This window comes from Salvia miltiorrhiza, chromosome 1 (genome assembly GCF_028751815.1).
Source record: "Salvia miltiorrhiza cultivar Shanhuang (shh) chromosome 1, IMPLAD_Smil_shh, whole genome shotgun sequence".
NCBI classification, from domain to species: domain Eukaryota; kingdom Viridiplantae; phylum Streptophyta; class Magnoliopsida; order Lamiales; family Lamiaceae; genus Salvia; species Salvia miltiorrhiza.
In genome coordinates, this window is record NC_080387.1 from 68,741,807 (window position 1) to 68,883,792 (window position 141,986).

At 34.1% G+C, this 141,986-nt stretch overlaps 16 protein-coding genes, 4 long non-coding RNA genes, 1 other non-coding gene and 1 pseudogene across 32 annotated transcripts; 13 read left to right on the plus strand and 9 right to left on the minus strand.

Annotated features, from left to right (window-relative positions):
* The first annotated feature begins 15,700 nt into the window (after positions 1-15,700).
* Positions 15,701-17,028, plus strand: LOC131005449 (protein RADIALIS-like 3). Its single transcript, XM_057932458.1, has 2 exons — positions 15,701-16,045; positions 16,823-17,028. The coding sequence occupies exons 1-2, from the start codon at positions 15,786-15,788 to the stop codon at positions 16,845-16,847; spliced, it is 285 nt and encodes a 94-aa protein (XP_057788441.1). The 5' UTR covers positions 15,701-15,785; the 3' UTR covers positions 16,848-17,028.
* Positions 17,029-21,371: 4,343 nt separating this feature from the next.
* On the plus strand, positions 21,372-22,463 carry LOC131005466 (uncharacterized). Its single transcript, XR_009095265.1, has 2 exons — positions 21,372-21,602; positions 22,199-22,463. It is a non-coding gene; the product is annotated as an uncharacterized LOC131005466 (long non-coding RNA).
* Positions 22,464-23,658: 1,195 nt separating this feature from the next.
* Positions 23,659-24,750, plus strand: LOC131005464 (uncharacterized). Its single transcript, XR_009095263.1, has 2 exons — positions 23,659-23,889; positions 24,486-24,750. It is a non-coding gene; the product is annotated as an uncharacterized LOC131005464 (long non-coding RNA).
* Positions 24,751-25,945: 1,195 nt separating this feature from the next.
* LOC131005465 (uncharacterized) lies at positions 25,946-27,037 on the plus strand. Its single transcript, XR_009095264.1, has 2 exons — positions 25,946-26,176; positions 26,773-27,037. It is a non-coding gene; the product is annotated as an uncharacterized LOC131005465 (long non-coding RNA).
* A 13,735-nt stretch (positions 27,038-40,772) lies between these two features.
* LOC131005393 (transcription factor bHLH63) lies at positions 40,773-43,037 on the plus strand. Its single transcript, XM_057932359.1, has 7 exons — positions 40,773-41,192; positions 41,363-41,596; positions 41,688-41,822; positions 41,904-41,975; positions 42,094-42,297; positions 42,380-42,479; positions 42,815-43,037. Exons 1-7 carry the CDS (start codon positions 40,773-40,775, stop codon positions 42,850-42,852), a joined length of 1,203 nt encoding a protein of 400 aa, XP_057788342.1. The 3' UTR covers positions 42,853-43,037.
* Positions 41,969-44,151, minus strand: LOC131005460 (uncharacterized). Its single transcript, XR_009095260.1, has 2 exons — positions 43,244-44,151; positions 41,969-42,956 (listed from the first exon to the last, which is right to left on the minus strand). It is a non-coding gene; the product is annotated as an uncharacterized LOC131005460 (long non-coding RNA).
* A 746-nt stretch (positions 44,152-44,897) lies between these two features.
* On the minus strand, positions 44,898-47,085 carry LOC131005437 (universal stress protein PHOS32). Its single transcript, XM_057932439.1, has 5 exons — positions 46,411-47,085; positions 46,223-46,302; positions 45,437-45,555; positions 45,244-45,320; positions 44,898-45,153 (listed from the first exon to the last, which is right to left on the minus strand). Exons 1-5 carry the CDS (start codon positions 46,652-46,654, stop codon positions 45,128-45,130), a joined length of 546 nt encoding a protein of 181 aa, XP_057788422.1. The 5' UTR covers positions 46,655-47,085; the 3' UTR covers positions 44,898-45,127.
* A 1,700-nt stretch (positions 47,086-48,785) lies between these two features.
* LOC131007426 (small nucleolar RNA U30) lies at positions 48,786-48,863 on the minus strand. The gene has a single exon (XR_009096127.1). It is a non-coding gene; the product is annotated as a small nucleolar RNA U30 (small nucleolar RNA).
* A 2,745-nt stretch (positions 48,864-51,608) lies between these two features.
* On the plus strand, positions 51,609-55,414 carry LOC131005364 (laccase-11-like). Its single transcript, XM_057932295.1, has 6 exons — positions 51,609-51,791; positions 51,871-52,022; positions 53,468-53,712; positions 53,810-53,938; positions 54,085-55,017; positions 55,101-55,414. Exons 1-6 carry the CDS (start codon positions 51,684-51,686, stop codon positions 55,229-55,231), a joined length of 1,698 nt encoding a protein of 565 aa, XP_057788278.1. The 5' UTR covers positions 51,609-51,683; the 3' UTR covers positions 55,232-55,414.
* Positions 55,415-58,465: 3,051 nt separating this feature from the next.
* LOC131005410 (phenylcoumaran benzylic ether reductase POP1-like) lies at positions 58,466-60,463 on the plus strand. Of its 2 annotated transcripts, none has more exons than XM_057932395.1 (5): positions 58,466-58,733; positions 58,830-58,964; positions 59,336-59,573; positions 59,927-60,130; positions 60,240-60,463. In XM_057932395.1, exons 1-5 carry the CDS (start codon positions 58,551-58,553, stop codon positions 60,404-60,406), a joined length of 927 nt encoding a protein of 308 aa, XP_057788378.1. In that variant the 5' UTR covers positions 58,466-58,550; the 3' UTR covers positions 60,407-60,463. The 2 variants fall into 2 exon arrangements, with proteins under 2 accessions (XP_057788378.1, XP_057788379.1); XM_057932396.1 differs by having other exon boundaries at positions 58,466-58,718.
* Positions 60,464-60,645: 182 nt separating this feature from the next.
* On the minus strand, positions 60,646-63,248 carry LOC131005434 (protein RER1A-like). Of its 2 annotated transcripts, none has more exons than XM_057932431.1 (4): positions 63,099-63,248; positions 62,033-62,404; positions 61,120-61,300; positions 60,646-60,985 (listed from the first exon to the last, which is right to left on the minus strand). In XM_057932431.1, the coding sequence occupies exons 2-4, from the start codon at positions 62,383-62,385 to the stop codon at positions 60,935-60,937; spliced, it is 585 nt and encodes a 194-aa protein (XP_057788414.1). In that variant the 5' UTR covers positions 62,386-62,404; positions 63,099-63,248; the 3' UTR covers positions 60,646-60,934. The 2 variants fall into 2 exon arrangements, with proteins under 2 accessions (XP_057788414.1, XP_057788415.1); XM_057932432.1 differs by lacking the exon at positions 63,099-63,248 and adding an exon at positions 62,717-63,055.
* Positions 63,249-64,397: 1,149 nt separating this feature from the next.
* Positions 64,398-83,916, minus strand: LOC131005435 (protein RER1A-like). Of its 6 annotated transcripts, none has more exons than XM_057932436.1 (5): positions 83,746-83,877; positions 83,619-83,654; positions 82,684-83,049; positions 81,772-81,952; positions 64,398-64,652 (listed from the first exon to the last, which is right to left on the minus strand). In XM_057932436.1, the coding sequence occupies exons 3-5, from the start codon at positions 83,034-83,036 to the stop codon at positions 64,602-64,604; spliced, it is 585 nt and encodes a 194-aa protein (XP_057788419.1). In that variant the 5' UTR covers positions 83,037-83,049; positions 83,619-83,654; positions 83,746-83,877; the 3' UTR covers positions 64,398-64,601. The 6 variants fall into 6 exon arrangements, 5 of the variants coding, with proteins under 5 accessions (XP_057788419.1, XP_057788420.1, XP_057788418.1 ...); XM_057932435.1 differs by lacking the exons at positions 64,398-64,652; positions 83,619-83,654 and adding exons at positions 80,977-81,106; positions 81,183-81,243 and having other exon boundaries at positions 83,746-83,904; XM_057932433.1 differs by lacking the exon at positions 64,398-64,652 and adding an exon at positions 80,977-81,243 and having other exon boundaries at positions 83,746-83,871.
* Positions 66,198-68,414, minus strand: LOC131017185 (protein RER1A-like). The gene is made up of 5 exons (XM_057945922.1): positions 68,328-68,414; positions 68,201-68,236; positions 67,266-67,631; positions 66,482-66,535; positions 66,198-66,201 (listed from the first exon to the last, which is right to left on the minus strand). The coding sequence occupies exons 3-5, from the start codon at positions 67,616-67,618 to the stop codon at positions 66,198-66,200; spliced, it is 411 nt and encodes a 136-aa protein (XP_057801905.1). The 5' UTR covers positions 67,619-67,631; positions 68,201-68,236; positions 68,328-68,414.
* On the plus strand, positions 68,871-70,777 carry LOC131006421 (laccase-11-like; annotated as a pseudogene).
* Positions 71,796-73,911, plus strand: LOC131005405 (probable pinoresinol-lariciresinol reductase 3). 3 transcript variants are annotated; one of them, XM_057932385.1, is made up of 6 exons: positions 71,847-72,192; positions 72,282-72,416; positions 72,751-72,988; positions 73,170-73,373; positions 73,550-73,699; positions 73,782-73,911. In XM_057932385.1, the coding sequence occupies exons 1-6, from the start codon at positions 72,007-72,009 to the stop codon at positions 73,850-73,852; spliced, it is 984 nt and encodes a 327-aa protein (XP_057788368.1). In that variant the 5' UTR covers positions 71,847-72,006; the 3' UTR covers positions 73,853-73,911. The 3 variants fall into 3 exon arrangements, with proteins under 3 accessions (XP_057788370.1, XP_057788368.1, XP_057788369.1); XM_057932386.1 differs by having other exon boundaries at positions 73,563-73,699; XM_057932387.1 differs by having other exon boundaries at positions 71,796-72,192; positions 73,563-73,911.
* LOC131005409 (phenylcoumaran benzylic ether reductase POP1-like) lies at positions 74,549-76,992 on the plus strand. The gene is made up of 5 exons (XM_057932393.1): positions 74,549-75,308; positions 75,405-75,539; positions 75,918-76,155; positions 76,470-76,673; positions 76,784-76,992. Exons 1-5 carry the CDS (start codon positions 75,126-75,128, stop codon positions 76,948-76,950), a joined length of 927 nt encoding a protein of 308 aa, XP_057788376.1. The 5' UTR covers positions 74,549-75,125; the 3' UTR covers positions 76,951-76,992.
* LOC131005433 (protein RER1A-like) lies at positions 77,190-79,890 on the minus strand. Its single transcript, XM_057932430.1, has 4 exons — positions 79,565-79,890; positions 78,500-78,871; positions 77,588-77,768; positions 77,190-77,453 (listed from the first exon to the last, which is right to left on the minus strand). Exons 2-4 carry the CDS (start codon positions 78,850-78,852, stop codon positions 77,403-77,405), a joined length of 585 nt encoding a protein of 194 aa, XP_057788413.1. The 5' UTR covers positions 78,853-78,871; positions 79,565-79,890; the 3' UTR covers positions 77,190-77,402.
* Positions 83,917-91,890: 7,974 nt separating the features above from the next.
* Positions 91,891-95,574, plus strand: LOC131005354 (uncharacterized). 2 transcript variants are annotated; one of them, XM_057932277.1, is made up of 4 exons: positions 91,891-92,141; positions 92,672-93,901; positions 94,096-94,127; positions 94,685-95,574. In XM_057932277.1, the coding sequence occupies exons 2-4, from the start codon at positions 92,728-92,730 to the stop codon at positions 95,402-95,404; spliced, it is 1,926 nt and encodes a 641-aa protein (XP_057788260.1). In that variant the 5' UTR covers positions 91,891-92,141; positions 92,672-92,727; the 3' UTR covers positions 95,405-95,574. The 2 variants fall into 2 exon arrangements, with proteins under 2 accessions (XP_057788260.1, XP_057788262.1); XM_057932279.1 differs by having other exon boundaries at positions 91,901-92,141; positions 92,678-93,901.
* Positions 95,575-96,327: 753 nt separating this feature from the next.
* LOC131005374 (glucose-1-phosphate adenylyltransferase large subunit 1-like) lies at positions 96,328-101,264 on the minus strand. 2 transcript variants are annotated; one of them, XM_057932315.1, is made up of 15 exons: positions 100,198-101,264; positions 99,637-99,946; positions 99,321-99,443; positions 98,699-98,869; positions 98,376-98,468; positions 98,199-98,282; positions 98,062-98,117; positions 97,850-97,943; positions 97,567-97,752; positions 97,383-97,463; positions 97,205-97,291; positions 97,028-97,132; positions 96,818-96,924; positions 96,672-96,732; positions 96,328-96,599 (listed from the first exon to the last, which is right to left on the minus strand). In XM_057932315.1, exons 2-15 carry the CDS (start codon positions 99,868-99,870, stop codon positions 96,498-96,500), a joined length of 1,584 nt encoding a protein of 527 aa, XP_057788298.1. In that variant the 5' UTR covers positions 99,871-99,946; positions 100,198-101,264; the 3' UTR covers positions 96,328-96,497. The 2 variants fall into 2 exon arrangements, with proteins under 2 accessions (XP_057788298.1, XP_057788297.1); XM_057932314.1 differs by having other exon boundaries at positions 99,637-99,984; positions 100,198-100,682.
* A 9,786-nt stretch (positions 101,265-111,050) lies between these two features.
* On the plus strand, positions 111,051-112,034 carry LOC131005427 (very-long-chain (3R)-3-hydroxyacyl-CoA dehydratase PASTICCINO 2A). Its single transcript, XM_057932422.1, has one exon. It carries the CDS (start codon positions 111,248-111,250, stop codon positions 111,914-111,916), a length of 669 nt encoding a protein of 222 aa, XP_057788405.1. The 5' UTR covers positions 111,051-111,247; the 3' UTR covers positions 111,917-112,034.
* Positions 112,035-113,651: 1,617 nt separating this feature from the next.
* Positions 113,652-115,677, minus strand: LOC131005447 (40S ribosomal protein S25). Its single transcript, XM_057932455.1, has 4 exons — positions 115,021-115,677; positions 114,853-114,927; positions 114,590-114,724; positions 113,652-113,903 (listed from the first exon to the last, which is right to left on the minus strand). Exons 1-4 carry the CDS (start codon positions 115,021-115,023, stop codon positions 113,790-113,792), a joined length of 327 nt encoding a protein of 108 aa, XP_057788438.1. The 5' UTR covers positions 115,024-115,677; the 3' UTR covers positions 113,652-113,789.
* Positions 115,678-123,735: 8,058 nt separating this feature from the next.
* Positions 123,736-124,985, plus strand: LOC131005428 (uncharacterized). The gene has a single exon (XM_057932423.1). It carries the CDS (start codon positions 124,110-124,112, stop codon positions 124,743-124,745), a length of 636 nt encoding a protein of 211 aa, XP_057788406.1. The 5' UTR covers positions 123,736-124,109; the 3' UTR covers positions 124,746-124,985.
* Positions 124,986-141,986: the final 17,001 nt, after the last annotated feature.

Sequence of the window (141,986 nt, forward strand, 5' to 3'; positions counted from 1 at the left end):
AGCATCAACAAGAGCATTTCCAACCATATTCCACAGCAGACCATGCACTCTCATTAATAGACCTAATATATTATCTGAGACGCACTTTCCAAAAATAATAATTAGATCCATCTAAAACAGGGGGTTTCACAATACAATCTCCATTCGAAACCATGGTAGCACACGAAAGCATCAATAGGATAGGTGGCGGAAACGCAGGATCACACCGATAATTTGGGTGTCCTACTCTGATACCAATTGAAAGCATCACCTATCCATACACATGAATCTCGCACACACAAAACATGAGTATTCACAGCAGCAAAGTAACAACGAAAGTACTGCAGAAAGAAACGAACAGAGCACAACGATTATTTACCCAGTTTGGTGATAAAACATCTAAGTTTCGGGGGCCATGCACTGGGTAAACTATCCACTAGTGAAGATAAGATATACAAAGGACTTACACGACAAACTCACAAGCTTTCTACCCTCTATATCTTCCCAAACCCTCACAACGATGAATAATTGAGAGACGAACAACAACCAACTCTCTAAGTGTGAATGACACTCACTCACCACCTACGCCCACGAAAATATCAATCACCAACAGACTGGTGAAAGCAACAAACAAATAACATTCCACTACCCCAACAGATTGCTTAAGAAAACAATGAAAAAGCAATCGAACAAGATCACAAACACTCACGAATTGTATGATCTAAAACCCATGAAATTACTCTCCAATATGTAGAAGAATATCAATGAAATCAGCAGCCAAAAATGTTTTCCTCCTTCACCTTAAAAAGGCAAACCCTAATAAGAGTTATATCTTGAATAGACTCTAATGAGGATGATATACTCAATCTATAATTGTAATCCCTCAATATTTCATGCATATTGCTAATATAATATGAGATATATCCATAAGAAACATGATATACTCAAACACGAATATGCTGCTACTGCTGAAAACCTGCACAGACTGTATCAGCCAAAGTACCAGAACATCCGGAGATACTTCAAAAATAATTGTCTACATAATGACAATAAACATGATTTGAGTATGACCAATACTCAACAACTTTGATGTTTAAATGCTAAACTAGTACATGTGGGAAATATCTTTCAAAGTTGATCATTTAAGGTTCTCAAAAAAAAAAAAAGTTGATCATTTAAAGTCTATTTCCAAAATATCGTCAAATATTGATAGTATCTATTAAAATTCAAATTATTAAGGTATGTATGCTTTTTATCCTTCTAAATAGAAAAATAATATAATGAGGTATAAATTTATCTGAGACTAGGGGTGAGCATCGGTTCGGTTAGGTGCAAAATCGAACCAAAAACTCAAAACCGAAAATCGAACTGATGGTTAAAATTGAAATCGAACCGCACCAATTGAGGGTCCGAAACCGAACCGATAAAACCATCGGTTTCGGTTCGGTTCACCGACCGAACGATGCAATTTTTTTTTTCGAAAATACCAATTAAAAATTGTAAAATAATGTAAAATACACAAATTTCAAATGTCAAATCCCCACAACATGAACATGATAAATAATTATATATTATAATTGTGAATTAGGGTTTTAGTTTTAGGTTAAAAAAGTAGAAAAATAATTATATATTATAAAATAATTATATATAATAAAATATTAATATGTATCGATTCGGTTCGGTTTAAAACCGAACCCAAAAATGGAAACCGACGCCAAATCGAAAATTTTCGATTTTTACTTTTCAAAACCGAACCGAAAATCGAACTAATAGAATTGGGACCGAACCGCACCAATTCAGTTCGGTTCGGTTTGGTTTTCAGTGTCGGTTCGATTTCTGCTCACCCCTATCTGAGACTATATTTTTTATATATTGTTTAATATGTATGAGAAAAGATGTTTGTCCAAAATTTTATACTACTATTTATCCAAAAAATTTATTATGTCGAAGTAAACGAGAGATAAGGTGATAAATATACTTATCCTTTCCTTACTCAAAGCAAACACACCCTTAAAAAGCAAACACACCCTTAAAATTATAATAAGAAAATTATAATAAGAATAATTATGTCTCGAACTAATGACGCTATCTAATAAATTGATTGCGGTTTCATATCTAAGATTAACCCCGTTTTTCAATATTTAGAAATCATGATGGCAACCGCAAATTTGCATGAAAATTGCAATTGAATAATAATAATAATAATAATAATAATAATAATAATAATAATAATAATAATAATAATAATAATAATAATAATAATAATAATAATAATAATAATAATAAAGTAATGTAGATATAATTTTTTTTAATGAGGAATAATGTAGATTACAATGATAAACTAATTACAAAAAAATGAAGAGAATCAAAAGCTGCGGAACTAGTGATCCGGGCTCCAACACGATTTCCCTATATTTGGCACAGAAAATACTCTTTTTATCTGCTTATCTTCAAAAGGTATCATACACAAGATAGATTCTTGGCCCATTTTTTCCCTTAATAAATTCAACAATATTCATATTCACATATAATATATTCTCGATATTCATTCTTTCTACAAAATTATTATACGGCGCTCTTTTTCCTTTCATCAGAATTTTCCCATCTAAAAACTCATTACCACAAAAATGTTAGTGAAAATAATCAAATTTAAGATTTTATTTTATTTATTGATAATTATTTTTACGACATTAAAAGGGGATAATTGTATTTAAATAACGATATTTGACTAAATTTGCAATTTTCAATTTGACTTTCAAAACATACTCCGTTTTATCTTCCTCTCCAAAACACCTTCTTAATTTATTTTTGGAAACAATTCCACTAATTATATTCTATATTTGTGGGACCCTTGTCCCCACTCAGGGGCGTAGCCAGGGGGCTAGGGGGGGCTAGAGCCCCCCCCAAATTTTGAATTTTTTTTATATTTTTTATTTTTATAATATGTCTAAAAATGTTGTTATTATTATTATTATATTTGTATTTTAGTAAAAAAATGTCTAAAATGTATTGAATGCCCCCAAAAAAAAATTTAGTAAATGTTTTGAACTATATTATCTATGAAAATGTTGTTATTATTATTATTATTATTATTATATTTGTATTTTAGTAAAAAATGTCTAAAATGTATTGAATGCCCCCAAAAAAAATTTTAGTAAATGTTTTGAACTATATTATCTATGAAAATGTTGTTATTATTATTATTATTATTATTATTATTATATTTGTATTCTAGTAAAAAATGTCTAAAATGTATTGAATGCCCCAAAAAAAATTAGTAAATGTTTTGAACTATATTATCTATGAAAATGTTGTTGTTATTATTATTATATTTGTATTCTAGTAAAAAATGTCTAAAATGTATTGAATGCCCCAAAAAAAAAAATCCGGGGGCTACCGCCCCCGAACCCCCGTAACAATTCAGCCCCCTCCCAAAAAAAATCTTGGCTCCGCCACTGTCCCCACTCATTAAATATACAACTCATCCTTATTAAAATCTGTATCGCCTCCTCTTAAAAAGATGTTTTAGGGACGGAGGGAGTAGCAAACAAGCATCCAGTCTTCCAATTCTCGTCGATCCAACATTTTAAATTCTGATCGTGCATGACTTGATCGAGTTATCAAAACATGAGCTTTGATGAGCTCAAAGAGATGACGATTTTGGCATATAAGTCGACGTCCAATACTTGCTTAGGCAACGAATTTTGCCATAATATTTTCTAACAGTTGTTGTTAGATTTTAAAAGCGAAATTTTATCATCACAAATAAGTACTGAACGTTGCACGTGCCAACATGTTCATGCCCGTCAAAGGCCAAATTTCATATTTTTTTCGAATCAAAATTCACAACCTCAAACAACGGAAACTTGAAGATTTGGCAGAGTTTTAATTACTGAAGTTTGCTATAAATTAAAGGGTTATTAATTAGTCTGTAAATACACAAACTTTTTATATCTTCTGAAATTTAACATGACTTTTATTTTTAGCCCACAAATACACGAACTTAACATTTTTTCTGATTTTTGACATCGGCATGAAAAAACTCTATTTATTGTGGAGATGGAGGCCGGAATACATGACGTGAACTACAAAATATGCACTTGAATAGAGTAATTTGATTCATTATTTGGATTAGAGAGTGAATGACATGATATACCGGTCTTCACGTTAATAGTATTTTAGAATTTTTTCTTGTAGATGTCAAAAATCAGAAAAAATGTTAAGTTCGTGTATTTATGGGCTAAAAATAAAAGTCATGTTAAATTTCAGAAAATATAATAAGTTCGTGTATTTACATGCTAATAACCCTAAATTAAAAGTGAGGTTGAAATCGCAAATTTGGTTAAAATTCATGATTAGAATATCATTGAAAAAAGTGTGTGTGTTCTGTTGCAGTACTGGGAATATATTCTGTAATTGGGCCCGAAAACGGTTTGGACCAATTTGGAGTGGTATGGACCTGATGAGGGTAGGGATCCTAAAAGGTGACAAAATCTACGAACATTTGTATGATGGCCCAATAATGAGTGAAGAGCTTTTGTCCAAATCGAATCATGTAATAAAAAATCAACGCTTTCCACCTCCAAAAGCAACTTTATTTTCTCATATTTTCGTCATCTAGAATTTTATTTCATCAGATTTACCACTTTCCCAATTGTCAGGAGGACCACCCTTTATATTTCTTAATAACTGCAATTTTTTTAAGATTAATTTCACTATGTTTAAGTTTGATTTGTATACGAAATTGTGTTAGGTGAATATCAAACTTATGAAATGTTGGACTTCAAAAGTAGAATTAAAGCTTAAGTTATAAGTAGAACTATAGTTCGATTCAATTATGTGAACTCATTTAAATTTGTGAATATAATTTATTATAATAAATTGGCTATTCTTCTCAATAAAAATCAAATATTATAAAATAAACATTAATAATAAATTTTATAAATAACAAAAAATATTATGGCAAAAAAATACACAAAGTTTGAAAAAATTTACAATTTTCACCTGAACTTTCAATTAAGCCGAAAAAATACGTAAATTTATATTTTTGTTGCAATTTTCATTTAAGTTTAACGAAATTAAAGCTTAGTTGACAGTCGAAATCAAGTCAAATAAATTAATTTTTGCTTTCTTAGACCTCCGAGCATTTAAATAAACCAAGCTCTAATTTCACCGAAAGTCATACGCATGTGAAAATTACAACAAAAATATAAATTTATGTATTTTTTTATTTAATTGAAAATTCACGTAAAAATTACTACTACAAGATTTTTTAAAATTCATATATTTTTGGATCATAACCTTAAATAAAAACATAGAAAAAAAATCTACGTAAAACATGCTTATAAATATCGTACATAGCTGTTTAGCATCACTTTGGCAATTAATCGAACAGCCAATGAATTTGGGCTGCGCCATTTTGGAATTTCTGCTGCCCAGGTACTACTATTTAGGGTCAACCTCACATGTCAAGACAACAAATAAAGGTTATTTTATTCAGAGTCCCAACTTTTTTCCTTACACTCCAAATATTATTCAAAATACTTATAATTCTTTTACTTTTTTACATTCTTGTCCTTTGTTCACAAACTTTAATTTTAAAGTCAATTTTAGAAATGGAATAATATTGAACCAAAAAGAAGTAGAAGTGTACGCCATGTTGGTGGTTATTAAGAAGGTTAAAAATTTTGAGTTCGAATCTATTGTGACACTATATTTAAATTTATTTAATTAATTGTTAATATTAATTTATCAAACAAAAAGAAATTGAATAGTATTAAAGATGATTTATTTTTCCTTAAAAAAAAGATGATTTACTATTCACGGTTTGTAGTATTAAAAGGTCACATGAATAACTTTTTAAAAATATTTAAACAGCGAAGACCTCTGATCTATTAATAGAGTTGTCTAAGGTTGATCTTTATGTCCCTCTTATCTCAATTAAAAAAAGTCACTTGAATCTAATTTGAAAAAAGAAATTGAAGATAAAGAATATAACTATTCCAATGTGAGAATTTCGAATATCCAAATTCCAATTAAATGTTATGAATTACAGTTCAATAGAAAACTAGTCGAATCTATTTTTTAACAAAAACTAGTCAAGTTAAAAGTAACGCTGTTACTCCCTAAAAAAAATGTAACGTTGGTACAAAAGGTTGAGTTTTTTTTACTAAAGTCTGGTAAGGTACGACTTATATATATATATATATATAGTGATGCCCCATATTTTTCGTGTAATATGAGAACAATGAATAAGACATATAATATTAATGAACAAGATGTATATACTGATGAAAAACAAAATTTAAAAAATTGGTAATGAATAAGACATATATACTGATGAACAAGGCAGCATATACTGATAAATAACAAAATTTAAAATATTATGCTCCCTCCAGGATTCGAAACCTGCGAAAAAAAATCTTCATCCAGATACAATATCAGCCATAGGATTGATAAAATAAACGCACCAGATCATACCCTAGATCTCACTAAAATTAGGGGGTTTCATTGGAGCGGCCCTATATATATATATATATATATATATATATATATATAGGGTGTGGTTCTAGAGAGAACTACATTATTTGTGAGAACGGGAGAACCATCAAATCTAATGCATCCACTGTAAAAATTAATGCATTCGCTGTTAAAATTAATGCACTAAAAAAATTAAAAAAAATGCTCCCTTCAGGATTCGAACCCAGGATCTGCATTCATCCAACAAGATGATGCATCCACCGTAGATCTTGATGATCGAATGGCTGAAAATGGTTCTCCGGTCTTCTTTTATTTATGGTTCTTTCTTGAACCTCTCCCTATATATATATATATATATATATATATATATATATATATATATATATATATATAGGGTTAGGTTTTATTGAGAAGCTTAAATGTGTTGAGAAGTTGAGAAGCAATCCAATAGATGAACATGTCAATTAGTTTTTATGAACGCGGGTTTGATCTGGGGTTCGATCATTGGCGGTGGCATATTTTTTAACAAATTAAATATATTCATACATTCGTCAGTTATATTTGGTATGTTCAAAGAATTTATTGATCTGGGTCTAATTGTCATATTCATCAAAATGTACTGACAATGTTCATTTATTAGATTGCTTCTCAACTTCTCAACACATTTGAGCTTCTCAATTGAACCACTCCCTATATATATATATATATATAGGGAATGGCTAAAATAAGAGCATTTCTTAAAATATAAAATAAGAATCATTTTCAGCCCTTAGATCATCAAGATCTACGGTTGATTCGTAATCCTATTGGATGGATTTATGGTCCTGAGTTCGAATTCCAAATGTAGCAAAAATTTATTTTTCACAATTCATACCTTATACAACAAATTCATACGTGTTATACATAAAATTCATACATTAAAAATTGCTCTTATTTCTTATTTTAATATGTGCTCTCACAGTAGCCCACCCCCTATATATATATATATATATATATATATATATATATATATATATATATATATATAGGGGAGGGCTAGAATAAAAACACTCTTAAGTGTATAAAATATAAATGATTTTCAGCCCTTAGATCATCAAGATCTACGGTTGATTCGTAACCCTTTTGGATGAATTCGTGGTCCTGGGTTCGAATCCCAAAGGCAACAAAAATTTATTTTTTACAATTCGTAACCATGTTGGATGAATTCGTAACCCTGTTGGATAAAATTCGTACATTAAAAAACGTTTATATTTATATTTTAAGAAGTGTTTTTACTGTAGCCCTCCATAGAGAATTGTCTTTTTCGAGAGAATGAACAAAATTTATACATTTTATGGACAGATCAATATAACTAATGAACATATGTATTTAGTAAAAATAGAGAAAAACTCGTCACCATCAGGATTCAAATCCACGCCAAAATTTTGTTCATGTGGTACATTTAATCATTCATCAAAATTATAGATATGTTCGTTTTTGTTCACGAATTATTTATTCTCTAAATATTTAGCATTATTTGTTGAACATTTCTCTCTCCTCCCTCTCTCTCTCTCTATAGACATGAATTTCAAATATTTAATCAGAATTAGTACGCTTCATTTATAATCAAAACATTGTACAGTTCCTATTCGAATTAGGAAAGACAATTTAACCCGCATCGAATTTTCTAGGATTAATGGCATATAAATTATTAAATTTTCAATAAATTTTTATTTGCATGCAAATTTTAAAATTTTTGTTAAAATTATTTAATTTTTTTTCCATTTCACATATTCTTTCATTTTACAATAATAAAAATTCATCATCCTCGATATTCATGAATTGTTGCAATCATCTTTTGGTGAAATTGCAACTCTTTCAGAGTCATTATTGATGAGGATGGAGTCAACGAGGTTCCATTGCATTTGAAAAAAAATATCCCTGACTTTGACCATATTTTTCATGACCACGATGACTCTTTTATATTTCTCCCCCAGGTCGACGACTCGGCCTTCTTCTTTCCTTCCGTTTCTCTTTTCGCCAACTTTTGGCCTATAGGTCTTGTTGTGATACCCGGCTCGCTTGAAGTTGTCGTGTAGGCCTGGTCGGATCACTTTGAACGCTTGACGGAGTGGATGTGGTAGTTGGATGACTCGTTGAGACTCTTGTAGAATACGTCAAGCGTGGAGAAATTTGAACGTAGACCCCTTCTCAGTTGCTCTGTTTTAAACATTTGTTGCGCCGCAGTTGTGATTAATTTGGTCGTCTCTCAGCTGTTTTCCCAATTTGAACGACATTTCTCGTACACTCCTTTCCAAACTTTTATGTCATTTTGAACCCGTTGTAAGTGTGACTTGATTTGCTTTACATCGTGTGGAATGGTGTTGGAAGGTCGTTGCTCGTTGTACTTTGTCACGATTCATCCCCAATAGACGAAAGCCTTTTGATCAGATCCCTTCACAGTATTTAGTGTACGTGGCCTCGCACCACAATGTGCATATGAGCTAGATCTGTCTCGGTAGGAGTGCAGCCGTCGCGTTGTTTGGTCGTTGTCGGCATGGCAGGTATTTCAACGACGTCATCGTCATGATTCAAGTTTATTCGCGCGAAACGTGCGTGGATGCTCTTATAAGCTTGATTATTTAATCACTTTGATATATTTTTTTAAATGAACATTTTAAAAACTTATAAATTTTTAAGATATCATATCTTATAAGCTTTTTGGAATAAATTTAATCAAACATCCTCTTTATAATTCCTAAATTGAGATTGATGAATCCTAATTAAAGGAGCGGACCATATATCTGAATATACACAGTGATAAATCGTCAACACACACAATCATATATTATAGCAATCGACATTATCTAATGTCGAAAAAAATACATGTGTCAATTATGTATGAATAAGTTAGTTCTGGTTTCTTATGAGGTGTGTGTGACTGGCAGATACTAGTGAGTGGTGTTTTATGTGAGGCCCAAACAACTACAATAAGTCCGAAACTCCAATTCCAATGATCTGATCCTCGAATCAAACTCAAAAACTCCACAGCTTTTAACTTTTTTTTTCCCCTTTAATTTCTTTCCCCTTCTTGTCAAATTAATGTTGTTTGGATGTTTACAGACACAAACATTATAAAACAACCCAAAATTTGTCTGCAAAAAAGAGAATCGAGGCAATCTGGAAGAGAGTAGTGCTGGCACGTAAAAGATTCGAAAGATTTCATTAGCAAAAATACATGCACCATTTGTCTTTATCCACCACTATTATTATCCACGGTCAAAAACCAAAAAATATAAAAATAAGAGTAAAGAAAAACCATTTCAATTTCTTATAGGGTGATTAATTACTGCGCGGTCAAAATATGACAGATCATTGCTGCATTTGAGTCGTTTGACTGCATTTGTATTATAGAAGTGAACTTGATCCATCTTTAATTTTACTCATTTATCATAGATATGATGGTGTGTCTTGTTATAGCACTAGAATGGGTAACATATGAGACATGAAGTCTTAAGTTTGAGTTCATCGTGATAAGATATTTAAATTTAATTATTTATTGATAATATCAATTTCACAGTTTAAATATTCTATCCGTTTGATCAATTTAATAAGTCCAATAATTGGCATAGATGTTAAGAAACAAATACGCCGTTTATAATAAAATAGGAGAGTTTTTGAGTCCGGAAAATAAAAGACAAAATTGAAAATCTTGTTTTAAAATTAAAAGAGAGATAATTATGTGTGAGTTACAATAATATATGGTAGAATTATGTGAAATTTTTGTTACGTGTTGATTTTTCATTTTAGGAAGTGACCTATTAAAATTGAACGCCCAAATAAAAAAAAATATAACTTATTAAATTGAGACGGAGGGAGTATTATATTTCTTTTTCCTCGTATTGTTTGTGTTGTTACACAAACAAATAGTAAACGTTATAGTATCAATAAATAATAGTACATCATATTCGTTTTAAAATATATATACTATCCTCTATAATGTGTGGAGTTTAAATTTTAACTTAAAACCATAATATGACCGATTTGTAAATATAGGTCAATTATATAAATTCTAAAAATATAATTGCATGTTTTTTGCAAATCGTTCTTAAATAGTACTGACCTATTTTTTTTAAAAAACTCTCACGTATGGGAGTCATCTAGTTTGAATTATCATGACTAAGTCTTAGCATTAGATATTCTCAAAAAAAAAAAAAAATTAGCATTAATAGATGTGTTATATTTAAATCCAATTTACCACAATAGGACGAGAGGGAAATGGCCCTTCTTCAAGGTTAAGGTACCTTACCGACTAAGCAAGTGAGACGGGTAGACCACTCTATAAGATAGACGCGCTCAACGAAGAAAGAGAAAGTCAGTCCTTGATGCAACTTCAGCTCTTACACATTCTCACACAAAAACAAATCCAACTTCGACGACTTAGACAAAGGGGGCCACTACGGGACTTAGGAAAACCTAGACTTGAATGATAGGGTACTCTCCTCCCCAGTTCAATCCCAATCCGTCTTCTTTCGTACATAGACATGAGTGACTTCTTGGTCGATTAGGTTTGGAATCTATCTGTTCTTATTTAAGATGAAAGTTGAGGATAGTTGGCTGAACCAGTAAGTAAAGGTACTAGTCTGGACAGCGGATGATGTATCGGTCCTATCCGGTCTGGCTGAAGCATTCTTGGTTGCTTACCACTTTCGCTCTGATTCAACCCAAGAACTCCATCCATCATTGTCCTGAAGCCGGTCCTATTTGATTAGGAAGCCCTCTGTTGCCTTGATGCCATTAGTCCGTCTCCTCCTTTTGGCCTTTGCTCTCGCCTTTACTGGCGCACGCTCTCCGATTCACGTGGATAGATCAGCCTTTTTAGCACATACAACCCGTTTTTCCTAGGAAGAGAACCTAGAAATCCTATTCAATCCAGTTAGTCTTCTCCTTTACTGTGAGGGCTTTTAGCATTAATAGATGTGTTATATTTAAATTCAATTTATAAAATTTATTAAGGGTGAAGATTTTTAGAGGCCACTAAATAATTTAAATCTCACACGATTCCGGTTGCATTTTCTTTTTCGTAATTTAAAAATGCGACAAAAGAAAGGCACGTAATTTAGGGGTTGATTAATTATTTATTAAAAAACACTAGCAACTAAACAACAAATATATATATATATATATATATATAGGAATTGGTTCAATTGAGATTTATATATATTTTGAGATTTTGAGATAAATGAACATATAAGTACATTTTGATGAACTTGTCAATTAATTTTTATGAACGCGCGTTGGTCTGGGGTTCAATCCCTACAAGTGGCATGTTTTTTAAATAAATTAAATAGATTCATATGTTCATCAGTTATATTGGTTATGTTCAAAGAATTTATTGATATGTTCATTTATCTCAAAATCTCAAAATATTTAAAATCTCAATATAAGCTAACCCTATATATATATATATATATATATATATATATATATAGGGGCGCGCTCCAGTGAGACCCCCTATTTTTCGTGTAACATGAGTACAATGAATAAGACATAAAATACTAATGAACAAAACGTATATCTAATGAACAAGATGTATATACTGATGAAAAATAAAATTTAAAAAATTCGTAATGAATAAGACATATATACTGATGAACAGGGCTGTATATACTAATGAACAATACAGTATATACTGATGAATAACAAAATTTAAAATATTCTGCTCCCTCCAGGATTCGAACCCTGCGAAAAAAAATCACCCTCCAGATACAATATCAGCCATAGGATTGACAAAATAAACGCACCAGATCGTGCCCTAGATCTCACTAAAATTAGGAGGTCTCATTGGAGCGGCCCCCTATATATATATATATATATATATATATATTGAAGCTTATTCTTCTGCATTGGATAGGGAAATTTAGAAGCTTGTTCGAAACGTTCAAAAAACATGCATAACAGTCTGATCTTGACTCATATACTATATATAATTGCAATTTATCCTTATTGATGATAACAAATGCATCAATTTGTCAACTTATCTGCTAAATCTTCATAACGGTGTTTCGTTCGTCTCCACAATATTGACCTCAGATTCCCAACACTAAAAAAAAATTCTAAGCTGAATAATTTTAATATTAAGTGGCCCATTTTTTAATCCTATATATGTATTGTTAACACATAAAAATTGCACATTGTTTTATCCGCTTAGCATTTCGTACACAATGTTATGAAAATTAAGACCAATTTTAAACTTTGCATTTTATTTTAGAATATATTTATCCAACCATATGCGTACTATATATCTCACTCTATTGTTTTTTATTTGCAAATATGTTTATATATGGTTAAATCAATTATATAAAAATAATTTTCATATCTTAATTATTGAAATAACCCAAATGAATCGATCCAAATAAACGATGCACACGATCATCAATTTTTAATGAAAGAAAAAAAAAACCACAAAAAAAAAATCAAATTATAATTGTTTAACATAATTACACTGTATATACATGCTCTCTCTCTCTCTCTCTCTCTCTCTCTCTCTCTCTCTCTCTCTCTATATATATATATATATATATATATATATATATATATATAGGGTAGGGTTAATATAAAAACCCCTCTTAAGATGAAAACTAGGAACCAATTTAAAACCATTGATTTAAATAAAATAGAGGGCTGAGATTAAACTACAGATGCACAATTTCGATTGCATAGATGCACAGTTTCAATTGCATAGATGCACAATTTCGATTTGCTTGAGTATTTTGCATTGTTGGTTTCAATTGCATAAATTGCATATTTTTTAATTGCACAGTAAAATATAATACATGCACAGTTTCTTTTGTTGACTAAATCCTAACCATTAGATCTAATATTTAAAAGGTCAAGATTAGGTTCCACTACAAGAAAACACGCGTTTAACGACAGAAATTAACGACCGAAATTTTCGGTCGTTAATTTTGCGGCCTTAACGACCGATTTACGACCGTTTAACGACCGATTTTATTTTTTATTTTTTTTTATTTTTTAACGACCGAAAATTCGGTCGCTAATTATTATTTTAATATTTTAATATTTAATTTTTCTTAACGACCGACTTTTCGGTCGTAAAAATTATTTTTTTTTATTTTAATTATTTTTTTAATTTTAACGACCGAAAATTCGGTCGTTAATATATATATTTTTTATTTTTTTATAAAAAAATATTTTTTTAAAAAAAATTAATTTTTTTTTTGAAAAAAAAAATTAATTTTTTAACGACCGAATTATTCGGTCGTTAATATTATTTTTTTAATTTTTTTTAATTTTTTTATTATTTTTTTATTTTTTTAATATTTTTAAAATAAAAAAAAATATTTTTTTTAATTATTTTTTTTAAAGACCGAAAATTTCGGTCGTTAAAATTATTTTTATTTATTTTTTATTTTTTTATTTATTTTTTATTTATTTTAATTTATTTATTTATTTATTTTATTTATTAACGACCGAATAATCGGTCGTTAATATTATTTTAAAAAATTTTAATTTCATTTATATTTTTATTTATTTTTATTTTTCGATTATATATAAATATTTAATTATTTTTTATTAATTTTCTATTTAATTATTATTTTCAAATTATAGAGATTATTTTTAATTATTTAATTACTATTTTTCGATTATTATTTAATTATTATTTTCTATAGAAATAATTAATTATTTAATTATTATTTTTTTATTATTATTTTAATTTTATTTTTCTATTTCTATTTAATTATTTTTTATTAATTTTTTATTTAATATTATTTTTAATTATTTTACAAATTTAATTATTTTTTATTAATTTTCTATTTAATTATTTTTCGATTATATATAAATATTTAATTATTTTTTTTATTATTTTCAAATTATTTTATTTTTATTATTTAATTATTTAATTATTATTTTCAAATAATAATAAATTATTAGATTTATTATAATAAATTATTAGACTTATTAGATTTTCTAAATTATTAGATTCATTATTTTCAAAATATTAATAATTTTATTATTTTAAAATAATAAAATTATTTTTCAAATATTAATTTTATTAATATTGATTATTTGATTTAATATTTATTTTGTTGTATATTTGATTATTATTTTTCATACTCATATTTTCTTTTTTTTATTTAATTACGATAATATTAATTTTTTATTATTTTAAATTCGATCGTATATTTATCGTAAATGTTTAATGATATTTTATATTATCTCGACATATTATAAGGTTATGAATGATTAATGATATTTTATATTGAATTAGAGTTTAAATGAATTAATAGGTACTATATATATCAATAATACGAGTGTTCTGTACTGGTGACTACTCGAAAGGAACTCCAAGGTTAAGCGTGCTTGACTTAGAGCACAAGTAAGATTGGTGACCTATTGGGAAGTTCGTCAAATGGTATGCAATTAAGGTCAAAATACATTAGAAATACACTAAAAATACTTGTGGGATACAAAAATATATATATAAAGAAAAATTATTTTTTTCGAAAAAAAAATTATTTTTTTTTATTAATTTTTAACGACCGAAAATTCGGTCGTTAAAAATAAAATTTCGGTCGTTAATTAAAAAAAAATAAAAAAATAATATTTTTTTTTTTTTTTCTTTTTAACGACCGAAATTTCGGTCGTTAAAAATAAAAAATCGGTCGTTAAATTTAACGACCGAAAAAACGGTCGTTAAAACTCGGGCGACGATGCAAACAACGACCGAAAAAAACGGTCGTTAAATCGGTCGTTAATAATATTAACGACCGATTTTAATTCCTGGTTCTCATTTTAACAGAGGTTTTTATTAGAACATCTTCCTATATATATATATATATATATATATATATATATATATATATATATTAAAAAAATCATAACTATATTCTCGATTAACGACATAATTAAAATTTCAAACCCACCAAATAATAGAGCATCACACTACTCTACATACACTCTAGCTAACTCTCTAATTAAACACGAAATTGGAGGATGCTCTTTGCATATATATGAACACCAAATTGCAAAAGGGGAATAAAAATATATTAAAAAGAATATATATATTAAAAACACACACACACACAACTCCACCGTGTGGCTCCAGTTCAAACGAGTCATTCACTTCCAACTTTACCAAATTGCATATTCGCCAACTTGCCCCCACCCCAGTGACCCCACCCCACCCACCCCCTTCACCCCTATAAATAGGAAACTTGCATGCAAGCAAATTACTACCATCCCACACTTAGTATTTCTTTCTAGATTTTCGAGGCCTTACATTGCATTTGAATTTTTGTGTGATCAAATTAAATAATCAATTGATGGCGTCGGGTTCCCTTAGCTCACACCGGTCCGGTTCGTGGACGCAGCAAGAGAACAAGCTGTTCGAGAAGGCGCTGGCCCGGTTCGACACGGAGACCCCGGACCGGTGGCATAACGTGGCCCGGGCCGTGGGCGGCGGCAAGTCCGCGGAGGAGGTCAAGCTCCACTACGAGATTCTCATCGAGGATCTCCGCCGCATTGAATCCGGCTACGTCCCCATTCCCAAGTATAAGAAAACCTCCGTTGAAGAAGAGAAAAGGTACTACTAATTCTTTTAATACAGTTGGACACATGATTTAATAAAATTGGTTATTATTTTGATGTAGTGGAAAAAAGGTCTCACCACTTTATGAAATATGTGATTGAAATTGAATTTGGTGTGAGTTTTTTTGTAAATAAAGAGTGTTTGTAAGGTTAAAAGATTAAAGTGGATGGTGGGACCATTTCCTTAAAAGGAAAGTGGTAAACTATTTGCTGACGCCCGATATAGTAACTGTGCCCCACTTTTGGCGGACGGAGGGAGTGCTATTTTTCTGTTTTTTTATGAAAGATAATTTAATTCTGGGCCAGATCTTTTGGGATGTCTGGTTCTTATTTTTCTTTACATGCGGTGCATGCAACGGTACAATATATGTCATTGTTGTATTACACTTGTATATTTATTATACCAAAAGTGAGAGATTCAACCTTAGATATTTTCTTTCCGTTTTTAAATATTCACTTTTTGTTTATACATACATGTCATGCTCATAAAAAATCCTTGACCAGGGATATATTTTCTATATTTTGAGTTTGAGATTCTGAAAATATAATTTTTAAATTTTAAGTAGTTATTTTACATTAATATTACATTAATTATGAGCTTAAACATCTTTACATTGTATAATAATCTTACTCTCTCCTACTGAAAAATATTAGGTTGAATCGATTGGGACGAATGGAGTATATATTTTTACATTTTAACATGGGAATGTACATATAGTATATATCGTTTAATTGCAATAATTGATATTTATTTGTTGTTGAATTTTGGCAGGCTTCTCAACCTTCTAAAGATGTGATGGGGCACGTGAATTATATCAGCTTTTGCGACGAATTAAGAGATAATGTACGATGATGATTAACGCAGAAATTGCGTTTTTTTTTTAAGTATTAAGTGTTAATTGGCTGCAGCAAGCATGCCTTTTTAATTGTGATTTTCACGCATCTTAAATAATGTAGTACGGCTCTCCTTATGATGCATTTGTTTCGTCTTACCTTTTAATACAAGGGAAATTATATGGAGCCATAATTATGGCTGCCATAATACCCTTAAAATTTTATGAAAACTATTTATGTCTAAAATGTCCTTGAAATACTTTTGATATATATATATATATATATATATATATATATATATATATATATTACAGTTGATAATACCCTTAAAATTATATGATATTATTATCAGAAAATATTACTATAGTATAATTAAAGAACTATAAATAGGTGTTGAATACGTGTCAAAATACGTAGACTACACTTGGAGTTGGCATCTCTCGATTTTATCGTAGCATCGTCGATAAAAATGAGATAAAATATTATGTGCTGTGAAGAATATTGTCGGTGTTGGGCCCGATCAAATAATAATAATAATTAATAATCTAACTTAATCAAGCACAAGTATTTGATTTGAACGATTAGGTCCGTGATGGGTAACTCGGCCCACACTCTAAGGTAAGATTGATGGGTAATTTAATTGCGTGATTAGAACGCGAGCCGAGTTATCTCATCACGGGTCCAGTCATACAAATCAAACTCTTAAGTTGAATTATTTTATCATTCATGTCTTATCACTCAAACCAACCGTTTTAAAGATATATTTGCTTTGACATAATAAAAAATTCAGGCAGACTGTGTAAAATTTCGAGCAACACATTTTTTCTTAGACAAAGTATAATTTTATACATAAGAATCATAAGATACCACCTTATAAATATTGAATAAATATATTATCATTCAAAACAAATAAAATATAAAAATGTTTTAAGTAATAAATTTATATCTCATTATAATATCCGACTATTTAGAGGGATAAAATATAAAAACACCTTAATTGAATGATTATTTATCATCTTAATATTAAATTGATTATATATATTTAATCATCATCCAATCTTATTAATTTTATCTATCAAATCCATCAAAGCAAACGCGCATAGAATAGAATCCAATAAAGGTTGGATCAAGCAATCGTGAGTCTACTGCTAGGCCACCCTATGAATTGTCCTATCATCCTAAGCTAACACATAATCAAAATCTAATTATCTAGGATGCTTAATCAATTAATTTCTCAGCTATTTTGTTTAAGTTTCATATCTATAGTAGAAAAACAATATAATTGAATTAACTAGATTGGCTAAAATTAACCAATTTCTACATTCCGTGATCGGCAATTTCTGAAAAAAATCTTTGATAATCGAAAATCTCATAAAGCTGTAGAAAACTTTGATCGTTTTGAGTTTGGATTTGCGATTGGGCCAGGGCCTCGTCATTTGAGTGGGCCTCATCATATATACGAATTTGGATTGAAAATACTTAAATTACATAAAATGGGCCTCTTCAGAAAAGGGGGGAAAACATTTATTTTTCACTTCTTACACCTCACATTGGCCGTCAATGTTATTAAATCTTTGAGATAATAAAAATAATTCATAGCCCCTATTTTACTCTTCATAGTCCCCATTTTAATTAATAATTAAAAATAATTAAAATTTTACTAATTTACCCTATACTTAGGGTAAATTAATTTAATACGACGAGGGTTATGAAGTATAGGGTAAATTAGTAAAATTTTAATTATTTTTAATTATTAGTTAAAATGGGGGCTATAAAGAGTAAAATAGGGGCTATGAATAGAATTACCCTATATTAAATCGTAGTAGAGTTAAAAATATAAAATCCCATGTAATTTTTGAGCTCATAAACTTTTTTGGTAGAAGAGAAAATGCGATAGAGCAGGCCCGTCTCCTCTTTTGAATAGGCCCATTTCCTATACCAGAAAATCAAACCAATATAGAAAGATGACATAATATTTTTAGTGAAAAAAAATTAAATGGTATACTTAAAAATGAATATATACATATGCTGGTGGATTAATGATTTGTATGGTCGTGGAATTAATATTCTAGAGTAATAGACAATTTAAATCGTCAAAATGTCTATTATTTGGTTAAACCAGTTACTATTATATATAGACCTCTTTGAATTTTTTGGATCTATGAATTTGAATTGAGTCTACTGTGTACGTAAATATATTTTGTTTGTTACGAAAAAAATAAAATTTTACAGCGTATCTGACTATGAGTAATAATTATGGTTTCTACTCGTTACAATTATACAGAACTGCCTCAACTTATTCTCAGATTGCATTAACCTTAATTCATCACTTTTCTTTTAAGGAACCTTAATTCAATGTTTATATAATACTAAAATGTATAATTTAATTATATATATGGAATAGTTTAATGGACAACACTAAATATTCAAATAACAGAGAACATTGAACATTGAACATATCACTCAGTAATTCCATTTGAACGTCAAACGTTCGTAACAGTCATTTCGTTGAACATGAGCGTGAATAAACATTGAATTTTTGGGGGTTATGGGATTCGATCCCCTATATATTCAACGTCATGTTCAAGGAAATGACTGTTACGAACGTTTAACGTTTAAGGGGAATTACTGACATGCAGGGGCGGATCCAAGATTTGTCGATAGGGGGTGTTGAACTCGAAGGTATTGAATGGGAGTTTGGGGGCGGTAGCCCCCGAGCCAAATTTTTTGGGCAGTCTATACAATTCATTTTTATGTGTAAGTAAAATTTTAATGGACTTAGGATTAAAATTCGATAACCGACTATAATAAATAATTATTCTTTTTCTATTGATTCAATAATAGTATATACTAAAGTTATCCCTGCAAATTGTACAATTATAGTTGAAAGAATATAAAAAACTTCATCTATATATATTTAAAAAAAAATCTATCTTCTACAAGAATAAACTAATTTTTATTTTTATGTTGAAAGTCTTTTTTTTTTTTTTGAAAGTTGGACTGGGCTAAAATTGAACTATGTAGATATTAAGTTAAATATATGTAATATATATAGAACAAAATTTTGGAGTTGCACTGGGCTGCAGGCCCTTAATACATCCGCCCCTGCTGACATGTTCAATGTTCTCTGTTCTTTGAATATTTGTTGTTCAATGTTTAACGTTTAAGGGGAGGGCTACAATATAAACATTTCTTAACATATAAAATACGAACTACTAAAAATGTATGAATTCTGTGTAGATAACGTATGAATTCGTTGTGTAAATGTATAAATTGTGAAAAATATATTTTTTGTTACCTATGAGATTCGAACTCGTGATCATGAATTCATCCAACAAGGTGATGAATCAAGCGTAGATCTTGATGATCTAAGGGCTGAAAATAGTTCCTATTTTATAATCTAAAAGGTGTTTTATTTTAGCCCACCCCTATATATATATATATATATATATATATATATATATATATAAGAATATTTTCTGTACAGATGAAAATTTACCTTTCGAGATAACTTATAAACTTTAAATTATTCCAATAATTTATTTTGTACTCCCTTTGTTCCACCTTCATAGTCTCTTATTCATTTTTTAGATGTCCCACAATATAGTCCACTTTCTAAATTAAATTAGCATTACATTTTTTTTTTATCAAAGTAACCTTATTTAAATATAGTCAAACATAGAATAAATAAGGACAAAATTGAATAATTACATATATTTTGTATTTTCCAAGTATTATTTGAATTTTTCAAGCATTATTTATTGTATTTTTTTAATATGTGTGAAAAATTGAAGTGGACTATAGAGGTGGGACGGATGTATTACTTAATTTTTTGGGGGGGAGGATACTTTAGTATTTCTTTGATTATTATTTCCGGGTGCATCAGTGCATGTAAGTTAGTGGGATTTGTTAATATGGAATTGAAAAGTCAAAAATGTTCTTGCATATCTCCAATGCTATAAACTTTCCACAAAACGCGTTAAAATTTAGGGGTGAATTGGTTGTAGAGTTTGTAGGATTTTTTTGAATTTTAAAAATTTGGGGTATTCAATTCACATTTTTAAAAGTCTTTAAAAATTTAGAGATATTTAATATGAATTTTAAAAATTCTTAAAAAATTATTAGATATTCAAAATTTCGTGGATTTTGATGGATTCTCCTTCAAAAGTACAAAGAGAGAAATCTCACCTCATCACATGAGATTTCTGTGAATTCTCTCATCTCTTCTATGTGACCACCGATATTGTGCCATCCGAATTGGCTGTAGTGCCCTAAATTTTTCTTATTAGCTGTAGCGCTTAATTTCTGTAGAAAAACAAAATTGACTGTTGGATGCTGCAAGAGGATGGAACATATTTGTTGTAACACCCCGCCCATTTATATTAAGTTTAGAATTTAATTTAAACTTAGATTTAAGATGATTCACGCCGGATAAAAGAAAATGAATTTATTTTTAATTCCAATTATTAAAGAAAGATGAGTAAGAATATTGTTGGTGTTCTTAACTCAAGAAAAATATTTTCAATTATTTATTCATTGAATTTTGAAAACCCGGCTAAGTGAATCATAGAATATTAAGCACTACACCATGACTTAAGATTAGCTTCACGAGACCTATTAAGAATAGAATTTCTTGTAGGCTTTGTGACCAGGGGGATTAGCGCTGCTTTCCCAAGACAGGTTTTTATGTGTATGATCTTCAGGCTTTGCCTATCCAGGTGGGCTTACTTTCCAAATGTACAAAGTATGATTGAGTTATTAAGCTCTAAATGTTTCAATGAAATGCAAATTGTTTATTTAATGTAATGAAAACTGTTTATCCAATAAAATGTTTATGTGCACTCTGCTCTGTTTAAGGCTCGCATAAGTTAATCGATCGAGGTTCTCTTATGACCTAACACGTTATTTGAGAATTGTGTACACCTATTAGCTGACTCGGTGGGTTGATCTCCATTCGGGCACTAATCATGTATGAGGCGTTATAAGGGTGCTCGACGGGATGTGTTCCGGAGCATTGGGTCCCAAATGGGAACTTGACTGGGTTACGCCCTCAGTTCAAGTAAAGCGGGAGATATGGATCCGTCGGTGGCTAAAAGGTCCGGGATCACAGCGAGTAACAGAAAGGGAGTGTGACATGTGCGCACAAATGAAAAATGTTTTAACATGCTTAGAAGTTATTTCATTTTAAAACCTTCTAAGTCATGTCAAGTATAATTGGATAAACTGCTCTTACGAAAATATGAAATGTTTATGAAAATGCATGCCCACTAAGTACATTAGTACTTAGCCCAAAAATACTTTCAAATGTTTTCAGGTTGGCTGGCTGGTGCTGACGGGACGGAGCTGAGGCTAGAGTTAAAATTCATATGTTAGACTTCCGCTGTAGCAATTACTCTTATACATCTTTTGTTTTCTCAACTTAAGATGACTTCATGTCGAGCTTAAATTTGAAATTCTACTTTTATGCTAATGAATGTTGGTTGTCAGAAACATGAAACAAAACTTGTGATCCAAAGGGGCATAGCCCGACTTTCTATCCTATTTCGGGTTTTTACAAGGTTGTTCCTTGTTTATTTCTATGAATTAGTTGCACCTCGATTATATTTATTCATTCAAGAATTGGGGTGTGACAGAATGGTATCAGAGCATGAGTTTTCTTTCATGTCTCTGATAACCATAAGTTTTTGATGTCGAGTCTAGAATAGTATCTCTAGACTTCTAAGAATTTCAGTAGCCCTCAGCTCGCCGTCACACTGCCGCAACTAAGGTATGATAATAAGTTTCAAAAATATATATGTATATTCAAAGTATTAAAATTTTCAAGAAAATGTGCGCCTTATATTTATGATGTTATGTGAATGCAAATTATCCTTCATGTTGTTATTTTGGGTCTCTGACTCATATAACTAAGCTCAATGTCGTGTTTGGGACTACCCGAACCCATAACGACTCAATGAATGTATTTCGTGTTTGAGACAACCCGAGCCCTTAACGAATCAATGTATGTATGTATGTATGGTCGAGTTAGATTCCTTGAATCTTTCCGGCATAAGCAAAGTTTTTCATGAAAGGGACATTTAATGTCCATATGACTCAAAATTTCAAAGAAAGCAAATATATGTATGTATGTATGTATGAATGATGAGAAAGTTTTATGTTATCATTTTAGGTTCACTGCCTATATGATTAGAATGATGGGTTCTTTTACAAATCGTTTGAGAACTACCCAAGAATGTCTTACGAATGTTAGTCGTGATAACACCGCTAGAACGACATAGAATGGACCTATATGATACCAAAGATTTATGATTGAAGTATTTAGTAGTAAGTGCTTTAAGTTAAAAGTTGAATTAGAGCCTTATAAGAGATAAGAAGTTGACATGATTGGGGGCGAAGCTCCCATTTGACTGAGTGATTCGTTTTGTTGGGTCTGGCCAGCCCACATAACTAAGATCTCGGTGATTGTCAATTAAGATTTTTACTTTGAGTAGAGTTTCATCCTAATGTATAGACTCACACTATGTAGTTGTCACAATAAGATCTTATTTTATCACGATAAGCACAACAATGACTAGAATGACTAGTATCACAAGCTAGAATACCAGATATGCAATTTCGAGGACGAAATTTTTATAAGGAGGGAGGAATGTAACACCCCGCCCATTTATATTAAGTTTAGAATTTAATTTAAACTTAGATTTAAGATGATTCACGCCGGATAAAAGAAAATGAATTTATTTTTAATTCCAATTATTAAAGAAAGATGAGTAAGAATATTGTTGGTGTTCTTAACTCAAGAAAAATATTTTCAATTATTTATTCATTGAATTTTGAAAACCCGGCTAAGTGAATCATAGAATATTAAGCACTACACCATGACTTAAGATTAGCTTCACGAGACCTATTAAGAATAGAATTTCTTGTAGGCTTTGTGACCAGGGGGATTAGCGCTGCTTTCCCAAGACAGGTTTTTATGTGTATGATCTTCAGGCTTTGCCTATCCAGGTGGGCTTACTTTCCAAATGTACAAAGTATGATTGAGTTATTAAGCTCTAAATGTTTCAATGAAATGCAAATTGTTTATTTAATGTAATGAAAACTGTTTATCCAATAAAATGTTTATGTGCACTCTGCTCTGTTTAAGGCTCGCATAAGTTAATCGATCGAGGTTCTCTTATGACCTAACACGTTATTTGAGAATTGTGTACACCTATTAGCTGACTCGGTGGGTTGATCTCCATTCGGGCACTAATCATGTATGAGGCGTTATAAGGGTGCTCGACGGGATGTGTTCCGGAGCATTGGGTCCCAAATGGGAACTTGACTGGGTTACGCCCTCAGTTCAAGTAAAGCGGGAGATATGGATCCGTCGGTGGCTAAAAGGTCCGGGATCACAGCGAGTAACAGAAAGGGAGTGTGACATGTGCGCACAAATGAAAAATGTTTTAACATGCTTAGAAGTTATTTCATTTTAAAACCTTCTAAGTCATGTCAAGTATAATTGGATAAACTGCTCTTACGAAAATATGAAATGTTTATGAAAATGCATGCCCACTAAGTACATTAGTACTTAGCCCAAAAATACTTTCAAATGTTTTCAGGTTGGCTGGCTGGTGCTGACGGGACGGAGCTGAGGCTAGAGTTAAAATTCATATGTTAGACTTCCGCTGTAGCAATTACTCTTATACATCTTTTGTTTTCTCAACTTAAGATGACTTCATGTCGAGCTTAAATTTGAAATTCTACTTTTATGCTAATGAATGTTGGTTGTCAGAAACATGAAACAAAACTTGTGATCCAAAGGGGCATAGCCCGACTTTCTATCCTATTTCGGGTTTTTACAAGGTTGTTCCTTGTTTATTTCTATGAATTAGTTGCACCTCGATTATATTTATTCATTCAAGAATTGGGGTGTGACAGAATGGTATCAGAGCATGAGTTTTCTTTCATGTCTCTGATAACCATAAGTTTTTGATGTCGAGTCTAGAATAGTATCTCTAGACTTCTAAGAATTTCAGTAGCCCTCAGCTCGCCGTCACACTGCCGCAACTAAGGTATGATAATAAGTTTCAAAAATATATATGTATATTCAAAGTATTAAAATTTTCAAGAAAATGTGCGCCTTATATTTATGATGTTATGTGAATGCAAATTATCCTTCATGTTGTTATTTTGGGTCTCTGACTCATATAACTAAGCTCAATGTCGTGTTTGGGACTACCCGAACCCATAACGACTCAATGAATGTATTTCGTGTTTGGGACAACCCGAGCCCTTAACGAATCAATGTATGTATGTATGTATGGTCGAGTTAGATTCCTTGAATCTTTCCGGCATAAGCAAAGTTTTTCATGAAAGGGACATTTAATGTCCATATGACTCAAAATTTCAAAGAAAGCAAATATATGTATGTATGTATGTATGAATGATGAGAAAGTTTTATGTTATCATTTTAGGTTCACTGCCTATATGATTAGAATGATGGGTTCTTTTACAAATCGTTTGAGAACTACCCAAGAATGTCTTACGAATGTTAGTCGTGATAACACCGCTAGAACGACATAGAATGGACCTATATGATACCAAAGATTTATGATTGAAGTATTTAGTAGTAAGTGCTTTAAGTTAAAAGTTGAATTAGAGCCTTATAAGAGATAAGAAGTTGACATGATTGGGGGCGAAGCTCCCATTTGACTGAGTGATTCGTTTTGTTGGGTCTGGCCAGCCCACATAACTAAGATCTCGGTGATTGTCAATTAAGATTTTTACTTTGAGTAGAGTTTCATCCTAATGTATAGACTCACACTATGTAGTTGTCACAATAAGATCTTATTTTATCACGATAAGCACAACAATGACTAGAATGACTAGTATCACAAGCTAGAATACCAGATATGCAATTTCGAGGACGAAATTTTTATAAGGAGGGAGGAATGTAACACCCCGCCCATTTATATTAAGTTTAGAATTTAATTTAAACTTAGATTTAAGATGATTCACGCCGGATAAAAGAAAATGAATTTATTTTTAATTCCAATTATTAAAGAAAGATGAGTAAGAATATTGTTGGTGTTCTTAACTCAAGAAAAATATTTTCAATTATTTATTCATTGAATTTTGAAAACCCGGCTAAGTGAATCATAGAATATTAAGCACTACACCATGACTTAAGATTAGCTTCACGAGACCTATTAAGAATAGAATTTCTTGTAGGCTTTGTGACCAGGGGGATTAGCGCTGCTTTCCCAAGACAGGTTTTTATGTGTATGATCTTCAGGCTTTGCCTATCCAGGTGGGCTTACTTTCCAAATGTACAAAGTATGATTGAGTTATTAAGCTCTAAATGTTTCAATGAAATGCAAATTGTTTATTTAATGTAATGAAAACTGTTTATCCAATAAAATGTTTATGTGCACTCTGCTCTGTTTAAGGCTCGCATAAGTTAATCGATCGAGGTTCTCTTATGACCTAACACGTTATTTGAGAATTGTGTACACCTATTAGCTGACTCGGTGGGTTGATCTCCATTCGGGCACTAATCATGTATGAGGCGTTATAAGGGTGCTCGACGGGATGTGTTCCGGAGCATTGGGTCCCAAATGGGAACTTGACTGGGTTACGCCCTCAGTTCAAGTAAAGCGGGAGATATGGATCCGTCGGTGGCTAAAAGGTCCGGGATCACAGCGAGTAACAGAAAGGGAGTGTGACATGTGCGCACAAATGAAAAATGTTTTAACATGCTTAGAAGTTATTTCATTTTAAAACCTTCTAAGTCATGTCAAGTATAATTGGATAAACTGCTCTTACGAAAATATGAAATGTTTATGAAAATGCATGCCCACTAAGTACATTAGTACTTAGCCCAAAAATACTTTCAAATGTTTTCAGGTTGGCTGGCTGGTGCTGACGGGACGGAGCTGAGGCTAGAGTTAAAATTCATATGTTAGACTTCCGCTGTAGCAATTACTCTTATACATCTTTTGTTTTCTCAACTTAAGATGACTTCATGTCGAGCTTAAATTTGAAATTCTACTTTTATGCTAATGAATGTTGGTTGTCAGAAACATGAAACAAAACTTGTGATCCAAAGGGGCATAGCCCGACTTTCTATCCTATTTCGGGTTTTTACAAGGTTGTTCCTTGTTTATTTCTATGAATTAGTTGCACCTCGATTATATTTATTCATTCAAGAATTGGGGTGTGACATTTGTGGCTTGATTGCTTTAATTGAGTCTCTTATTTGGATAGAAGAGAGTCAGATTTTTTGTTTATCAAGTAAGTCTAAGAATGACTATTGTTCTATTAATGCTAAGGCTTGCAGTTATTTGATTGATTTTTTTTTCTTTTTTAAATAAAGATTAATTTGCAGCAACTATATATTTGTTAAAACCTATGAAACAATCACCTTTATCATTCTCTTGTTTATATTTCAAATATAATAATTTTATCTACGATAAATGTGGTGCATAGGGATGGTACATATTTGATTGATAGATTTGTTTTGAGTGAAGACCTATTAAAAACTGAATATTTTTTTCACGAGAATTATTATATATGGATTCATTTATAATATTCAGATTCCAAAATATTTTCTAAAATTTTAGTTATCAAGATCAATTTATTGTTAATCAAATAGTAGTAAATATATATCATAATTTATTTTAGTTTTTGGTATACCAATAATTAGTTCGAAAATATCCCTAAAAATATTCACTGAAGATTCATAAGTGAGCATCAAGCTCTAAAATATTCAGTTTTTAATTCCAGCGGTCGCTGGGCATCGGCCGACATTGGGTTACTCCGGTTCCAGCGATAGTTGGGCTCTAGCCGGGGCTGGGTTGCTGCCTTCTTAATTCCTATCAAGTCGATGAAAATCCATAAAAATCAATTAAAAAAAAAAACAAGTCAACCAAACTCTATATAGAGTCTATGGATTTCCTAAACCTACGAAAATTCATGAACTTTTTAAAGTCTAAAAAAAATTCAACAGAATCCCAAACCAATATAAGTTGATCATGGTGAATAATATACCTATAATATTTTATTTGATAAAAAATAAACAATTTTTTTATAAATCAAGAATATGAAAATATTATGCTTATTTGTTTGATTTTGTATATCACACGTGCGGTAGGTGCACAATACAATTATAGTTATAACAATTATTAATACTCCTTATTTTTATATATTATACTCCTTATAAAAGAGTATACAACATTGGATTTGATATGAATTTTAATAAAATAGTTGGTGGATGTGCATTTAGTGGATAAGAAGGTCTCATCGTGTTAAATGGGTAATTGTAGTTGAACTGAGAAAGGATTATGAGTGATTTTTTGATAAATAAGGATGTTTGCAAGGTTGAAATATAAGAAAATGTTTTGAAGTCATGTTTTAAATAAAACAATTGTTCTTCGTGAACGAATAACAAGTTTAATATTAACATGTTATATAATAAAAGATATCTAAGTAAAATATATTACTACATCTTATTTCATACTCTTCTTCTTCTTCCTTTTTTTTTGTATGAAGGAACCTCATAGCGTTATCCTAAATGAGTATGTAGGAAACGTTAATTTTAGTAATAAAATCATTAATTTTTACTCTGAATTGTACTTTTTTCGTCCACGAAAAATAGTTACTCCCTCCGTCCATGAAAAAGAGTCTCATTTGGGGTTCGGCACGGGTTTTAAGAAAGTTGTTAAAGTAGGTGTAAGTGGAGAGAGAAGTAAATTTATAGGGGTAGTGGTAATATGACTTTTAAAACTCCTTAATCCTCAATTAACTTTTGATGGCAATAATTTAATTTTAATTAAAAACTTGAATTAATTATTGAAATTAATTCATTTTAAATCAAAATTTCTTACTTATTTGGAACTTAATTTGAGTTCCTCATTAATTAAGAATTCAATTTAAATCAAATTTCCTTAATACTAAAATCGGAGCAAATTGTGGTTTCCAGCTGAATTCATTTCCTCACTGTGCAATAATTTAATTCAAGGGATTATAGCCAAAAAATACACGAACTTTGATAAAAGTTGCAATTTTCACCTGAACTTTCAAATTGGTCAAAATATACCTGAACTTATATTTTTTGTTGTAAATTTCACCTCGACGGAGTTCAATCATTGCAAGTTCAGGTGAAATTTACAACAAAAAATATAAGTTCAGGTATATTTTGACTAATATGAAAGTTCAGGTGAAAATTGCAACTTTTATCAAAGTTCGTGTATTTTTTGGCTATAATCCCTTAATTCAAAGGAAAGCAAAACTTCTCAAGCTAATTAATTCCAAAGTGTTGCCAAAAAGAGAATGCAAACTTTACTCAATCTCTACATTCAAACTTGGCAAATACACACAAACAGAGACGATGAAAAGAAAAAATTCCAAATCAAAGGCCATACTGCTGATGTTCTTCTCCTTCAACACTGAGACAAGAACCTATTTTTCCTATTTTTAGCAAACAAATTCAGCAAATTGCAAACAATTTCAGTAAATGAATAAATAAAATAAATTCAACAAAATTCAAATAAATTTGTGGCATTAAGAAATCAATTGAGCAAACAAATTCACCAAATTTCAAACAAATTCAGTAGATGGGTAAAGAAGTTCAACAAATTTAGCAAATTTCAATCAAATTCAGCAAATGGGTAAAGAAATTCAACAAATTTAGAAAATCTAGCAACAAATTTCAAACCACATTTAGGAGCTCCTCTTGGAGTTTTTCTGCGAGTCGACGCCGATGGGGATGTTTCGCAAGGCGCAGAGAGAGGCAGTCGGCGGCGACGTTCCTCGCCGGGGAAAAGAAGCGGCGTTGCGCTGCACGATGTCGCTCCCCTCTCTAAAATCCCGCTGCCACCGTAGCGTTCCCTTGTGCCGCCTACTTAGGCCATCAATGGTCACCGACTCAGACCATAGGAGGGGTAAACTCGCCGGAGAGAGGCGTCACCTTCGCCTGTAGAGGCGGCGCAAGTGTGAGAGAAAATTAGGGTTCCAAAAAATGAAAGAAAGTGAAAATGTGTTGCGTTTGGGGAAGAGTTTTAATTAAGAAAATAGATTAGGATTTAATTAAAGAAATAAGTAGATTGTTTATTAGTTATTGTGGTGGGTCCATGAATGGCAAATAAAGTAAATATGGAAGTCAAAGAAGGGTAAAATTGTATAAAAAGTGAAACATGACTCTTTTACGTGGACAAAAAAAAAGGAGAAACAAGACTCTTTTTCGTGGACGGAGAGAGTATTTTTTTTTTAGTTTGAGACTTTCATAAAAATTAATCTCTTTTCATTTTTGAAAACTTTATATCATATAATGAGTTTCTTTCTTCACTCATAATACATTTAATTATCATTATTAATACTATTTTTTAAATGAGACCCCTTCTCCACTTACAATACACTTTAACTATTTTTTTATTAAAACTTGTATCGTGCCCTTTTATGACTATTTTTTGTGGACGGATAAAGCATTACTTTTATTCAGCCTAGTAGACTTTGGTTTGAGACAGTTTTTGTCAATGTTTTTCCTTTCTCTTTTGAGTGATTTTTGACAATACATAATATATATATATATATATATATATATATATATATATATATATATATATGTGTGTGTGTGTGTGTGTGTGTGTGTGTGTGTGTGTGTGTGGGTGGGTGGGTGGGGTGGGGGTATTCGATTCAATGGATTAGATATAATTAAATTTTAGGGGAAAATAGCAAATAGACATCTATCATATAACCCCTTAATATATTTATCACCTCATCTTTTGATTTTGGACTGTTAACCCCTCAACATCTCATAAAGAGTGCAAAATCTCCCTATTCTTAACAAACATTTAACTTCATATATTTTTTTTTTATTTTATACTCCCTCCGTCCATGAAAGAACTTCCTAGGAGGGAGTGGCACGAGTTTTAAGAAAAAAAGTTGTTGATTGTATTGAGAGTATAGAAAAAGTTGTTGAGTGTATTGGGAGTGGTGAAAATGTGTTATAATTAATTTTGAGAGTTGTGAAAAAGTGAAAAGTAAGTAATTATAAGTGGTGGGGCATAGTCCAAAAATAGGTAGGAAGTTTTTTTGTGGACGTCCCAAAAATGAAATATAAGAAGTTCTTTCGTGGGTGGAGGGAGTATTTCTCAAGCAGGTTTCCATTATATATTAGAAAGAATTAACTTTCTTTATTTGGTATTTTTAATGTACTTTCATTTTGTTTGATATAATCTCAAAAATATTGTCTCAAACTTTGTAGAAGCATGCAAGTTTTGTGCCTTCATTTCTTATTGCTTCATTTAGTTCTATTTTTTTTCATAGGGTTTCACTGAAATTTGCTGTTGAAAAAGAAAATTTTAATTTTTTCTTTAATTTATTTCTATGCGCATTTGATTAATATGAATGTTAATAATTTGAGCAGTTGATATTTCCAAGATTCATGTGTTTTATTTCGTAGATTCAATTTTGGGTTGTAAAATTTTTTACTTGTATTATGGTTGCCGGTAAAAATATAATCCCTTAATTGATACTTTAAGAATTAGGGATCTATGCGTATTTTGTTCTTTTTGTCCCTTAATTGACAATTTATATATGTAGAGTGGGACTCACTTGAAAAATAAAAAATAAAAATATTGGACGGAGTTAAGTGTCTATCAAGAATAAAGTGGATTTTGCACTCATTATGAGATGCCGGAGTCTCTGAGGTCGTCTCACTCCGCTCCCTCGCAGTTTGTTTTTATCTCCGTAGACGAGTACTCTTTTTCCTCTAATTGAGGTTTTAATGAGGCTCGACCCTTAGTCTGCTTCTCTGTGCTTTCAAGGGTTTAGGTTTTTCGTTTTTTCTTTTATAAAATCTTATTTTAATAATAATATATTATTCGATTTGACGAAATTAGTCCCAGACTTAATTTTCAGATAGTATAACATAGGATTAGTCTTAGTCAATGAATCTGACCTTTTTATTTCATAAATTTATCTCAAATAATTTTAGACTCACTCAATCTTAAATAATCTCGAGCCAATATAACCTCAAATAATAGGACGGACCCTTATAATATTAAATCTGTCATTGTTGTCTCTATAATGGGCCAGAATGTCGATTCCCAGCTGGAAAGAGAGGTACGGCCCATTTTAAGTTTATCCATAAATCCAACTTTATTATGCTGCTCAACTTTATTTTATTTTCTTTAAGTATTAAAATTCCAACTAATCTGTTATAGCTTAGTACGATATGGATTATAAAATATACATAAAAATCAAAAGAATAATAATTCAAAATCTAGTCCATGGATGCTTCAAAAGATGCTTCAATTATTTTTTAACTATCAATGAGTTTTAGATAGTGTGATATGACAACTAACTAGCTATTTCGATATTACTGAATTTTGTATTCCAGAACTTTCCTATTATATATACAATTATACAATTTGATATTCGAGTTTTATGTTTGAACGTGTTCGTTTTAACTAAGTTCATGTCGTTGAAAATCATAAAATGATTTGGGTCTCATAAGAGTTATATAAATCGATTTTAACTGTATTTTGTTTTAGTTTTAATTTTAATTTTTTTAAAATGTGTTTCTGAATTAAGATTTTATTGAAAGGAAGAGAGAAAAAACTGAAAGAAAACCTATAAACCCATAGAAAGTATAGAGACGCTAAGATTTTTAAAATGTGTTTCAATAATGTACGATTGTATAAATTGATTGGAAATATTTGAAATAAAAAGTGGGTTAAGATTTTTCCGAAATTAATAAACTTAGTATGCTTTTGGATTGAAGGATGCTATTTTGTATATGAATTTCGAATCCACTTTGCAATTCCTTCAATGCGAAATAAAACCTCAATGTTGTAGTTTTGGAGATTGATTGATTTATTTATATAATTAAAATAATTTCTATTTTATTCAACGCTCTACAGCATCTTCTAATTAAATATTAGGATTTTTATAAAACTTTTATCTAATGGAATATTTTCAAGAACTAACTAACTAACTCGCCGCTAAGTCGTATTTAATTGTTGTTACGTCTATACACACAAACACAAAAACGTTTCTTAGAAGTAAAAGATTCTTATATTATTTTTATGTTTTGTGAAAATTGATTATTATTAAAGAATAAACCGAAATATATTCACTCAAATGAAGAAATCATATTTTTATAGGACATTATGAATTATTATTTAGAACCAACAAAAAGAAAACTTATTAGTAGGAATGGGGTTTTTATATTTTTATACACAAATCTTGATAAGGTAGCTTTTATAACTACTACACTAAAAATATAGTATTACGTATTTGACAAAAGCACCCTGTTGAATATTGGAAATTGGCAAATTAATTAATTAATATAAATGGAACTCCAACACTGAATCCCATGATCCAGAGACTTCTCCTTTCTATTTTTAACATTCAATTCAACTTGGCCGATTTTAATTCTGTTTAATTTTTGGGAAATGTATGAGTTCTGATTCAAAGTATCAGAGATGATTCAATGCTAAACTACACCGTATGACGTTTGTATGTCAGGAAAGTAATGCTAATTAAAAATGTTATTCCTAAGAAAATGAATCATAATAGATTTTGTGACCTATATTTGGAAACACGAAAAAAAAGAATTCTGAATTTATATCATTAAATAAACATAATTAATTAATACATGTAATAATTAAATTGAAATTAACATGCACAAAAAAATTCTCTAATCAATTTTTTAGTTACAACAACGTACATTATTAAAGTTAATTATGTGATTCATAATTCTAAAATTAAATTCAAATGTTCTTATGATGATGATGATGATGATGATAATAATAATAATAATAATAATAATAATAATAATAATAATAATAATAATAATAATAATAATAATAATAATAATAATAATAATACACAGCCCACAACACCTACTAAATAAAAATTATAATTTGCATTTTAATAAAATAATATAAATAATATAATATATAAATATATGGGGTTGCATTCTACAGAAACAGAGTTGTTGAACGCAAAACAGAAACATTGATCATGACAGTTAATACTGTTGAACGTACAAATGATTTGTTGAACTTTTGGGGACTGGGGTTCGATGGTTGTTCATGTTCAACACAAATTCGCATTGAACGTTGAACGAGCGAACGCTGACTGTTAGATTAGATAAGATCAACGACTGAGATTCTGTCTCCTTTCTCTGCCTATATTTGCGTTTCTATAGAACCTTATACATATATATATATAAGTAAGTAAGTAAGTAAGTAAGTAAGAATCTGAAGAAAAAGAACACCTAAGAAAAATTAGGACATACAAATTCTAAAAAATTGCACTATTTTTCTTGTTTTTAGGATTATTATTATTATTATTATTATTATTTGATCAAAATTTAACCAAACACAAATTTAATATTTTAAAATTAAATTATTTTTTCATGATAGAATCCGTGGCAAACAAACAAACCCTATAAGTATTTATATGAACGAATCTCATAAATGTAACTCCACTCAAATTCAAAATTGGCTCAATGTTGCGATGAAAATAACGGCTTCTAATTCCTACAATAGAATGTTTTAATACGGTACAGTTTATGTATTTAGAGGGAAAAGTTATGCTATACTATATTTTATGTGAATATCTCTCAAGCAGTCAAGTTAAGTCCTTGTTAAGACCTTGTTAGCGTTATTTTTTTTAAATATATTATATATTTATTTTTATTTTAATACTTTATAATTTTATTATTGAAATCCTTAATTTTATACTAATTAACATAACAATTAAAGTTCGATTTGTTCATATTCCCTTTGACTTCAATTAATTAATAAAAAAGAACATATCAAACTTTAATTTTTATATAAATTATAAAATTAATGATCTTAATAATAATTTATAAAGTATTAGAATAAAGATAAATATATATAAAAAAACTGTAACCATTGTTAAATATAAGTTGTTCACACATAAACCGCTCAAATGAAATATGGAGTACATTATAACATTTCTCTCTATATATATATTTCCTATTATAGAAAGAAAAGAAAAGATGATGTGTATCAATAATATCACTGAATATGAGGCAGACAATATGAATTTTCTCCATTTTACACTTGCAAAGAGAAGAAACTGTTTCAAAGTTTGCAGGTTTTCCGATGAGCTACAACCACTAAAAAGAGGCACCTACATATTTTATCTCAAAACACACACACACACACGTGTACTTATATATACTGGCACTAGGGATGTAAATGAAGCAAATAATTTTGATTCGATTCGGTATTCGATTCGAATTTTTGATATTCGAATATCAAATTTTATGATTCGAATACGAATACAAATACTTTTTTTATTCGTTTAGTTATCAAATACTATTCGAGAATCACGATATTCGATTCGATTTGATTCGGTATTCGAAAATATATATATATATATATATATATAAATATAAATAATAAAATTTTATTTTTGGAGTTGGATTTTGAAATAGAAGAATATATTTAGTATATATTATTGAGTTTTTAAAGTAAATTTTGAAATATTATTTTACATTTTTTTCTCTATTAAAATCGTGGATTGAATATATTCGAATTAAATTAATAATAAGAATTTTTCGAACCGAATATTCGATTTATATTGTGTTACATACATTTTTTAAAAAAGACAAACGAATATTCGATTCGGTTCGAGTATTCGCGAATAGTATACGAATCGAATACAAATAGCGAAATATGATTCGAAAGGTATTCGAATACCGATTCGAATATGTAATTAATTTTACGAATATGAATCGAATACAATGATATTCGATTCGATTCGATTCGTTTACATCCCTAACTGGCACACATGTATAATACACATACAAATACTACAAATTAATGTACGTGTATATATATATATATATATATATATGATTGGAAATGATGAAAAGCTGCTAGTGGGATCTTTTTCTTCTTTCTTCTTGTTTCCCCTTTCAAGTGGGTTTCGTTTTCCAATGCAAGATTTTTTGTTTACTTGAGATTAAATGATGTTAGGAATTTTAATCAGGTTGTTCGAAAACGAGAATTCAATTAGAATTATAATTGTGTTTTGTGATACATTAGACAAAAAGATGCAGTGGGTTTTTTTATTAGTATTATTTAGTTTGGTTGATCATATTTATTTAGGAGTTTAAATGAAAAATATATATGTAGCCATCCAAACATTAATTGTCTGGTCGATTACAACTTATTGGATGTTTATGTAGTGGATTAATTAACCGTTAAATTAATGAAATTTGGTTTTCACTTATTGGTTTAATATTAAAAAATCAACGAAGATGTATGTAATATATGAAGGCACTTTCGTAGAAGAATTAAAGAATGGCTACATAATTTTAACAAGTCTACATATTTCGACAATCTAAAGCGGGATGGATACTGAAAATAAGCAAACATGTTCAAATTTACAAAAACCCCATAAAAAATACTCCACACATATATAAACTTATATATTTTGGGGTCCTGAAAAATAAAGGGCCAGCCCTTGCTCATGGACACCCATTGCGATAGATTCATTATCGTTCTAAAATATATACTCCTGCTTTCCATTCTCACGTCTCATATATATATATATATATATATATCTATATAGGAAGAGGTTCTAATAAAAACCTCTGTTAAAATGAGAACTAGGAACCTAATCTTGACCTTTTAAATATTAGATCTAATGGTTAGGATTTAGTCAACAAAAGAAACCGTACATCTATTATATTTTACTGTGCACTTAAAAAATATGCAATTTATGCAATTGAAACCAACAATGCAAAATACTCAAGCAAATCGAAATTGTGCATCTATGCAATTGAAACTGTGCATCTATGCAATCGAAATTGTGCATATGTAGTTTAATCTCAGCCCTCTATTTTATTTAAATCAATGGCTTTAAATTGGTTCCTAGTTTTCATCTTAAGAGGGGTTTTTATATTAACCCTACCCTATCTATATATATATATATATATATATATATGTGTGTGTGTGTGTGTGTGTGTGTAATATTTATGATTCCTTTTATAATTCATACATACATACATTTGTACAGGAGCCATATATATGCAAATCTAATACTAGATTTTTTGTTGGGTGAAACCAAAATTGGGTTATAATTTTGAATGAGAATTTGGAACATTGGATCTGCTGCTAACCTACTATATTTCATTGCCCCCTTATCACATTCCATAACTTTATATCCCTTTATTATTTCCTGCCCTCATTTCATCCCTAGAAGATAAGATAATAAGAGACAATAAAATAATTAAAATTCACACACAAACACTATCTCAGATTTCATAGGATTTTCTAGATCCTGCTATACATTACACAACTATCTGCAGATGTAAAATACTTACAAAAAAAAACTGTCAGCATTTTTTGTAATTCACACACACACACACATAGAGAGAGAGAGAGGGAGAATATATAATTAATCTTCTTAATTGTACAAGTAATTACTCTTCTTTCCAAGTATATATATGATATAATCTTTGTGAAAAAGACTAGACATTTATGTGGGGCTCTTGCAAATGTTTTGTATTTTTATTATCTCACTCACACACATAATTAATTAATTTTGTAAATAGTAGTGATAAGTCGATGCATGATGCATTTTAAGGTTGGCAAAATGAGGGCACTGTTGATTGGTTCATTGTACTTGGGCTCTAGGGCAATAAAAGCATAAAGACGGGAAGAATTTGAGTAAAGCAAAATTAACATTTAAAAAGGAAACTTGATGCATACATAGATAAATAAATAAAATAACATAAAAACTAGTGGTATAGGGATATTAGTTCCACAGAAAGTGATAGGAGAATTGAGATGGAGACAGCTCCCATTTGCCATTTGGGTTTTGGATACCTTAGGCTCATTAGTGATCACCCCCACCCCCACCCCCTACCCCTATCTAAAATACACAAAACACACATATACGTATATATACCGAGGACCTATCAAGAGACTTGGAGTTTGAGGCGAAAAATAAAATAGTACTACTATATATATATCACATAAAGTTCATGAAAATTCATTTCTTTTTTGTTGATTTTCCGACTGCAAAAATACTTATTAAATTTTTATAATCAAGATGTTCAACATATTACTCTATCTTGCGACAGAGTTGATCTTAAATAAATATTTATTAATTTTAATACGAAAGAAAGTTCGAATGATATTGAATAAGCTGTAACTTGCAATATTTCACAATATTAAAGAGAAATTTTGAGAAGAAGAGAAAATCTTGAGAATATAATATTAAATGATTAAAGAATTGTACTAAAGAGGATTAGAACCAATGAACGTACAAAATTAAAGAGCCTCTACCATTGTACAACCTTAAATTATTGTTCAAATATGCGTCAAAATTAAAAAAAGAAAAAAATATTGTTAAAAAATAAACAACAAATTTCTATCTGTGTAGATGTATAGACATATATTTTTATATATCGGGGGCACAAGGAAAATGTTCACTTGGGCCAGCCAGTCCAATGTATACATATAGGAAAATGTTCAAATGAAATTATTTATCTATATTTACCCTAGAGTAATGATAAAATAAAAAAACTCATTTTTTGTAAAACTTACGAACCCTTAATTATAAAATTATTACATGGGTTGACTCCATGGAGGATCCAATTATTTGTAGGTGCAGTTACTTTGTAAATTACTTACAAAGAATTTATAATTTTTACATTAAATCAAGTTATATACATATATATAACTCTACCCTATTAACCTAGCTATATTTAGTAAAGAATAAGCAGTTTCACCAATAAATTAAACCATGTTTCAACTTAAAAACAATTTCAAAATGCCATCATGCAAAGCATAATTTTCTTGCTCTATGAGAGAGAGAGAGAGAGAGAAGTTAGATGCCCTTATTTCAACCGAAATTGTTGTAATGTCTGCGTCAATATTGTGCAAGATTAAGCCGTGCATGATATATCAAGTTATCAACCATATAATGAGAGCTGTGTCAAGTCACTTGCAAAACTAACTACCAAAATTGCCTAAGCTACAAGGCATGTAACACACACATTCATAACCATGTATGTCCCCATTAATAATTTGAATATTCAAACCAAAATTATTTATGTTGATGATTAGGAGGCCTCGTCAAGTTGAAATTTGAAACTATGTTGACGATCATCGATCAACTTGAAAAATATTAGTATTCGTTATTAATTGACATTTTTTTTGGAAAAATCTAATCAACTTTGAGTCAAAACCCTGATCATATTTGATAGTGATTTTTAATATTAATACATATATTTACTTAACTGCACCATTACGGTTGTTAAATCAGCGTCATTTTCATAAACTAGATATTATTCGTTGCTTTTGTCAGTTATGATTTTTCTATGCTTATTTAATTTTCATTAACCGCACATATTACACGACTTTTAGACTCACAAAAGTGTCATATAATTTGTGTTTTTCCTCGTTTGGTATTGATATAAAATCACTCAAATAGAGCACAAGATAATACGAGACGAGGCAAGACAGCAACATAAAAATATGATTAAAGATGCCATCGTCATTTTTAAGAAAAGGTGAATGGGAAATATTAATTTAATAATATAAGAAAATTATGTGAAAATGATATGAAATCTGTACTGGATTATGGTTGTCTAGTGACAACGATTTTGTAGAAAATCTATACACAGCGTGGTCCACACTCAAATTGTGCTATCTTAATGTTACTATTTTTAGTTAAGCAACCTTAATTTAACTAAGTTAGTCATACATAAATGCAAAAAAATTAAGGACGTATAATTAATAATTATACATGGAATTAATTTTCTAGTCTTCGCCTCCCAAAAAAAAAATCTAGTCTTCGGAAATAACGACATGCTGCTACAAAATAGAGTCTCACTCCCTCCGTAGTCACAAAATAAGAAGGAATATAAATAAATTGTGTAATCAAAACATGGAAGTCACAATATTGGCTACCTAAAAATTGTGTGCGTACAATCCTAGTGGTTGGTGGATAAAGTCTTCAATCATGTTTTGATTTGTAACAAATTCGACTACTTTTTTTTTTTTGGCTCCCTCTCTCCCCCAAGAATTTGAAACATTTGAAACCCAAAATTTTCAAAAATGAACAAATGTTTTCAGACATTTATATGGAGTACTAATTAGCAAGAAATCTGGTTAAAAAAATTAAGATAGTAAAAAATTAAGTCCCCTGAGTTACGTTAGTGACATTATTATTTTATTTGGTTGATTTAGGAGATACAATAATAATCTGGAGTGTCAAAATCGGAGGGCCCAATACCTGATATAGGGCCTTGCCCCTACAGTGAGTGTGGGCCCAGAGACACGCCCACGTGGCTAGTCACGTCTTGATGGGCCCCGCACACCATGGCTTCTGCTTGTGGTTACATTCCATGCCTCTCTGCCCCCACCTATCCATATCTCTCTCTCTCTCTAGATTTATTTATTCCGGCAGGTTTATGTCAGCCGGCGGTCGTTATCGGACTTTCCGGCGGCTTTTCCTCTCAATTATGCATGCCCCACAATAGCCCCGCTCTCTACCAAATAAAGAAATGCCAACCAATATTTTTTAAATGCTTTTTCTTCCCCCAACTAAAATTTATGATCAAAATTATATACCTTTTCCCTAACTACCTTTTTCCTCCTTCCCCATATATAAAACCGAAGCCCACAGCCACCATTTTTCCCTCACACACACTTCACACAATTTCCCACTCTGTGTGCTGCGTGAAACCTGGATGAAAACACTGCAACAACTGGGTACATCAAAGCACTATATATCCCAAACCACACTCCTCACTTCTCTCCCACCACACCAACAAGCAAGACAAAAATCTTCTTGAACGAACAAAAAAAAAAAAAAAAAAAAGAAAGAAGAAGCTTACTTGCTTGGTAATGAACAGTGGTTTGCCGGAGATGTTGCATTGCCTCAGCTCGACGTCGGAAAACTGCGAAATGAGCGTGCTCGAGCGGCAGCGCTCGCGCCTCAAGTGGCAGCAAGAGCAGCTGAGCCAACAACAGCCACCAATCCTACCTTACTTCAATGGCAACGACCAGCTCAGCTACTTAGGCTTCCACGGCGATCAAGACCTCTGCGAGCTGGTGGTGAACGGCGGCGCGATGAAGCCGGACCCCGGCATCGAAAACGACGACTTCCGGAGGTTTCTGAATTATGGCAACGGTGGTGACTTGGAAATGAGCTGCAATCTCCCTAGAACTGTCAGCTGCCCGCCCAATGTGGCGGCCAGCGTCGACTCGGCCGCCGGGAAAGAGAGCTGCAAGAAGAGGAAGGCTGACAAAAGCCACAACCTCAAGGTATTATAGCTCTGTTTCCTATTTGAATTATATGCAGCATGAAGATTCTTTTCAATCAATGAAAAAAGAAGAAGACGTGGACTCGAACATTAATCACTCTACCAGTAGACCAACACACGCACACAAAATGAAGATTTGTTGATCAAGAATGTGTTTTTTGCTGTATTCAGATAGCTGCAGAGGAGAAAAAGATGAAGGGATGCGCAGAGGAGGAATCTAAGATGACAGAGCAAAACAGCAACAGCAAAAGCACCACCACCACCATTAGCACTTCAGCTAACAAGAACAGCAAAGGAATGTCATCTGCTAATGCGAAGAAGGTCGCCGACGCGCCAAAGACCGATTACATCCACGTCCGGGCGCGTCGCGGCCAGGCAACTGACAGCCATAGCTTGGCTGAAAGAGTAAGAAAAAAAAAGCCATTCCCTATGTTGGATGACACCTTGATTTCATCATGTGAATATTTGTTCTGATTTATGGCTCTGATGGTTGCAGGTTCGACGCGAGAAAATAAGTGAGAGGATGAAATACCTGCAAGATTTGGTCCCCGGGTGCAACAAGGTCACCGGGAAAGCCGGTATGCTCGACGAGATCATCAACTATGTGCAATCCCTGCAAAGACAAGTAGAGGTATATAAGATAAAACACCATTTTCTTGCAATCATCATCATCATCATAATACCAAGCTTATGAGATCCATTTCTATGCCAGTTTTTGTCAATGAAATTAGCTGCAATCAATCCAAGGCTGGATTTTGACATCGAAAACTATCTACTTAAAGAGGTAATATTATTATTAATAACAGAGGCTTCATTCAATAAGTGACATAAAGAGATATATTTGTCAAATACAATCTGTTTATGCTTATGCCACCAACTGAAAATTCAATTCTCCCCTGCAGATTTTTCCTGCCTGTGCTCCGGCAGTCGAGGCCTCGTCAACTGGCATGATCGATCATTGCCACCTGCAGTTCAATACACCAGTACAAGGAGTTACGGGTTCGGGTCTAGAAATGGCTGTGGATCCAATGGATGCCACGCTTAGGAGAACCATAAGTGCCCCTGTAACAGTCCCACAAACATTTCTTGATCCATCCAGTTTGAATGTAAGTTGATTAAATTTCTTACTTAAAATGGTTAAAAGGCATACATCTCAAGATGTTTGACAAAGCAACTACACATAAACAGCAAATTCAGCACGTAACATGGGAGGATGAGTTGCAGAATCTCTACAGTATGGAGTACCAACAAGGAAGATCTGCATCATTTATTTCTCAGCAAATTACAGGTACACAGACATGTCTTTGAAGCTACGTTCTTCATGTTTCTGGTGGCTTACACAAATTAAGCATAGCGGATATTGCTGCACTCAATAAGAGACCATAGTAACCCCACAACACATTTAAAGAAACATGGCTAACTAAAGTTGTGGTCCTAAACGGTGCAGTTGCTAATTAGGCACCTTATCCTTTTTTTCTGTCTTCCACTGAGAGTGAAGTGATGATCCAATCTGCTTTTTCGATGACACTAATTCCTTGACTTCACAAATTATTTGTCATCCGATTCTACCAATTTACAGTTCTAGATGAAATGAGTGTAACTAAATAAGCTTATCTCTTGCAGGTTACCTCGAGGCAAACCATGTAAAGCTGGAGATGTGAATCAAATATACAGATTCTTGAATTGAACAAAGTCCAATTCAAAAGTGTTGCCGATCCTCAAATTTTTCACCCCCTTCGGAAGCTACATGTCGTGTATATTGCACCTACGTGTATATTTAGTGACAAATATTAGCAATGATTATGATTAGTAAAGATAATGAAAGATAGCGCAATTTTGTATCAAATTTCCCTTGCTGATGGTAATCTTCTAATACAGAAAGACATTGCATATGTTTAAAGCAAGCCTCTTTGTAACTGCAAGCCAAACAAGCAAGCAAATAAAAAACAAGAGGGTAAACTACTATAACTTCAACAACTGGAATTCATGTAAAAGAAAGTACAAAAGGGTCACATTCATCAAGTTGAACAAGTGGTAGTGTATGAATTAAACCTGAAAGCAATCTTAATTTTTTTATTGAAGGATAGGAAGACAACAATGAACCAGTAAAACATGGTGTTCCTGTTGCAAGAGAAGAACGAGACATCCCATTTATAGACCTCATAATTAGAAAACGAAAGGCATTTTCTCTTTGATTCCTGTCCCATTTTTTCCTTTGTTGTGGAGTTGTGGGGACTGGCCATAAATGAGCATTGAGCAGCAAAGGTTCAATAGTTTTTGGGATAGGGGCAAAAGTATATGAAAGTTTTCTAGTACTAAAGTACAGGTTTAAGGCCATTGCAAGAAATGGCTACAAATGCGTAGACCATAAAATATGTTGGGGAAAACATTAGCCACATATATCTTTTGAACTAATCTTTACCCTATGCTACTTCCATCCATTATCGTTTCAACAATTATCAAATATTCTTTCTATAAGAAAAGAAAATAAAAAACATGACAGAATGCTACGCAATTTAACATGATTAAGCCATGGAATATCAGGCATATAATCATGAATCTCAAGACTGACTCCCGGAAAATGATAAAATTGATTGACCAAGATGCATTGTAGTTTTGCAGTCTTTTAAGCATCATAACACAATGATTAAATTGAAGAAAGAAAACTGGGAAGAAATCAGTCAAGTCTGACAGCAATCAGGCCTATCAGAGCATCTTCTATCTCCATGCTACATAGAAATTTGTGAAAGCTGGGGAATTATGAAAAACAGAAATTCAACAGGAAATATGTAATATAAATATCTACAACAGTAGGTCTCAATCATAAAATAGTTTAATGACCAATTCATACTAAAAAGATTACTTTTTCTCTTTTCCTAATACAGTCTAAATGTTTTCTTTTCCTTTGGGGGTGGGTGTGGGGAGGGGGGATGATAATAGTGGTTGGCATAGAATTAAACTGAGACTGTTGAGAAGCCAACCTGTATCCTATGGTTTGCTGAGTGATTCTCAACTTTGGGACCTCAAAAGGGCACCAATATCACACCTTCATTTTCAAGCCATGTGGAAAAAGGTAAAGGCTGGACCTGGCTTCATATTATCTTCAAAATCTTTATGATTCTCTCTGCCTCAACGGATGGTGAAAGAGAATTTTTCCTGCTCCAGAACTTCATCAAGAAAACAAAATTCAAAGGATAAAGAAACGAAAGCGAATTTTTGCCTAGTCGTTGTCAATGGGGCCGTTCCCCCTTCTTGAAAAATTTCTTTCTCAATGTTGACAGCTTACAACTATAAAAGTTATAAACCTAGATTCTAATGGCTGTGGGATGCTGTACAGCCCAGCAACAGGCCAGTATTCACTGGTTGTGTGCCTTTTACTGGAGGAGAACCTGAAAGAATTCCCACCAGAATTCTATTCTAGATCCCCTGTTCTAGATTAGATTTATAGAAATCATGGGACTAGTCTTTCTCGTTTCTAAGATCAAATTCTGTCAAAATAATCATTCAATACATAAGTTGCATACCTCCATCAAAATATGGCTGATGTGAGAAGGGAAAGGAAAATGGATGGGTTGGCATGCAGGGTGAAATACCTATATTATGAAACAAAATCATGCCACTCCATCAAAGCCATGATTGAACTAAGAGGGTTAACAAAATGTACTCAAAATGAGTATTCAAGGACATAAACATTGCCACAATTCGATAACATAAACTATCATAGTTATTACTATTTTATTGTACAATAAAATAGTTACAGACAAACCAAACTAATACATGAGCACACAGCAGTAAAATACATTACAAACACCAAATTAATCAACTAATCACAATCTTATATCTAAGCTCACATCCAACAGAAAGAAATCCTGTCTTCACTAGAAGAGATACGACCACCATATTCATGCTTCTGACGATCCTTAAGCTGTTCATCCATTACAGCACAGATTTGTCCCCTGCTTCTGTGATTAACATAAATACTACTATTAGAACTATGAGTATGTTTATTTTATAAAAGACAGTGATAATTCTAAGTGTGGCTACTAGTATACCTTTACCAGGAACGACTATAATTGGTGCTGTTCTGCAATTATGGAAGCAATATTCACTTACACTGCCCTTTACTACACTGCAGTAAACATAACGAAAAGAGAACATATATATGAGCATGAAAGTATGAAACGACATTTCACGTTCACAACATTATCAAGAAAGGACATTCATGAGAAAAGGGACGTGAGAAACCTTTGAATCAAGCTTCGGCCCCTGGTGCCCATCACTACAGCAGCAGGCTTCAACCTCTCTGCTTCCTTGCATATTACTTTTCCCGCATCTCCTTCCACTATCCTAGCCTTTGTCTTTACCTATTTCCATGGAAACATTTAGAAGTTTGGCTTATAAACTTAGAAAACCGTAAGTAAAATTCCCTATTTCTTATGTAAATGCCTTCATAATGCAAGAAGTAAACAAACATTGAGTCTACACACAATTATATTATTACTCAATCTCGCAATTACAAACGCAAATAAATCAGAGAAGTTATATGCTACGTACTTGAAGAATAATAACAAATATAATATTGATCATGGAAACCCTGAAACACGTATCTGTTCCCCAAAGAATCACAGGCATATGACATGAACCATATATTTTCTGTTGAAGAAATCCCCTCAAAAGAGAGCTAAGTGGAAAACTAGGCCCCAAAATACTTCCATTCCTTCATCCAATGCAACATAACTTTTTTAGATTGGGTAATACCATTAAGATTAAGCAAACAATTAACAAAGATTCTTTGACTAGTTGATGTATGGGGACTTGATAATCAAATAATAGATTTCACATAAGGTGAGCTCGAAAACATGCTTTTCAGGTGGCTATCAAATTGATAGCTCGATTTATATTTCAAGTAATGCTGAGCATCATTTGGATTAAAATTATTCAAATGAACCGCGAAATACTTCAGCTACCAGATTGCAAGCTTATTGAACTATATACACAAAAAAAAAAAATCCTTAAACGCGTCGAACTCACCATAGCAACCTCAAACGCCTCGGCGGCGAGCTTCTCCATGAGACCCTGAGTCATTTCGTACACAATCTGGTTGTTCAAACCTAAGGATCAACAATCACCAATTACAATTACAACAACGTCAGATTCTGAACCAAAAAAACAACGCAGAGAATAGAAACAGCAAAAAATTTAGTAGTTGTGAGTTGTACTGGAGATGGCGTAGACGAGGTGGACGGTGTCGGCGAGGCGGCAGAGGTGCGTGATGGCCCAATCAAAGGCGTGCTTACTCTTAGGGCCGTGATCCACAGCGATCATGATGTCGCGCCCCCTTCTTCTCTCTCCGGTCTCTCGGTCAAGCTCGGGATCCAGTTCGGGCTCCGGTACAAGCGGTTTAAGCGGCGACAACACCACTTCTCTCCAGTTGTACTCTTCCTCCTCCATTACCGTCTCCATCCCTCAACTTCCTCTGCTTATCTAGTAGCTGAGCTCCACTTTTTATCTCTCAAAATCAACGGATCGAAAAACTTTGAGTTCACAAAAAATGAAAGTCCACCAAATATGCGTGATCGTGAATCAGTGAATTGTATGCGATGTGGATAAACAATTGGTAGAAAGATCGAATTGATGTCGGCGTGATTGTCGTGATTACTTTTTCTGGTGTGTGAGTACCAATTTGAGTCGTGTTTGAATTGAATTGGTGAGTTAACAGTAGGCGCCTTTAGATTTTAGCCTCCGTATTTGAATATTCATGAACAGCAGTTTATGCAGAGAAACGCGTGCTTACTCTATATGATTATATCCAAATTTCCAATTATCCATATCTGGAATAATTGTACCTGCTCGCTCAATATATATATTGACATCTGCAGCGTACTGAAGAATTGTAATTGCATAATGATATACTAGTAATAAATTATAAAAATTGTTACCAAAAAAAGTAAATGATAAATAATTATCTAATGAATTTTGACACGCTAAAAAGCGTGAGATGTGCATAAATATATCAGCATTTGCACTTCACCGAATTTTATTATATGGTGAACCATATTTCGAGTCAAAAAGTCACTAATCTTAAAATTTTATTAACTTTTCATTTGTTATGTTCATAATGATTATAAAATATTACTCTCTTCGTCTCACTTATCTTGACACAATTACTTTAAACACAAAAATTAAGTGGGACGAAGGGTGTATATTTATAGTATTAGTAAGTGTTAATGGGCTCAATAGTAATTCCTTATTCTTTTAATACTACTTTCTTAATTTCAAAAAGTATGCTCATTTATAATTCACTTTGTGACTATATGTTCGCGGCATTCGTATATGCAAAAGAGCACGTTATCTTCAACTTCATGGCTCACTGTCTTGCAAATTTTGTTTCTTTATCTATTATTGTAAGGGAGTGATTATTTGCATGATTGTTAAAATGGATAATTGAGTATTTTTATTTTCAATAGTCAAATAAAATTAATCAAGGGATAAGAATTAAACAAAATTAATTTAAATGATAAAAATAATCAAGGGCTTTGAAAATATCCCAAAGTTTCAATCCAACAAAGTAAACAATGGATTAACCTTATTAATTTTATCTATCAAGATTAATCCTTCAAATGGATTAACCTTATTAATTTTATCTATCAAGATTAATCCTTCAAAGTAAACACAGGTTTAGATGTCAAATGTTCTAAGCTACAATTTATACTAAATTTTCATTTTATTCAAAAAAATACTTTTCCGCTTTTAATATTCAACTTTCCACTCACAGTAAACACAAAGTGCAACTCTCAAACAGAGTAGTACGTTTATCTTTTTTTTTTTTTCGTCCCATTTTACAAGAACGTACATAATTCATTTTTAGACATGATAATTACCAGCACTGAACTTTTTTTCTCACCGACCAAATAAATATATGAAATGGTTAAATTTTTGTTCTCTTTCAAAAAATACTAAACTAAACTTCCTCTTAATTTATTACTTACCCAACTTTATTATTTATTGCATATTGTCGATACTATCGAATCACGGAATGATTTTTAACATCGACATTTTAATAAGTTCATACCAGAATATCGGATCGCACTATTTATAATCCAAATTTTAATAAATGAATACTTAGCCATTGCAAATTCCGGGGCTATTGATTATGTTACAAATTTTAATAAATGAAATGACTTAGGAAAAGAATATGAAACAAAAACAAACAAGTAATCGTTGTTGCAGGAACATATAATATACGGAGTAGTTTTTATTTATATATATTTGTCATTTCAAGTGTGTACACATAATATAGTTTTAGTAATCCTAAAAAAAAAAGTGTTTACTTCAGTAAATAGTTGTAAAATTTTAATTATTTCACGCAATACGCATAAATGTTTTTATTACAAAATCATTTAGGATATTAAAACGACCTTCTAGATTTTCACAAGTGTACTGCATAAAAAATTTAGACAAGTTTAATAATTAAAAAATCATTAACACCTTTACAATAGTCAATAGATTTTAAAAACCACAAATACATATATTAAAAAAACACAAGAAATAAGGAAAATTTTGAAAGGAAAAAAGCAGCGAAGAAATAAGAGGCGCTCAGACATTAAGAATGGATTGATAATTTTCCTCAGTTAAAATCAGATTAACGAGATATAATCACATCATCATCGCGCCTCTTCTTTCACGAACGCAGAGTTTCTGCGCGTAAATTTGTGCGTATCTTCTGTGATTTTCGTGTGCTTGTGTGAGGGAGAGAAAGAGAGAGAATTGCAGGAAAGAATATTTTCCAAATCTGAATTTGAAAATGGAGACGTTTATGGTCCTCTGAGGTGAGCTAGGGTTTAAGCAGGGTGCCTCTCTCGTATATATATAGAGAAGAGAGCATGGGTAATTCCGTCAATTAATATAAATTCATATAAATGTCAAATATGTGAAGTGATTGGGCCTCCAGAAAAATAATTGTATATGTTTAGTGTGAGGGGCTGATTGCTAGTGCAAGGCCCAAAATATGATAAGCTACAAAAAACCAAAAAAAGATCCAACAATTATCCTTTATTTAATTTATTATTGTCATGACATACTATGTGCATTTAATAATAGCATCTATAATCTATAATAAAAATAATAATAATACTCCCTCCCTCACTGAAACATCTCCCTAAAGGAAGGGAGTACGAATTTTAATAAAAGTTAATTGTGTATTTAATGAGTGGAGAAGATGAATCCCACAAATTAGAAAATAAAAATAAAAAGAGGCATGTCCATTAGCACATGGGATCCTCTGTTCCACTATTTTGTGTGTGTATAATTTTTAATTATATTTTCTTCAATTTTAATTTATTATGCTTTAATATTATAAAAAGATAATTAACAAGGGTTCACTCATCCAATTTGGGTTCATAATTATTTTTTTATATTTATTTGAATTAATAATTGATTATTTGGGTTCATTAATTCAAAGTTAGGGTATATAATTTTTTAAAATTTCAATTTTTAGTTATAAATACTCCCTCCGTCCACTAATTCAAGGCCTACTTGCCTTTTTGGTCCGTCCACAAAAACAAGGCCTACCTATTTTTGGTAAGTTTTTATTCATTATTTAATCAAAAAAGTCAAAGATTCTTTACAAAAAAGTAAGACCCTTTCTCCACTCAACTAATAAAAATACAATTTTTCTTAAAACCCGTATTTTTTCATATAGGCCTTTAATTGGTGGACGGAGGGAGTATTAATTAGAGTTCATAATATAATAATATTTTTTTTATAAAAAAATAATTATAAAATAGATAAATTAAAAGTGGTACACGATGGTACACACAAAATAGTGGGACAGAGGATCATATCTGATCCACTAGTGGCAATGTCAATGTGTGTAGATATGTGAAAATTATAAGGATAATAATTATTGGAATTATTTCTAAAAATTAATTTAAAATACATTTTAGAGACTGACGAAAAAAAAGTAAAAAGGAAATATTTTAGGGATGCATAACAACAATAATAATGATAATATCAAAGATGTATAGTTAGTTGTTGCCACATTAAGTAAATAGCACTTTACCTATTTCTTTTACCTTTACGTAGGGCCAATTGAAATGAAATATTGAGCTCTTATAAAATTTGAGTATAACTATTGTCGTACATAGATAGAATATCAACATCACGCTTTAAGTCTCCAAAGGGACACAAACGGTGCGACCGTATGTGTGTGAACAATGATGTGTGAACAATGAGGTCTCGGGTTCAAACCTCACTGTTTCCCCTCCCCAACTCCCTAAAGCAAAAAAAAATATATATATATATTCAAGACGCTTTAAAAATTTTACTTTTTCGGTTATACTACTTGGCATTTCAGCACATACTTCATTTTGCAAGATATTTGACAATTCTGGTATTTCTTGGTATGTCACTATAACTGCATTTATGAAATGATTGCGATTATCAATTTGAGACCTCTCATGTAAAATAATAAAATTTGCAATTATTTTTCTCTCTCCAAAGAAAATCATATTCATTACGTTAACAGAAAAAAGAATGTTCAAACTACATTATAGTGTATATATATAGTTTGCATCCTCCGCTGCATTTAATATATTATGTCACATTGTATTTTATCAGTCGAAAGTAATTAACGAGATTATCAGCGGATAAAACAAGAATAATAATGAATAACACTTTCTTACAATAGAAAATTGGATAATATAATTATAGATAGGCAAACCAGTCATCATTACTTGAGAATTCACGTTGAATATATACTGATGAAGTTACTGTTTCGAGAAAATACTAGCGAACAACTTACTACTGTAGTCAGGGGCATTGATATTTTTTTTAAAATCAATAGGTATTTCCCTAAAAAAAAAATCAATAGGTATTAAGTAAATTTATGTATTTAATATTTTAAAACAAAATGTCTCATGTTGTTAAATGCTCGATATTTTTATTGTTATATCATAATTAAATATTATAATTGTATTACAAATACTAATACAATTTTTTTTAAGAGGATCATAATGTTCGAACCCCTCTCCTACTGATTGAAGAGGAATCGTATTACCAACTAACATGCATTTCGTCGTGATTTTAAAACTTCTAGTTATTACGTCACTTATTGTAGTCTACATCAGACGGCCTAAATGAAAATCCTACTCCAAGTCATATTGATACACATAGAAAATAATAAAATTTAGTTTTATACCTTATTCTTAACGGTAAAGCTCAAGATCACGGTTGGCTTTATGTAGCTCTCATGCTCAAATTCCATACAACTTTGTACACGTCTCTCTCTCTCTCACTTTGCACTACCAGACTATTGCTTGTAAGGTTTGGTTTGCAACCCCTTAAATTTCTCTACCTAATCAGCAAGACCAGCCTCTACCATAACAAACTGATGTCTTATGCCAACCAATTAATAGCCTTTCACCACTTGTATAAAAATGTGTCAACACATATTCTCCTACAAAAAATAACAAATTAAAAAAGCGAGGTAGCAATGAAGAGAGGAGGCAGCATTTTCAGATGGGCTATTCGTCTGCTTTTCATCTGCCTCGTCTGCATTTCCACTCCGGCCAAAGCTGCACTCAAGAAATATCACTTCAATGTTAGAAATTGATTTACAACATACCAAAATTTGCATAGCTTAACATGAAAATGTTTTTTTTTTTTTTTTTTTTTTTCAGGTTCAAGTGAAGAATGTGAGTAGGTTGTGCCACGCGAAGCCGATAGTTACCGTAAACGGCATGTATCCGGGGCCGACGATCTACGTTAGAGAAGGCGATAGGGTTCAGATCAACGTCACCAACCACGCGCAGTACAACATGTCCATCCACTGGTATATATTCTTACAAATGTTAATATATAAGGTAGTAATAATCATTTAGGGCGTTTTTGGTAGCCCGTTCTTCCGCTTCCAGGATAAATTCTCCCGTTGGGATGAGTCAAAATAGATAAAGTTTAACATATGTATCGAACATATGGTGAGATCAGTATACTAGTGTTTAGTAAATAAGATACTACCTCCGTCTCTCAAACATCTTCCTAAGATACACGGGTTTTAATAAATATTAATTGTGTATTTGATAAGTGGAGAATTGGTCCCACAAAAAATGAAATTGTAAGAGTAATAGTTAGTGAAAGTAGAGAATGGTCCCACACAAAAAGTGAAATTGTAAGAGTAATAGTTAATGAAAGTGGAGAATGGTCCCACAAAAAGTGAAATTAATGTAAAAGTAATAATTAATGAAATTATTTTCAAAAATAAGTTAGGAAGATGTTTTGGGGACAAACCAAAATAGAAAGAAAGGAAGATGTTTGAGGGACAGAGGGAGTATAAAGGATAGCATAAAAACTTGGGTACAACCAGGTGTGTCGTACAATCGGCTTGACCCGCACTCAAAATAATGTTATTTATAAAGTTCGAGTTAAAATACGAGTTCGGATTAAGGTATGGGTCAGAGTCTAAATGAAGGTGCAATTTGATTGTACGGTACCACCTCAAAGCATAGATAGTTGTTTGGCACACAAATAATAATTTTACCAAATTAATCTTTCAATAATTTAAAAATGACAAAATAGTTATTTTCGTTTTTTTCCACCACTTATACATACATGTGTAAATCATCTCTCTCCTTCCCCTCAAAAAAAAAATCATCTTTCTCCTTCACAAACACACACGGCTGCACACACACACACACACACACAAACAGAGAAAAGGATTATTTTTTTCCTTTCATTCACGAAAGAATTTCCCAAACTACGAAAGAATTCCTCAAACTTTCATTCACCAACTTCCCCAAACTTTCATTCACCAAGTTTGGAAGAATCCCTCCACAAAAAACTAAGCCAATTAAAGAAAAAGTGGAACGAAGAGAAATTAAAACACCAACAATTTATACACACACCGACACACGTATATCATCATAATCAAAGATAAGTATCAAGTAAACATCAAAAAAGAGAAAAAGATAAAGATAATTAAGCAGCCTTTAAAATTAGTGACAAGCTTAATAGCTACTTCTTCATTCGTCTGTACATATTAGTTTCCTGCAAACAAACAACAGAAAAAAATACTTCATCCGTCCCAATTTAATAAACCATATTTCTCTATTTCGTCGTAATTTAATAGACCACATCCTAAAATAAAAAATCAATAATAACAAATATTTTTATATAACTCATTATTATTTACATCATATCGTTGTGGCATGCACATACATAATTATCTCTCTTTTCATTTAAATAAAAGAAAAGACTTATGATGGTCGGTGTTGTTGGCAGGCACGGGCTCAAGCAATACCGGAACGGGTGGGCCGACGGGCCGGCTTATGTAACACAGTGTCCGGTTCAGACCGGACAGAGTTACACTTATGATTTTAATGTAACCGGACAGAGAGGCACATTGTGGTGGCACGCTCACATCTTGTGGCTAAGAGCCACCGTGCACGGTGCTATTGTCATAATGCCTAAGGATGGCACTTCATATCCCTTTCCGCAGCCTTATCAAGAACACAATTTGATCTTAGGTTAGAATATTATTCAACCTAATTAATAATTACTAACAAAGATTTAATTACTCTCGTCCTATCATATATATGACATCTGAAGTTTACGACAAAACAGGTGAATGGTGGAACGACGACGTTGAAGAGGTTGTCAAACAAGGCAACAAGCTCGGACTCCCTCCCACAATGTCGGATGCACACACGATCAATGGAAAACCGGGCCCACTCTTCCCATGTTCGGAAAAATGTAAGACTCTCTGCGTCGTCCATGCTAAGACAGATGAGATCCTCTGTTCCAAAATTATATTTTCATATTTTTATTTGTGTTTGAATTTTTTTTTATTTCAACATGTTTAAATTAATTTTTATCTGCGTCGGCCCCTGCTCGTGCAGATAATTACGCAATGGAGGTAGAGCCCGGGAAAACCTACCTTCTCAGGATCATCAACGCGGCACTCAACGACGAGCTCTTCTTCGCGGTCGCCGGCCACAACATGACGGTTGTGGAGATCGACGCTGTCTACACGAAGCCCTTCTCGACGGACGCAATCCTGATCGCCCCGGGGCAGACCACCAATGTCCTCGTACGGACAAACCGGGCCCCGGGGCGGTACTTCATGGCGGCCCGGCCGTTCATGGACGCCCCGATCGCCGTGGACAACCGAACCGCCACCGCCATACTACAGTACAAAGGCGTAGCGAGCACCATAACCCCCGCACTCCCCCACCTCCCCCTCCAAAACGACACCGCTTTCGCCCTAACCTACGACGGCAAGCTGAGGAGCCTCAACTCCCCGCGGTTCCCGGCCAACGTGCCCCTCGAAGTCGACCGCCACCTCTTCTACACGATCGGGCTCGGCGTCGACCCCTGCCCGGCTTGTCTAAACGGGACGAAGCTCGTCGCGTCGTTGAACAACATAACCTTCGTGATGCCTCAGGTGGCGCTGCTGCAGGCTCACTACTCGGGGTTGAAGGGAGTGTACACGACCGACTTCCCCGACCGGCCCCCGACGCCGTTCAACTACACGGGGGCGCCGCTCACGGCCAACCTCCGCACCGCGGGGGAGGGCAGGCGGCCGCGGCTGAGCAAAGTGGCGTTCAACACGAGCGTGGAGCTAGTGCTGCAGGACACCAACCTCCTCTCCGTGGAGTCGCATCCTTTCCATCTCCACGGCTACAATTTCTTCGTGGTCGGGACCGGAGTCGGGAACTTCGACCCGGCCCGGGATCCGGCGAGGTTCAACCTCGTCGATCCGCCCGAGAGGAACACCGTCGGCGTTCCCACCGGAGGATGGACTGCGATAAGATTCAGAGCTGATAATCCTGGTAATATGTACAGAGTTTTTTTTTTTTTGGGTATAATATCAAAGTAATTAAATATTTGATTAGTTGATGGTTGATGTTTTTAGGAGTGTGGTTTATGCATTGCCATTTGGAGGTTCATACGGGATGGGGATTGAAGACGGCGTTCGTGGTGGAGGATGGACCTGATCAAGATCATGCAGTCCTGCCGCCGCCTAAGGATCTCCCACTTTGCTAATTCATTTCTGTTTCTTCAATTTACTTTTTTTTTTCTTCTTGCAATTAAAAATTTGATGGTGAAAGTTTATGTACTCGTAAAGGAACAAATTAATGAGGCAGCATGGCAAATAAGAACATGTTGTGACATTTGTTTTCTGAGTGTAATTTAAAGTCATTAATGTGATTGGATTTGTTCTTGAAATTATACACTTTTAATTGATGTTGGACTATCTCACTGCAACGTGGCTGCAGCTTTTGAATTACGAAGCAAAGCTCTCTTTATCATTGCTTTTCTTTAATTATGAGTATTAATTAAACTTTAAACATATGGATATCTCGAAAACAAAATATGGATAACTAAAAGACCTAGACTGATTTAGTTGAAATGATTAAACGAATGATATGCATTGTCCTGGAGAATTTGGACATATTAATGCATAATTAACTTCATCTTATGCTCTAAAAATAAGAGTGATGCTAAATACCCATGTGGCCACCCACAATTTACTTAAATAGAAAATAATTTAATTTTTTTTTTAAATAAAAGAAAATTTTAGTTATTTTATCGTATTCTCTACATTGCAGTTATTTTTTTTGCAATTTTTTGGTATTTTTTTTATTAACAAAAATTAAATGCAATGTAGAGAATATAATAAAATAACTAAATTTTATTTTTTTATTAAAAAAATTAAATAATTAAGATTTTCCTTATTATACTAGTTTGTGGGTGGCCACAATGTGGCTCCATATATTTATTTAAAAAAAAAACTTCATCTTATATTCTGGCTATTAACCCAATTTATTATATGTTACGATGAATTTGATTTTTTGAATCCGCACATCAAATACAAAACAGTAAACCAGTATTTAGACAAGCTTTTGTGACTTGTAATGTAAGGTTGTGTAGTTTTTACTTACTTTGATTTGAATTTTGAAGGATGTGTTTCTTCCTCTTATTTCATACATGTGCCATGAGTTTGCTGTGATTGGATCTATGAGTTCTAACTCGTATATCAGAAGTTTGGTGGAAAATGAGGTTTTGAGTCATAGATATGCTTACTTGGAAACCTTAATTGAAAATTCATCTGCTTGGGAAAGAAACGGTTGAACCTGTGCATTCTAGGGGTGATGGCTACATAGGGGATTGAGGTTCATGGGATCAGTAAAATACTAGACGCGGCCCGAGTGAAGAAGAATATGTTCTCTCGTCCTAAGTTGAAATCGAGGCAAGCGCTTCTGAAGACTCGTCGGAACAAGAGAACATAAATTTCACATATGCTAACAAATTGGTTAGTTCCTGTGATTTCTTTGGATATAGCACCATCACTCGTAAATATTTAAAATTACCAATTAAAAGTGACAGAGTTGTCCAAGAATTCGTATTATAACAACAAAAATGAACTGATCGTTGTTATCGGGTTGTGGAACATGAAGCAAGATAAGGAATTTGCCGTCACCAATTATATCGGTAAAATAAATTAAGAACACATTTTTGAACAAATCATAGTTTTAACCAAATTATAAGAATAATAATTATTAATTTATTCCTTAAAACAATAAAATACTTTCTTCATCCTCTAAATAACTTTCTAATTTTTTTTTTGGTTCATTCCCAAAAAAAGTTTCGTTTTTATTTTTGGATATTGTTCCATTATAATTAATATTTCATTTACTCTTATTTTTTTAATACATTCAACAACTCACTCTTGTTACTCTTTTGTAGGAAGTTATTTAAGGCCGGAGATTTTATGACATTTTTAACATAAAAACTTAAGAAATAAGACATTTTTGTTTATTGACATTCGGCTTGAACACTAAGTGGGATCGGCTTTATGCCTTAAAACACATTGGCCGATTTTATTTGTTGGAGAGCATTGATCACATTAAAAAAAATACATACTACGGTCTCATTTAACACATTTAAAATAAAAACTCAAATCAGTGCAAAAAAATGAAATGAATTCAAAAACGAAAGTCAGCGTTTTTAAAAAATCAAAAAAATAATTCTTTTTTTCACATAATACTAAAATTTAAACTTTAGGTCATTTAAATTTTCAGTAAAAATCTCAAAAAAGATTATAAGCCAGAACGTAAGCAACTGAAGATAGTATTTTATTTTAATAAACTATCAAAGGATTGCAAAAAGAGAATTTGCCTCCTCACATCATAACCAGGGGCGGAGCCAGACTTTCAACTCAGGGGGATCCAATTTTTTTTTTTCAAAAAAATAATAATTAAATAATAAAAAAATAAAAATAAATAATAATAATTAATATAATTATAATGTTATTTAAATTATACTCCCTCCGTCCCATTATTTATGGCACGTATTCCATTTTGGGTTGTCCCAACCTATATGGCACGTTTCTATTTTGGAAAATAATAAGGGCTCACTTAAGCCTTAATTTAATCACTAATTACCTACCTAAAACTCATTTCCTACTTCTTCTCTCTCTCTCTCCTTCCCCCACCTACCAGCCGCCTCCCTTCTCTTAAAAAATTCTCCGCCACCACCGCTCGTCAATCTGCCGCCACCACCGCCTGTCGATCTGCCGGCCACCACCATCATTTCCTCTCTTCCTCCATTCTCAGTTTCTCACGCACCCACTCAACCAGTGTACCCAAATTATAGCCAAAATCATCATTTGAAAGCTCTACAGAAGCGGGGCAGAAAACTAGAAAAGTCTCAAATTATAGCATATATTTTCTTTAGAAAAGACATACCTTACCATTTAGCAACATTACCTTTGTTATGTCACAATATACATAATACATCATACCAGAAATATTGTTTGTAAATGCATTTGAATTATTATTATAGCAGATGAGATAACCACCACATTAGTCGTCTAGCATCACTAAACTAGTACGATAATTTATTGTTTTATTTTTTGGAAGCACACTGGAATAAATTTATGTGAACATGAACTTCTCCCACACCCCTTAAATAAAACTAGAGTAACAGTGGGTAAGGAGCAAGGACTAAGGAACATGAACTTCCCCCACACCCCCTTAAATAAATTTATGTGAGCATTGAGCTATTATTGATCAAGAATAGGAAACACAACATTTACTTGGGGAGCAACGAAAGGTAAATGAACTGAGAGGTAAAGATTGAAATTCGCAGAAGTTAGGGATTGAAATTTCAATTAGAAAAATTAGATAAAATTAATATTTTTTATTTTTTTTAAATATATTTGTAAAATTACTAAAATACCCCTGGGATTTTTGTAAATTCCAGGGGGGTCCAGTGACCCCACTGCCCCCCTGGCTCCGCCCCTGATCATAACCAAACAAAAAATTCTTCTCCAACTGTCGATCGCCGGTGAATCCTTCAAATGGCCGGAAAGAGTAAAATTCTGATCATCGGAGCAACTGGATATATCGGAAAATTCATCGTCGGAGCCGCCGCCGCCGCTGGCCACCCCACTTTCGTCTTAGTCAGAGAGTCCACTCTCTCTAACCCGGAAAAATCCAACCTAATCCAAAGCTTCAGAGATTTCGGGGTCAATTTCATACCTGTGAGCTCAGTGCTACTTTCAGTTATTTAATTTTTAATGAATTTATATTTATTGACATTTAATTTATTTATTTTTCGGTTAATTCAAATGGTGTAGGGAGATATGTATGATCACGAGAGTTTGTTGCGAGCAATCAAACAAGTTGATGTGGTGATATCAGCCGTTGGATACGCTCAGTTGAATGATCAGGATAGGATTTTAGCTGCTATTAAGGAGACTGGCAATATTAAGGTAAGCAAATGAACTGCAATTATGTAACAATTTACCAAGAAATTTGGGGTTTCGGTGATTTCATTTTATGATTTGTATATCCTTTTTTATTTAAGTTTTGCACAAATTTTGGAATGTGAAGAATTTCTGAGTTGAATTTGGTGTATTGTGAAGAATTGAAGCAATGAAATGCTCATATTTTGGATATATTGTTGGTGAAACTAATCATGCTAAAAGTCCAGTTGTGTTTTCACTACTTAATCTCCCAAAACAAATGGGCATTTGCTTCCTTTGCTCTTGTGTTATTGTGAAAGTTCGATTGGTGTTAAACTGGATTCATATCTTTTCTCACTAATACTTGGTTTCTCGTTGGTGTTTGATGGTGATCCCAGAGGTTCTTTCCTTCAGAGTTTGGAAATGATGTTGACCGCGTCCATTCTGTTGAACCGGTAACATCAGTGTTCCAACACAAAGCTCAGTTTCGTCGTGTTGTGGAGGCTGCAGGGGTCCCTTACACCTATGTCTCGTGCAACTTCTTTGCTGGTGTGTTCATTAGATCACTGGCTCAATTAGGTGCCACTTCTCCTCCAAGAGACAAAGTTGTTATCCTAGGAGATGGCAACACGAAAGGTATGTGCAAATGAAGCCTTTCCCATTCTTGGTTGATCATGTTGTTGTCTTCAAATACTCAATCTTTCATATGGTCAGTCTAATCTAATCATATTTAGATTAGAGAGGGTGTATGTGTGGTGGTGGTTGGGGGGGGGGGGGGGGGGGAGGTTGGGGTAGGGAGGATTAGGGATATCAATCACCAATGATATGATAACCATATGCCCCCTAAAGCGAAGTGGGTGTTTTTAGTTTGGTCTCTAAAGATGTGTTGTTCAGTGCTTGAACTCTAAAACAAGAGCGGGTGATGTTAGTTCTTGGTCTCGTTCGAACCCCACCCTAATCACCATCTTGTTTTCCTTTTCTTGTTTCAGCTGTTTATAATAAGGAAGAAGACGTAGCCACTTACACCATCAAAGTTGTGGATGATCCAAGAACATCAAATAAGACCCTCTACATTAGACCACCTGCAAACACTATCTCCATGAATGACCTAACAACATTGTGGGAGAATAAGATCGGCAAGAAACTCGAACGGATCTACGTTCCAGAGGAGCAAGTTCTTAAAGACATTGAAGGTGAGATAGGCTTTCCATCTGATCTATTCTGCGATAAATTAGCCTTTATAGATAATGTTGAATGCCCTAAGAGGGTGTTGCTGAATTGTGGAAATTATGTGTTTTGCAGAAGCTTCATCCCCTTTAAATGTCAGATTAGGCATATGCCACTCTGTTTTCGTTAAGGGAGATCACACCAACTTCGAGATCGAGCCGTCGTTCGGAGTCGAGGCATCAGAGCTATATCCAGATGTTAAGTATGCTAGAGTTGATGAGATGCTTGACCAATATGTTTGAAATAACTTCATGAATTTGAGTATTATGATGAATTTTATCACATATACGTTCGCACAAGTGTGATTGTGTAGATATTGAGATTAGATACTTACATCTGATACTAAATAGATAACCAGTTGAGAAAATGTATTACATGCATGATCAATGGGGATTTTCAGTGAGTCACCTAATAATGAGACGATCAAAATTACAGCTCAATAAACATATCATAAAAAGAGACTAGTAATTTTCCTGTGGTATGTCAAACAATATGAAGCTTTTACTTCTCCAAGCATCATTCACAGTTTGCTGCCATAATCAAATAACAGCACGCAACTGAACTATATGCAAATAGATCTGTATTTTTAAAGTACAAATCGAACAAATAGAAGTAAATCATCATAACCAATTCAATTTTTCTCCACTTCCTTCCAAATCTCAGATTCTAGTCAAATCACAAACCAACTCAAGTTCAGTCTCGGGGGCTGCTGGCGCTGGAAGCGGGCTTTTTCCTTCCAGATTCTAGTCAAATCACAAACCAACTCAAGTTCAGTCTCGGGGGCTGCTGGCGCTGGAAGCGGGCTTTTTCCTTCCATATTTCTGTTACAAAATAAGAACCATCGCATAAGCAAATAATGATGAGAAAAGAGAGTTCTCTCAACAACGCTTGCTGTGCGGATGATTTCATAAAACAGCTAAGTAACAATATGTAAGATATTATATAAGCAGCTCACCTGTTTTCCCAAATTAAACGGAATGTATCTGTACTTGACCATGTGCATGATTTGACGCTTCATTGTTAGGAAAAGAAGAACAATCCAATAACATAATAGGATAGGCCAGAATACTGGGACATCGAACATGGAAAAGAATGTCATCACGAAAGCTACACAGAAAGCCTTAGTGATGGCATACCTGGAATGACAGAAACAAAAAACTCATCAACATCAACATCTTAACTTGGAATTCACCATTACGCATATACACAAAATAATTTAATATCAATTGTGTCAGCTTGACTATCTATTACAAGTAGAAATTTGCAGTGTCAATAGTATAGCAAGAACCTACAGAAACATCAAGAAACGGACTAAGTCAAAGCAACAAGGTTGATACTAGAGAAAATGGTTGCAACTAAGACCTATGATGCCACCTCAAAGTTTAAATGTTCTGAAATAAACCAGGGACCTAAAATAACAGTCATACTAGAGAAAATTAAGCAATGAAATTCCTCTACTAACTAGAGTTCGGTTGATATCAGTAACTGATAGAACTTTTGAAAGCCCAATCCTAAATCAAAGCAATCTCATTCTTCCATTACCATAGTCATAAAAGAAGAACGTTTTTACCCATTTTCAAAAAGTGCCCAGAACTGAGTAAGAAGATCACTGGGAAACAGTCCAAGCAAAGAACTATATCCAAAACTTTACACGACACTTCAGTATTCTTTTTTGCATGCTTTTGTTTTAATCTAGAAAAGAATTGCATCTAATGACTCACGCCGGTTAGAAGATAGTTATTAACAGACCTCTGTTACTATCGATCATCATACAGGATTCTACCAAACAACTGATATAATACCACAACGCAACATGCCAAAAAAGCAGCAACCAGATATAAGGACAATTAAGAGACTAGAACAATCACCAGAATTTGAACTCAGGGAGACGGCGAATGAAAGGCTTGAACTCATCTGAACCCTTTGTGGGCAGTGAAGGTCCTTCAGTCGGTTCGATCTCCGGGTCAACAAGAGGTGACAAAAATCCAATGAGCAAATTCAGAAGGTAGATCCCCAAACCATAGGTAACAATGTAGAATCCTTGCACATAATAAACCCGCAGAGCATAAAGAAGAACCAGACCAAAAGTCCCAATCCACCGATAAAGAGAATGTGGAGTAGATTTATCTAGATAATGCTGAAAAAGTTTTGACAACTCGTGCCTTCGTTGGTCGAGGGCAGCAGCTGCTGCTGAGGGGCCATCACCTCCGACGCCCTCCATGAAAAATCAACTTCCAAACCTACAAGTCCATCATAATGTTCAATAAGGTAAATCAGCTCAAACACAACAAGGACCTAATACGCAAAAAGAAACTGAAGCATATCTAATTAAAATATGGATTATCAGGTAAGCAAGAATAGTTGATTAACTTTAACTAGCAGTTAGCACCCTTTCCCACATTCGAGACGAATCATTTCAATAATCAAACAGAAAACGTAAAATAGACAAAATTAACCGAGGATAATGAGCAACTTCTTCCTATAAACGATACACAAAACCCAAACACAACCCTATTCGAGAAAGCGCCAAATATATGGTGGAATGCACGAACATCTCAGTGACAAATCTCTCCCGGCATGGAACACTTTTGACCTCGAATCATTTTGCTTCTGACATATTACATATTTTCTATTTCAGTTTCTCTTTTCAACTCATGTCCCTGACGATGACAGCTAGAGCAGCTAATCCAATGACTAAAAACAAATTAAACCCCTTAATGCTTGATAACAAACAAAAATTTACACAAGCCGCGAATGAAATTAGAACCTAAACAAAGAAAAGAAACAATATTTACCGACAGATCTAACAACAAACCGATTCATGCTCCCCCAAAACCAGAAACCTAAAACCTAGCCCATCAGGTGAGAACATAAACCAACAAATCACACATATTTGAGCAAAATCTCCATATTTCGATTAGATTAGGGTATTACCTTCCGCGAGTGAAACAGCAGTGAAAGAGAAACAAAATCTTAGGAGATTTTTAGGAGGTGAAAATATTTGGGGATTTTGGATCTGTTTGGAGAAAGGGATTCCAATTGCACCGATTACTTCGAAAACCACACGAAAAAACAAACGACGACTTCACCCATTTATGAGAAAATATCTTTACATGCCGTGGGCATTTTCGTCATTTCCCATTCCCCGTCTTAATTAAGTTACTCATGCTTGCATCACATGAAACATAAATTAATGTACTACTCCCTCCGTCCCAATAAAAGTGGCCACTTTTTTTTGGGCACGGAGATTAAGAAGGGGATTGTTATGTTTTAATTGAGTGTGACCCACCAAAATTAGTGAGTAATTTTTAGAAAGTGGCCTACAATTGTTGACCAAATTAGTGAGTAATTTTGACATTTTTAGAAAGTGGCCTACAATTGTTGACCAAATTAGTGAGTAATTGTTGACTTAATTAAAGTAAACTTTTGCCATTTTTAGAAAGTAGCCACTTTTAATGGGACACCCAAAAAGGAAATGTGGCCACTTTTATTGGGACGGAGGGAGTATTTTTTAATGTAAAATAGGCAACTATGCAAAATAAAAAGAAAAAAAATTAAGTAATTAAAAAAAATGGTGTGCAAAATGAGAATTTGTTGAAATTTCAGTAATTTATGTGCAATTAACCCATGTAAATTTATTAATATTATGTTGTTTCAATGTATTTTCAAAGAAATTGAAGAAATAACAATTACTTTTTGTCATGCCATGTTTAAATAGAATGAGAATTCATATTTTTATTGGTTAGATTTCAATGATCTAACTAATTTGATTTATTAAATTCTCTTTAATAAAAAATTCATTTTTTAGACGAATAAAAAATTCATTTGACTACCCTATTATTCTATGTCATTAATTAAAAAAATTACTTTAATAACCGTTGATTATTAACATGCTACTATGTATTTCTTCTTCCGAAGCACACATCATAGCTTAGTAAAATCCTCTTCTTTGTCAAAAGTAAACGCTCAGCACACAAATTTCAAGCCCTCATCCCCAACTAAAAAGTAAACGGTCATCACAATGAAATGCAAACCTTTTTCATTTACAAGTAGCAGCATGATTCGTTTCTGATTTTTTAACCAAATTGAAACTGAAACCTATCAATTATGTGCGATTTTTCTGTTTCGATTCGGTTGTATTCTCGCGGAGTTGGAAAGCTGGTTTCAAGAATTTATCCTCAATTCAAACAGTAAAAGAAATATCGAAGTTGCAGTGGTGGCTTAGACTTGAAATTTTGGCATCAATTCGACATTAGATCTTGAAACTGAAGATAGGGTTTGGAACAACTGAAGCATATGCTAATAAATCCGTATTTTTTCAAGTGGGCAACGTGAGCACAAATCGCTGAAACTAACACAAGTAAATACATAATCAATTCCACCTTTCCACAAACTCCCAATCTCAGATTCTAAATCAAATCACATACCAACTCAAGTTCAGTCTCGCGGGCTGCTGGCGCTCGAAGAGGGTTTTTTCTTTCCATATTTCTGTTACAAAATAAGAACAAACCCACGTATAAGCGATATTAAGAGAAATAGTTGTGATCAATAGTAAGCTGGTAAGGAAAATGAGGATATTCTGTCTCAACAACACCTCACTCACTCACACGCGTACGAGACATTATACAGTTTGCATGAGCGAGCTAACATGTTTTCCCAAATTAAAGGGAATGTATCTGTATTTGACCATGTGCATGATCTGACGCTTCATTGTTAGGAAAAGAAGAACGAGCCAATAACATAACAGTATAGGCCAAAATACTGGGACGTCGAACATGGAAAAGAAGGTCATCAGTGTTGGGAACCTTGTGGAATATCATAACCCTTGTTTTGATGATACCAAATTCATAGATCTTAATTGTAATAGACTAGAACAGTTTTGAACTCAAGTGTTAGAGTTCGTTTCTAGTTTAGTTTGCGGTTCTGAAGACTGAAGGACGAAGGACTGAAGACTGAAGATATCAACTGAAGTATCAGTTGAAGAATCAGTTTGGAACTTATTACTTAATGCGTGCCGCGGACTGATATTAAAGTCAAGTATCAGTTAGACATTATTCCTCGGACTGATCTGCCAACGTTCAAAGGAAGCCACGTACTCACAAAAGTACAGCCGCATTAAATGCAGAGATCTCAGGATCTTCCTATCTCTGCAGAGGTCATTCCTAATTGGTGGCTACTTTATCAGAGACGTCAAGTCTCCTGTCCATCAAGAGAGCCGTTCCCACCAAACAAGGAACCTCGAAGATTGAAGCCTCAGCCCAAATTCGAATTGCTCTCCAACGGAAGAAATCTTGAGGACGTTCTACGCCAACGGATCTATTCAAGAGTTCTCCTACAAATAGCGCTCGAGGATCACTTCAACCTTCACCGATTCAACGACATAAGCTGAAGCTCTGCCAAAATCAATACTCAGCCTAAAGCTTAATCTCCCCAAAGCTTGAATCGAAGAAGAGAATTCTTAAGCCAAAATCAGTCACTGCTGATTACACACATTCTCTTAGACTTTAGGCAAACCTCTGTTTACCCAGAAGCCAAGGTCAAACTTGCTTCAAAGAACTTGTTCTTTGCAGTATAGTTGGCACCCGTTCAAACCTCCCCTCATAGAGAGTGTTTGAGTGATTCGGAGTTCAGGAAGGTACTCTGACTCTGAGAGTCTTAGCGCGGGTTGTGCTAAGCAAGAGAAATCCGACACGAGTGAAGTGTGGGTACTGAAGAAGGGTTTTCTTCAGTGGTACGGTTGTGTGCACCCGGCAAGCACACGGTTTGGTTTGCAGTGCACCTGTTAAGCACTTGCGGAGTGGATTGTTGGTCTGATCAACCGACCGTGGATGTAGGAAAGGGTTTTTCCGAACCACGTAAAAGTCTTTGTGTTATTTACAGCTTTCAGTTTTACATTCCTACTTGTGTTGTTTCAATTGATAAACTGAACACTGAATAACTGCAAAGAGAAACCTAAGACTAACATCGTGCTCAACCAAGGCTATTGCGAAACTAAGTTTAATTTCTGCTGCGTATGATATCAGTCTGATTGACCTATCTTCAGATAGTCAGGAAGAGTGTTATCATTTCTGTTTTAGCAAACTCGACTGAAGCCCTTACGTGCATCAGTTAAGTTCCAATGACTTAACTGATAACTCCTTACTGAAGAGCTTTCAATATCAGTCGTCAACCCTGTTTGGTCAAAACTGTTTTCAGTTAAACAGGTGTCTTTGTTTGCATGTAAAGTTTTATTTTGATCTCTATCTTGAGATCCCTCAGTTTGAGGAATTGAAAAATAGCCCATAGGTGTATTCCCCCCCCATACACCTATTCGAGACCCTCCGGACCTAACAATCACAAAAGCTACGCAGAAAGCCTTTGTGATGGCATACCTAGAAGCAAAGAAATAAGAAACTTATCAATATCAACATCTGAACTTGGGACTTCACCAATGTGTACATGATCGCTCGTGACAGCTTGACTATCAGAAAGCTAAAAGAATCAATGTTGTAGTATAGCAAGAAGAACCTAAAGAAACATCAGGAAACAGACATACAAGAAGTACAAGTAACAAGACATGCATATTCAAAATGTCTACTGGCATAACCATGCACAAGATGGCTTTCTGAAAAGAAAACATAAACTTAAATAAAAATCATGCTAGAGAAACCAAGGCAATAACAACGATTCATCTACTAACTAGAGTTAGGTTGATATCAGTAGCTGACGGAACTTTCGAATTCCCAATACCAAATCATAGCAATCCATTCTCCTATATTCATATAACAATAACAATTTCATATCCAAAAACTGCCCAGCACAGAGGATAAGAGGATCACTAGGAAACGGGCCAGCCAAATTAGTCCCAAAACTTAACACAACACTTCAGCATCCGATTTTACAAGATTTTATTTTATTCTAGAAAAGATTTGCATTTAATAACTCATGCGGTCAGAGGATATATAAACAGAGCTGTACAGGTTCTACAGGATTCCACCAAGCAACTGATATGAAACCACAGAGCAATACATGTCGAAAGAGCAGGAGGCATCACAGCTTCAAAAAGTTAACAAAAAATTTCTCATGATGTCGAAATAAGGACTAAAAGAGTAGAACAATCACCAGAATTTGAACTCAGTGAGACGGCGAATGAAAGGCTTGAACTCATCAGAACCCTTTGTGGGCAGGGAAGGTCCTTCAGTCGGTTCCAGCTCCGGGTCAACAAGAGGCGACAAGAACCCGATGAGCAAATTGAGAAGGTAGATCCCCAAACCATAGGTGATAATGTAGAATCCTTGAACATAATAAACCCGCAGAGCATAAAGAAGCACCAAACCAAAAGTTCCAATCCAACGATAATGAGCATGTGGAGTAGATTTATCTAGATAATATTGGAAAAGTTTTGACAACTCATGCCTCCGTTGGTCGAGTGCTGCAGCTGCTCCTGAGGGACCATCGCCTCCGACCCCCTCCATGAACTCCCAAACCCTACATTGCATCGTCAAAGAAACTCAAACACGTCTCGTCTATACAGAGAACATAGGGCAAAGAAAGACTAATTGAATATCTTTAACTAGCACCTTTCCCCCAATCTCGTCTATACAAGGCACATAGGGCAAAGCAAGACTAGTTGAATATCTTAAACTAGCACCTTTCCCCCAATTCGAGATGATCAATAATCAAATAGGAATACTTATTATAAATAAGAGCAACCGCAGATAACGAACATAATTTTTCCTAGCACAAAATCCAAGCACAATCCTATTCGTGAAAAGCCAATATATGGTGGAATGCACAGATATCTCAGGAAAAATCTACTCTGGCATATAACACTGTTGACCTCAAATCCAAACATTCATTTTTTTTTTTGGTTCCTACTTCCGAGCCCCAATCAAATATACAAAAATAAGACAATAATTCGAATCACATATTTCCGATTTCAGATGCTCTCTCAACTTATTTTCCCGTAGATAGTAACTAGAGCAACTAATCCCCAAATTTACGACTGTAATTAGAAAAAACCGAAATACAGAAGCAGCATTTCCAGACAGATATACCAACAAACGGTTCGTGCTCGCAAAAACCTAGTCCATCTTGTAAGAAGATTAAAACAACAAATCACACATTAACAAACAAATATTCCGTATTTGGATCAAAGAGGAAGCAGGTAGATTAGGGTTATACCTTCCGCGATTAAGCAACAGTGAAAGAGAAACGAAATCTTGGTGGATTTTCGGAGGTGAAAATATGAGATTTGGATCTGTTTGGAGAGAGAAGGCTTTCGATTGCACCTTCGAAAACCACGCGAAAAAACATACAACGACTTTACGCTTGTGTGGGAATATCTTTTCATGCCTTGGGCAATCTCGTCATTTCCAAATTATTAAAATCTACTCATAAAATAATAAAATAATTAAAAGGCAAAATATGTTGGATCATATGTTGGATTTGTATACTGAAAGCAAGAACGTTTTATGCTTGTATACAATGTTTCCTAAGTTCACTATTTAATCTCCTATCTAATTGTGTTCATGATTGCATATGTATGTCTTTTGTCTCTATATAAGTAGATTATATGGTGTGTTGTAGATCACAGAAGACCATATAATTGGAATAACCTTAAGAGATATAAACTGATCACAGCTGAGATGACTCTAGGACGAGTCGTTGGTTTAGGCTGCAGTATAGATGGAAGGAGTTTGTCTTGACTACTTGTCTATATTGGTACGTCGTAACGGGTGGGCCGACGGGCCGGCTTATGTAACACAGTGTCCGGTTCAGACCGGACAGAGTTACACTTATGATTTTAATGTAACCGGACAGAGAGGCACATTGTGGTGGCACGCTCACATCTTGTGGCTAAGAGCCACCGTGCACGGTGCTATTGTCATAATGCCTAAGGAAGCCACTCCATATCCCTTTCGGCAGCCTTATCAAGAACACAATTTGATCTTAGGTTAGAATATTCAACCTAATTAATAATTACTAACAAAGATTTAATTACTCTCGTCCTATCATATATATGACATCTGAAAAGTTTATGACAAAACAGGTGAATGGTGGAACGACGACATTGAAGAGGTTGTCAAACAAGGCAACAAGCTCGGACTCCCTCCCAAAATGTCGGATGCACACACGATCAATGGAAAACCAGGCCCACTCTTCCCATGTTCGGAAAAATGTAAGACTCTTTGCGTCGTCCATGCTGAGACAGATGAGATCCTCTATTCCAAAATTATGTTTTCATTTTTATTTGTGTTTGATTTTTTTATTTTATTTTAACATGTTTAAATTAATTTTCTACGTCGGCCCCCGCTCGTGCAGATACTTACGCAATGGAGGTAGAGCCCGGGAAAACCTACCTTCTTAGGATCATCAACGCGGCACTCAACGACGAGCTCTTTTTCGCGGTTGCCGGCCACAACATGACGGTTGTGGAGATCGACGCGGTCTACACGAAGCCCTTCTCAACGGACGCAATCTTGATCGCCCCGGGCCAGACCACCAATGTCCTCGTACGGACAAACCGGGCCCCGGGGCGGTACTTCATGGCGGCCCGGCCGTTCATGGACGCCCCGATCGCCGTGGACAATCGAACCGCCACCGCCATACTACAGTACAAAGGCGTAGCAAACACCATAACCCCCGCACTCCCCCACCTCCCCCTCCAAAACGACACCGCTTTCGCCCTAACCTACGACGGCAAGCTAAGGAGCCTCAACTCCCCGCGGTTCCCGGCCAACGTGCCCCTCGAAGTCGACCGCCAACTCTTCTACACGATCGGGCTCGGCGTCGACCCCTGCCCGACTTGTCTAAACGGGACGAAGCTCGTCGCTTCGTTTAACAACATAACCTTCGTGATGCCTCAGGTGGCGCTGCTGCAGGCTCACTACCTGGGGTTGAAAGGCGTGTACACGACCAACTTCCCTGACCGGCCCCCGACGCCGTTCAACTACACGGGCCAACCTCCGCACCGCAGGGGAGGGCAGGCGGCCGCGGCTGAGCAAAGTGGCGTTCAACACGAGCGTGGAGCTAGTGCTGCAGGACACCAACCTCATCTCCGTGGAGTCGCATCCTTTCCATCTCCACGGCTACAATTTCTTCGTGGTCGGGACCGGAGTCGGGAACTTCGACCCGGCCCGGGATCCGACGAGGTTCAACCTCGTCGATCCGCCCGAGAGGAACACCGTCGGCGTTCCCACCGGAGGATGGACTGCGATAAGATTCAGAGCTGATAATCCTGGTAATATGTATAGAGGTTTTTTTTTTTTTTGTATAATATGAAAGTAAATATTTGATTATTTGATGGTTGATGTTTTTAGGAGTGTGGTTTATGCATTGTCATTTGGAGGTTCACACGGGATGGGGATTGAAGACGGCGTTCGTGGTGGAGGATGGACCTGATCAAGATCATGCAGTCCTGCCGCCGCCTAAGGATCTCCCACCTTGCTAATTCATTTCTGTTTCTTCAATTTACTATTTTTTCTTTCTTGCAATTAAAAAATTGATGGTGAAATTTTATGTACTCATAAGGAACAAATTAATGAGGCAGCATGGCAAATAAGAACATGTTGTGACATTTGTTTTCTGAGTGTAATTTAAAGTCATTAATGTGATTGGATTTGTTCTTGAAATTATACACTTTTAATTGATGTTGGACTATCTCACTGCAACGTGGCTGCAGCTTTTGAATTACGAAGCAAAGCTCTCTTTATCATTGCTTTTCTTTAATTATGAGTATTAATTAAACTTTAAACATATGGATATCTCGAAAACAAAATATGGATAACTAAAGGACCTAGACTGATTTAGTTGAAATGATTAAACGAATGATATGCATTGTCCTGGAGAATTTGGACATATTAATGCATAATTAACTTCATCTTATGGTCTGAAAAAAAGAGTGATGCTAAATACCCATGTGGCCACCCACAATTTACTTAAATAGAAAACAATTTAATTTATTTTTTAAAATTAAAGAAAGATTTAGTTATTTTATCGTATTCTCTACATTGTAGTTATTTTTTTGTAATTTTTTGGTATTTTTTTTATTTTTATTAACTAAAATTAAATGCAATTTAGAGAATATAATAAAATAACTAAATTTTATTTTTTTATTAAAAAAATTAAATAATTAAGTCATATCATTTGACCTAATTTCACTTGGTCAAATAATAACAATAAAAATACTCAATCATGTATCTAGTATTTAAAAAATAAACACTTGTAAACTTTCATTCTCTTTTATATAAAATGATATTTTCATCATTTTTCACTTTTTCACATATTCATGGTGGACAATTGTCATGGAATATGATGGGAAAAAAACTCTGGACAACTCCTTTTTCTTCCAGTTCATAATAATATTATCTAGAATAATGATGGGATAATTTTTTTTCTCTAGAAAATATGAGATAGAAAATTGGTGTGGTAATTTTTTTTTCATCTTTTTCTCGTAATAAAGATACTAATAAAAAACGCACCCTAAAAATAAATGAAGATTTAATTTGTAGTATTTTATTTCGTAATCTTAATAAATTGCCACGTTTGATAAAAAATTTCATTTAAATTCAATTTTTTTTTGGGGGGGGGGGGAATTTCTATTAAATTGCCTCGATTACTATTATTATTATTATTGGACGACGCAACAAAATCATTTAAACTGAACCTCGTTGTATGCCAATTTTGTATATGGAACATTACTCAAAAAAGGTTTATTTTTTTTGAAACTATTACTCAAAAAAGTTATCGTTAGTCGTTACCTTTTTGGCTTTATCTCCTAATTTGAATCTGTCGTAAGACCATACAACACAGCCATACGCGGCGGCGTAACTCGCCTTCCGCCGCTCTCGCCGTAAACACTATGACGGATAGCAAGAGCAAACTACTAATAATCGGAGTCACAGGCAACCTCGGATTCGAGCTCGCCAACGCCAGCTTGAACGCATCGCATCCAACGCTCGGACTTGTCCGCGACTCCGCATTTTCCGATCCCAACAAACTCCACAAAATTCAGCTGCTCTCCGATTCCGGCCTCAAAATTGTTAAAGCATGTCCGAAAACACGCCCCCCTCCCCCCTTCAATTCTTGTTATTACTGCTTATGATTTCTCTATTTTCTTTACTTGCGAGTTCTTAGGGCTCGTTGCACGATGAGGAGAGCTTAATTGAAGCCCTAAAGCAAGCCGACGTTGTGATCTGCGCCGTCGCTTCCAAGCAAGTTCATGATCAGAAGGCTCTGATTTCGGCCATGAAACGCGCCGGTTGCATCAAGGTTAATTATATCCCATTTTGCTGGTTCCGAATTTTTTCCCCCTAATTCAAACGTATGAATTACTCAATAAATTGTTGTTTCTTCCTCCACGATATGGTCAATTACAATGTAGTTAGGATTCTTTGGTGTTGGTGTAATATCAATGTGGAAATGGTGGAGTTTTTTTCCTCTTTGAGTGATTGTTATTTATATCGTATCTTGATTGCAGCTCAGAATAATTATTCAGTGTTATGTGTTGTTGGATAAGTTCTTGCAGTAGGAGAGTGAGGGACTGATTATCATGTAGTCGGACTCAAATTTGTGGCATTGAATTTGGTTAGTTGAGATTGTGCAGAGGTTCATTCCATCAGAATTTGGATCAGATCCTGACAGAACTAGAGTTTCCCATCTGGATCACAATTTCTATTCGAGGAAATCTGAGATCAGGCGACTCGTTGAATCTCAAGGCATTCCCTACACTTACGTATGCTGCAACTTCTATACGAGCTACTTGCTTCCATCCCTCGTTCAGCCCGGCCTTCAAGCCCCACCGCGAGACAATGTCACCATCTTCGGAGATGGAAATGTTAGAGGTCTGATACTCATCATTATCTCAGCCTGTATGAACTAGGTTTAGGGGGAGCAAGTTCTGGTTATAATTGTATATTTGTATTCATCCATTCATTCTTTCTCCATAATACTTGATTCCCAGCAATTGGTATCCTTTTCTAACTGGTAATGAATTTGAATGCCGCGACTTGTATCTTCTTGCAGGTGTCTTTATGAAGGAAAGCGATGTTGCTGCCTTCACAATAAGCACCGTGGATGATCCCCGCACGCTGAATAAAACCATGTCTTTGAGACCACCCGGGAATACGCTTTCCATGAATGAACTGGTTACTGTTTGGGAGTCAAAAATAGGGAAAAAACTTGAGAGAAATTATATCTCAGAGGAAGAGCTTCTTAAAAGAATTCAAGGTATCATTTTGAGTTCTTTTCTGATTGTGTGCCTATCTACTTCAGTTGATGTAGTTTTCTTGAATACATTGCTTGACTGGTTGGTTTAGACGGAGCTCTAAAGCATGATGCGTCTAAGAAAATCTATATCCGCCTATATCATGACATGATGATCAAGATTATGTAACTATATCTAGCAATGCACTGCAGAAACTCCATATCCAGACAACATGCAGTTGGTTTTCATATACTCGGCGTTTGTGAAGGGAGATCAAACCTACTACGACATAGACTCATCAAACGGTGTGGAGGGAACTCAGTTGTATCCGCACATCAAATACAAAACAGTAAGCCAGTATTTAGACAAGCTTTTGTGACTTGTAATGTAAGGTTGTGTAGTTTTTACTTACTTTGATTTGAATTTTGAAGGATGTGTTTCTTCCTCTTATTCATACATGTGCCATGAGTTTGCTGTGATTGGATCATGTTGTTGTCCTTGAAAATCTATGAGTTCTAACTCGTATATCAGAAGTTTGGTGGAAAATGAGGTTTTGAGCCATAGATATGCTTTACTTGGACATCTTAATTGAAAATTCATCTGCTTGGGAAAGAAACGGTTGAACCTGTGCATGCTAGGGGTGATGGCTACATAGGGGATTGAGGTTCATGGGATCAGTAAAATACTGACGCGGCCCGAGTGAAGAAGAATATGTTCTCTCGTCCTAAGTTGAAATCGAGGCAAGCGCTTCTGAAGACTCGTCGGACAAGAGAACATAAAATTCACATATGCTAACAAATTGGTTAGTTCCTGTGGATTTCTTTGGATATCGCACCATCACTTGTAAATATTTTAAATTACCAATTAAAAGTGACAGAGTTGTCCAAGAATTCGTATTATAACAACAAAGATGAACTGATCGTTGTTATCGGGTTGTGGAACATGAAGCAAGATAAGGAATTTGCCGTCACCAATTATATCATCGGTAAAATAAATTAAGAACACATTTCTGAACAAATCATAATTTTAACCAAATTATAAGAATAATAATTATTAATTATTAATTTATTCCTTAAAACAATAAAATACTTCCTTCATCCTCTAAATAACTTTCTAATTTTTTTTGGTTCATCCCTAAAAAAAGTTTCGTTTTTTTTGGGCATTGTTCCATTATAATTAATATTTTATTTACTCTTATTTTTTTAATACACTCAACAACTCACTCGTGTTATTTTTTGTAGAAAGTTATTTGAGGGCGGAGATTTTATGACATTTTTAACATAGAAATTTAAGAAATAAGACATTTTTGTTAATTGACATTCGTCTTGAGCACTATTTAGTTTGGAACACTAAAGTGGGATCGGCTTTATGCCTTAAACACATTGGCCGATTTTATTTGTTGGAAAGCATTGGTCACATTGAAAAAATACAGTCTCATTTAACACATTTAATATAAAAACTCAAATCAGTGCAAAAAAATGAAATGGATGCCTACGTTTGTAAATTAAATTTCCACGCTCATTTAAAAACCAAAGTCAGCGTGTTTTAAAAAAATGAATTCTTTTTTTCACATAATACTATACTTTAAACTTTAGGTCATTTAAATTTTCAGTAAAAATCTCAAAAAAGATTATAAGCCAGTACGTAAGCAACTGAAGATAGTACTATTTTATTTTAATAAACTATCAAAGGATTGCAAAAAGAGAATTTGCCTCCTCCATCATAACCAAACAAAAAATTCTTCTCCAACTGTCGATCGCCGGCGAATCCTTCAAATGGCCGGAAAGAGTAAAATTCTGATCATCGGAGCAACTGGATATATCGGAAAATTCATCGTCGGAGCCGCCGCCGCCGCTGGCCACCCCACTTTCGTCTTAGTCAGAGAGTCCACTCTCTCTAACCCGGAAAAATCCAACCTAATCCAAAGCTTCAGAGATTTCGGAGTCAATTTCATACCTGTGAGCTCAGTGCTACTTTCAGTTATTTAATTTTTAATGAATTCATATTTATTGACATTTAATTTATTTATTTTTCGGTTAATTGAAATGGTGTAGGGAGATATGTATGATCACGAGAGCTTGTTGCGAGCAATCAAACAAGTTGATGTGGTGATATCAGCCGTTGGATACGCTCAGTTGAATGATCAGGATAGGATTTTAGCTGCTATTAAGGAGACTGGCAATATTAAGGTAAGCAAATGAACTGCAATTATGTAACAATTTAGCAAGAAATTTGGGGTTTCGGTGATTTCATTTTATGATTTGTATATCCTGTTTGATTTAGGTTTTGCACAACTTTTTGGAATGTGAAGAATTTCTGAGTTGAATTTGGTGTATTGTGAAGAATTGAAGCAATGAAATGCTCATATTTTGGATATATTGTTGGTGAAACTAATCATGCTTTAGTCCAATTGTGTTTTCACTAGTTAATCTCCCAAAACAAATGGGCATTTGCTTCCTTTGCTCTTGTGTTATTGTGAAAGTTCGATTGGTGTTAGACTGGATTCGTATCTTTTCTCACTATGCACTAATACGTGGTTTCTCGTTGGTGTTTGATGGTGATCCCAGAGGTTCTTTCCTTCGGAGTTTGGAAATGATGTTGACCGCGTCCATGCTGTTGAGCCGGCAACGTCAGTGTTCCAACACAAAGCTCAGTTTCGCCGTGTTGTGGAGGCAGCAGGGGTCCCTTACACCTATGTCTCGTGCAACTTCTTTGCTGGTGTGTTCATTAGATCACTGGCTCAGTTAGGTGCCACATCTCCTCCAAGAGACAAAGTTGTTATCCTAGGAGATGGCAACACGAAAGGTACGTGCAAGTGAAGTCTTTCCCATTCTTGGTTGATCATGTTATCTTCAAATACTCAATCCTTCATACAGTCAGTCTAATATAATCATATTTAGATTAGAGAGGGTGGGGTGAGGGGTAGGGAGGATTAGGGATATCAATCACCAATGATATGAGAAACCCTATTGCCCCCTAAAGCGAAGTGGGTGTTTTTAGTTATTGGTCTCTAAAGATGTGTTGTTCAGTGCTTGAACTCTAAAACAAGAGCGGGTGATGTTAGTTCTTGGTCTCGTTCGAACCCTAATCACCATCTTGTTTCTCTTTTCTTGTTTCAGCTGTTTATAATAAGGAAGAAGACGTAGCCACTTACACCATCAAAGCTGTGGATGATCCAAGAACATCAAATAAGACCCTCTACATTAGACCACCTGCCAACACTATCTCCATGAATGACCTAACAACATTGTGGGAGAATAAGATCGGCAAGAAACTCGAACGGATCTACGTTCCAGAGGAGCAAGTTCTTAAAGACATTGAAGGTGAGATAGGCTTTCCATCTGATCTATTCTGCGATAAATTAGCCTTTATAGATAATGTCTGAATGCCCTAAGAGGGTGTTGCTGAATTGTGGAAATTATGTGCTTTGTAGAAGCTTCATCCCCTTTAAATGTGAGACTAGGCATATGCCACTCTGTTTTCGTGAAGGGAGATCACACCAACTTCAAGATCGAGCCGTCGTTCGGAGTCGAGGCGTCGGAGCTATATCCAGATGTTAAGTACGCTACAGTTGATGAGATGCTTGACCAATATGTTTGAAATAACTTCATGAATTTGAGTATTATGATGAATTTGATCTCATATACCTTCGCGCAAGTGTGATCGTGTAGATATTGAGATTAGATACTTACATCTGATAAAAAATAGATAACCAGTTGAGAAAATGTATTACATGCATGATCAATAGGGATTTTCAGTGAGTCTCCTAATAATGAGACGATCAAAATTACAGCTAAATAAACATATCATAAAAAGAGACTAGTAATTTTCCTGTGGTATGTCAAACAAAATGAAGCTTTTACTTCTCCAAGCATCATTCACAGTTTGCCGCCATAATCAAATAACAGCACGCAACTGAACTATATGCTAATAGATCTGTATTTTTTTAAGTACAAATCGAACAAATAGAAGTAAATCGTCATAACCAATTCAATCTTTCTCCACTTCCTTCCAAATCTCAGATTCCAGTCAAATCACAAACCAACTCAAGTTCAGTCTCGGGGGCTGCTGGCGCTGGAAGCGGGCTTTTTCCTTCCATATTTCTGTTACAAAATAAGAACCATCGCATAAGCAAATAATGATGAGAAAAGAGAGTTGTCTCAACAACGCTTGCTGTGCGGATGATTTCATTAAACAGCTAAGTAACAATATGTAAGACATTATATAAGCAGCTAACCTGTTTTCCCAAATTAAACGGAATGTATCTGTACTTGACCATGTGCATGATTTGACGCTTCATTGTTAGGAAAAGAAGAACAATCCAATAACATAATAGGATAGGCCAGAATACTGGGACATCGAACATGGAAAAGAATGTCATCACAAAAGCTACACAGAAAGCCTTTGTGATGGCATACCTGGAATGACAGAAACCAAAAACGCATCAACATCAACATCTTAACTTGGAATTCACCATTATGCATATACACAAAATAATTTAATATCAATTGTGTCAGCTTGACTATCTATTACAAGTAGAAATTTGCAGTGTCAATAGTATAGCAAGAACCTACAGAAACATCAAGAAACGGACAAAGTCAAAGTAACAAGGTTGATACTAGAGAAAATGGTTGCAACTAAGACCTATGATGCCACCTCAAAGTTTAAATGTTCTGAAATAAACCAGGGACCTAAATAACAGTCATACTAGAGAAAATTAAGCAATGAAATTCCTCTACTAACTAGAGTTTGGTTGACATCAGTAACTGATAGAACTTTTGAAAGCCCAATCCTAAATCAAAGCAATCTCATTCTTCCATTACCATAGTCATAAAAGAAGAACGTTTTTACCCATTTTCAAAAAGTGCCCAGAACAGAGTAAGAAGATCACTGGGAAGCAGTCCAAGCAAAGAACTATATCCAAAACTTTACACGACACTTCAGTATCCTTTTTTGCATGCTTTTGTTTTAATCTAGAAAAGATTTGCATCTAATGACTCACGCCGGTTAGAAGATAGTTATTAACAGACCTCTGTTACTATTGATCATCATACAGGATTCTACCAAACAACTGATATAATACCACAACGCAACATGCCAAAAAAGCAGCAACCAGATATAAGGACAATTAAGAGACTAGAACAATCACCAGAATTTGAACTCGGGGAGACGGCGAATGAAAGGCTTGAACTCATCTGAACCCTTTGTGGGCAGTGAAGGTCCTTCAGTCGGTTCGATCTCCGGGTCAACAAGAGGTGACAAAAATCCAATAAGCAAATTCAGAAGGTAGATCCCCAAACCATAGGTAACAATGTAGAATCCTTGCACATAATAAACCCGCAGAGCATAAAGAAGAACCAGACCAAAAGTCCCAATCCACCGATAAAGAGAATGTGGAGTAGATTTATCTAGATAATGCTGAAAAAGTTTTGACAACTCGTGCCTTCGTTGGTCGAGGGCAGCAGCTGCTGCTGAGGGGCCATCACCTCCGACGCCCTCCATGAAAAATCAACTTCCAAACCTACAAGTCCATCATAATGTTCAATAAGGTAAATCAGCTCAAACACAACAAGGACCTAATACGCAAAAGAAACTGAAGCATATCTAATTAAAATATGGATTATCGGGTAAGCAAGAATAGTTGATTAACTTTAACTAGCAGTTAGCACCCTTTCCCACATTCGAGACGAATCATTTCAATAATCAAACAGAAAACGTAAAATAGACAAAATTAACCGAGGATAATGAGCAACTTCTTCCTATAAACGATACACAAAACCCAAACACAACCCTATTCGAGAAAAAGCCAAATATATGGTGGAATGCACGAACATCTCAGTGACAAATCTCTCCCGGCATGGAACACTTTTGACCTCGAATCATTTTGCTTCTGACATATTACATATTTTCTATTTCAGTTGCTCTTTTCAACTCATGTCCCTGACGATGACAGCTAGAGCAGCTAATCCAATGGCTAAAAACAAATTAAACCCCTTAATGCTTGATAACAAACAAAAATTTACACAAGCCGCGAATGAAATTAGAACCTAAACAAAGAAAAGAAACAATATTTGCCGACAGATCTGACAACAAACCGATTCATGCTCCCCCAAAACCAGAAACCTAAAACCTAACCCATCAGGTGAGAACATAAACCAACAAATCACACATATTTGAGCAAATTCTCCATGTTTCGATTAGATTAGGGTATTACCTTCCGCGAGTGAAACAGCAGTGAAAGAGAAACAAAATCTTAGGAGATTTTAGGAGGTGAAAAAATTTGGGGATTTTGGATCTGTTTGGAGAGAGGGATTCCAATTGCACCGATTACTTCGAAAACCACACGAAAAAACAAACGACGACTTCACCCATTTATGAGAAAATATCTTTACATGCCGTGGGCATTTTCGTCATTTCCCATTCCCCATCTTAATTAAGTTACTCATGCTTGCATCACATGAAACATAAATTAAATGTAATTAATTAATGTACTAGTTGAAGAAATAACAAGATATTATCATTAAAGTAACTATAAGGCCAAGGGTTTTGAATTATGAAAATTTGCTACATAAATAAGATCGATTTCGACAGCATGGAGTTGTGCCCGTCATCTAGAAAGGAGCAGTTTTAATAATTTTTAGTAATTTTTATTGTTTATTGTTGCATTAAGCGAAAATTTTCATATAATTTATGTACAATTTTTATATTTAATATGTATTGTTTATGTTTACATTAAGCGTAATTTTTACCTTCAATTTGCATGACACGTGGATGTAGGTAGGAAGGATACTGTATATGGAAACTCGTACTTACCAATTTCTTGATTTTAAGTTGATTGTCTGCTTATCTATGGAATTAATTTATTTGCTTGCCTTTCGTTTGATTAGATTTGCCACCTATTTAGCTAACACCGCCCAATGTTAATATAAATTAGGTTAATAGCATGTTGATGAAAAATAGGCAACTATGCAAAATAAGAAGAAAAAAATTAAGTAATTAAAAACAAATTGTGTGCAAAATAAGAATTTGTTGAAATTTCAGTAATTTATATGGAATTAACCCATGTAAATTTATTAATGTTTCAATGTATTTTCAAAGAAATTGAAGAAATAACTTTTTGTCATGCCATGCTTAAATAGAATGAGAATTCATATTTTTATTGCTTAGATTTCAATGATCTAACTAATTTGATTTATTAAATCTTCTTTAATAAAAAATTTATTTTTTTAGACGAATAAAAAATTCATTTGACTACCCTATTATTCTACGTCATTAATTAAAAAAAATTACTTTAACAACCGTTGATTATTCACATGCCGAATCACACATCATAGCTTAGTAAAATCCTCTTCTTTGTCAAAAGTAAACGCTCAGCACACAAATTTCAAGCCCTCATCCCCAACTAAAAAGTAAACGGTCATCACAATGAAATGCAAACCTTTTTCATTTACAAGTAGCAGCATCATTCGTTTCTGATTTTTTAACCAAATTGAAACCGAAACCTATCAATTAGGTGCGATTTTTCTGTTTCGATTCGGTTGTATTCTCGCGGAGTTGGAAAGCTGGTTTCAAGAATTTATCCTCAATTCAAACAGTAAAAGAAAATATCGAAGTTGCAGTGGTAGCTTAGACTTGAAATTTTGGCATCAATTCGACATTAGATCTTGAAACTGAAGAAGGGGTTTGGAACAACTGAAGCATATGCTAATAAATCCGTATTTTTCCAAGTGGGTAACGTGAGCACAAATCGCTGAAACTAACACAAGTAAATACATAATCAATTCCACCTTTCCACAAACTCCCAATCTCAGATTCTAAATCACATCACATACCAACTCAAGTTCAGTCTCGCGGGCTGCTGGCGCTCGAAGAGGGTTTTTTCTTTCCATATTTCTGTTGCAAAATAAGAACAAACCCACGTATAAGCGATATTAAGAGAAATACTCCCTCCGTCCCACTAAAGTTGGCTACATTTCCATTTTGGGCGTCCCACTAAAGTTGGTCACTTTCCTAAAATGGAAATATTTATCACATTTTATCTCCTACTTTATCACATTCTCTCTCTTACTTTATCACTTTATTACCTTCTCTCTCATACTTTTTAACATCATCTCTCCTACTTTATCACTTTATTACCTTCTCTCTCTCACTTTATCACCTTCTATTTCTTACTTTATTACTTTTATACTTTATTAACTACACACTTAAAATATTAATCTACAACTCCTTAATTCCCGTGCCGAAACGAATGTAGCCAACTTTAGTGGGACGGAGGGAGTAGTTGTGATCAATAGTAAGCTGGTATGGAAAACGAGGAGATTCTGTCTCAACAACACCTCACTCACTCACACGCGTAGATGGTCCCTAGTACTGGAGTGACAAAAATACGAGACATTATACAGTTTGAATGAGCGAGCTAACCTGTTTTCCCAAATTAAAGGGAATGTATCTGTACTTGACCATGTGCATGATCTGACGCTTCATTGTTAGGAAAAGAAGAACGAGCCAATAACATAACAGTATAGGCCAAAATACTGGGACGTCGAACATGGAAAAGAAGGTCATCACAAAAGCTACGCAGAAAGCCTTTGTGATGGCATACCTAGAAGCAAAGAAACAAGAAACTTATCAATATCAACATCTGAACTTGGGACTTCACCGATGTGTACATGATCGCTCGTGACAGCTTGACTATCAGAAAGCTAAAAGAATCAATGTTGTAGTATAGCAAGAAGAACCTAAAGAAACATCAGGAAACAGACATACATGAAGTATAAGTAACAAGACATGCATATTCAAAATGTCTACTGGCATAAGCATGCACAAGATGGCTTTCTGAAAAGAAAACATAAACCTTAAATAAAAATCATGCTAGAGAAACCAAGGCAATAACAACGATTCTTCTACTAACTAGAGATAGGTTGATATCAGTAGCTGACAGAACTTTCGAATTCCTAATACCAAATCATAGCAATCCATTCTCCTATATTCATATAACAATAAAAATTTCATATCCAAAAACTGCCCAGCACAGAGGATAAGAAGATCACTAGGAAACGGGCCAGCCAAATTAGTCCCAAAACTTAACACAAGACTTCAGCATCCGATTTTACAAGATTTTATTTTATTCTAGAAAAGATTTGCATTTAATAACTCATGCGGTCAGAGGATGTATAAACAGAGCTGTACAGGTTCTACAGGATTCCACCAAGCAACTGATATAAAACCACAGAGCAATACATGTCGAAAGAGCAGGAGACGTGATGTCGAAAAGTTAACAAAAAACATCTCATGATGTCGAAATAAGGACGACTAAAAGAGTAGAACAATCACCAGAATTTGAACTCAGGGAGACGGCGAATGAAAGGCTTGAACTCATCAGAACCCTTTGTGGGCAGGGAAGGTCCTTCAGTCGGTTCCAGCTCCGGGTCAACAAGAGGCGACAAGAACCCGATGAGCAAATTGAGAAGGTAGATCCCCAAACCATAGGTGACAATGTAGAATCCTTGAACATAATAAACCCGCAGAGCATAAAGAAGCACCAAACCAAAAGTTCCAATCCAACGATAATGAGCATGTGGAGTAGATTTATCTAGATAATATTGGAAAAGTTTTGACAACTCATGCCTCCGTTGGTCGAGTGCTGCAGCTGCTCCTGAGGGACCATCGCCTCCGACCCCCTCCATGAACTCCCAAACCCTACATTGCATCATCAAAGAAACTCAAACACGTCTCGTCTATACAGAGAACATAGGGCAAAGAAAGACTAGTTGAATATCTTTAACTAGCACCTTTCCCCCAATCTCGTCTATACAAGGCATATAGGGCAAAGCAAGACTAGTTGAATATCTTAAACTAGCACCGTTCCCCCAATTCGAGATGATCAATAATCAAATAGGAATACTTATTATAAACAAGAGCAACCGCAGATAACGAACATATTTTTTCCTAGCACAAAATCCAAGCACAATCCTATTCGTGAAAAGCCAATATATGGTGGAATGCACAGATATCTCAGGGAAAATCTACTCTGGCATATAACACTGTTGACCTCAAATCCAAACATTCATTTTTTTTTTTGGTTCCTACTCCCGAGCCCCAATCAAATATACAAAAATAAGACAATAATTCGAATCACATATTTCCGATTTCAGATGCTCTCTCAACTTATTTTCCCGTAGATAGTAACTAGAGCAGCTAATCCCCAAATTTACGACTGTAATTAGAAAAAACCGAAATACAGAAGCAGCATTTCCAGACAGATCTACCAACAAACGGTACGTGCTCGCAAAAACCTAGTCCATCTTGTAAGAAGATTAAAACAACAAATCACTCATTAACAAACAAATATTCCGTATTTGGGTCAAAGAGGAAGCAGGTAGATTAGGGTTATACCTTCCGCGATTAAGCAGCAGTGAAAGAGAAACAAAATCTTGGTGGATTTTCGGAGGTGAAAATATGAGATTTGGATCTGTTTGGAGAGAGGAGAGGGATTTCGATTGCACCTTCGAAAACCACGCGAAAAAACAAACAACGACTTCACGCTTGTGTGGGAATATCCTTTCATGCCTTGGGCATTCTCGTCATTTCCAAATTATTAAAATCTGCTCATAAAATAATAAAATAATTAAAAGGCAAAATACATTCACATTTTTTTAAAAAAATTGTTACAACCAAAGAAAAGAAAAAAATCACTCACACTCTAGTTCCTAGGGTGACTAGGACCTCCGACCTATTGGTTGGAGGAGAAGCGTCTTACCAACAGACTGCGCTTCATCGTCCAAAATACATTCACAATTCCATGTATATTTAATAGATGCTTTTTCTTTTTTATATTTTCGTGTGTGTGTTGGTGTAATCGCATGAGATTAATGTTCGAGACTTGAGGTCCTAGGTAGGTTTGAACCTTCCGTCAAATTTCTTTATTTACTTATATGTATTAGTATTAGGTTAAATTAATAACTATAGATTACATAGGGCACCATTATAGTCAATGATGGATCTAAGATTTGTTATTATATTAATTCAACAATAAGTATATTAAAAGCATAAAAGACCTTACCTCTATGATTTTTTTTTAAAAATATATTTTAACTTATAAAAACAATAAACTCATTTTTAATTATTAATAGTTCATAATTTTACTTTAACTATAGGAGGGACTAAAATTTAACATTCAAAATTAATTAAGAAGTGCAAATGAAACAAAAAATAACACAAATTTAACAAACTAGTGTAACAAATTTACTGTAAACTGTCATGCAATTAACGTGGATAATATAAGTATTAAAATAATATATTTATATTTTTTTCTTGTATTTTTTATATATGAATATAAAAAAAATGTGTGAGTGCTTCAATGATAATAGTCCATGTGCAGTGAAAGTGAACAAAACTCTTTAATTGATATTAGTATAAAAGCATCTGCATCGCTCTACACGATGCGGCCTACTCGAGTAGAGGCGACATCGTGTAGGGCGATGCAGTCCCTTCCTATTCGAGGGATGCACGATAGAACTGGTAGGGAAATAGCGGCTTTATCTAGGGCGTGCGCCAAATTAAAAAAAAATCAAATTTCAAAATCTGACCGTTTGGCATTTTCCCAAATTTTTTTTTTTAAATCGGTCCATTTGACCGTTTGACATTTTTTTTCTTTTCTTTTTTTCTCTTCTTTAAATTCCCCTTTCTTCCTCTTTCATTTCCACCATCTTTATTATTCTTCCACTTTCATCTCCTCTCCACCATCTTCAATCTTCTTCCTCTCTCTACAATTTTCATGGATCCACACAACCCAAACTACTATGATCTAATTTGGTGTCCCGATCTCTCCGGCGACTATCATCCCGTTATGGAGGAATGTAACTTGGGGGATGATCCTCCAACTGGCGAGGAGGACCCACCGACAGCCCATAGTGCTGTCAAATCGAAGAAATGCAGCCGGAGGAAGGAAATCGCCTATAAGATCAAGCATGACAAGTAGGCGTCGGCGCCGGCGGAGGAATGAAGGACTATCCGTCATACCATACACCCTCGAGGAGACGGACCTCATCGTCCAAATTTGGACGGAGGAGACCAATGATGCCATCCGTGGGGCCTATCAAAAGGGGGAGGCATACTGGACACGGATTGTCGACCGTGTCAACCCCCTCATCGGCGCCAACCTCAAGCACCGCCAAATTCAAGGGCATTGGGCCCGAGTGAGCCAAAATGTGCGACTCTGGGAGAGTATTTGGGTGGAGACATGCACCCGGTGGCCTTCCGGCCGTTTTGACGATATGCTCCGGGACAAGGCCCAAATCCTCTTCAAATGTCGGAACCCAAATAAGGCCACCTTCAACTATCGGAACGCGTGAAAAATTCTCCGTGTCAACCACAAGTTCAAGTCGATGTACCTCTAGGGAGACGTGCATCCCTCCAAGAGGACAAAGACTACAGAGGAGGGTTGGCTTCACCACCTCGCGTCGGGCGAGGAGATCTCGTCTTCCCGGCCGATTGGAAACAAGGCGGCGAAGGTGGCGGCGAGAGTGGCGAAGGGGAAGGCGCAAGCTCCGAGCAACCATCAGAATACTAAGAGGCATTGGAGCGGTCCGACCAGAACTTGAAAAAAATCACCGCCGAGTACGCCAAGAAGAATGAGCTCAAGGAGAAGGAGCTCGATATGCAGCTCATCAGCTTGGATACGACGCATATGAGCGATGCACAAAGGAGGGGACACGAGTACATGGTCCAAGAAATGCTCAAGCGTCGTGGACTTATCTAGAGTAAGATTTTAATTTATGTAATTTTAATTATGTTTTTAAGATTCTTTTTTATGTAATTTATAGGATTTTTATTTTAATGAAAATTTAATTATTAGTAAAATGTGTTATTTAAATTTGAGCAATTAAAATTAAATGAAAAGCATAAAAATCAAAACTAAAAAAATCAAGTGGACTATCATGTAATCCCAATGCGGCTTCCTTACTCAATGTGGTCCCCTCCTATCAAGTAGGCACCAATGCGGATGCTCTAATAGATGTGCGTAAAGATACAATTTTTCTTATACTTTTCCTACGGCCCGATCGTTCAAGCATTCCATCAAACATGTGAATTGCACACGTGGGCACGCATGAGAGATGTAACTTAGAGCATCTGTAGTGTATTCGCTCTATACGGAGCCACAAAGGGCTATAATCTTCATTTCTATATAATCTTATTTTTACTCTTTTTAAAATTATAACATTTTATTTAAATTAAATTTAAATATTACATTAATTAAAATAAAAATTACAATTAGGGGTGTAAATGAGCCGAGTCGAGTCGAGTATTGACATACTCGAGCTCGAGCTCGGTCTATATGTATCAAGCTCGAGCTCGAGCTCGACTCGCTCGAGTTTGAGATTTTTGAGCTCGAGCTCGACTCGGTCCGGCTCGATTATTGAATCTTAATCGAACTCGAGCTCGTTTAGGCTCGGTGAGCTCGAGCTCGTTTAAGCTCGTCTCATACGTGCTTCAACAAATTGTATATATTATGAGCTATATTAGTAATTAAGCTATAATATAGGGATAAAATCGTAATTTGTTTGAAAGCTCGATTAGGCTCGCAAGCCTAACGAGTCGAGTATGATGAAACTCGACCTCAGGCTCGATACCTAGTCGAGTAGCTCGAGCTCGAGCTCGACTCGACTTATACCGAGTCGATTTCGAGTAATTTTCGAGTCGATCCCGAGTAGCTCGCGAGCTAGCTCGACTCACTTACACCCCTAATTACAATAATAAAAAAAAATCATATTAAAAAATTATGCAACAAAATTGATCATATAATTCAAAATTATATTACGAATATTTCCACTCCATTCAAAATTAAATAACCCAAAATAAAATTGTGCAAAAAGCCCAATAAAAAGCCCATCAAAAATTGGAAAAATAGGGCAAATCTCCTCCTTCTTCCTTGTGTGACTGCAGCTATTCTCTTCTCCAATGACTCTCTCTTTTCTAATTGTGCATGTTTCACACGCATTCCGCTTTTCTCCACTTCGTGCCGACAATAACAATCCCATCCAGCACGAGCCTGGAGGGTTCCCCAGCGCGATACACACGGCCCATGCCGGCTAGGTTCGACACACCAAATCTGACGCTGGAGATGCTTTTACAGACTCAATCATAGGAAGTGGGACCCAAATTCAAAAGAAAAATCGCTGCATCTTTAAGTTTTGTTAATGAGAAAAGGTATTATATAGAGTATCTATTAATTTTCAATTTTCATTTATACAAAATGAAAATGCCCATCCGCAATACAATTTTGCTACCGAATCTAGTTCAGATTAAGCAATGGCCCAAAAGAATAAATAATGCCTCAAAGCAATTGAATGATTCTAATCATACTCCTCATTTTACTCGTTATATTATAGCATGTTATTTAAATAAATACTACTAGTAAAAATATTAATTAATGTAGAATTTCACCCCTAATAACAACCAGAAGATTGATGATAATGTTTAATGACAATGACGAATTGACGATGACGATGACAATATGACTGCAAACTCATGACCATGACAATTTCACCATTTCTGGACCATGAATAAGCAGTGGATAATTAAAACAAATGGACACCAGCTTCAAATTGTTAACAAATGTATATGTTGTGATGACTGAAATAATCATTTCCATGGTAGTCTGTGAACTTAATTACACATCTACTAAACATTTTGTTGTCATACTTAACAATAATAATTGGTCAATTTAACTTATGGAAATTGTAATTTCGGATTCTATTTAATTAATGAATAAAAACCCAACCGCAATTGATGGTATTATCAATACTTTATTAAAAAGGGAGTTTTCAATTTTAAATTGATTTTAAATCAATTTTAAAATTGAGTGGCAATTTTGTAGTTAGAATAAAATTAGAGGTTTATTTATAAGTCATACATCTTTTTTTTTCTTTTCCTTTAACCTCTTATTTTTCTATTTTATTTCTTTTTTAAAATTGTGAAATTCGACTAATTATAAGATATTTAATATGCATATCAAATTAAAGATCATGACAAGAGCTTTAATTTGGTATATGTTATGTAAATATTGGATTTAAAATATAAAAATTATATTTATTTAAAGATTAAAACTTAAGAAAATTCTCTCTCCTCTTTCCTCTTTTTTTTGAATGAGTCTATTTTTTTCAATTATGTTTTAACTTATATTGTTTTCTTTTTTTACAATATCAATTTTTATTAATATGAATTATTTTTTTATTATTTTTATATTAAACTAAAATATATTTATCTTAAATTATAGTGTTTTTAATTATATTTAAAAATTTTATATAATAATCAAATTAATATCAATTTTATATATAATAAAATATAAAAATATTTTTCGTGCGTTTCACGAGTGCAAATGCTAGTTAAATTAATAAGGGACACATAAACGTAAAAGTAAGATTATCCACAGTATGTGTGGAATAATGAACAAAAACAGAAAATATAAATGCATAATTTTAGACTTTTAGTAGCCTAATAATAATAAAATAAAAGAAGTCCAATCTGTCTGCTTGATTTAGAAAATACTCCCTCCGTCCGCCAAAAGTATTCCACAATTACTATATTTGGCGTCCGCAAAAAGTATTCCACTTTCCTTTTTAAGCCATGGTCCCACCATCCACCTTTATATTTTATCCTTACAAACACTCTTTATTTACAAAAAATCCACCCCAAATTCAATCTCAACCACACATCTCATTAAATGGTGGGACCCTATCTCCACTACATCAATATCATCACACATTTTATTAAACTCCGTGCCCGGCCAAAGTGGAATACTTTTGGCGGACGGAGGGAGTATCAGTTTCTTCCTTCAGTTAAACGGCTCGGCTCTTGAGCGCCTTTTAATTTACGTGACTAGGTATGTGGGCACGTATCCAAAAGCAAAAACAGATATTTTTATAATATTATTTTACGAAGAGATATTTTCACAATTTAGATATTTGTGTCCCAATTTTAGAAATAAAAAATAAAATGCGTCAACATGGATGGAAAGGGACAATTTTATTCTGCCCAACTCACGTTCCCTTTTCTTATTTTCTTTTGCTTATCCTATTTTTCATGAAATACGCTCCTCATTTCCGTCTAAGAGCATCCGCATTGGGGGTTCCTTGATAGTCTACTTGATAGTATTTGTGTTATTGAGTAGGTAGTGCTGCATTGGGGTTCCTTGATAGCCTACTTGATAATATTAGTTTTGATTTTATGTTTTTCATTTAAATTTTATTGCTCAAATTTAAATAACACAATTTATTACAAATTTAAATTGCATTAATTATAAAATCCTAAATATTACACAAAACTTTAATAAAATAAAAACAATTCCTAAAAATTAACTACTCTGGCCCTAGAGGTCCGAAACGTGCCCAAAGGTGCTCAGTCAAATCATATCGGAGCTGAGCATGTAGTTGTCTATCTCGGAGAAGGCTATCTCTTCGCACATATTCCTCGAAGGACACCGGTGTTTGTCCAGCACTCTCCGTCGAACCACTGCTAGACGCCCCGTCATCATCTCTCCAGTTGGCAGCCGCTTCACCTTCGTGCTCCACAATCATGTTGTGGAGAATGATGCAACACAACATGATGTCCTTCAAGTGCTCTACGTACCAATTGCGCGCCGGACTTCGAATGATTCCCCACCGAGCTTGAAGGACTCCGAAGGCGCGCTCCACATCCTTCCGTGCCGATTCTTGCATCTTCTTGAACCTTGCCTCCTTCGGATTGGTTGCCATTGATGGACTCTTCACGAAGCAACGCCACTCCGGATATATGCCGTCACACAAATAGTAGCCCATCCGGTATTCGCGCTGGTTGGCATGAAAGACCACCGGCGCCGCAGTTCCTCCTAAGACGTCGGAGAAGAGAGGAGACTGATTCAGCACATTGATGTCGTTGTTTGAACCAGCGACGCCGAAGAAGGCGTGCCAAAACCACAAATCGAAAGAGGCAACGGCCTCCAATATCAAGGTGGGCTCTCCCTGATCCCCGCGTGTGTATGCGCCGTGCCACGCCTTTGGGCAGTTCTTCCACGCCCAATGCTTGCAGTCTAAGCTCCCGAGCATCCCGGGAAAACCATGTCTCGCCTCGTGCATTCGGAGTAGGTGTTGCACGTCTGTTGCCGTTGGACGGCGCAGGTAATGGGCTCCAAAAGCCCGTATGACCGCCTTGCAGAACTTCTTTAGGCATAGACGACCGGTTGAGTCCGCCACTTTGAGATACTCATCGAACACATCCGCACTAACCCCGGTGACTAATTGGCGGATAACCGACGTGCATTTCTGCAAAGGAGAAAGAGAATCTCGACCGAGTGCATCAGTGCTCATATGAAAGTAAATATCTTCACCTTGAACAGCCTCGACGATGCGCAAGAAGAGCTCCTTCTGCATGTGAAATCGACGCCGAAAAAAATAGGGTCGTACGTTGGATTGTCGACGAAGTAGTCTTGCATAAGACGTACATGGGCCTCTTCACGATCACGGTGGACGTATGATCGGGGACGTTTCGCACGCGCCGGCTCCGGCGCCGGTTGGGGGCAGTATGATTGAAGCACTTGTTTCTGCAACTCAACCAACTCCATGAACTTTTCAGCGACTTCGTCGGAATCGGGCGAAGAATCATGTTCAGGTGACGACATTTTTGGAAGAACGAATATGATATTTTGCAAGAAAAATTGTAGGAGGAAGAAGGAATGAGTTGTGATGAATGAAAGTGAGTTGTGATGAATGAATTGTAGGTGAATGAGTTGTAGGGAGAAGTATTATTTATAGAGAGAAAAGAAGATAAAAAAAAAAGGAAAATGGAAAAAAGCCGTTGAAAGAGCCGTTGGGAAGAAAAAAAAAATTTGAAAAACGATCGAAATTCGCGTTGAAAATAATTTTTTTTTTTAATTTCTGGCACGTGCAGAGCACGCGCCTTCTCGAGGATACCCGATAACTCGGGTACTCCTCGAGGACCTCCCCCGCATCGCACTCCTCGAAGCCGCTGTGCTCCTCGAGTACTCACTTGAGTACCCGCGATGCGGGTGCTCTAAGCAACTTTTACTTGATTACACTCATAATATTCAAAGAATTTAATCGAAATTATGATATTTTGATATAAATTTAGTTTTTTATATTTAATCCAAAATATAAAATTATTCAATACTGTTCCATTGAATTAAACTCAATCACACCTTTATTTCACGTATAAAACGTCTTTAGAAGTGTTACTTTCAAGTATATATATAATATAATATTTCCTTCTGTTCATAATATAAATCTTTTTTCTGTAACTTTTAATTATTTATACTTTAAAGGAAATTTGAAATTTTATTCTAAATTTTTTAAAATATTTTTTTTATCAAATACTAATAATTGTTTCATTGAGAAAAAATTATTATGTGAATTATGCAAAAGAAATACTACTCCATAGAGAAATGGCGGAGGGCCCCACATTATGTCCATGTGAGACGATTGTCGGCTGCAACCCCTAATCCAAGGAGTTATTATATTATATATTTAAAAAAGTGCAATATAGGTTGGCCATTGGCCCCCCCACGAGCTACACCTCGGCTTCGATATAATCCTTTTGACACATCTCTCTCTAATCTCTACGCACGCATCTCTCTCATCTCGCGAGGGCTATATCGTGTTCTCTTTTGTGCTTATCGATCAGTTTTGCTTAGTTGGATCGGTTTACTTCGTTTTGGTTTGCGCGTAGCTTCGGATTCAGCTGCACAAGGAAAACGGTGCAGTGTTCTTCGATTTCGAGAATTCTGTCCAGCACAAGAGGTGAGTTGAGTTGACACTATTGAATGATGAAAATCATGATTTTTTTTTGTTGCTTAAAGCTAATTCACAACGGTTGCTCTGTGGTTCAATCCTTGTTATCGTGGTCCGTGGATTTGCAATTATGATCTGTATGAATTTTTTCATTTCGTTATAGTGCTTTTCTGCTTTAATTTTTGAATCTTAGCTCTGCACAATTTTGGAGTGATTCCGTTTGTGTGCTTTAATCCGCTTAAGATATGGTTTCCTTTCTTCCACCTAGTGTTTGACTTGTCCGTGATTTAAGTTTTTAAGGTAAAAATGATCGGATAATGAGGGTTTCTCTTTTGAGTTGGAAATGAATTTCCTGGGATTTCTCATTTATTTCCATTGTTGCAAAGATATGATCAAGAGCTAGTATGAATACCGCAGTTATTAAGTTTCTTCTTGAATTTATCTTAGGGTTGGGAATGATAAAGTGCATATTTTCATGGTAGTCTTTGCTGATACGGACTATATATATTTTTTTCTTTATTTTAAATCTTATTTGCCAGGTTCAGATTGCTGAGTCTCAATCTTAAGCTAGATTCAGAGTTAAGTCCAAGACATCATGTTGAATGGAGTTGTGCAACCTGTTAATGATGCTATTGAGAGGAGCAGACAAACTGTGCAGCCATACCAATCTCTCTGGCTGGCTCATTGGAAGCGAACAGACTGCGATGCAGCAGGAGATTCCACTAGTCCCAGTGCTTCTCGAAGCGAGGAACTTGACTATGTTGCTAGGAAAGATGGTTTAGCGAAGGGAGTGGAGACTTCTTCGAGGTCTGCCACTGTAGGGTTGACTAAGAAAAGAACGTTTGATATTGGTGATGATTTCATTACAATAGGTGGGAGAAGCATAGGAAATGACAGAGTGATCAGTTCTCTGGATGATCAAAACACTGCAGTCTTGTCCAGGTTGAATCCTTTGAAGGGAAGTTTTGTCGAGTCTCATGTTTCGCCAGAAGAATATGGCATCGAAACATACAAGTTCGACAAAGGAAAAGCTGTAGCATCTGTTAGTTCCAGTCAAAGAAGTGCTAATATGAGAATTCTGGAGCACGAACAGTGTTGTGAGCGTAGGGAAACTGATTTACTTTGTGAAAGAAAAGTGGGATCCACTTCGCGATCAAACAATTCCTCAGATGAATGTTTGAGGGATAGCATTTCATGCGACCATTGCTTGCCAATGATCAACCGGGCCTGGTTTTTGAAGATGCAGAAGAGTTCAGGTATCAGACTGTCTCCGAGTCAGTCCAATTCTTCAGAGGAAAATGAAACGACGAAATCTCATATTGATTCTTGCTCTCACCTGAAGTTGCAGAAATGTGATCATGGTTTGGGAACAATGAGGATCCGCACTGGCGTGGAAGTCCCAGGAGGGATGGGTGGTCGCTTTCCTTGGTTTTCTGAGACGAATAATGATCTGTTAATGAAAAAAAAGACAGATGTCAATGCATTCAAAGAAAATGATACATTTAGAAGTAAAAGAGTTACTAGTAAAATTAATGGAAATCTGTCTGATGACCTTTGTAGCGTACTACCATTTTTTGGTCAAAATAAGCAAACATTACCACTTCACGCTCTGAGTAGTTTGAACAATAGTGAAGTGAAGGAATATATGAGAGACGTGAAGGCTTCTACGGTTACTATAGGGAATGAATTATCAGCTGAGACAGATACCATGGATATGGACTCTTTGAAGGAGAAGAAATATGAGAAGAGCCTGCGTTCTGGTATTTCTGGTATGTTTTGCTGTGCATGGTCGAATTCATTGTTTATTAACTATCAGCAAATACACTATAGATTTGTCACTGACTGATGACAAATGCATTAAGACACTATTTTGGAATCTCACGTGCTTAAAGCTTTATCATTGATCACATATTCTGTTGTTAAAAGCTTCCCCTTTCTTATGTTTTTTGTCTCTCTCCTGCAGCTTCAATTTCAACTGCAGCCTTATTAACTAAGGTGCTCTCTTTCACGGTTCTTGTTCTATGTTTTTCCTTCACTATTATATTGATTATTTAGCTGTTTGTGATGTATTAGATACATGTGTGAGCTCATTCCTTTTCTCCTTTACGGCATTGTAATACTCTCGAGAAGCTCAACATTTCTGTATACTAGCATGCATGTCGTGCACAAATCAGAAAATTGAATCGAAATGTATTTGGGTCCCTCATAAAAAATTCATGTTGGTACTTGGATATGTAGTCGTGTGATTTCTCGAAGACATGCACTCCTCTTTTACATTATGAGCTCCATAGATCTGTGCATCATATAGAGGTAAGTGCTAAAGTTTTCACATAAAAAAAGTCCCAAAATTTGACATGTTAATCATTGCCAAAAAGCTCCTACTTGCTGAAACATATGTAACAAATTGCTCCTAAAAAAATGGCTGTGAAAGCTCTGCTTATGAGCAGGTTCTTATGATTCTGTTCCGTCTATTGATTGGTTCATATAATTCTGGAGCTGTTGCATGTTTAGGAGCCATTAAGACTCTCTAACGGTTACCCGACTTGTTTTAGGCCTTCAATACGGAGCCAAACGACATTGTTTCCTCTAGAGAAATCGGGCATGGACGGCTGAACAATGAGCTACCTGATATCATCAAGTCGGAGCTTCCTGCCTTACCCGGTGCAGCTAGTTCGCCACAGCATACGTGCCCAAGCTCGTCAAAGACTCTCACCCTGGAGACAGACGAGCTGCTCGAGCATGTCAAGCATCCCAAAGCGAAGCTCAATTCTAGCCCAGATGAATCTCCGCATGCAGATGCTGGCAACAGATGGGTTAAGCGCCTCAAGCTGAGCTCTTCAAAGAGCCCAAATTATGCTTCAACCGCGCCTCTTGAAAGGACGAGCAAGCTTTTCAACGGCATTCCCAGGAGTGAGTCGACTCCAAGCCTAAGCAAGCACCACGACAAAAGGTCAGTTTTACCAGATAAGAGTGGGGACTTGTTGAAGATAGACGACACAGAGAACCCAAACATAGGGACCAAGACGCTGCTGCTGTCGCAGGCTTGGATACAGAGATGGCTGCACAGTGGGAGGAGAGGAGGCAAGAGAGAGCCCAGAACGGAAGCTATTTTCGAACCGGAGGGTTCGAAATCAGCAGCGGAGAAGCTCCAAAAGGAGCAGTTTCCGAGCATCGCGGCAATGGCGCTGATGTCGAAGGTTCTAACCTGTTTTCAGCAGTGTGAGCTCCAGAATAAGGGATCTTACACTGTTTGGAACACAAAGACTGTCTAATTATGTTTTGGTTGCGTCATGTTTAGTAGATTTTGTCCTAATTTGTGGCTACATTTCCTTTCTGTTCGCACCTTGTTGTTAACTTGAATAAACTGCTCGAGAAATTCAAATTTCCTAGTATCGTAGTATTACCGAAAGCACATGGGATCTTGTGTCTCATTTTCAGTGTCTATTTTAATTTTTTTTGTAGTTTTTATTTAATTTTTTTCTTTAGTTTTAATTTATTATCATTTAAAGATAATTAATTGGGTTCGCTAATTCAATTAATAATTTATTATTAAGACTAATTAATCCAAAGTTGGGCCATATTATATATTTTTATTTCAATTTTTAATAATTAATATTAATTAGAATTCATTATACAATACTCCTCATGTCCCACTAAACATGACTCACTTTCCATTTAAGATCGTTTCATTAAAAATGATTCATTTTCATAAAAAAATAATATTTAACTCTTGAAAAATTGTGGGCCCTATCAATGTTATATAATTTATACATTCTTTTTAATTTTCATTCTTTTTAATTTTCATGCCGAAAAAAGTGAGCCATATTTAGCTTAAGGAAGATAGTAGTGATTTTCATTATCATGATAAATAATTTAAAATAAAGAGACCGTAAATTTTGGATCTGGAAAGAAGCGTACGATTGATCGTGGATCCGTATATTTGGACATGTTTAACGGTTTGGACGGTTACGATTTGTAAATGTCCTCTACAGTTACGGTTACAATTAATGAACGATTTGCTCATAAGCATTGAACACGTCCACTTACATTCTCTCTCTCTCTCTCTCTTTTGAAATCTCATCTGCTGATTTTATGGGATATTTGAGATTATATGCATCTTGACAATCACTTTACCCAGAGTTCCAATCCTAAAAATGCTCTCTAAAAACAAGGTGTTGAAAAAAAAACAGTAAAATGTGGTAATTAATTAAATACTATAGCAGCAGAAGTTATAAGTTTACATTACTAGACTAGAGTGGAATAAAACAAGACGCTTTATTTTCATGACTGGAAACGACATCTCTCTTTTTACACCAGCAACGCCCATCTCTCCGACGCCGTCCCAGCAAACGGCCGGAGCAACGCTTATATGACCGTTCCATCGGCTATCGTTCCTTTCTCCACTACTACCGTGATCCCCGAGCGGATGTAGAACCCTTCTTCCGATCTGTCAGCTTCTTCGACGCCCTGTGCATCAAGACGATGCCCGATTATGATGCTATCTATTTACGCTGTGAGAGTAACGAAAATCAAACTTACATCCTTGTTCTTGATCACTACGTCTCTCCCGATCCTCGCATTCTTGTCGATGATGCAGTTACTACCAAGATAGAATGTAATGGTGTTGTGTTAGAATCTCATTTGTGTAAATCTCAAGCAAATGCAAACTCTCTCTCTCTACTCACCTGATTTTTGTGTTACTACCAATCCCCATTGGAACTTTGCCCTGGGCAAGGAGTGAGGCAATCTCTGATTCCGTTTGGTAAGAATCAGCCCCCATCATCAAAGTATCCTAATAAGGAAAAAAAGGAAAAAGAAAACAATGCCTCTTATACAAAACTGATGAGATTCTTGAACAATGGAGTCATTTTTGGAAGGATGATGATGTGGCTCACCTTGAGTTCAACCCCGGAGTCGAGACGAGAGCGCTCGCCTACTATAGAGTGTTCGACAACACATTCTCGCAGGAAGCACCCGTGTGATATTATCGCGTCTTTGATCTGGGAGAGGACTCGAAAACATCAGAAACATCGATACAAGGGGCGTGCTTTTCTGAAGACCATCATAGTTACCTTGCAATTGTCGATTTTGGTTGGTGGCAGGAACCGGGGCGACGTGTAGAAAGGAGTCTTCGGATCATAGAATTCGAACTTCGGGAACTACAAACAAGAGAAACACTATCAAGGAAACCTCATGCAGAAGAAGGTAACTCGAGATGGGCTAATTTACAGTGTAAATGGAGATATCTACCTCATCCGTAAGAGCTAAATTAGCATCGTAAAATGATTTTATCGTTCCGATATCTTCCCAGTAGTCTCTGAATACATATGCCTGCAAAAAAGACGTAGTCTTAACAACCTCCGAGATCGACACAGACCACAAGAAAATGGAAAAAATAAATGGTCTTGACATCAAATGAAGTGTTTTTCCCAACCTGCACATTGTGTTCCTTTACTGCAGAAGGTATGATCTCAGATCCAAAGTCATTTGAAGTCGGGTATCTCCACCGGAGAAGCTTCAATAAAACGTCGGTCTTAAATGCATATACTCCCATAGAAGCGATATACGGAGATTTTACAGCTTCCTCCGTGGACAATCCAATGATAGAGGTGTCTACTTGCTGCAGCATATCAAAACAAAAAATGATTAGAAGATAAACAAAACAATTTTGGATAGTAATTTATGTAAAAATGTCTGAGATGCAGTTTTATCAATACCATTGCCATCTTATCCGCGCCTTTAGGCTTTTCATAAAATTGGGATATGCGACCTCTGCTGTCAATCTTCACCAGTCCAAACGCTGATGCCCGGCTGAGGAAAAGAAAATTTTCAATTCCACATCGAAGATAACAGAGAAAAGACTGGACACGACAGACTATCTATCTAGAAGTTTTTTAAACTACGACTAGCAAGTTGGTAACACTCTAACCTGTCATCAACTGGTGCACACGAGAGTGTGATGTCGGCATTTCTATCAATGTGGTTCTGTTTAAAGAAACACAAGGTTAGAGATTCGAAGAATTACAGGGATTGCTGCAACACTTACTACCCATATGATCGATGTACCTGAACGAAGTCCATGTAATCCATCCTGTAAAGATGATCCCCTGATAGAATCAAGATGTTGTCAATATCTTTCGCCTTGGCATCCTGCGAAAAACCAGAAGAAAGGTCGAATTTCAAGTTTGAGAATGGGAAGCTAAGCTAGATGAGTCGGTATCAAGTAAATTACATAACACTCACCTCAAATACCCATATAAATTGCCTAACAGCATCTGCTGTACCCTGGAACCACCGGTTTCCTGTTTCCCCTGCTGTCTGAGTTGCAGCCAAAACCTACAAGGATACATCTTTCAGGTGAGTATCGGGTTTCGAGAGTAAGCAAACACTAATTCCACCCATTTAGTACTTTTTATGGGATCTTGTATTTCTCCATAGATGTTGTAAATTTCATGAGTAATCCACTTCGACAGTTGACAATATATCAATAGAAATATTCCGCTCTGCATAATAACATGTTTAATATGCAAATCAGAATCAACTCGCAGTAAAGCATGGGAATATACCTCAACATAACCATCCCCAAAGCTAATACCATTTCCAGTATACGTGCGAGAAATGTGTCGATTTAGAGAAGCAGAGTTGAACTGAGTCAGCACAAAGATCTTGTTAATGCCACTGTTGATGCAGTTGCTCATTGGGATGTCTATCAGCCTATAGCATCCTCCCACTGGAACCTGTGCACATCATATCGCACAATTAAATCTATATCAAGTTTCATCGAATTCGAGCATAGATGTTGGATTTTGAGATCAGAGGCCAAACTAAAGAATTCTAGTCATGAGCTCGCACAAACTCTCCTTCAATCAGATACATTATCGGTCAAAGTGAAGCAAACTAATTCCACCTGTATATATCACTTGCAAGAATTCAGACCACATGAGAAACTGCTAATCCCATTTGAGGTATGTCCGAGTTCAATAATTTCAGGGCATTTCTAGATAATTGCATTTATTTATCATATTCTAACATTCAATAGCAGAAAACCAAATCAAACACACTGGTCCCAGATACTCGAATCTGCTGATGATTGCACAACTCATACTAATTTCCGAAGAAGGTAAGAAACTAAAAGCTTGACATGTGATAAAGATTAACATTAATAATGAGTAATTAAATAATTCGTACAGCTGGGGTGGCAGCTCTGCTAGTAAGAGGGAAAAGTTGTGCACCAGCCCCTCCTCCCAGAATGATCGCAGCTACATTTTTCGGATTCGCCCTCTGCCTCTCGAATCGTGGGGCCGGTATCACCTGATTGAAGCCCAAGAAACACCATTAGCACACTCATCCATCAAGAAACTAAAATCCAGACATTATACCCCCATACACTCGCACATGTACTAAATTCATCACATATTCTAGTATTAAAAGATTTCTAACACCAATACAACAAAGAAAACAATCAACTGAACATCGAGAGAGAGAGAAAGAAACAAATGCTAACCAGAGTTTGATTGCTGTTTTCTCTGGTGAGAACAGAGTAAGCAACGCCAGGTTTGATCTTCCTTCCCTTTTTCTCAAGATTGAATTTTTTCCCAAATTTACAAATCCTGGCACGATTGTTTAGGCTCCCTCTAATCTTCTCTCCCAAAAACCCATTCTCTTCACCACACAACACACTTTTGCTCACATTCGCCAAATGGGATGCCGATTTCAGTGTAGCACAGCAAGCATCCATCGCAGTTTCTCTCACTCACCCCAACCAAATTTCAAGAATCACCACTCTCTTCAGATAATGATGACAATCACTGAATCTTCACAATTTAAAAATAACAGATCAGAGGATTTAAACCTACAGTAAAGCACAGAATGAAGAAAATGTAATCTAAGTAACCAAGTAAAGTATAGATCACACAAAGACGAAAATATATTTTAGAAAATTGAACATTTGGAAAAAAATTAAAGGCAGTCTGACAGTTGGTAGCCCTGAATCAAACGTTAAACAAACTAATAAAAAATATTCCTTTCCACCATAAAAAATTTAAAAAATACTAAAAAACTGTACCTTAGAAGCTCAAGATCGTACGCGACTAGATCATCCACAATTATAGGAAAGACAAGTCAAGATTCTGATTTTAGCAGAAAAATTCCACGAAATCAAGAATCTTGAAATAAAAAACAAGAACTTGAAGATCTATAGCACAAAAGCTGGCTCACAATAAATCTAGATAGAATGCATGAAGAGTGTATGTATGTATCAAGTGGGGGAGGTGAAAGGTGGTAGCTTTATTGGCCTGTGAGCTTTCACGAGAAATCTTGCAAACTTATTTTTTCGTTAAATGTGATCTTCACTTCTATATATAGAGAGAGATTTTGGAATGGGAAAAAAATCAGGTAGGCCAAGTGGAGATCTTGTTTATCTCACACACATAAACACGCTCGAGTGCGTGAATACAGCAATAATAAGTAGCCATTGTAGTGTGTGTAAGGTTTTGGGGGGGGGGGGGGGGGGGGTTGGCCATCGTCCACGTTTCTAGGCCGCTCTGAATTTAGACAAGAGAGGGCCAAACACATGTCCCTTTCTCATCTGTAGCTTCACCCAAATTTGGTGTTTTGTGCGTGTCGTGATTTGATCCCAAATATAAATATTGTGAAATATTTTGTGAGGGGAAAAAAATCTGATTGAATTTGTACGAGTGGCTGTAATTATTTATTGGGGGGAAAAAGAAAACATTGGGGCGTTTTATCGAGCAGTTGTGCGGCACATATGCATTTCCCCACATTTGACAAGTTGTTAATTGGATCGATGAAGATCATCGATTTCACTATTGTTGATGTCGTTGTTGATCAAGATTGCAGACACAAGTCGTCAAATGATGTACAGTCAGAGATTGGATCGAACAATTTTTGTGAATTTTGCTTATAAACGCCGAAAATTTAAAAGAATTGTGCGAGATATCCCTAAAAAAAGAAAGAAAATGGGTTCATATAATACTCCACTGGGTTTTAAATAATAAGTTTGTGAAAATTTGGTTTCGAAAATTCATATATATTTTCGATGAGGCCTAGTTCAAATGACAAAGTTGAGACATTAAAAAACTCTATTTTGTGGGAGGTCTTAAATTCAATTTCGTCTGCGTGTGAGTATTTTTCCCATTTTTATGTGGGTAAAGTTTTCACCTGTGTGTGGATAGTGTTCCGTCTGTGTGTGGTTGTATTTCCACCTTTGTATGATGTATAATTCCTGCATGCGTGCGATTATTTTTCCACCTTTATATGATGTAGAGATATCACATCCGTACGAGTTGCTGATTTGATTTGTTTATATATTAGATGTCTCTTGTAATTTTTTTTAAAAAAATTATATATATTCAAGGGTTAATTGCGAATTATAATCAGTTAATATAATCATGTTTAAAGAGGCCTCGAGTTCAGCTAATATAATCATGTTTACTCTACCTACTAAGGGAGCGTTTGGTTTGAGAATGATAAAGATAAATTTGATAAAATTGGAAGATGATTTAATAATCACAAGCTAAATCATGCATAGTCACCCAAATCAAATGAATAGTCATCATAGGCTGAATCATGCATAGTTATTCATCACAAGTTTAATCATGCAAAATAAACATTTAATTAAGTTAAATTATTTTGTCAATCATGTACAGTCACCCAAATCAAATTAATCCTAAGGGTGTGTTTGATATAAAATTGAGATAAAGGGTGATAAATAAAACTTAGATAAATAATATCTAGATAAATAATACCAGGGGGAGGAGATATTAAATTTCTCAGTGGAACAGTGATATAAGAGCAGGCATCTCTCTTAATGCGGGTCTTCTTGTTAATCAATGTTGCTATCAAACGCTTAGATAAAACATGATTATTTATCTATTTTGTTTTATCTAGAGCTATCAAACATGCCCTAAAAATATAGAACACTCCGTATTATCGTATATTACTTTTTTTATGTGCATATTATCATACAATATATTATTAAGGGGTTATTAGCCAAAAAGTATATAAACTTTGAAAAAATTTGTAATTTTTACTTGAACTTTTAATTAAGTCAAAAAAATACATGAATTTATATTTTTGTTGCAATTTTCACCTAAGTTTGACTTTCAACAAAATTAGAGCTTAATTGACAGTCGAAAGTTCACCTAATGTTGGTTTAACTTCTGATGATGAATAGTATTTAGAAGCTCGGAGATCTAAAAATGCTAAATTATATTTAACTTAATTTCGACTGTCAATTAAGCTCCAATTTCTTTGAAATACAAATTTAGGTGAAAATTGCAATAAAAATATAAATTTATGTAGCATTTTTTTTACTTAATTAAAAGTTCAAGTGAAAATTATATTTTTTTCAAAAATCGTGTATTTTTTGGCCATATCCTCCAATATTAATGTATTAATAATGTCGACAATTCCCTGCTTCAAAGAATTTAAACCTATACAAAAACGAACTTAATAGTGTCTTAGCGTATGAATAAACATACGATTATTAATTCACATCCATGTATTGCTGCTGCATATGAAGTGAAACAAATAAAAGAAGAAAGACTCTGAATATATATACACGTAAATAATAATAAAAATATAAAATAAACATATCTTTAAAATAGAGACATTTAATTGATAGCTTTGAGACAAACCCATGTTACTACTCGTACCGCTGCAAGTTACTAGATGACTTCTAGTCTTTGTCTTTTTAGTAAATTTTGTAATATATTATCATATTACGATACTAATTAATCAAAACACTAAAAACAAATTGCGGAAAAGAAAGAAAGTTGTTTTAAATTAATTTTATCACTTTTATGATAGTACTCATGTTTTCCTATTCAACCAAATACCGTGTGATATTCATTTTTTTTTTCATATTTTTGAATATACACAATATGACATCCATCACAATTCAGCTTATATAAATATTAAATCCATATTCAGCTTTTAAAATTATTTTGGAGCCCTTTATGGTCATATAAAGAGTTAATATGCTACATTATTAGCGAGTATCGCAAATATGTGACATATTAACTTCTTTTTTTTTTTTTTTTTTCGTTTCTTACTTATTTGTAGCTAATAAATTACGACAATAGTCATTAAATTTAGAATTATAAAAGTCGTCACAATCTAATTTGTTGATTTTATTAATTTCATTGAAGTTCAATGAAGAAAAAATAGAACAAATTATATTTTTATTTTTTCGTAATTTACAAATTTTGATGATTTTCACTACAAGAAAACGCGGCTCTAACGATCGAATTTTCATTGTTAAACTCAAAAATTCGGTCGTTAAATTTTAACAACCAAAATTTATTATTAACGACCGTTTATTCGGTCTTTAAAACCGTAGGCAAGCCTGCTGGGGACGACATAATTCTTATCTTAACGACCGAAAATAAACGGTCGTTGATCTTCAGGGATATTTAACGACCGTTTTTTTTTCGGTCGTTGTTTAACGACCGAAATTCGGTCGTTAAGATAAGAATTTCGGTCGTTGTCGGCCGTTTTTTCAGTTTTTTGCCGTCAACTTATAACGATCGTTTACCGATTTTCGACCGGAATTTTGATCGTTAATTTAATTACTATTATTTTTTTTCTTCAGAATTTATATTTCTTGTATTCAATTATGTAGCAATATATAAATTATTCAAAACTATCAACTTATGTCAAATTAGAAAGATATCAAATAACAAAGTAGCAGATCATAAAATATGTCAACAAGTTTAGAAATTCAGTATTCAAAGTATAGTATCTACAACAAACGAGAGTAAATATAATCACAGGTCCGTTTCATTCGGTCGTAGATTTTAAAAAAAATAAAATTAAAAACATTAAAAAAAACGGTCGTTAAAATTTAAATTTCGATCGTTACGCCCGCCTTTTTAAAGACCGAAAATTTCGGTCGTTAAACTCGCTGTTTCTTGTAGTGTTTAGTCATAACTTATGTGATATAAGAGAACAAGAAAATGAAAAAAAGTAAAATTAGCAATAACTGCAAGTCAGCGATCACAAATGTCACAAAATGGTGTAGCATAAGATTCTTATGCGTGAGTATAATATTGTCATATTGATTTACTTAAAAATGCATGCAGGGGCAAAATGGCCTTGCCAATAAATGCTAACTAAAAATTAATAAAACCATGTGATTGTACACTTAAAAAAAAACAAATTTCATTGTCTTGTCCCATATTAGGAATTATGCAATTGGCAAGCACTAGAAAATGACATTAACGTTCCTAGTTTATTTCATTTAGGAAATGATTGATATATATACAAGTAACCAGTCCAGTAGATTAATTGTCACCTCACTTACATCGTTTCACATGCATGATTTATGAGTAAAGTACAAAGATATTTTTCCATGTCCATAAAATCATTTAACTTTGTTTAACATCAACGACCAATTTATTCCCAATTAAACTAATATTGATGTTTTGTTCAACTTGTTATAGCTCAATATCTATATGATGTGTGTATATCAATAATTTTTACCCCCTCCAATGACTATAAAATTATATAGATCATTAATTTTTATATAATCTATGATTGCCACACAAAAAAAAAAATAAAAATTGATGTATAACATTTATATAAAATACTAACACTTGGGCATGATCATTACAGTCCAGGTGAAATATATTAATTATTTTTTAATTGTAATTTAGTAATCCCATTATCAATATTGAATAATTTATTAATACTAATCCATATGTAGAATTTATTAACTATTTTTAATTATAATTTAATTAGATTTAATTAAGCAATAATTTTCTTAAGAGTTAATGGGCTCAATTAGCCGTTCTTGTATAAGAAAAGAAAAAAATGTCCACCCAAATAAAAATATGGAAAAACTAGCCTTTTCTAACGTAAATGTACAATTATACCCTTAATACTGTTACACACTTTTTCGCAAAAGTGTGTAATAACATAAAGTGTGTAAATGCGAAAAGTGTGTAACAGTGTATTTTACACTGTTAATGTAAAAGTGTGTGGTTGCGAAAAAGTGTGTAACAGTGTAAAATACACTATTACACACTTTTTTCGTTTCTAAAAAGTGTGTAATAGTATATTTTATATTGTTACACACTAAAAGGGTATTTTAGTCAGAAATGCTATTATTTCCATATTTTTATTTGTATGGCTAGAATTTCCTATGACTAAAAGGTTTTGGCTAGACTAAGGTGCTGCCTCTTTTTTTAATTAGAAAAAAATAGAGAAGCACCGTGCATATGTACACAAAGGAGCATGACTCTATATGGAAAACATTAACACATTGTTTTTACGCTATCGCACAAAATATAGTTCTCATGATAGCCAAAGGAGCGTGACTCTATAGATAGAAATGATTAAGTTGGAATTGCTAAATGTAGTGAGAAATGAGAATAAATTTTGAAACATGAGATATTCAAATCTTATGACTGATATTTATTTGGAGGAGTGAGGAGACGAAAATTTCAATAGATACAAAATTCATATTTATTGAATACAGCTATTTGTGCAAACTACATATATGTATTAATATTACTGCATGTATGTATGCATACAATGCATCAAAATATGCATGATTATATACACATTGTTTTGTACACACACACAAAAAGAAGAAGAAAAAAGCACGAATACACAATACTACATGATCCTGACTTTATATATATCAATGCATTAACAACATAAAACAATATATCTCTTGTTGAAATAAGAAGAAAAAGGTTCTTATAGTCTCAAATGTAGATGTTGTTCTACAATCCGCTTACCAGAAGAAATAAAAATAGAAATCATTGTTGGATAAATTCCCACATGCATTTGTCTATAAAATTATTCGAAGAAAAATGACGATAACTTTAGAATAAATGTTTCTTTATTGCAAAATACAATTCCTGCCGTGAAATAAATGATTAGTTAGCACTCGTTGAAACAGAAATAATTCAATATATATTATAAATTGGCCTCGTTTTTATAGCACAAGCTCTGCAAGATCCAATTATATACAATACAATAATTATTTAACGTAAACATCGAAACAATATAAAGATATAGAGATAAGGAAAGTGACGTAGAGTAGATCGATTATAAACAAATCGAAGAGAAAATGAAAATCCCAATAAATTTGTCGTTCATTTTAAAGCATGAAAATTCTAGTCCGCACAAGTGTCGCTATTTCATTTATTAGAAATATGGGATTTAAGTTAAATGATATTCCCTCCGTCCACGAAAGAACTTCCTATTTTTCTATTTCGGGACGTCCACGAAAGAACTTCCTACTTTTTCCTATTTTGGGACAATACCCCACCACTTAAAAAATACTCCCCTTTTAAGACAATTCTCACCACTCAAATAACATTAATTAAAACAACACAATAAATTATTAATACTTTTTCACAATTCCCAATACACTTTACAACTTTTTCTCTACTCTCAATACACTATACAACATTTTATTAAAACCCGTGCCACTCCCTCCTAGAAAGTTCTTTCATGGACGGAGGGAGTATTATTTTTCTATTCTTACAACGTTCAATTAACATGGTTGAAAGCGAACAGATTGTGATAGTGTACTTGAATTACGAAGTCAATAATGCAAATCATCGTCATGATATTGTAGTTTATTTGAGAAAAATACAACCGTGACTCTATAAATTCATCATTTTTATTCGAACTTCAGTTAATATTAATTAATTATTCGAACTTTATAAATTGATTTAGGGGAAAATGGTTTAATTAATATACCCTAAAATTTACTCTAAGGTTCAAATTGTCTATTGATGCTATTTCCACTCGAAAATAACTTTGTGAGGCTAAACGAATATGTTTCCTTTTTATTTTATAGTATTATGTTTTCTTAAGGTGCAGTTAGAAGGATAGATGTGTGCATATGGATTGAAACAATCTATGAATATTATCAAATACTCTCTTCATGTATAAGTGGTTCAAAACTTTTCGACGCGAAATTAAAGAGAAGATGCAAAACTTTTCGGCGTGAAACAATCTATGAATATTATCAAATACTCCATTTATATGGATTTTATTAGTATTTTATTTTCAATTTGTTTAACTTATTTTGTACTCAATCCCATATACCTTGATAAATTTGAGTCGGACGGTCTTTGGGGACAATAACTTAAATCGATTTGAAAATTAGGACAATTTTTTTTAATTTGTAAAAATAGGACACTAATTAATAAGTGTTGCACCTGCAGAGCATTTCTTAGCCCATAATCGAATTTTTGGGCTTACCTGCAAGAACCAAGCGCGTGACAACCCGCGGAGGGGTTGATTATTGACAAGCACGTCATTTTTAGGGATCCATGTGCATGGTCCGTGCGGGTAAGCCCGAAAATTTGATAATGGGCCGAGAAATATCCTGAGAGTGCAATGCTTATTAATTAGTGTTCTATTTTTACAAACTCAAAAATTTTTGTCCTAATTTCTAAATCTACCTTTCTAAAAAATCCTTCGACTCTGATAAATTTCTCAGTAGGTCACCTATCATGGAAGTGCTCTAAGGCAAGCAAGATTAATTTTAAAATTTCTTTGAAGTAGTCACCATAAAAGATGCATATTAATTATTTATATATTTCGCACCTATAAATTCATTTAAACTCCATTTCAAAATACAGTCTCATTCATGCATACCTTTAAACTCTGGCTAGAATGACATATATATAAGACTTATGGTGTTAATGGACGAGTTACGACAGAAATAACAATCAATTTTAAAATAATAAAAAAATTAATATTATCGTTATTTTTTTAAAGGTTAATATTATCATTAAAAAAACTATAAGAAATTATCATAAATTAAATTATTATTTAACGACAAAAATTAATTAAAAAATAAAAAACTGAATCTCTTGTTAACGCTATATTTTTAACTACAGATTCATTTCCATCGTCAATTTTCGTCTTTTCAAAAAAAAAAAAAAAAAAATTGTTATGATATCATGTTGATTCATGACATGTGAACCCTACGTATCACCAATGAATGTGATGTCCAAGTAACGTAGTGACTCTTTATTTATTTATTTTATTTGGGATCCATACTCAATAATCTATTTAGCTAAAAAGTTTGTGGTTTAATGCAATTATGACGCTACTACTTCATTATAAAACTCACAGGTCCTAAATATAAATATTGTTTGTGACTGTTGGCTCAATATATTTGAAAAAAATCGAAGATCCATAATTTGTCCATACAACTTATTTGCTGAAGTTTGCGAATATTCTATACTGATAAATTAAGATGGGTATAACATTAAGGTTGCGTTCTCTTTGTAGGAAAAGAATGGAAAACAAATAATTTCCCTCATTTTCCATCTTTTTCATGTGTTCTCTTCGTTAGTAAATTTTCTCCGGGCAGGAGGGAAAATTTTCTCGGGCAGCCCCTTTTCCCACATTTTCATCCCAAATCATGATAAAATTATCATGACCTGCAGGTGTGATAAAATTTTCCCATAATATATATTTTTTTGATCTTTCAATTTTGCCCTTAACATTAAGAATGTCAGTGAGTGAGTCTTATTCGAATCGAAACCATAAATTTATAAATGTAGAATTGCAATATTCTCAATATCAAAAGTTAGGGAGATTTTTTTTTTACTCAGCCTCTGTTTTCTCTGATAAAAATACTTTAGTTGCTATTTTTTTTCCAAAAGTATTAGCTTCGCTCTACATAAACCTGCTAAAGTTATAGCTCCAATGAACATTTCTGAGAAAAAGTGAAAAAAAACAAATATGTGCTACAATATTTGAGGTGTCAAATAAATATGCACTATCCAAATGTAACAAAAAAAATAGCATTAGTATAGTAGCAATAATTTGGATGGGCTTCCACTTACATAAAAGAGAAAATTAAAATGAAAATTGCAGATATTGTTAGAAATTATTACACACTGCTAAGAGACACACAGAAAATGGGAACTGATGTAATCAACACATACCCAGTTTAGGTAACCGCCACGTGAAATTTCATGTGCTCTGTTACTAAAACTTTACGAATATAGGGCCCACTTTCAAAAGTTTATTTTTTTTAGTTATCTCTCAAATGATTAGACCTACCATTATAATATGATTTACATAAGACATTTAGATTGTGAAGTAGATATTATAGTACACCACAGTCTGTCCAAAATGTTCCCATTGTTTATTTGCATGCTGAATTATCTTTTTCTTTTTTTTAATCATTTAGGGGTTTTTATTATTCAAAATTAAATTTATCGGAGGTCACTAAATATTGAATTGATACGAAATTAATTATCCAAGATTAATTTTATTATAAAGAGAGATCAAATTCATAAAACATGAATAATTATACGTGGCATTGCCTCGAGACTAATACCCGATCAAACCATTTAATCGAACAACATATTAAAAAAATCAAATTATGTCTAATCCATCAAATAGAATATACCTTTAATGCCAAAATTATAACAAATTATGCAAATATGTCATTGATAAAAAAAAAAAAATAATTTGGGGATGGAAAGTTAAAACGACTGATAATGGGGAATTGTATAAAAAAGTATGAAGTGAAAAAAATATGTTGATTAAAAAGCAATGTATTTCAAACCATAACTATTGGAAAATTATGCAAATTTATCTTCGGTTTATGTTTCCGGCTCCTTGCCTTGCCCACCAAAAATACCTTCAAAACTAAATTCAATACACTATATTTTACTAAGATCTTTGATTTAAAATCCCAATATAGTTTCTGTCAAAAAAAAATCCCAATATAGTTGGTTGAACTAGAAGTGTATAAAAGTGTCATCTGAATATTTCAATCGCTTAGAATTTACTCTACTAAGTCTAAATAAATCATTTCCCTAAAACAAATATAAATTAATAAGTCAAAGAAGTTTATAAACACACAAAATTAACAAGGCAAACTCCATAAGCATCAATAGATACAACTCTAATTGAACCGGCCCAATTATATAAACGGGCCATATAAAGCCCAATAACGCAAATGGGCCTACAAATTGAAGGCCTCCATAGAAAGTTCTCAACCAAAAAAGTAGCTCCAATTAATGCCAATGAAAAGTCAAAAAAGCACACTTCGCAGATGAGATATTAAATGATACCTACATAAACATATATAAACAATATTTACAATAGAAAAAATACCCTAAATCTTTGCAAACATAGCATAAATAGTAAGCACCCACATACTAGTTTTGGTTGAGGTATATTACGCACGACAACAACTAAAATGTAAAAATAAATGCCACGTGGTTTGACAAATTTTCATTATCAATTTAAATAACTGAATCATTAATCCAGAATAAGTATATCATGCACAAGATTAAAAAAAAATTATGAGATTGTGGAATCCTATTATTTACAACTTACAATTTCTTGATTATGAATATTGTAAAACACACGGTGCGATAATTTTACTATGAGATGTGCAATATTTTGTTTTATACAGAAGTTCAATTATAAAACACTCACTCCCCTAGGCCCTTATCTTCCACTTTTTTACTTAATAAATATAATTCTCTTTTTAGAGTAAAGAAATATTTAAACATCAAATTAAGAGATTGGATTCATTAGAAATTTTTATTCTCCCTCTGTCCCACATCCAAGATGCTATATATTTCTTTTCGGGTCGTCCCAACGAAGATGATACATTTCTATATTTGACAAAAATAAGAAATTTTAAACACTTAATTAACATTAATTAAGTATTTCTTTATTACCCTCTCTTTCTCATATTTTATCACTTTATTATCTTCTCTTTCTTATTATATCATTTTATTACTTTCTTTCTCCTACTTTATCACTTTATTATTACACACTTAAAACACTAATCTACAACTCCTTAAATCTCGTGCCGAAAAATAAATGTATCGTTTTGGCCGGGACGGACGGAATTTATAAATAGTCGTAAGATTGGGTAGTTGTCGGTTATTAAAAAAAAAAAGAAAATAAAAGGGTAGTTGTATCCGCCAACCTAAGCTCCTTAACTCCCCCTCCAAACTTACATAAAATATTTTTGTTTTTTATGTGTATTTAAAAAAGCCTCTATTAAAACTAGGCATTTCCAAATTGGTCATATTCAACAATTCCCAAATCCAATTCCCTCAACCTCGGAATCCACGGCGCCGATGGCCGGAATATCCTCCGCCGTGCGGCGAATCTACCTCACCGTCTACAATTGGACGCTCTTCTTCGGCTGGCTCCAGGTGTTCTACCTCGCCCTCGCCACTCTCCGGCGGTCCGGCCACGAATCCGTCTACGCCGCCGTCGAGAAGCCGCTCATCCTCGCGCAGTCCGCCGCGCTGCTCGAGATCCTCCACAGCCTCGCCGGAATCGTCAGATCTCCGGTCACCGCCACTCTGCCGCAGGTCGCCTCCCGGCTGTACGTCACCTGGGGAATCCTCTACAGCTTCCCCGAAATCCGGACGCATTTCTTCGTCTCGTCGCTGGTGATTAGCTGGTCGATCACCGAGATAATCAGGTATTCGTTTTTCGGATTGAAGGAGGCGTTCGGATCCGCGCCGTCGTGGATGCTTTGGCTGAGGTACAGCACGTTTCTGATGTTGTACCCTACGGGAATCACGAGCGAGGTAGGGCTGATCTACTATGCGCTGCCGTATCTGAAGGAAAATGGGGGGAAATTCAGCATCAGGATGCCGAATAGGTGGAATTTCTCGTTTGATTATTACTGTAATGCGCTGCTGGTTCTCGCGTTCTATGTTCCTGGCAGTCCTCATCTCTATGGCTACATGTTGGAGCAGAGGAAAAAAGCCCTCTCCAAAGCTAAGACGGCGTGATTTGGATCTGCTGTTGAAAATTTGATGTATGCTCTGTAGAATTTGATTTTGTGTTGCTGAGTTAATCTGATTTGTAATGATTCAAAGTAGTTCGTTTTTTCCAAGTGCTTCTACTGTATTTCGATTTCGATGAGTCATGGACTCATCATTCTCTTTGCGGTTTGAGCTAACCTTGATTTTATAGAGAGAGAGATTATCGAATGGGAAAAAAACCAGGTAGGCCAAGTGGAGATCTTGTTTATCTCACACACACAAACACGCTCGAGTGCGTGTACACAGCAAGAAGCAGCCACTGTAGTGTGTGCGTGTGTAATGTTTTGGGGGGTTTTGGCCATCGTCCACGTTTCTGGGCCGCACTGAATTTAGTCAAGAGAGGCCCAAACAGGTGCCTCTTTCTCATCTGCAGTCGCACCCAGATTTGGTGTTTTGTGCGTGTCGTGATTTGATCCCAAAAAAAATATTGTGAAATTTTTTGTGAGGGGAAAAAAATCTGATTGAATTTGTGGCATTTTATCGAGCAGTTGTGCGGCACATATGCATTTCTACACCATTTGACAAATAGTAAATGGGATATATCTCCCTAAAAATAATGAAAATACGCGTAATAGTTTTTTTTTTTCGAGTAAATATTACTTTAAACTCCAAACTATTTTTGCACTATTAATTATATCCTGAACTATCGAAAATGTTTTTTCAAACCTTGAATTATCAATTTTGTATCAATTGTACCTTTCATCTATTTTTTACCTTTTAAATTTTCAATTAGTAAGGCATATAATGATGTCGTTTTACATAATATAGGTTAAAAAAGAAATGATTCTAAATACATTATGATATCCGGCGAGCCACACCAATTTTTCTGAGCTAAAACAATAGACGAGTGGTACAATTAATACAAAATTGATAATTCAAGATTTAAAAAAATATTTTTAATAGTAGTTCAGAATAATTGATAGTGTAAATATAATTTGAGGTCTAAAGTGATATATATATATATATATATATATATATATATATATATATTTAGATGATTTATTAGACAAAGAATTGTGCAAGATAGAAAATGGAATATATCGCTCGTCAATTCAAGACACGCAACGTAATTAATTACTAGCTTCTTTCTATTTAATTGTTAGGTGTAAATTGTCAGAGAACTTGTTGGTTTAGAGAGCTATACACGGAACCACATTAACCAAAATTTGACTAGTGCACGCAATGAAACACAATGAATGAGATGGTTAGAGAATAATGGGGAATCCAAACGCATCCTGATGGAAATCAATGCCCAGTGTACTGATCTTTTATATAATAGGGTAAATAGAGACAACTCTGAATTCATCAACCTTCTGGCATATACTATAATGTATGAAATAATTCCTGACCATTCTAAAACTTCTCACTCATAAGCCCAGTGTCACAAACTTTCACCAAATATTCATCTATCTAAATATAAGAATCTATTCGCCAAAATTTTCAACCTGACCACAACCCTATCAAAATAACCCTTGATAAATCAAAAGATAAACTGGGGAGTTTCTGGTCATTGCTAGGGGCAGGGTATGAAACTAAACCATCAATGAAATTTTAACATGTTTGGAATGAGAGTTCTGACTACGACAAAAAAAGAGCCTCAATAAATATATATTGGTTAACTAGAACAAGACGAGTTAGAAACACAGAAGAGTTTGAAGAGCACTAGAGAATCCGAAGCACAAATAAGCTCAAACTCGATAACTAATAAAAAATATCTTCAGATACTTTAAAAGTTGACAACAAGTTTAACAAACAGAGGCAAAATTAAAGCTAACAAGAACATAGTTCTAATTAGACAAAATCCATTCCAAGCGCAATACTACAGTAGAGGGTAAGATACTTAGGTGTTTGTGGCCCTCGTGTATATCTGCTGGCTTGCATGTGCCGAAACCATTCTAATCAAACCTCTAGCCATCAGCTCCCTGATTGCTTTCCTCGCCAACGATCCACTGATCTGCACAATAATAAAATTAACTGAACATCAGCAACCAACACAAGATTTACTTAGTTATTGATCATTCCAAGAAATAGAATCAGCAATAAGTTGAACCTGGACTCAATATGTGTCCCTCATAGTCAAGTGCATTTAATAAAAGAACATATGGAACCAAAATGAAATTCAACGAGTACACTATATTAACTAACAAAATTAACCAACTAGATTTTGGTGCTTGCTAAATGCTAGAACTTACTACTCTACTCAATTAGAGTATAATATATTCTGTATTTCAAAAGAAAACACAATTGTTCCAACATAAACAGAACTCCAAAAATCAGAAAATTTGGTTTGATTTGATATGAAATAGGTTAAACATTGAGCTCAAAATGTACAATATTAGTTGCTTGCTAATTTGACATCTGGTAACAGGCGTAATGCATAATGTTAACAACTGCATTTTATATAATCCTATTTAAATGATCATAATGATTGAACAACATAACTATTAATGAATTATCACATCAGATGGAACGCCAATCAACAAAGCACATAAACCAGGAAATAGAGAACAAAATCGGGAAATCTATAACTTATACTCCACATTAAGCTAACCCTAGATCTCGTCAAAAATAAATTCAATTAACAAAACCGTTAGTCAAAATTATCCGTATACTATCATAATTCGAATCAAATCTGAGTACCCTGAGACGATCGGAGAGAACGGAAGGAGTGATAAGCTTGTACTTAGGTGCCTCAGTGAGCAATTTGTCGTAGGTCGACTTATCGAACAGCACCATGTTGTTCACCTTCTCCTTTTGCTTTCCCTTGCTCCACTTCTGCAAGCCAATAATTTAGACAAAAAACATTATAAAAAAACAAAAGAAAAACTAGATTCCAAATTCACAGAAAAAAAAAAACAGCGAAAAACAAAGGATAACGGAATTAAAAAAGAACAGCAGGCGACCTTCTTCTTCTGCTTGCCGCCACCGGATTTCGCCGGCTTGGAAGATGGTGGAGGAGCCTTATCCTTTTTGGGAGCCTGCCAAAAATGGGGAAAAACAAGCGTAAGTAGCGAAAATTGGAATTAACATTGTGGGCGATAGAGTATCAGAGAATTCGGGAAGTATCGCACCATCGCAATGCGCGAGTACTGCGGCGGGGAGGTTTAGCTCAGAAAGAGTTGAGGCGAGGAGGAGAGGCTGCTTCACAATGTTCGACCTAGTTAGGGTTTTTATCTGGTTTACACCTCAAAACGACGTCGTGGTTTAGGATTGAGTGGCAGGCTTGGGCCAAGTGTACTGGGCTTTTATTCTTGGTCTAAGCCCAATTAGTAAGCCCGTGCCTAAGTATTACAGTTATTTGATGACATCCAGTGATTGAAAACTATATTTTGTATTTTGAAATAATAAATAATAATCATATAATTAAAATTTACTACATCATTGGACATTTATTTTATTTTAAATATTATTTAAAAATATTTTTTATTAAAAAAGCATAAGCAATTGGATAAAATATATGTTATCACTAATTCACAAAAATGTGTGTGAGGTTGTCTCAAGGTCAAGAATTATAAAGTGTGTTTGGTAGTCATGCTTAGAAATAGTGTGATTAATCAAATTAAGATAAATAATATAAAAAATATGAGATTAGTTATCTATCTAGCCTAAATAAATAAGACGAGGGTGAAGGAGGTATTACTTATCAAGTTGAAATTATTCTGAAATTATAGAATAAGATCACACCTTTTAACTATCACAAATAATATGGGCTGCCAAACTTCCACATAAGCCTAAATTATTTAACATTTAACGATCTTAGCTTATATAGTAGTATACCAAATACACCCTGAACATACAAAAAATTGATGCATAAATATCGGATCTCAAAATAGCAAACAGAAAATAATCCCTTGATTAAGATGCATAAATATCTAAGCGAATAAATCCCCACAGATATTTTCATCAGTAAAATATCTTGACAAGTTTTAAGGAAAGTGCACGATGAAAAAAAAAATTAATTAACGTCTCTCTCAAAATATTTCACCAAATATAATATCCATGATGAAATGACAGATACCCTAATTAACCAAATAAAAGCAGACATATGCACAATTTATTTCAGCACAATGCACGCAGCCATATTCCATTTCCCAAATAATTATCAGAATAATATAAATAGTTAGTGATTCTCTAGACATGGAAAAAGATGCCTATTAACAATAATATTATTTCTCAAAAGCTTCGAATCAAACTAAAATTAATTAAATGAAAAAAGGGGAGGAAGCAAACGTGGAATCCGACTCAAAAATCAGTTGATCCACCGTGTGAATCTCGCAAGTTGTCACATTATCTAAATATTAGTTCGGATTTTCGAATGTTTCCAGATTATTCGAAACAAAATAATAATATTTTTTTAATAGAAACATAGTTGGGGAAGTGAATTAATTAAACCAACGAGGATGCCTGAATCCTTATCTGCTGCTTTAATGCGCTTTTAGAGACATATAAAGGTTGCTTTAGGATCTTAAAAGCGTGATTAACTTTGCATTGAGTCTGGATTAGGAGCAATTATTTTTGTGTGGGAGAATAGAATAACTTCCATTTAGTGCCGGAATAACTGAAAAATGCTAAAGTGGTGTTAGAAAAAGAAAGTAGTGAAAAATATTTATTAGTAATTGCCTTTAATTTCCACTATGAGCATTAATGTTAAATTATATTTTCAGTTCGTTTGTAATTGAAACAATAAATTAAAGAAAAATAATAGTTTATACTTTATATTTTATTTTCATTTGAACTATTCAACCATTAATTTATTATTTACGTAAAAATAACAATTATACATATACTTGATTTCGGCACCGTTATAATATTGACTTGCTTCTTTATGAATACATAATAATTTTATATATACAATTAATTTTTTTTTATAACTCATGAAGATCGATATATAGTTCAAATTGAATTTTAATAATAAAAAAAAAGTTTTTATCTGACTCTCTTATTTGATTGAGAATCATCTGCTCATCAAATTCATGAGGATTCGAATTATTGAGAGTAAAATACTAAACTCAGTTTGTCATGTACCAGACTATATTCGCACATCACTATAAATAGAGCAATAGTGTCTCTTATTTTAAAGTTTTTTATTTAATATTTTAATTTGATTGAAATCTAAATAAAGACACGCAATATATGATTTGGAGTTGAGAGTTGAAATGCTTTGGAAAAAGTCATGTCTCCCACTTAAGGCACTATTACTTGGATAATGTAAATCAAAGTGAGACCATGGAGCCCAGAGATCCGTGGCTCACTCAAATTGTTGATAGTTTGCTTCTATTAAATGGCCTCATCACTTTAATTTATTATACACTTCTTAATCAAAATTGTATTGGAAAAATATTAAGAAAAAGAAATATCCTAATATTTCACATCACGCCATGTTAAATTAATCCACGTCCACTTTGCTATTCGCAAATATAATTTTCTAGAAAAAACCGCGCCGAACATCTTGTATTTAGAGAATTGCAATATATATATATATGTAAGTGTATCCGAAATGTTATCGTGTCTGACGTCATTTTTCAATTTTGAGATGAAAATACATCTCAACCACGATTCATTTGAATTTTGAAAATAATTTGATATTATTTGAAACTACATTATACTCATATAATTTGTAACTTATATGCAATGTATACAAATGTTATTTTCATGTGATTTTTCAATACACATTAGTACATCATGTTATTGAAAGTAGATAGAATTTAGAGAGAGGAGTGCAGGAAGAGAAAATAAGAATATGCATGAACGTATTATTATGAGGATTAAAAGCCTTTTATTTATAGAGTTACAAATCTAGAATTTAGGGAGTATTTTTTAATATAACACTTCCCATTGAATGACCATTCCTATAAAAAAATGTTGCCTCATTGAAGTTTGTTAGGAAATTAAATTCAATGGGACAAAACATGGTTGAAGGAAAAAGAATACAATTATTTTATTTTGAAAATAATCATTGTAGATTTTTGAGTTGCGCATGACGAATTCTTGTGTATCATCTTTGAGTCAACAATCGTGTGGATGTTGGCAATGCTTTTGATAATCCGCCAAATTATCACTTGGGTGCATGTGTTGAAAGTTGATGTCGCCAACATAATTAGATTGTTTTTTTTGTGAAACTAATCCGGACGATTTCATGAAAACTCCCCTTGTACATTATTATTTTGATGTTCATGCCTCGTTAAAAATATTTCATTTGAAAAAAATTAGATAGATAAAAAGAATACATGACATATATTTGTTCATGCATTGCGTCAATTGCCTCATTAAAAATCTTAATTAAAAAAAATCTCATGGAAAAAAAATTAGTAAGAAAAAAAAAATTAAGTACAACCATTTGACTTTTAGTACCATCTGATCTTGAGGGTCAGCCTAATATTTAGGATTATTTATAAGTTGTTAAGTTGTTGTTTCCCCTCAAGACATCATTCAAGTCTTTGCATTGTACTCCCTCTGTCCCACTTAACTTGATCAATTTATTTTTGGCAGGTGAAATCAGAAGTTAGTGTTTAGTGATTAAAGTATTTTTGATGATAAAGTGAATACAATGAAAAAGTCATTTCATATAAAGAAAATGATCAAGTTACTCGGGACAGTCCAAAAATTAAGAAATAATGATCAAATTAATTGGGACGAATGAGGTATTTTAATAAATATATTTTTAAAATATATAAATAGCGAGGGATTTGGTGAAAGTAGAGAGAAGAGGAAGAGAAAAATAAAAAGTTGTACGAGTGTATTATTATTATAACTAAATACCTTTATTTATAAAGAGTTGCAAATCTAGAGATTAGATATTTGTCATTATCTATATTAGGAAATATATAAGTATATATTTTTACAACACATGTTACTTTTTTGGTTATTATTCGAATTTGAATTTTGAGAACAGTTACTCCATTATTTTAAAGTACGCAGAAACCGTTAATTTTACATTTATTACCTATGTATAATTTATAATTATGTATATTTCATGGTAATTTCAAATTACTCAGAAATCAGAATTAAACCCTAATTTTACATTTATATTAAGTAGTGTTGCATATTACAGTCTACTTGAAAAAGAAATAAAAGTTAATTAGCTCCAACAAAAGTCCCTCTCAGACTTTATTCCATGGGTGATGGAACGTGTAAAGGGTAATTATATGGCCATGCGCTAAATTTGGACATTTTTGTATGTCCGACAAAATCATAAGTTCATTGTGGTCCTTTACATGAGTTTATTTATAGTATGTGATTAGTTTGGAGAGAAGAGAACTAAAATTCAAAATTTTAAATTGTGAAAATTGTTAAGTCGATATAATTTTAAATATAATGTTAAAAAAAATTAGTTACGGGCGTTGAAGCTTCCCTTCATCAACAATCCCCTTGTATCACCTGCTATTTGAAATAGATGATTGCCGTTTCATGTTTATACATTTTAAGTTTTAAATAAATTTGGATGAATATAATTTTTTTGTGGATTGACGGATGTAGCCTTTTATTTGTATACGTATACAATGCATATAATTTTTTAATCAAGAGCGATGCATAGTTTCTTCAGGAGTTCGATATATACTTTTCTTGAATGCGAGATGTTGAATTGATTCATCAATAGAATATTTTTATAATCTTCTAGGATCAAATAAGTGGTTGAGAATTAATTTCTATTATTATTAATATTTTGATTTTAATTTTTCGAGTTAAGAAATTTGTTTGTATAAGCGAGGGGTCTCATTTTTGTGGATGAATTTGGCATGTTGCCCTTCTTTACTAAAAAAGGGGGTTTATGAAGGTCCCAAAATTCAAAAGGAGTGGTGCTAAATACCAAAATTTCGAAGCTTTTTGGAGGGCCATTCTTGAAAATAATTTCTCCCATCTTTAATTGCCACGTAGGCACGGACACAAATAATTCGCGCATTACCATTGGTGCGTGCTCTAGGAAAGCGAATGCCATGTGGCAATTTCTTAGTTAGTAAGCAAGAACAAATGGAGCCTACAATAATAATAAGCTCGAAAATCATGGAACTGCAATTATAAATGATAAACTCAGGCTCTCCTCTAAGTCTCAAAAATAATTTGGAATAATAATGCGTAAATAAATATAAAAATACTTTCACCAATAATAGAAGAGTCATGGGCCTATGTGTTTTCAAAGAATCCAATAAAAAATGCTCCACTTGGAGGTGCAATTTCCATTATTCTAAGACGTCGATCCAAATGAGTTTCGTATTTGATTATTATAAGTATCATATAATTATGTTGGACAATACATATATATATATAGGGAGAAGATGAAATGAAAATAGATAAATGTGATAAGAATTGAAAATGGACAAATATGATGAGAAATGAGAATGAATCGGTAACGTTAAATTTTTAAATCATATACTTCATCCGTCCACGAAAGAACTTCCTATTTTTTCTTTTTGGGATGTCAACAAAAGAACTTCCTACCTATTTTTGGACTATACCCCACCACTTATAATCCTCTTACTTTTCACTTTTCACAACTCTCAGTATTAATTATAACACATTTTCACCACTCCCAATACACTCAACTACCTTTTATCCACTCTCAATACACTCAATAATATTTTTTCTTAAAACCCGTGTCACTCCCTCTTAGGAAGTTCTTTCATGGACGGAGGGAGTATTTTATATTTATCTAGAGAGAGTTTTAATAAAAATCAAAGTTATTGTAAAAAATAAGAATATATAATTTTTATTGTATTTTAAAACATATGAATTTGTATTCTTATATTTCTCATCTTTAATTCATATATTATACTATATTGTATTTGTATTTTTATATTTCTCATCTCCGTACTATATTATAGTATATCATCAAATGTACAATTACATCAAAATTCAAGTCCAACTATAAAAAATTACAAAATTCCACAACTCATTTAATAAAACTATATTAGATACTGCCACAAAAATTAAATACTAGTAGTACATATTACGAAACTAAGCATAAAGCATGCACGAATGATGTTGCCTACGTTTGGTGTTCAAATTAATCATTAACTTTATACACTGCATTTAGCAGTCTTTGATGATTTGACTCGAGCTGAGGCTTGTCGACTGTACATTGAATTTGGTTATTAGTCGATCAAAATTAGGCTGCCCTGTTAATACTTTTTGTACGATTAAATTATATATGTCCGGGTTTCGATTCAATTAATTAATCAGAATCATATTTTTTCATGAGAATTGAAAATCATAAATAAACACATAAAATATATACACAAAAGATATTTAATTATGAATATATATATAAAATACATAAACAAGAAATGATCAGATCTTATATATTATTTGTTAGGGTTAATTGGCTGTAAATATCCATACATTATACTCAAATTCTGATTTTTCCCATACACTATATATGAAATTTGTGCCAAAATACATACACCTTAGACTTTTTGGAATTTCCCATAAATTTCAGTTTCTCCCAAATCAAAGCTTACGTGGAAAAATTAAAATTATTGTGGCAAGCTTATCGATCAAAATAACGCTATTTTGATTTTATTTAAATTGAAAAATAAAAATAAATTTAATGGGCCACAACCGGAAGCCGCGCAGCAACCTGGAGGTGTCAACGATAATGCGGCAAACTGGGTTTGTTTTTCAATTTTTTTTTAAAAAAATAATAATCAAAACGATGTCGTTTTGATCGATAAGCTTGCCACATCAAATTTAATTTTGCCACGTAAGCTTTGATTTGGGGAAAATTGAAATTTCTGAGAAATTTCAAACAATCTCAAAGTATATACATTTTGGCACCAATTTTATAATGTATGGAAAAAACCAAAATTTGACTATAATATATGAATTTAGAGCCAATTAACTCTATTTGTTATATTTAATTATTCATATATTTTATAATTATTCAGTTGTGACAACGTTGTCACAACTTGAACAATTGGTTGCTTTGGCTTTTCTATACTATACATAAGAAAGTATTTTTCTTCTTCACTTTTATCATAGAAGTTTTAATGAAACTTAACATTATAACACGTTAAAATAAAGATCCACGTGCATATAAATTATAGTATCATTAAAATCTTATGCGGTTAATTTGTGGTATTAATTGATAGAAAAACGAAGTAGGCAGCGAGGTGCCATGTGAGATTGAGATGCGACCTTAAAGAATTGCGAGCCAGGTGACTTTAAGATTTTGAATACATATATATAGGGGAGGGCTAAAATAAGTACACTTCTTAAAATATAAAATAAGAATCATTTTTAGCCATTAGATCATCAAGATCTACGGTTGATTCATCATCCTGGTGGAAGAATTCATGGTCCTGAGTTCGAATCCCAAATGTAGCAAAAATTTATTTTTCGCAATTCATACCTTTATACAGCGAATTCATACGTTTCTACATAAAATTCATACATTTTTATAGTTCTTATTTCTTATTTTAACAGGTGCTCTCACGGTAGCCCTTCCCCATATATATATATATATATATATCAACAAGTACCAAAATAAAAAACAAGAAAAAAAAAGTCGTGATGATTGAGATTTAATTTGTTTTTTACTGTTTTGCCTAACTGTTCATTTAATTATGCCACATATAGGTAGCTCCCAAAAGAAAATGCCAGATATAGCTAGGTCCTTATCCAAATTACAGATCATTTGAGAGAAGATGCGATGCATAAGCATAAACAGCTGGAGATTTCTATTTCAAGAACTGCATATGTGCTCTATCCACCTAGCAAAAGTGGTATTACCCCCACCAACACACACTATATATGCTGTAAATATCCTAATTATATACGGAATAATAATTTTTTTAAGAAATAACTGAAATTGTATATTAAATGTAAAAATATGATTGTAAACTCTAATTGAATTATTGAATCATAATTAATAATTGTAAAATCTATATAATAAAAGAGAGTTTTTCCCTCCCTTTTTTTCTCACTTCTCCCATCAATTTTCATTGTTTTTTCTCTATTCACCGATCAATTTCGCTCCTTTTTTAAAAATATTTTTTAAACATCGTCAAATTTGATTCATGAAACAATATTCAATATGCATCTTAAATTTAAATTCGTGATAATATCTTTAATATGATATAAAAATCATCAAACAATGAATTTAAAACAAATAAGTTATAAAAAATTTAGAATTTAAAATATTTTATTTTCTCTTGCTTTAATAAAATATTTATTTATTTATTATGACACTTAATACTCTGCAATAATGTCTAATGTTAATTTTCATTATCAAAGTTAAAAATCTATTTGATAACTATAATTATCATCATACTTTATACAAAATTAAAAATTTACGTTTTCAAATTCATAGTGTTATTAAATAATTGATGTGGATTATTCTATTTTTATTTTTAAAATATATTTTTCATTTATTTATATTTTAATTATGTTTAATATTTTAAACATGTCGTTTAATTTCGATATTCGGGGTGCATCGCCCGTAGGAGTGTGCTAGTTAAATTAAAACAATAAAAATTGAAATTGAACAAGAATAATTGAGAGTGAGACAAGAAATTAATATATAAAAGATCTGAAATTCAAATCTATATATTATATACGTGTTAATCATTTTGAGTTGCTCTCGTTCCTCACCCTCACTAGGATTTTTACCAAACATGTTTCAATAGAGATTTCAATATTAAAATTAACATTATTGAATTCATGTTTTGCCTACAAAAAGCAAATTATGTGTTACATATTTACAATAATTATAAGAGTATAGAAGATGTTGCACCAAGTACCTTACTCCTCCACTCCACACTTAATGAAAAAAAAAAGAGATTATAAATCCACCACAACTAATAAAGTGGGTTAATTTTAAAAAGATGAAAGAATCTACAAATTTTTTTAGTCTATATATACCACTCACTTCCACTCCAAAACCAAAAGCCACAAATATTAAACAACCACCCTTTTTATCACACTCACTACCCCATTCCACTCTTCAACACTAATACATATATTCTCAAATATATTCTCACCAGAAAATCCTATTTATTTCCACACACTATGCTCATCGCAATCCACTTCTGCTATCTCCTCAAATTCATGCATCTCCACTCTTATTTCTAGTGAGAGAAAATAGAGAGAGCAGCATAGAAGAAACTACTAGATCTCAAACTGTTGCACGCAAAAACATCCAAATAATTAATCGAAAATAAAAATTATGGATTCATTCAAATTTCACGACGTAAGAGTGGAGAAAGCGAACGCGGTGGCGAAATACCGCAGGGTTCAGCGGATCACGAGCCTTTTCCGATTCGTGGAGCTCTTCGTTTTTTTGATCGTCGTTTCGCGATTTTCCGCTCAGTTCGCGGTTTTTCTGAAGCTCTCCGGCGAGTATTTCCGCGGAATCTCCGTCGTCGCGCTGATTAGCCCTAGATCCGTCTTCGTCGTCGGAAACGCGATCGTGATCGCGCTCTTCCTGATATCGCGGCGGTTCTCCGGCGAGAGGAGCACTGATTTCTACGACGAGTACGTGGAGAAATGCCGGAATAACAACGTCAATCAGCAGCAGACGTGGATCAGAGCGGTGGAGAAAGTAGCGTCGGAAGCTCGCGACGAGGGGAAGGCGATCAGCAGGACTCGATCGGCGAATCTCGAGCGGCCGGTGCGAGAGGAGGAGGAGGAGGAGCGCCGCCGCGACTTGAGGCGGTGCATGAGTGAGAAGTGTCGGAAGAGGGCGGAGGAGGAGATGAGCAGCGAAGAATTCCGGCAGACGGTGGAGGCGTTCATCGCGCGGCAGCAGAGGTTTTTGAGGGAAGAAGAAGGGGTTTCAGCTGTGGTTTCATTTCAAGCTTGAATTGAACCCGCGCTTCTTCCTATCTCCTCTCCCCCTCTTTTTTTTAATTAATATTTTCTAGATTTTGATAAACCTTTTCTAAAGGTTTTTTTTTTTTTTTTTGAGTTCCTGATGGTACATAGTTAGAGAATGATAAAATTGAATGACTGTATCATTCCTGCGCTACGTATATAACATGTATATATCGGAACTTTGAAGCCTTAATTTTCTTGCTAATATGTATATTTATTTTTCTAATTATTTTCTCTAGTATTTTAATTTCACCATGCACATATAGTAGAACTACAATTCTTTTGAAAAAATCTTACGTGAATATTAGGAAAAATAATCATAGATGAAAATATAATAAGATAAATAAACATATTGTTTATTTGTTGGGTGAAGAAGGGACACGACTTTTAAGAAAAAATGATTTATTTATTAATGAAATAGTTACTAAAAATGAATATAACACGAATTGGTGAACAAATCAAAATAATAAATTAGAACACGAATTGGTAGACTGATGAAGTATTATTTTCTTTGTTAATAATATATAAGATACAAAATGAAATTTACGCATTCGAGAAAATTGAGCATGCTCTACTTCACAATCATTATATAAATCTAAATAATATATAGTGAACACTACACCTCCAAAAATATAAATTAAGCTAAAAGAGAAAAAAATATATATTATAGCGAATTTTGCATAACTCGGATGGATGGCCATAGTGTCATATAAAGCAAGAAAATCTGTAGAAGATTTTGTTTGTGGATAATTAGGAAAATAGAAAATAAAGGGAATTGTATTCTAATTCTTGGGTAATAAGCATATATTCTTATTGATGTCACGTTGCCAGAAGTAATCCAGTTAGACTTGTATTAAATGTCTATGACCATTTCTAATAGTACTAGCTCGAATATATGCTTTCTTGTCACATTGTCCATCTAATCCATCAACTGATTTTGAGGTGTAAAATAATTTCATCATATACTTATATTCTATTCTAGCTATATTTTATTCTTAGTTAAGTTTTATAAGGAGCCATTACACTAGAAACTTATATGAATGATCCCTTTATGATAATATTTGTGTCTATAACATTGTAGTAAATCATACAAAAATGAATAGCGCATATTAATGTTTAGTAACTATAATAAAGAGAGTTTCAACTTGAACCGTTCTCTCTCTTTCTATGTATATTCATAATTGATAATTTCTTATTTAAGAACGAAAATAAACACGAGATTAAAAAACTAGAGGTTTCGAGAGTATTCAGCAACTTTATAAAGAATTGACTAAAATTGTAACACAGACGCATTTTTCTTTTTTGGGTTATTAAGATGATGGGCTAAGAGTCTAAGCCAGAATCATGAGAAGAGAAGAGCTAACCCGGCCCAATTGCTAACATTCAATAAAGATTAGTTGAGCCCATTAACTCTAGATTTTATAGGGTAATTCTATTCATAACCCCATACTGTTTATAATAATTAAAAATTTATTATTTTATCTTATACTAGTTTATAGCCCCAACTTTAATTAAATTTATAATAAAATAACAATTTCATTTAAGTAGATATAAACCGTGTAAAGAATTATATAGCTCTCAACTCAAAATTCTAAGAATCACATCAAAAGAACTATCGATTGCTCACAGATAGTTTGGCGACGCTTCATCTTCATTGATTTTTTTTTTCAATCCGTTCACACGTCAAACTAAATCAATCCTCATGAAACGGATATACAAGCACTAATCAAATTACACAAATTCTGAAGATACATGTTTAGAAACACAAATCAAATTATAACAATTTAACCCATGAGAAATGCATCTAACGGATTGCAAAGCACAAAAATCAAACATACGAAGACACACAATGATGTGTGTGTCTGCAATTCGCACCTAAGCCTAGAAAAGTGAGGATTGAGAGGTTGATTAGGGTTTGTATGTGAGCTTGGATCATGAAATTGTGAAGTATATGTGGACAATGAAGCTTAGTTCATCGATCTTTATTTATATGGAGAAAGAAGAAGTATCTAATTAATTATTCAAAGACATTTTGATATTTGAATATTTTCTAACGTGTTCAAAATTTTGTTTGTAATTCGTATGTTTTATTTATGATTACTCTTGCTCATGACAAAGAAATCAAAGGATGATAATTGAAACTCTGAATCGCTAATTTTTGTTCTGTACTTGATTCTCATAATTTTGAGTTGGGGGCTATATAGTTCTTTGCAGTGTTTATTCTTTTCTATTTACATAAATGGAATTGTTAATTTATTATTAATTTAATTTAATTTAATTTAGAGGTATGAAATATAGGATAAAATAATAAAATTTTAATAATTTTTAATTATTATTTTAGATAGGATGCTATAATTAAAGAGTAAAATGAGGGCTACTAATAGAATCACCCAATTTTATATGCTACTTTTGCATATATATATATATATATATGCTAAAATAAGTACACTTCTTAAGATACTCCTATAAAATAAGAATCATTTTCAACCCTTAGATCATCAAGATCTACGGTTGATTCGTAACCCTGTTGGATGGATTTACCTGAGTTCGAATCTCAAAGGTAGCAAAAATTAATTTTCATAATTCATATCTTTATACAGTGAATTCATATGTGTTCTACATAAAATTCATACATTAAAAATTGCTCTTATTTCTTATTTTAAGATGTGTTCTCAAGGTAGTCCACCCCTATATATATATAAGCAAAACCACTTTCAAACATAGTAAGTTGTATTTTTCCGACAAAAATCACCTTACTATTTTGGAAATAATTATATTTTAAAATTTATTTATTAGTTTATTTCGTCCACTCTAGATGATACAAATATCTTTTTATTATAATTTTTTCTACTCATATAATTTATTATATTTTCATGATTTGTAGTTTTTATTTTAAAATGAGTTTGTAGTCTAACTTTACCTTATATGATCATATTAAGTATCTAATAACATATTTTTGTCTGGTCATAAAATATTATATATAAATAAAATTATCAAAATATTAATATAGATAAGATTTATGATTATATATGAACTTTTAACATATGTATTTATTTATCCTTCTTTCATGAATATTTAGTCACAAGTATAGAAGAAATTTTGAACATTTAAATTAATCAAGCCACTATAATATATATAAAATATAATAACGACTACATATTGTCGTAATTAATAACTTTTATTTTCAATTATGTTTCACATATAGTTTCTAAAAATGATATATATAAATGACATATATGTATTGATAATTTTGAAACAACAATTAATAATTAATGTCAAAATGACATAACTGATGACAACAAGATAACCCTCGTGATCGATGAGTTAGACGGCCTCAACAAAAACCATTTCTTCTCCGCCGCAGAGCTCTACACCAACACAAAGTTGAAATTGGAGAAAAAATATATAAAAAAACTAAATAAAATTAAAAATAAGACACAAAATGTGATAAACTGAAGCTCAATCGGAAGAGAGGATTATGACGATTTGCAGAAATAGGCCAATATTTTTCGGACTTGCAAAAATAGACTAATTATTTTAATTTTTGGTGTTCTTGAGCTACATTTGGGCCCAATTCGACATTTATAGGCCACATTTTTTTGTTTAAAATGTGATCCAAAATAGCCTGATTGGATTCAAATGTGGCTCACTATGCAATATATACATTGCTCCATGTCCGAGTACAACACATACAATTTTCGTGTCTCTTTACACAGTAGAATTTCTTCATACCCAATTGTGCACACAATCTGCTCGATTAAACGCCATAAAAATCAGAATATCATTTTCCTCAAATCTCCTTGAATTGACGCACGTAAGCGAAAATACAACACCACCTAAAGATGAGAAAATATCACCGTACGCAGATGGGATTAAACCTTAATCAGCCTTATTCTCTAGCTAAAACATCGAGGGATTCTTATATCTTCGAAGGGTCTGTTCTTTTACTTTGATAGAAAGAGAAAATATATATCTTTGTTCGTTGTTTGAATCTAAATAAAAGAATATTAAACATTAGGTTTATGCTTGTATACTGCATGCTATAGATCCTAAATAGTCGCCTTTGAAGCTAAATCAAGTTCATGAAACTGTAAATCACATTAATAATAATTCTTAACATTTTTCAAGAAGGAGGAGAGGATCGGGAGCTTGCGCTCCGAGGCCTCATCGAGTTTCTCGAGCTCAAGAAGGAGGAGAGGAAATTAAAGATGAGTATGTTGGAAATATGGTTTTATGCCATATCTGAAAATTATTATTTAATTAAATATTTATTATTTAATTACAATAATGATTGTATGTTAATCTACATCTCGAGTAGATCAACGTGATATACTTGAAGTCTCAAAACCGATTTCCGATGAGTGAGATATTGTATGTCAAAGTTTGGATGTTGAAGAGGGAAAATAACATTTGTTATGTTATCCCACATTGGAAAACATAGAGATGTTTTTCATGTATAAGAATAGCAAAGCACATGGAGTTGATAAATTGACTTGTGGGCTTGCTAGTGGGCTTGATCTAAGTACTAGCCTCGCGCGCACACACACACACGCGCCGCCGCCGCCGCCGACGATCGATCGGACGGACGGACGGACGACGACGTCGCCGCCGAACGGGCGGGCCGCGGCCAAGGACTTGGATCTTGGCAATTGGTGCTTTGGGGCCCAAACTATTTTTTGGACCAACACCACTGGGCTTTTTATTTATTGGCCCAACAGAATTTATTATTGGCCCAACTGTAAGCCCAGCCCACACCACAGCTCCAGCCCACATCAGCAGCAGCAGAAGAAGCAGTAGCAGAAGCACGCCAGTACGACTTCTGCATGGCAACTTCAATTTTGCAGCTTAGTTTCTTCAATGACTGCGCCCACCGGCCATCATCTTCAACATTTACGGCTTCCAGCCGTCGGAGTAGAATTCAAGTTCTTGAATTCATACTTACCACATGCCTATAAATAGGCCTCTGGAGAGCTTGCAGAGATACACCAAGAAATACTGCATTCTGCCAATTCTACACACACACCCTCTGCACAACACTTGTGCTCAGTTCTTGATCCTATTCAGTTCGCCGGAGCTCGCCGGATTGTGGTGCTACATCCGACGAGACGAAGTCGTTTTACCTTTGGGGAAGATACGCCAAACCGAAGAGCACTACCGGGGCGATAATCTTCTTGCGGGAAGAGATTCATCTCGACTCGACTTTGTTTATACGTATAATTTATTTATACAGTGTATTTCAGTTGTATCAAATTATTTGAGTTGTAATTTCTCAAATTATTTACTTAGTAATATTTTCAATTATTTTGAGTCGTAATTTCTCAAAATAAATATTTTGTAATATCTCGATCGTGTACCCGGTTCTAACAATCGCAAGAAGATTATTTTTTCTCTGCCGTTGATACACGTTCGAAAAATGGCTCACACCGACGTCAATATGGATGGCTCCACCACCTCTGCAACCATCGGTTCAACCACGTCGTCAATATTTTCCTCGTTTGCATCAACGGGGGCTTCATCGTCAACATCTAGAACTATTGGTCTTGCCGAGAAACCATCAACGTTCTCAGGCAAGAACTTCAAATATTGGCAAGAGAAGATGCTATTCTACCTCACAACCGTGGGGTTTGCCGGATTCTTAATGGAGGATAAACCTCCAACCCCGAGTGAAGGGGAAGGGGAGACAAGCCAAGAAATTCGTGCCGGATATTTGAACTGGTGCCGCGGCGACTACTTGTGCCGTAACACCGTTCTCATGTCTCTGGACGAACGGCTCTACCGTGTTTTCAAGGTTCATGAAACCGCGAAACAATTGTGGGAGGCCCTTGATCTGAAATATCAAGTGGACAAGGCAAATACTACCAAGTATATTGTCGCCAAATGGTTGGAATATAAAATGGTCGACTCCCGGCCATTGATGGACCAAGTGGAAGAGTTCCAAAATCTTTCACATGAGGTTCAAGCCGAAGGGATGCCCTTGGCGGATGCATTGCTCGTTGCAATCATCATAGAGAAATTACCTCCTAGTTGGAGGAAATTTCAAAACCTTTTGAAGCATGAGCGCTCGGAGATGTCCGTGCCGATATTAATATCCAAGCTTCAAATGGAGGATCACGTGAGAAGTCGTGATCAAAAGGGAAAAGCTCCAATGGAGGCAAAGGCCAATCTCACCGAGAAAGGCGGTCCCTCCAACAAACGTGGTCGCCCTAACCCTAATAATAAGGGTAAAGGGAAGCAAAGCGGTAGTCAACCATCAAAGTTTGATGGTGTATGTTATAATTGTGACAAAAAAGGTCACATGGCTAAGGATTGCCGCAAGCCAAAGCGGAAGAAAGCAAATGGCAACGTGAACAACGTCGAGAAGGACTTCGACGATTGGAACCACGATGACTTTGCTGCCATGATCTCCGAGGTGAATCATGTGGACAACCCGAACGCTTGGTTCGTGGACACCGGCGCTACCGTCCATATATGCATAAATCGTGAGTTGTTCCACAACTACAAAGAAGTGGAAAACAAAACGATAATGGAGGCTAGCGAACGGACATCCCAAGTCCTTGGCATGGGAGATGTGATTCTTCAACTCACGTCGGGCGTGGAGATCACATTAAAAGACGTATTACACGTTCCAACTGTCCGAAAGAATTTAATTTCGGGCTTTAGGCTTACGAATAAGGATTTTGAATTGTTTTTCAAATCTGACTATGTTGTAATACGCAAGTGGGGAAAGTTCCTAGGGAAAGGCTATGCCTCCGAAGGACTTTTCAAACTTGGTGTAAGAGCTTGTAAGCCTGCCAAGGCTAAAATCAATAAAGATGCATCAACTTCTTCTGCTTACTTGATTGAGTGTTCTGATTTATGGCATTGTAGACTTGGACATGTTAATCTAAATGCTATAAAGAGATTAGTAAAAATGAATTTACTAAAAGTTGATGAATACAACTCACAAGAAAAATGTGAAGTTTGTGTTGAAGCCAAAATGGTTAAGTTACCGTTTAAATCGGTAAAAATGAGCACTCAACCATTGGAACTTATTCACACCGATGTTTGTGATTTAAAGTTCGTGCAAACTAGAGGTGGCAAGAAGTACTTTATCACCTTTATAGACGATTGCACAAAGTATTGTTACCTTTACTTATTGAAAAGTAAAGATGAGGCTATTGAAGCTTTTAGAAACTTCAAAAATGAAGCCGAGAATCAACTTGGATGTCGAATTAAGATGGTTCGAAGTGATAGAGGTGGAGAATATGTAGCTCCGTTTGCTGAATTATGCAACGAAAGTGGTATAATCCATCAAACGACGGCTCCTTATTCACCACAATCTAACGGCGTTGCTGAACGCAAGAATCGAACTCTTAAGGAGATGATGAATGCCTTGTTGATTAGTTCAGGATTACCCCAGAACATGTGGGGGGAAGCTGTCTTAACGGCCAACTATATCTTGAACAAGATTCCACTCAAAGGGAAAGATGTAACTCCCTATGAGCTATGGAAAGGAAGGAAATCTTCGTATAAATACCTCAAAGTGTGGGGGTGTTTAGCCAAGGTAGAAGTGCCTTTACCAAAGCAAGTTACAATAGGACCTAAAACGGTGGATTGTATCTTCATTGGTCATGCACTTAATAGCAGTGCCTATCGTTTTATAGTGCACAGATCGGAGATACCTGATATACATGTTGGGACAACGATAGAATCAAGGAATGCTATATTCTTTGAAAATATCTATCCTAACAAGGATAAAGGTACATCGAACTCTAATGATGGAGTTGATGGTGATGCTACAGGTTCTAAACCTATGGAAGTAGCTAGTAATTCTACTCAAGTAGATGATGCCACGGGTTCTAATCATGTACCACCTAATAGGAAAAGACCAAGGTCTAAACCTATGGATGTAGAACCGAGACGTGGGGAACGAGTTAGAAAAGCTAATGTCTATGGACCGGATTATGTTGTCTTGATGCTAGATGGCGAACCGGTGACGATTAAAGAAGCTATGTCTGGCTCAGATGCAGCTCTCTGGAAAGAAGCCATCGATATTGAGATTGATTCCATTATGCAGAATCATACTTGGGTGTTAGTGGATCTACCACCTGGAAGTAAAGCTTTAGGATGCAAATGGATCCTAAAGAAGAAGTACAAATCTGATGGTACTATAGATAAGTACAAAGCCCGACTTGTCGTTCAAGGTTTCAGGCAGAAAGAAGGGTACGATTTCTTCGATACCTATTCACCTGTGACCAGACTAACATCTATTCGGATGCTTCTCGCTATTGCTGCCTTGCACAATCTCGAGATTCACCAAATGGATGTGAAAACTGCGTTCTTGTATGGCGAGTTGGAAGATGAAATATATATGAAGCAACCTGAAGGGTTTGTAGTACCTGGGCAAGAGCACAAAGTATGCAAACTTCAAAGGTCTTTATATGGGTTGAAGCAAGCACCGCTTCAATGGCATTTAAAATTTGACAGTGTAATGTTGTCAAATGGATTCAGAATCAATGAGTGCGATAAATGTATCTACATTAAGAATTCTAATAACGGATATGTTATTGTTTGTCTTTATGTAGATGACATGCTCATCATGGGAAGTAATTCCCGAGTGATTTAAGAAACCAAAGACATGCTAAGTAAAAATTTTAGCATGAAAGATATGGGCTTAGCTGATGTTATCCTTGGAATTAAAATTCTAAGAAGACCTGATGGTATTACTATAACACAATCTCACTACGTTGAGAAAGTGTTAAAGAAATTCAACGCTTTTGACAAGCCAATAGCTAAGACACCATGGGAACCTAATGTGCATTTGAGTGTACACAAGGGAGAACCTGTTGACGCGATAGAATATGCGAAGATTATTGGGAGCTTGTTGTATCTAACAAATTGCACTCGTCCCGATATAGCATGCTCGGTCAACAAGTTGGGCAGCTTTACAGCTAACCCTAGTAATGAACATTGGAAAGCTCTTGAAAGGGTTTTGAGATATTTGAAATATACTCAAAACTATGCGATTCATTATACTAGGGAACCCTCTGTACTTGAAGGGTACTGTGATGCAAATTGGATATCTGATGCCAAAGACTCGTTTTCAACGAGCGGTTATGTATTCACTGTGGGGGGTGGTGCTGTGTCTTGGAAATCCAAGAAGCAAACATGTATTGCTAGATCGACCATGGAATCAGAATTCATAGCTTTGGATAAAGCTGGTGAAGAAGCCGAGTGGCTTAAAAATTTCCTCGAGGATATTCCATGTTGGTCGAAACCTGTGTCGTCCGTAATAATTCATTGTGATAGTCAAGCTGCTATCGGACGAGCACAAAACCATTTGTATAACGGTAAGTCGAGACATATTCGTCGACGTCATAATACCGTGAGACATATGATCACTAGTGGAGTTATCACAATTGATTATATAAGATCAATTGATAACATAGCGGATCCTTTGACAAAAAGTATCCATCGAGATCAGATGTATAAACTGTTAGGGGGAATGGGTTTGAAGTCCACAAATTAAGGATAATCATAGTGGATACCCAACCATGATGACTGGAGGATCCCAAGAACTTGGTTCAATGGGACAACTAAGCTATGAAAATCCGTGTGTTGAACACTCGAATTGCCTATTCCTTGTAGAACAGTGAGTGTTCGGAAACCTGCACGTGGTGAGGTTAAGTCTTTGACTTTTAATGACTCTAGAACTCCTCGAAGAGGACAAGTATAGCAGGATACTTGAGTTAAGAGTCACCTATGTAAATGTGAAGTGGGGCCGCTTCGATTGAAACACTTATGAATCCAAAGAGGTGTTCCAAGGCCTGTAATGGACACAAACGTGAGAACGAATAAGGATTGAAGCAATATTGTGTCAATATTGTTGACTCAGTATACACCGAGGAGGACTAGTTCAAGGAACACAATCCACTAGGCCGCCGGTATACTCGATAATATTGACTATGGCAGGTTCAAAGCCACAAGCTACCTTTCCAAATGCAATGTTGTATCTTAAGAGGACTGAGCTAAGTGTTTGCATACTTTCGCATACTGTTTTCTCACTCATGTGGGGGATTGTTGGAAATATGGTTTTATGCCATATCTGAAAATTATTATTTAATTAAATATTTATTATTTAATTACAATAATGATTGTATGTTAATCTACATCTCGAGTAGATCAACGTGATATACTTGAAGTCTCAAAACCGATTTCCGATGAGTGAGATATTGTATGTCAAAGTTTGGATGTTGAAGAGGGAAAATAACATTTGTTATGTTATCCCACATTGGAAAACATAGAGATGTTTTTCATGTATAAGAATAGCAAAGCACATGGAGTTGATAAATTGACTTGTGGGCTTGCTAGTGGGCTTGATCTAAGTACTAGCCTCGCGCGCACACACACACGCGCGCCGCCGCCGCCGCCGACGACGATCGATCGGACGGACGGACGGACGACGATGTCGCCGCCGCCGCCGGACGGGCGGGCCGCGGCCAAGGACTTGGATCTTGGCAATTGGTGCTTTGGGGTGGTGTTTGGGGCCCAAACTATTTTTTGGACCAACTCCACTGGGCTTTTTATTTATTGGCCCAACAGAATTTATTATTGGCCCAACTGTAAGCCCAGCCCACACCACAGCTCTCAGCAGCAGCAGAAGAAGCAGTAGCAGAAGCACGCCAGTACGATTTCTGCATGGCAACTTCAATTTTGCAGCTTAGTTTCTTCAATGACTGCGCCCACCGGCCATCATCTTCAACATTTACGGCTTCCAGCCGTCGGAGTAGAATTCAAGTTCTTGAATTCATACTTACCACATGCCTATAAATAGGCCTCTGGAGAGCTTGCAGAGATACACCAAGAAATACTGCATTCTGCCAATTCTACACACACACCCTCTGCACAACACTTGTGCTCAGTTCTTGATCCTATTCAGTTCGCCGGAGCTCGCCGGATTGTGGTGCTACATCCGACGAGACGAAGTCGTTTTACCTTTGGGGAAGATACGCCAAACCGAAGAGCACTACCGGGGCGATAATCTTCTTGCGGGAAGAGATTCATCTCGACTCGACTTTGTTTATACGTATAATTTATTTATACAGTGTATTTCAGTTGTATCAAATTATTTGAGTTGTAATTTCTCAAATTATTTACTTAGTAATATTTTCAATTATTTTGAGTCGTAATTTCTCAAAATAAATATTTTGTAATATCTCGATCGTGTACCCGGTTCTAACAGAGTAAGTGCAACAAACAAAAAGAAAAGATGAGTAAGAGCAGTGTGATGGTGGGCTTAGAGAAATGATGAAAGGAATCATCAGCTGCGGAGAAAATGGGATTACAGCAGAGTGAGGTTGATTGCGTTTTGTTAAATATCTATGGGATTGTTGTTTACACTAATTTGGTTGTGCTCATGCCACTGTTTTTTCATGGTTTGGTTGTTGCGTAGTCTAATGCTTGAATTTATTTGCATCTTGTCCATAATTTAAATAGAAAAGTTTTGAGGATGGATCCCCATAAATCCGCCCTTGGTTGTGCCGAATGCCGATGTGGTTTCACTCTATTATTCTGTTATAACTAATCTCATCTTTTTTCTTGAGAAACATAATATGTTTAGTATTTGGTGTTTTGACTTGATTGTGTTTTATGTATCCTTTGGTTGCATGGATTCTACCTCGTATTTTGAATTGTTAGGTTATTAATATTTGCCTCTAGAATTTACATTTCATTCAATTAATGAAATACTATACTATTAAGTTCTTTTGAAGAATGACAAAGAGTACTATATGCACTCGAAAATTTGTGCATCAACAAAATCCCTAATTATATGCTTATTCGTATACTAGGTAATTTGGCTTGTATACTTGCATGCTCAGAATTTAGAAAAGCGTGTTGCGTAGGTTTTATAGCCAAATCAAGTTCATGAAATTGTAAAATACCTCTGGTATAATAATAATAATAATAATATGAATACACTTGGACTATATCTGTGTGAGCAGTGAGGTCCCGGGTTCAAACCTCACTCCCCTCCCCAACTCCCTCAAGTCAAAAAAAAAACATATTTAACCAGTGGAACTATACATCTTTGAACAAAAAATCCATCTGATTGCGCTCATATTTTATACTACTAATTTGATGGTGCTATCACTACTCACTCACTCCTTATCTAGTGAGGTCCTTTTAATTCTCTAAAAAAGAAATACTAGTAGTTTGAAATTATAAGCACATAACCGAAAATCTGTTGTAAATATATCTTCTAGATATATCTTATGTGTGTTGACCAAGAAACCTAGAGGGAGAATAACACTTGACATCTTCAAGCCACCGGAGTTGACTGTCCTCCGTTCACACCGGACGTGTGTGAACGTTCACACCGGACGTGTGTGAACGTTCACACCGGACGTTCACACTTGGTTTAACACCTATAAATATGGGTGTGTTGTGAACTTCATTTTTCTTTATTATTTTTCTAAAATCTACTATTTCACATTGACTTTTTATACCACATCAAATACAAGTTTACATAAAATGACATATTCCGTCTAAGTACAGATCAAAAATTTACTTTATATCCTCCAAATTCCAATCAAAATTCACTTTTGTTTGGTGGAATGATTAAGATCAATATCATTCGAAATGCATCACTAATTTAATATGCTCAAACAAATGCTATTTTAATAGCATCAAAATATAACTTTTAGGATTATTTGTATTTCTTCAAGAATAACGAAAATTATATCATTCGTAATAAACAAATATAACATATTTGCATCAAACCACAAATATAAGGGGAATTTGCACAAATTTCAATAACAATCTCTTTTATGCAAAGCATATATGTTACCATGATTCCGTTTTCTGGTTATTTCCAAGCCAATTTATTGATATAAACATATTAAACAGTATAATATTCTAATACTTCAAAGTTTCTTTCGTCTGGATTTAGATGATTACTAAAATTATACGGATTGAAATTCAGATGAAAAGAAAATTAGTCGTACCTTATTGGAAAGACACAATTCTTTCCTAGGGCATACCTCCAATCCTTTTACTATCGAAGGAAGATGAGAGGACTAGAACTATCGTGCTGATAACGTGTTATAAACTATAGAGAAGCGAGAGAATAGATTAGAGAATACAAAATGAAGTTCACAACACACCCATATTTATAGGTGTTAAACCAAGTGTGAACGTCCGGTGTGAACGTTCACACACGTCCGGTGTGAACGTTCACACACGTCCGGTGTGAACGGAGGACAGTCAACTCCGGTGGCTTGAAGATGTTGGAGACATAATAGATTCGCCCGATTATGTTAAAAAGATATGATGCCAATAGATTTAATCTCAATATTTTTGTGCACCCTTTCGGTGAGATGACAAACATATATAATTGAGTTTTAATTTATTTTGTTTGTTAAGAGTGCAATATTTGATTGGATCTTATTCTACAAAATCTTGAATATGATTTACTACTACGTGGCAATTATTGTTTCGTATTATTTTATATAATCAGTAAACTTCAATGTTCTACTACTTGAATCACTATTGATATTATCATGTATTGGGAATTTTTTTAATTCATAGTGGATATATACTTTGTATATTATATATATACAACGTATTTTTTTAAATAATCTTGAAAAACTCATTGATGCTATTTAAATAGCACAAGTAGTATTCCTAAAGAATATTACATTCAAAATCTTAAATTGATGCTATTAAAGTAGCACAAGTAATATTCCTGAAGAATATTACATGCTCTAAGAGCAAGTAAATTAAATATTTGGATAACATATCCTTGAATCTTTATCTATTTGATTCATATTGTTGCTCCCGATGTAGCACAATCAATATTCCATGAAGAATATTACATACTCTTCAAGAGCAATCCATATTACATGCTCTTGAAAATTAGACCTTGAAGGTCAAACGGCCCTAAAGGCCGAATGGTTGTACTCTTTTTTTCCCTTACTAAGTTTTTTCCTACGAGGTTTTCTTAGTTAAGGTTTTTAACGAGGCAACTAGTGTAATATATGAGTAAATATATATATCTTGTACTCTTTTCCTCTACCGAATTTTTCCCATAGGGTTTTTGCGGAGAGGTTTTTAACAAGGCATGAATATATATACATTAATATCATATGAAATCTTGTGATATTTGTCTTGGAAAATAAATACACATATTATTCTTCAAAAGAAGAAGTATTTCCTTGAGTTGACATTAGATGAGAATAATGTTAACACAATATCAGGTGCATCCAACATCATTGAAGGCTCCGGAAGAGCTTGTATCATTTTGCCAAATGATACTAAATTAGATATTGAAAATGCCCTGCACTTTAGTAAGTAACTTACTAAGTTTCAAGGATATCCGAAATAATGGATACCACATCGAGACAATTATGTGAAAGGTAGAAATGAATATCTTTGCATAAATTCTTTTGTTTCAGACTATAAGCTGACAAAAGAAAAATTAGCAACACTACCTTCTGGAATGTATTACACATTCATAAAAGCAATTGAGACAAACCATTTCATGAACGTAAAGTTCAATGATACAAAAAGCTTTAAGCTTTGTCATGATAGGTTTGGACATCCTGGAACGACTATGATGCGCCGAATAATCAATAATTCATATGGGCACAACATAAAGAATCAAAAGATTCTTTCTACAAAGGAATTCCCATGTGATGCTTGTGCGCAAGGCAAGTTAGTCATTAAACCTTCATATACGAAGGATAATACTGAATCTCCATATTTCTTAGAAAGAATTGAAGGAGACATTTATGGACCTATACATCCACCTTGTGGACCTTTTCGATAATTTATGGTATTAATTAATGCCTTTTATAGATGGTCCCATGTATGCTTGCTTTCTACTAGAAATGCAACATTTGCTAGACTACTTGCTCAAATCATAAAATTAAGAGCTCAATTCCCAGACAATTCAATTAAAAGAATTCGTCTTGATAATGCTGGTGAGTTTACATCTCAAGCATTTGATAACTATTGTATGGCTATTGGAATTGAGATTGAACATCCAGTAGCTCATGTCCATACTCAAAATGGTTTAGCGGAATCATTTATTAAACGTCTTCAAATTATTGCTAGACCATTACTTATGAAATCAAAACTACCAACTACTGTTTGGGGTCATGCCATATTACATGCTGCAACATTAGTTCGACTAAGGCCATCAGCAAATCATGAATACTCCCCAATGCAAATTATATTTGGCCGAGAACCTGATATTTCTCACTTACGAACTTTTGGTTGCGCGGTTCAAGTCCCAATTGCAACCCCCACAACGAACAAAAATGGGTCCCCAACGAAGACTTGGGATATATGTTGGATTTGATTCACCATCGATTATAAGGTATCTAGAACCTTTAACAGGTGATTTATTTACTGCACGTTTTGCAGATTGTCATTTAGATGAAATGACATTTCCAACATTAGGAGGAATAAATCTACATCCAGAAAAGCACAAGGAAATCTCTTGGAATGAGAAAAACTTATCACATTTTGATTCTAGAACAAATCAATGTGAACAAGAAATTGAAAAGATCATTCATTTGCAAAAGATTGCAAATCAAATTCCTGATGCTTTTGTAGATACAAGAAAAGTGACACAATCTCACATACATGCTGCAAATACTCCAGCTAAAATTGATGTCCCTGAAGGACAAATAGCTTTGGCAGCAAATGAGTCCAAAATTCGTCAAAAACGTGGTCGACCAGTTGGTTCCAAAGATTCTATGCCTAGAAGAAGAAAGGGGCAAGATGGAAACCAAACAATGACGAAAACGACTAATCAATCAAATGAAAGTGATGTAATTCCTAAAGAATTACAAGTATCTGAAAATCATGAGATCTCAATAAATTATTTACATCAGATACTAGAGAGAGAAAATATCATTGTTGATGATATATTTGCCTTTCATATAGCTCTTGAAGTTTTAAATATCAGGATCCTGAACATACATCTGTTGCTAAATGCAAACAGAGACTTGATTGGCCAAAGTGAAAAGAAGCTATAGAAAGGGAATTAAATTCCTGTGATAACCGGAAAGTATTTGGGCCTATAGCCTTAACTCCGGAATCTAAAATCCCTGTTGGATATAGATGGATTTTTGTTAGAAAGAGAAACGAGAAAAATGAAGTTACGAGATATAGAGCAAGACTCGTAGCACAAGGTTTCTCACAAAAACCAGGAATTGATTATGAGGAAACATACTCTCCAGTAATGGACGCTATTACTTTTAGATTTTTGATTAGTCTGGCTGTGTCACAAAGGCTTGATATGCGCCTTATGGATGTAGTGACTGCTTATCTATATGGGTCATTAGATACTGACATATATATGAAAATTCCTGAAGGATTTAAAATGCCTGAAGGATTTCAGTCACAACCCAAAAGCATGTATTTAATTAAACTGCAAAAATCGTTGTATGGGTTGAAACAGTCTGGTCGTATGTGGTACAATAGACTGAGCGAGTATCTTTTGAAAGAAGGATACAAGAATGATGATATCTGCCCTTATGTTTTCATTAAGAAAACCGAAAGTGGATTTGCAATCATAGCAGTTTATGTTGATGATTTAAATTTAATTGGGACTCCTGAAGAGCTCAATAAAACTGCTGAATATTTGAAGAAAGAATTTGAGATGAAAGATTTGGGAAAGACAAAGTTTTGTCTTGGTTTGCAAATGGAACGTATCCGTGGAGGTACGTTTATCCATCAATCCACATATACAGAAAAAGTGTTAAAACGCTTCTATATGGATAATGCACATCCATTAGCATCACCAATGGTCGTTAGATCTCTTGATACTAAGAAAGATCCATTTCGACCAATTGAAGAGGGTGAAACGATACTTGGTCCTGAAGTACCATATCTAAGTGCAATTGGAGCATTGACTTATCTGGCTAATAATACTAGACCAGATATAGCTTTTTCTGTTAATCTTCTAGCAAGATTTAGCTCTGCACCCACTTTGAGACATTGGAATGGTGTTAAGCACATTCTACGTTATCTAAAGGGTACCATTGACCTTGGATTATATTATCAAGAAAATTCTGATAATACTCTAGTGGGGTATTCGGATGCAGGATTTTTATCCGATCCACATGAAGCTAAGTCACAAACTGGATATATTTTCACATGTGGTGGAACTGCTATATCATGGAAGTCTGTGAAACAAACCTTGACTGCAACATCCTCAAATCATTCTGAAATAATTGCAATC

Excerpts from the sequence above, each read along its gene's own strand:
- LOC131005449 (XM_057932458.1), top strand. The coding sequence starts at position 15,786 with ATGGCGTCGGGTTCCCTTAGCTCACACCGGTCCGGTTCGTGGACGCAG. Across the intron at positions 16,046-16,822 it reads TCCGTTGAAGAAGAGAAAAG|GCTTCTCAACCTTCTAAAGA; the intron begins GTACTACTAATT and ends GAATTTTGGCAG.
- LOC131005393 (XM_057932359.1), top strand. The coding sequence starts at position 40,773 with ATGAACAGTGGTTTGCCGGAGATGTTGCATTGCCTCAGCTCGACGTCG. Across the intron at positions 41,976-42,093 it reads AAAACTATCTACTTAAAGAG|ATTTTTCCTGCCTGTGCTCC; the intron begins GTAATATTATTA and ends TCTCCCCTGCAG. Across the intron at positions 42,480-42,814 it reads TATTTCTCAGCAAATTACAG|GTTACCTCGAGGCAAACCAT; the intron begins GTACACAGACAT and ends TATCTCTTGCAG.
- LOC131005437 (XM_057932439.1), bottom strand. The coding sequence starts at position 46,654 with ATGGAGACGGTAATGGAGGAGGAAGAGTACAACTGGAGAGAAGTGGTG. Across the intron at positions 46,303-46,410 it reads CCTCGTCTACGCCATCTCCA|GTTTGAACAACCAGATTGTG; the intron begins GTACAACTCACA and ends GTTGATCCTTAG. Across the intron at positions 45,556-46,222 it reads AGGCGTTTGAGGTTGCTATG|GTAAAGACAAAGGCTAGGAT; the intron begins GTGAGTTCGACG and ends CCATGGAAATAG.
- LOC131005364 (XM_057932295.1), top strand. The coding sequence starts at position 51,684 with ATGAAGAGAGGAGGCAGCATTTTCAGATGGGCTATTCGTCTGCTTTTC. Across the intron at positions 51,792-51,870 it reads TCAAGAAATATCACTTCAAT|GTTCAAGTGAAGAATGTGAG; the intron begins GTTAGAAATTGA and ends TTTTTTTTTCAG. Across the intron at positions 52,023-53,467 it reads TACAACATGTCCATCCACTG|GCACGGGCTCAAGCAATACC; the intron begins GTATATATTCTT and ends TGTTGTTGGCAG.
- LOC131005410 (XM_057932395.1), top strand. The coding sequence starts at position 58,551 with ATGGCCGGAAAGAGTAAAATTCTGATCATCGGAGCAACTGGATATATC. Across the intron at positions 59,574-59,926 it reads AGGAGATGGCAACACGAAAG|CTGTTTATAATAAGGAAGAA; the intron begins GTATGTGCAAAT and ends TTCTTGTTTCAG. Across the intron at positions 60,131-60,239 it reads AGTTCTTAAAGACATTGAAG|AAGCTTCATCCCCTTTAAAT; the intron begins GTGAGATAGGCT and ends TGTGTTTTGCAG.
- LOC131005434 (XM_057932431.1), bottom strand. The coding sequence starts at position 62,385 with ATGGAGGGCGTCGGAGGTGATGGCCCCTCAGCAGCAGCTGCTGCCCTC. Across the intron at positions 61,301-62,032 it reads CTCCCTGAGTTCAAATTCTG|GTATGCCATCACTAAGGCTT; the intron begins GTGATTGTTCTA and ends CTGTCATTCCAG. Across the intron at positions 60,986-61,119 it reads CGTTTAATTTGGGAAAACAG|AAATATGGAAGGAAAAAGCC; the intron begins GTGAGCTGCTTA and ends ATTTTGTAACAG.
- LOC131017185 (XM_057945922.1), bottom strand. The coding sequence starts at position 67,618 with ATGGAGGGGGTCGGAGGCGATGGTCCCTCAGGAGCAGCTGCAGCACTC. Across the intron at positions 66,536-67,265 it reads CTCACTGAGTTCAAATTCTG|GTATGCCATCACAAAGGCTT; the intron begins GTGATTGTTCTA and ends CTTTGCTTCTAG.
- LOC131005405 (XM_057932385.1), top strand. The coding sequence starts at position 72,007 with ATGACGGATAGCAAGAGCAAACTACTAATAATCGGAGTCACAGGCAAC. Across the intron at positions 72,193-72,281 it reads CCGGCCTCAAAATTGTTAAA|GGCTCGTTGCACGATGAGGA; the intron begins GCATGTCCGAAA and ends GCGAGTTCTTAG. Across the intron at positions 72,989-73,169 it reads CGGAGATGGAAATGTTAGAG|GTGTCTTTATGAAGGAAAGC; the intron begins GTCTGATACTCA and ends ATCTTCTTGCAG.
- LOC131005409 (XM_057932393.1), top strand. The coding sequence starts at position 75,126 with ATGGCCGGAAAGAGTAAAATTCTGATCATCGGAGCAACTGGATATATC. Across the intron at positions 75,540-75,917 it reads AGGAGACTGGCAATATTAAG|AGGTTCTTTCCTTCGGAGTT; the intron begins GTAAGCAAATGA and ends TGGTGATCCCAG. Across the intron at positions 76,674-76,783 it reads AGTTCTTAAAGACATTGAAG|AAGCTTCATCCCCTTTAAAT; the intron begins GTGAGATAGGCT and ends TGTGCTTTGTAG.
- LOC131005433 (XM_057932430.1), bottom strand. The coding sequence starts at position 78,852 with ATGGAGGGCGTCGGAGGTGATGGCCCCTCAGCAGCAGCTGCTGCCCTC. Across the intron at positions 77,769-78,499 it reads CTCCCCGAGTTCAAATTCTG|GTATGCCATCACAAAGGCTT; the intron begins GTGATTGTTCTA and ends CTGTCATTCCAG. Across the intron at positions 77,454-77,587 it reads CGTTTAATTTGGGAAAACAG|AAATATGGAAGGAAAAAGCC; the intron begins GTTAGCTGCTTA and ends ATTTTGTAACAG.
- LOC131005435 (XM_057932437.1), bottom strand. The coding sequence starts at position 83,036 with ATGGAGGGGGTCGGAGGCGATGGTCCCTCAGGAGCAGCTGCAGCACTC. Across the intron at positions 81,953-82,683 it reads CTCCCTGAGTTCAAATTCTG|GTATGCCATCACAAAGGCTT; the intron begins GTGATTGTTCTA and ends CTTTGCTTCTAG. Across the intron at positions 64,653-81,771 it reads CCTTTAATTTGGGAAAACAG|AAATATGGAAAGAAAAAACC; the intron begins GTTAGCTCGCTC and ends ATTTTGTAACAG.
- LOC131005354 (XM_057932277.1), top strand. The coding sequence starts at position 92,728 with ATGTTGAATGGAGTTGTGCAACCTGTTAATGATGCTATTGAGAGGAGC. Across the intron at positions 93,902-94,095 it reads CCTGCGTTCTGGTATTTCTG|CTTCAATTTCAACTGCAGCC; the intron begins GTATGTTTTGCT and ends TCTCTCCTGCAG. Across the intron at positions 94,128-94,684 it reads CTGCAGCCTTATTAACTAAG|GCCTTCAATACGGAGCCAAA; the intron begins GTGCTCTCTTTC and ends GACTTGTTTTAG.
- LOC131005374 (XM_057932315.1), bottom strand. The coding sequence starts at position 99,870 with ATGGATGCTTGCTGTGCTACACTGAAATCGGCATCCCATTTGGCGAAT. Across the intron at positions 98,283-98,375 it reads AATTTATATGGGTATTTGAG|GATGCCAAGGCGAAAGATAT; the intron begins GTGAGTGTTATG and ends GGTTTTTCGCAG. Across the intron at positions 97,753-97,849 it reads GCGCGGATAAGATGGCAATG|CAAGTAGACACCTCTATCAT; the intron begins GTATTGATAAAA and ends GATATGCTGCAG.
- LOC131005427 (XM_057932422.1), top strand. The coding sequence starts at position 111,248 with ATGGCCGGAATATCCTCCGCCGTGCGGCGAATCTACCTCACCGTCTAC.
- LOC131005447 (XM_057932455.1), bottom strand. Across the intron at positions 114,725-114,852 it reads GCGGCAAGCAGAAGAAGAAG|AAGTGGAGCAAGGGAAAGCA; the intron begins GTCGCCTGCTGT and ends ATTGGCTTGCAG. Across the intron at positions 113,904-114,589 it reads TTCTCTCCGATCGTCTCAGG|ATCAGTGGATCGTTGGCGAG; the intron begins GTACTCAGATTT and ends ATTATTGTGCAG.
- LOC131005428 (XM_057932423.1), top strand. The coding sequence starts at position 124,110 with ATGGATTCATTCAAATTTCACGACGTAAGAGTGGAGAAAGCGAACGCG.